The following is a 144179-nucleotide window of genomic DNA, read 5'->3' as shown; positions in this document are numbered from 1 at the left end:
AAAATTAGTAAAAAAAAAGTTACATTTAAAATTTGTTTATAGCGATCATAGTTAGGGTAGCTCTGAGAAGAGCTTTTGGGTCTGTGGTAGATTTATGTACTTATAAGTAGGTACCAATACATAGTCTTAAATTCAGGATGAAAACTCTGTTCCCCTCATCTGAGAAGTGAACTCCATCTTCTCTGTAGATATCTTGCATGTAGTAACGCAAGTTATTGTTGTAGATGGAGCCCATTCCATGGTCTCTCATGTAAGCTGAAACAGACTTATTTACATGCTTCCTCGATTTCTCAATTTGTGGACAAAATTCGTTTGACCACCTCCATTTCTGTCTTTGGCATATATATGAATATAATAAGGCAGTTTGAGGAAAAAGTGCCATCAATTGCTCAAAGGTGTCCTTTAAAAGCATTTCCAGACCTACCCCAGTCAAAGTGCCCAAGTCATTTCCTCCACAGTGCACAATTAACAGGTCAGGTTTTGGCAAATGCAAAAAGGTTTTCACCAATGGTATCAATTGGTGACATCTTAATCCTCTGTGGCCAATCCAGTTGATTTCCACATTTTGAAAATTGAGGTTGTGTAAATTTCTGTTATCAGCATACCTTTGAGCCCAGTAGATGTAACTATGTCCAACAATCCAGACAGAAAACATGGTGAGAGAAGGTTCTGCTGCAGTCAGATGAAGTGTGGTAATGAAATGGCAGTTGAAACAGTAGGAGCATGTAATGAAAAAAACTGTGGAGTTTCTGTGCTAATGAATCAGTAGCAGTGATTGGTGGATTTTGATTGCTGAAAACAGAAAGTTAGGGTGCATGGATGAGTTCTTTGAAAGATGTAATTTGAATGGTCAAGAAAAAATAATTTTATGAAAGATTGCACTGGATACGCAGGTGTACTGAGAGTTCAGAGTTCAATTGAAACATTGTTGTGTGAACTTGCAAACATCAGAGGTCTTTCGGGAGGTGGTTGCTATGGAAAAAAGGCAGAAAGGGCAGAAGGGTGTTGATTTGAAAAAAGTGAGGGAAGAGTTTTGATTGGGTGACATGAGAGATATGTGTGATGAATTACAGCATTTCTGTGCCTTTGTTGGTTGCAGCCTCTGGAGTGCATACCCTTTGCTCTGCTAAAGACAAATTGGTGTGTGTCTGAGACTGTTTTAAAACTCAAAAAGTATTTGCTAAGGTGAGAAAAGATTCATTTAATTTAAATAGAGAATAGTATGCTTTAAGGAGAAAATTATGAAGAAAGTTGTGTATTTAAAATGTTGCTTTGTGTCAAGTGTTTTACAAATAGATTTGGTTTCTTTGAGTTACATAGCCATGTTAAAAGTGACGCAAAAGTGGTGGAAGGGCCTTAAAAATACGTTTTCATGTGTGTTAGGGCATTTTAAGTCACTTCCCCATGAATGTGGGTAAATAAGTGATTTACTTGATGTGTTTAAAAACGTTTTTTGAAATCAATTAGGTTTCTTGATATGTACTGCTAGAGTTTCATAGGCTGCTTGAGGCATATTTACAAGGCCTTTGAGTCACTTTGATGTTATTTTCCCCATTTTAATTTAAGACATTTCCCCGTGGTGCAAAGTCCTTGTAAATACGCCCCCATGTGTGCTTGGCAAATTTAGACTTTGTTTCTTTGAGTTACATAGCCATGTTAAAAGTGACGCAAAAATGGTGCAAGGCCCTTAAAAATACGCTTTCATGTGTGTTAGGGCATTTTAAGTCACTTCCTCATGAATGTGGGAAAATAATTGGTTTATTTGATGTGTTTAAAAACGTTTTTTGAAGTCAATTAGGTTTCTTGATATGTACTGCTAGAGTTTCATAGGCTGCCTGGGGCATATTTAGAAGGCCTTTGAGTCACTTTGACGTTATTTTCCCCATTTTAATTTAAGTCATTTTCCTGTGGTGCAAGGTCCTTGTAAATACGCCCCCATGTGTCCTTGGCAAATTTAGATTTTGTTTCTTTGAGTTACATAGCCATGTTAAAAGTGACGCAAAAATGGTGCAAGGCCCTTAAAAATACGCTTTCATGTGTGTTAGGGCATTTTAAGTCACTTCGCCATGAATGTGGTTGAATAAATATATTTATTTATTTCTAAATTTCATCTGCAACCCTGAGTAGGACTCACCTCAAACAAACCTCTGGATAGGCCACACCTTATCGGCATCCTGAATCATTCATTTAAAATGTTGGGGGCAGATTTATGATGGCCGTGTGCCTCTTTTGCGCCGCTGTTGCGTCACTTTTGTGACGCAGCAGTGGTGGAAAAGATGCACCATGTTGCAAGATAGGCCTCACTTCATCTGCAACAAGATACCGTCAGTTTAAACTGTATACATTTAGGACAGTGTAGGGGGCATGGAGAAGCTGAGGTTTCTGTAAGTGTCAAAGTTGTTGCATACAGTGCTCACCTTCTACGTACTCTTTCATATGCTAGACTACATCTGCACAATGAGATACCTAAGCAAAGGAAACACAGGTGATGTGATTGTGAAACGAGCAAAAGAAATTGCACGTTTTTCAATTACATCACCTGTGTTTCCTAATATTACGAATCACATTGTGCAGATGAGGTTTAGGCCTGTCCAGGGACACAGAGGAGGTCTGGCCTTCGTTCAAGAGTGCAGTGCACATGACTCACTTAATTGGTAGGCCTGCACATGTACTATCTCCTCTGTACTCTTCAACAAGCCTAAATTTCATCTGTAACCCTGAGTAGGCCTCACCTCAAACAAACCTCTGGATAGGCCACACCTTATCGGCATCCTGAATCAATCATTTAAAATGTTAGGGGCAGATTTATGATGGGTGTGCGCCACTTTTGTGACGCACAGCGGCGCAAAAGATGCGCTATGTTGCGACATATTTACAACTTGATGCATCTAGGCAGATGTGTCACGCTGTAAAGTCCTGTACCACATGAAACCTGCGTCAGGTTTCATGTGGGCGTTTTGTTGCAGGGTGGGCATTCACTTGCATGAAAGCCCTGTAAAAGTAACACAGTGAAATTTACAAGATTTCACTGAGTCAGCTTTATGGCATTGCTGAATCAAATCCTTACGCCTGTTTGAAACAGGCATAAGGAGTGACGCACCATGCAATGTGTGGCTTGCCCCTGTGCCTTGCAGTAGACATGTCGCGCTTACGACGCGATTCCTGCAATGCGCCGCTTTTGTGGCACAGATGCGTGACGCATCTGTGCTGTTTTTGCTCAATGGTGCACCGCATTGTAAATGCGGCACATCATGGGTGGCAGAGCAGCGGCGCACGTTAACTGGTGCATCCCTGGGGATGCGCCAGTTAACATAAATCTGCCCCTTTACATTTAAGTATGAGCAGGGGACACAGAGTCGGTGAGGCTTATCCAAGGTTAAGAAGAGATGAGTCCTGTTCACTGAAAACTTGGACATAGGCCTCACCTCCTCAGCATCGCTGGACATGGTTAAATAATATCTGCAAAATGTTACTCTTGTTAAACAATTTTACTATTATAGTCTCTGAGATTTGTCTCTTACTCTGCAACATCTCATTGTTGTTCTCTTTCTTTAAAGATAACGACAACATCAAGCATGAGTGATAATGAGCAATCTGTTGATCTCGATCTTATCATTGAACTTGTCATTGAAACGTCAGTGGAAGTAGATCCCTTGGATGATTTAAATCCTGTGGATGAAGAAGAATATGATGAGGATGCCGATTTGTCAGAATTGTATGACATAGGGTGGGAAGCTGACCTGCTCGAGCCTATGGAACTATAAAGACTTATTTTTAAAAGTTACTGGAAATTAAAAGTAACCAGGTTAACCATTATATTTAAAATTAAATACAACTTCAAAAACAGCTTGTGTTCAGGGTCTTTAATAAAATAGTGAAATATGCTAATAAAATGAGTTCAGATTCACATATAAAAGAGCACAGGTCAAATGTAGAAGCATTCCATTTCTTTGCTACTATTTGTGACTTTTAAATTTGCCAATGCACTAAAAATTATTGTATGTAGAATTGACAACTAGTATGTTAATTTTTTGACGACTGTTATTGATTTACTGTTTGGTAATAGTGGTTAATAACATTTTTATTATATTTTACCACAGATTCAACTGCAGATCATTTCAAAATTACACAATGCCATCGAAGCAAAGAAGGAGAAAGGCTACAAAACGTCAAAGACAGCAGCTTACTACATGCTTGCAGCAGTCCTCTACAATAAAAACTCGTCAAGTCACCAAGAAAGCTCCGGGTAAGACAACGAAATCATTCCTAAGAAACATTTGCAGAAAAAAAAGTATCACTACAGAACATGTTTTAGTCCAGAAAAAGAGAGCCAATTTAAACGGAAAGGAAAGGCCAATCAAAAATGTTACTGCTAGAGCAGGAGATAACTCTGTGCATGGTAGTAGAAGGAAAAATCAGTTTAGGGACATTCGTAGACGAATGTTCCGCAACAGGATAATTGGCAATTTGTTAAAAAATATTAAGAAAGGTCAACAGAAAGTGGCTTTTTATAAAAGAAAGAAAAATATTGAGAAAATTATTGATCAGGCATTCGAAATTAAGCGAAATTTATTTATTTTGATAATCAATAGAATTAGGAAACTAAACAAGGCAATTTATGATTTCAAATCAAATAGTAGATGGAAAAGAACAGTTAATCGTAGTAATTTTTGTGAAGTTTTTTCAGGAGAATGGATGCATAGTTCAAGTTGTGAGGCATTTTTTAATGAGGAGAGTTATTTCCAGGATAATGATTTGGTGCATGCAGTTGACACCAGTGGTCGAGCTTATGAGGTGAAAGATGGTTGTCCGGTTGAAAAAGAAAAACTTGTGACAACAGAGGCAGAAGAGGTGTTAGGTAATGAGGTTTTAAGAAAACGTCCTAAGGGACCAGTGTATACCTGGAAGTGTAGTAGTATTTGCAGTGTGCGACGGGATTCCATCAATTTGCTTTGTGATTTTCTACGGACATTTAATAAGAAAAGTTTGAAACAGAAAATGAAGTTGTTGCAAGAATTAGATCCTTGCAGATTGAGAGAAGTGACAGGTTTGCATGGTCATTCATTGGCTTGTCTTTCCAGGAGAGTATGCCAGAGTGTTTTTCATCATTTCAGGATGCTAGCAGTGCATCATAATAAAGTGAGGAAATTTGTTAGAATGTTGTACTATGCGAAGAGTCCAGCAATTATGCTTAAACAATTATGCACTGCTCTTTTGCATGGTTCAGAAGTAGATGCGAAGAATATTTGTGCAGAAATTGAGTTTTGTTACTTTGCAAGTAAAGAGGAGAATGTTGAAATTAACCCAGAAGAAGAAGGTAATGTGGAAGAGAGTGTACAGATTTCCAGTACAGATAATTTCCAGAAGGAAATTGCCACGTTTCAGGTGAAATCAAGTGAGAGGCCTAATTTCACTTGTGTGTGTTGTCGACGCACTTATTATAAGAATCAGACTAAGTTAGTGGATTTATATGCAAAAAGTGAAAGGGAAAATAATAGTGAATGGAAGGATTTCGCAACATACTTGATGGTAGAAAATTGTTTTGATTTGGGATCGGATCTACGTGTGTGTACTTATTGTTGTTGCAAATTAAATCAAAACCGGATGCCTGCTAGAGCGGTTCATAATAATCTGGAATTGGTTGACATTCCTTCTGAATTGAAGGATTTAAATACTTATGAATCTATTTTGATTCAAAGTGTCCATCCCTTTCAGGCTATTGTACGAATGGAGCCAAAGACTAGGAAATTGCCTCCATCAGATTTACAGAGAGGATTAAAGGGAAGAGTTGTTTATTTGCCTCTAGATTTGAAGAAAAACATTAATACAATTGGAGTAGAGAAAGTGGAAGAGGAACCTCTGGTTATCTTAGTTAACGGGGTTCCGACAAAGAGTAAGAAAATCTGGCAAGATTTAGTGGATGTTAGGAAAGTCAAAAAGGCAACATTGTATTTGATGAAAAACAATCAGCACTACAAGAATGTATGTGTTGCAGAAGAGGAAGTAAGTGAAGAAGAGGACAGCGATTTGTGTGCTGGACAAATTGAGAAAGTAGAAGCCTCTAAAAATGAAGAAATATATGAACATTATAGTGTTCATCCTTTGCATTCCAAGGAAGTCATGGGGAATGCTATCGAGTTGTTTCAAATGAAACAAGCCAAAGGGAGTCCCATTAGTGTTTGGGAGGAAAGTTTGGAAGCTCGTTGTTTCCCACAGCTATTTCCAACAGGTCAAGGAGGAAGATATGATGAGCGACCTCATCAAATTCCTGCTTCTGAATACCGGACTTTACGATTGTATGCAGAAGATCCTAGGTTTCGTCAATGCATTCCCGATTTGTTTCATCTACTGTTTGAAAGTGATCTGTCTGGACTGTCATATGCAGTGAACCACATTTTGAAAAGTGGTGTACAGATGCAAAATATCTCGGCAAGGGACTTTATGGATAAAGTCAATGTGCAAGACAGTATTTTGGATTCTCACCTGATTAATCTCATGGCCTGTCAGCGTGGTACTAATGAGTACTGGTACCATCGTCATGGTGATTTAAAATGTATGCTGAGGAACTTAGGAACTCCCACATGGTTCCTCACTCTCAGCTGTGCCGAGTATGGCTGGGAAGACTTACTTGAATTTCTACGAGAGGCAAATGGAAACATTGAAAATATCGAATTCAAGACATCCGGAGAACTGTGCTCTTTGGATCCAGTGAATGTATGCAGGTACTTCAATCATAGATTTGAAGCTATGATGTCTTTCATCATGAACAAGAAGAATCCACCTCTTGGAGAGGTGTTGGATTTCTTCTGGAGAAAGGAGTACCAAGCAAGAGGTGCTCCTCATATACATATGCTGCTATGGATCAAAGATGCACCCAAATTTGGAACAGATCCGGATGACTTAGTGATGAGTTTCATAGAACAGTATTCTACATGTGCTGTTCCAAACACAAAGGAAGACAAAAGCCTAAGAGAACAAGTTTTACGCTTCCAAAGCCATCGTTGTGGAAAGTACTGTCGTCGTAAATTCAGAAACAAGGACAAGTTCTACACAAAATGTCGTTTCGCCTTTCCACGACCGGTGATTTCTAAAGGAAGAGTGAACAGTTTGATGTCTTCGCTGCGACATAATGTGACGAGGAAATCACCCAAAAATACATACAATTTGAAAAGGAACGAAGAGTCCAAGTACATCAACGACTACAACCCAGTGATTTTGTCCATGTGGAATGCTAACATGGATATACAGTTTGTGGCTGATAACTGTATGGCTGTGGCTCGGTATGTGACATCTTACATCACCAAAAAAGAAAAGACAGAATTGAAGGATATGTGGGAGGACATTTCTCATGAAAAGAGCCTCAGTAACAAGTTGTACAGTTTCAGTCTGAAGATGTTGTCGCATCGAGAAATCGGAGCTTACGAATGTTCTGACCGGTTGTCTTCAGCAAGTCTCTATGCCAAATCTAGGAGTATCATTTGGGCGAGTCTTGGTCTTGCTGCAACGCGTAATCGAGTTCTGAAACCTGTGCGGGAAATTGAGTATTTGGCGGAAAAGGAGTCAAACAGTACCGATATTTTGAAGACCAACATGTTGGATACATATTATCCAAATAGAAGCAGTCACCTCGAGAATGTTTTCTGTAGGAGGTTCTACAAAATTACATATTCAAGAGGAACATCAAAGATGATATTGATAAAGGAGTGTATGCTGTAATTGCAAGTGAGGGATGTCTGGTCAAGCAAAGAAAATGCCACTTGGTAAACCATCGAAAATTGAGTGGCGAATCTCCTGAAAGAAAAGAGTTTTTCTATTTAGCTCTTTTGCAACTTTTCAAGCCTTGGCGTGCAGAAGAGGAACTGCTTGGAGATTTCCTCCGTTACGAAGACTCTTTCAATGCCGCCAAGGAGACCATAGAATGTCCTGTTTTTCCCAAATATCTAGAAATGTTGAATGCGGAAATCGAGCAGGAAGCAACGATTGCAGCCGAGATTGCTAGAGACAGTTCTCAGGACAGTCAGAGTTCTGTTTCATTGAGTCAGGATCCACTAGGAGGACCAGTTATCGAAAATGAAGCTGCCACTGCCATGATTGAAGTGGAAAGAGCCATGGCACATGCTCAGGAGGATGCGGTTAACTTAGAAGACTTGGAAAGACAACTCAACGTTGAGCAGAGGAAAATATATGACGAAGTTACCAACCAAATTGATCATGGATTAAGTCATGAGAAGAAAGAGTGCTCATGTACGTCGTTGAAGCCTGTCCGACTGTACGTGAGTGGAGAAGCGGGAACTGGAAAAAGTTTCCTCATTAAAGCAATTTCATGTTATTTGCAGAAAAGGACGGAGTCATCGCTGTCTTGTGTTGTCACCGCTCCAACTGGACTGGCAGCACATAACATTAAAGGTAAAGAAGTACCCTGGATCAGTGCCTTAATCTTCACCTCTTGATCGAGAAATACACCAGGGCCATGGACGGGTCCATGTACCTTGGGTTCATGGACCTTTCCTCGGCGTTCGATATGGTCAATAGATCTAAGCTCTGGTTGAAGTTACTCGATATGGGTCTGGATAGATCCATAGTTAATTTACTAGCTGATTTACACACTGGCCTTACTGCTAAAGTTAGAGTCACAATGAACGGAAGGTGTACAGACGTCTTTGCGTCTGAAAAAGGAGTAAGACAGGGATGTATCCTGGCACCACTGTTATTTTCGCTTTACGTGAACTCACTGGAGCCAGCCCTCAGGGGCGTTACTAACGACATCCCACGAGCAGGAGACCAGGGGATACCAGTCCTCCTTTATGCGGATGACGCCGTTCTTCTTGCTCGTACTGGGGTGGGGCTTCAACGACTCCTGGATGCCTTTGAATCTTTTATGGCCTCACTTGACCTGAAAATAAACGCAAAAAAATCACAGGTTATGCTTATGGGTAGGGCCTCTAGGAGACCCTTCCATAAAATTTTCCTTTGTGGGCAGGAAAAGCTAGCACGTGTTTCCTCCTTTCCCTACCTGGGTCTCACCTTTGATGACAATGGTAGCTGGGGCCCTCAAGTTATAAATAGAGCATCAATGTTGGCTAGGACATCTGCTGCCCTCCAGGGGTTTTCTAAAAAACTGGGGGGTAGGCCATTTGCAGCTATCAGCAAAATATATAAAGCTAAATGCATTTCAGTTGCATCATATGGTGGCTCAGTGTGGGGTTATAGGGGTATGGAACCCATACAGACAATGGAAAATAAATTTTTTCGATCTGTTTTGGGCGTCCCCCAGTCAACCCCGACCTACACAGTTCACATGGAATTGGGGGAAGGCTACATTTCAGATCTCATTAGAACAGCTCCTTTAGTTGCTTGGATGAGGTTGTGGCTGAACCCAGAAATTCCTCTTAATCATACCATACTGAGGGACTGTATGAAACTAGATAACGCACATAGGATTAGGTGGTTGATGTACATCAAGGAAAACTTTTTGAAGCTAGGGAGGCCTGAATTTTATACTGCTACTGATTCTCTAACGCTAAAAGATATAGTTTACATTAAAGCTGGAATGAAGGAGCTCCTAACCTTGGAGAGGGAAGAAATTGAGTTGAAGAAACCTTGTGTCAGGGCCAGTATATTGTTGGCTATACCCAATGGTCCTGACAATTATCTTAATGTGGTGACCCATCCTTACCACAGGTTTATCTTAACTCGTTTTCGATTTAATTTGATTCATTTTAGCTTGGGGTTTTATCCTGTTTGGAGCAGCCCTGAAAAGGCACCACCATGTTCTTGTGATCATTTTTCCGAGCAAAGTACCATGCACTTTATAATGTTTTGTAGCCACTATAATGAAGCTCGAAAAATGTTTCTTGTACCTATACTCAAGGAGGCAGGATTTATTTTGGTCAGACCTGCTCTTATTTATTTACAAATGCTACAAACTCCCAGGATCATGTTTTATGTGGCTAGTTTCCTGGTGAGAGCTATTAGAAGCAGGAATATTAGACTTAAAAATGTGCCTACTTGCCCTTGTAGTACAGATTAACATTCTAGCTAGTATGTTGACCTTTTGGGTCAGCATTCTTAGAACTGAAGTAACATGGTCAGTAGTTGCCTGCTCTAACTATTTTTCATGGGACACCCTTAGCATATTTTTTAATATTTCCTAGTATTTTTGCACTTTTGCACTTTAGCACTATGCACTTTCTACCAGCTAGGCTGATGTTAATATGTAATATTGTGTATGTTGGTCTCTTTAATTCGTCGCTGGTTCTTTTTAAACTTGTCATTTTTAAACTGCTTCTTAAATGTTTTTAATGTATGTGTTATTGTTTTATACATTTGTCATTGTCTTTGTATGATATTAAGTTATCGCAATAAAGTATTTGACTGACTGACTGACATTAAAGGTATTACTTTGCATCGTCTACTGATGCTGCCAGTGGAGCATGATAACAAATTACAATACCACAAGTTATCTGGAGATGCTTGTTGTGAAGTTTCCAGAGTCTTGAGGAAAATGAAACTTCTTATCATTGACGAAGTAAGCATGGTTTCCAATGTCATGCTTGCCTTTGTGCATTTGAGAATGCAAGAAGTTCTCAAAACAGAGTATGATGTGTTATTTGGTGGCAAACACATCATTGTTTTCGGTGATCTTCTGCAGCTGACACCAGTGAAAGGACAACCTGTGTTCAAAATGCTCACGCATGAAGATACCAGGAAGTGCCTAGGGAGCATTGGCAACGTCAATATATGGTTAAACTTCAATTATGCTGAACTGCGTGCAAATATGCGTCAAGCGAAGGATGAAGATTATAAGAATATTCTACAAGATGTTAGAATCGGAAAAGTGACCGAGCATGGGAAAGAAGCTTTACATGCACGATTACTGTCAAATTTGTATCCAGAAGAAGACGTTCTGCCTGAGAATATTTTTCGGAAAATTACTGAGAAGAAATCTGGAATATGTTTGATGCCAACTCTTGCAGAATGTGCCATCTTCAACAATAAAATGTTGAATTTAGAAAACCAAGAGATTGTGAAACTGGAAGCTATTGACAGAATAGAGCATATGGGAGCAACAATTATTTTGTCTGAGAATTTGAAATCAAAATTGGATTCATTAGAGAAGACTATATCTAAAACTGCTGGTTTTGAAAAGACTCTGAATGTGTGCTTAAATTGCCGTATAATTTTAAGAAGGAATTTACATGTTGAAAGAGGTCTGGTAAATGGATCAATGGGTAATGTTGTTGATTTTGAGAAATACAGAAATAGAGATGGAATTGAATTTTTAAAAATTAAATATGATGGCATTGAGGAAGTACAGCTAATTGGTTGTTGCTCTGCTAGGTTTTTGCTTGTAAAAGACTTATATGTTCGCCGTAAGCAGTTTCCTGTTTGCTTGGCATATGCGGTGACAATCCATAAATCGCAAGGTTTCAGTGTAGACAGTGCATTGGTGAATATTGGCAGTTCTGTGTTCAAGGAGGGTATGGCATATGTGGCATTGTCACGAGTTAGAACTTTATCGGGATTGTACTTGACTGAGTGTGATGTCACAAACATTTGTGCGGATCTAGATTGTGTTAAGGAATACAATAGGTTAAGAAGAGAGTATGCGCCACATTTGCCTCAATATCCTTTGTTTGAGAAACGTGTGGTAGGCCGGAAATGAAGAAATGTGACCAATAGTAGGGAGGTTGTAGCAAAAAGACGAAAAGTCGATGAACCCGAAATTATAAGCAGAAAAAAAATGGATTCTGTTGAAGATGTTGTTGGTTTTCAATTTGAAAATAGTTCTGGTGTCAACTGCTATGCTAATGTAGTGGTTAATGTTGTCTTTTCTATAGAAACTTTAAAAGAAGAGATTGTGGTCAATTCGGATCAAAGATTTTGCAGTTTGTTGAATTCTGTGTTAGAGAAATGTAGCACTGATAGAACAAAAATAGAAAGTGTGTCTGAAATTCGAAATCTGTTAGACAAATGTTCAGGTCAAACGCAATTCTCTCAAAATATTCAGCAAGATTGTCAGGAGTTTTTAATGTATATGCTTGATGTATTGCAAGATGAAGGTGTAGATGTAGATCATCTGTTTGGCCTTTCTTATCAATGGCAGCATGACTGCGAGAACTGTAGGGTATCAAGTACTACTAGTGTAGACTCAGAAAGATTTATATATTTAACTTTGCCAGACAGTAAATCAGTGTCCTTTAATAAGCTAGTAAAAGCAGCTGATCACAACATGGAGTGTAGCCAATGTAAGTCTGCAATGTTGTCCACATTATTTATACGAACATATGGCCAGTATGTCATTTTAATGTTCCAACGATGTAGGCCTGATGGAACAAAATTGACAACTTTAATTAAAAATTTTGTGGCTTCGCAGTTGTCAATATCAGGAAGGACTTTTGTAACTGCAGCAATTATATATCATGACGGTCCTTCAACAACATCAGGACATTACACAGCTTATTTGAAGTCTAGAAACGGCTGGTCATTCTGCAATGATTCTGTTTTAACTTTCAAAAAAAAATTGCCTTTTGACCTTAAAAATTCTTACCTGGTGTTTTTACAACCAAAATTTTAGAGAAAGAATCTCGGGATTTGCTCTGAGGAATTTCAAGAGGTTCTAATGGCTCCTACACTATTTGGCCTTGAGGATAAGTGTAGTACAGAGTAAAAAGTTATTTTTGAGTTTTAAGTAGTTCATGGAAAAAAAGGTTTTCTTACAGAAAGTGGTGGGCACGGATCAGTTAAAGGACAACAGAGTATTTCCCAAAGCAAACGGTATTCTTACCATAACACTTGACGTCATGGAAAAATAACTGCACTTTGAATGAGTTCAGAAAAACTGTTTCTTTTAATAAGCTAATTCAAGCAGGCAATCAAAACATGGAGTAGAGGTAATGTAAGTCTGCAATGCTGTCCACATTTTTTGAACAAACTTTTGGTTATAATGTCATTTAAAAATTCCAACTATATAAACCTGATGAAAGTAAGTTTTCAACTTTAATTACAAATGTTGTGGCTACAGTCGTTGATTTTAGGAAGAACATTTCTAACTGCAGCTATTATATGACATGATGGTCCTTTGACAACATCCACTTATTACACAGCTTATTGAAAATGTAAAAAAAGCTGATGTTTCGGAAATGATTCACATTTGACTATGAAACAATGTTGCCTTTTGACTTAAAAATATTCTTACTTTCTGTTTTCAGAAGAAAGAATTTTGGGTAGGTAACTGGCCTATAATGATTCTAGGAGTTGATATAATTTAATGTACTGTTTTAAATTGCTTTGTGATTAAAAGTGATGTAGAGAATTAAATAATTGTAGTAGTCATAGAGGTAGTGTAAGTGTGCCTCATAGTAAGCAGTATCAGTATCATAGGAAATGTGGAACATGAGTGAGCAAGAAGGGTAAAATATTACTAGTACAGGATTGTAAAAGTGATCTTGAACGTTTTCTTTCTGAAAGTTGCGGAAAAAGAAAATGACGGGATTTGCTTAGAAGAATTCCAAGAGTTATAAATGGCTCTTACACGATTTGGCCTTGAGGAGAAGTGCGGTAGAGAGCGAGAAGTCATTTATTGTATGTAACATATTTGTCAAAACGATGGAGCTTTTCTTTCAGAAAGTGTCGGGCTGAAAATAATGACAGCACAACAGAGTATAAGCTGTTCATAGGACATCCTTCGACGTCATGGAAAGTAAGTTACTTTTAAGGAGTTCTGATTTCTGATTGGTTATGTTATATGGGTTTTTTAAACACAATCATTTTGATTGTGTTTTTTTTCCCCGCTGTTATATGATGAATACCTTCAAGTCACTGTTTTTAGTGAAATTTGATATATTCTGAGAACAGCAAAAATAAACCATTTAATATGTATAATTAATTCTGTACTTTTTGTATTTATGATATACATTTAGAACTGTGTAGGAGGCATGGAGAAACTGAGGCTTCTGTAAGTGTCAAGGGAGGTGAGTAATGTACATTGCTCTGTTGCATACAGTCCTCACCTTCTGCGTACTCTTGGATATGCTAGACTACATCTGTACAATGAGATACCTAAGCTGAGGAAATACAGGTGATGTGATTGTTAAATGAGCAAAAATATTTGCACGTTTTTCAATTATATCACCTGTGTTTCCTAACATTACGAATCACATTGTGCAGATGAGGTTTAGGCCTGTCCAGGGAGACAGAGGAGGTCTGGCCTTTGTTCAAGAGTGCAGTGGACATGACTCGCTTCGTTGGTAGGCCTGCACATGTATTATCTCCTCTGTACTCTTCAACAAGCCTAAATTTAATCTGTAACTCTGAGGAGGCCTCACCTCAAACAAATCTCTGGATAGGCCACACCTTATCGGCATCCTGAAACAATCATTTAAAATGTTAGGGGCAGTTTTATGATGGCCGTGCGCCTCTTTTGCGCCGCCGTTGCGTCACTTTTGTGACGCAGCAGCAGTGCAAAAGATGCACCATGTTGCAAGATAGGCCTCACTTCATCTGCAACAAGATACCGTCAGTTTAAAATGTATATATTTAGGACTGTGTAGGGGGCATGGAGAAGCTGAGGCTTCTGTAAGTGTCAAAGTTGTTGCATACAGTGCTCACCTTCTGCGTAGTCTTTCATATGCTAGACTACATCTGCACAATGAGATACCTAAGCAAAGGAAACACAAGTGATGTGATTGTGGAATGAGCAAAAAAAATTGCACGTTTTTCAATTACATTACCTGTGTTTCCTAACATTATGAATCACATTGTGTAGATGCCTCACTCAGTCTGTATCTGACACTCTTTCCTTCACTTCCTCTGTCTCCTCTCTCCCTCACTCTCTTTTCCTTATTCACCCTTTCCTTATATAGTTTACCTTACTCACTTTCTTTTAGTAGCTTACACAACTTCAATTTAGTTTTCTCTTCTATCCTTCTTTTCTGTCACTGAAAGTATCTTCTTTTTTTTCTCTTAGTAATTTACTCTATTTCAATTTCTTTTTGTCTCTGACTGTCTATCACCCTTTCTTTCTCTTTTTTTCTGCATGTTTATCTCTAACTTTATTTCTTTGTAAAATTGGATGATTGTCAATCTTTTCCCTTGTCTTTTCTAATTTTTAAATACATGTTTTAATATTTCAAATTTTTGTTGTTTCTTTCACAGATTGAAAGTATAAAAATAACAAGTGACTAAGTTAACGACAATTATAAGGTAAATGTTTTGTACTCTTTTCGTTACATTTCTATCACATTTAACTTCTATTAGTTCCACTGCTTCATTTCTTTAACCGTCAGTTTCCTGCCTTTGCTACTTCCCTCATTCCTTTTTCTATTACTTACTTACTCTACTCCTTCCACTCCTTTTCTCAGTCCCTCTGTTCTCATAGTTCCTCACTCCTGTTCACTCACTCCGTCTCTATTACTCTCACTATCTCTGACTCATCACTCTTTCACTACTTGTTCATTATGCTTTCTCCCTGTAGTTCAAACACACTAAGGGGCATATTATCAACACAGGCGATAAAATTATCGCTGCTTTTATCTATTGTGATATCATTTACATTTGCTTATACCCACTACAGCCTGCAGCAAGGTGCAGTGGGTCGGCCTACGTCAGCCACTGGCTAACGTCACTTTGAGTGACTGCTTTTTGGTTTTTCACAAGGAGCACATCCACACAAAAAAGTTGTTCTCTTCAGTGGCAGTTTTTGTACTTAATTATTACTTTAGAAAGACACTTTTTAACATCTCTTCACACCATAAGCCACATTACATCTGTATCAATTCCTGTTTCCTGAAGTGAGGGTGTACATTCCTTTTGAAGCTACTTTTCTCGGATTGCTGCTATTGCAGAGCAGAGTATACCAGATTGTATCCATTTGAATATACTCTTTATAAAGTAATTCTCTTTTTAGAATGCTTGCAATAAAATGCATTTGTAATTGCCCTCCTGTATGTAACTTCAGAGCTACAGCTATACTTGTAAATCAATTTAGTCTGTATGTCCTGCTTGTAAGCCTTTAGTTTGCTTTCAGTGCTCTTCTATGTTGTGCTTATGTCGATATTTAACCATTACATTACAAACTGAATAAGTGCTGTGCCGTTTATCTATCTTTGCAAGCCTACTTACCCCTCCGTGTGTCTATTTACCAGTCTATATACATGTCTGTCTGTATCCATCTACTGTCTGTCTCTCCCTCTCTCTATGCATCTATCTAGCAACTTACATCTATCTCTGCAGCTTCTATCTAAGCAAATATCTATATATCCTTGCCAATCTATCTCAATGTGTATCCGTCTATCATTCTATCTGCATATCTTTGCACGTATAATTCTATTCATACAACCACCTCAGTCTGTCTTTGTGAGCCTCTCTATTTATCGATCTTTTCAACCATCTATTTGTAATAAATATTTACAAAAAAGCATAAGCAAATGGAAGAGGTTGGCAGCCAACACCAGATCAACTGACTTTTTCAGGTAGGGTGTTAGTTTGACCTTTTGATTTTACGAAAACTATGGTTATACGAGTTACCTATAGGGGTTTTCAGCCAGACTTCAGTCTGTTGTGTCATTCACGTTTTTTTATCCACAGATCACTTCAGCCATTGCCCGACTTCACTGGGAATTACAACATGCTTTTCTTTACCAAGGAGTACATCCACACACAAAGTAGTTTGCATTAGTGCCATGGACATGTGTGCCTTTTTGGACCCGAAATTTTTTTTTGCTTTAGCCAATGTTTTTTAGATTGATAAGGGCCCAGCAATTTTCACAACAAGGTCATTTTGCAAAAACAATGATAGAAAAAAAAATAAGAATTTCTAAAGTCATAAGGCTGGTGTCCAATGCCAGACATCTGGTGATTTTTCCTGTACCCAATGTTATGGCATCGTTATTGTTTATTGTTGCCTACAGGCCTGGTTCCTTCTTTTTCTCTAGACTGGGGTTGCAGCCCCAAGGATTAATAGCTATGAGTAAGCTGTTTGGAGGCGGTCTCGAGGTCGTCATTCCCGAGTCGCCATGTTCTTTTTCTACTACTGGGGAGGGAGGGGTGGGTTGTGGGTGAGGGAGGAGGGAGGTTGGTAGGGATTAAGGGGGGGATTGTTTTCGCATTTTGTATACTGTTTTGTTTTTTCCATCTTGCATCCTAGCGTGCATCCATTGTACCACACTGCATTCCGAAGCTTACATTCTGTCCTTCAATTTCCTGCATATTGTGCTAGCCCTGCAATTAATACGAAAAATGATACTGCCGGTATTGTCAAAGGTATAGGACTCTCTTCAGGACCCAATCCGTATGCATTCACATGTGTTATGAGACAATATCAGATGTTGTATAATTGATGGCTCCTGTTATAGATACTCCAATAGGGACAACAACTATAGCTAACCTTAGAATATTATCGTTGAACGTGAAAGGCCTTAACCAACCGGTTAAACGCCAGAAGATACTTGATTATCTACGTAGGCAACGTGGAGATATAGCTCTGCTGCAGGAGACAAAACTAGAAGCGAAGCAATTTCACACACTGCGCAACAAATACTACACCGAAGTGATTGGCTCTGAAGCAATCTCGAAAAAGAATGGGGTGGTGATGCTAGTGGCCAAAACTGCAAATGTGGAGGTGATCTCCTCTACAACAGACACGAAAGGTAGATGGATCTCGGCGAAACTACTTAAAGATGACACTGAATTCTTTATCACGACAATATATGCCCCAAATGCACACGACCCGTCCTTCTGGATAGGCCTCACAAAACAGATCAATTCCATCCCCGACACGCCAGTTCATATTTTGGCAGGCGATTTCAATCTCCCATATGACCCGATACTAGATAGAGACTCTAAATGTGTCTTTCGCCCAGGCAGGGCCCATAAGGCGTTCATGAAACTGTGCAATAGGTTCCATATGGTAGACACGTGGTGCTTATTACATCCTGATGGTAGAGACTATTCCTTCTACTCCCCACCACATGACTCGTTCTCGAGAATTGACTACGTACTCATATCTAAAAATGCGGTGGCCAGAGTTGAGGACGCGGACATTGCTCCCAGATTAGTCTCTGATCATTCCTGTGTCTCCCTCACACTATCTAATGTTAAACCATCTACCCGTCAGTCCATGTGGCGATTCAACGATGCTATTCTTATTGACACGAAACACAAAGAAACCCTTGACACCGCCATTAAAGATTTCTTAATGATAAACAAAAGAGGGGACACCTCAGATACCATTCGTTGGGAGGCACTTAAATCCACCATGAGGGGACTTATCATAAAAATATCCACTGCAATTAATAAGAACCGCACCGCGGCCTTGTTGAAGTTAGAAGAGGACATCTCAAAACTCCAGCGCAAATACCTGATGGGTAGAAACCCTAAAGACCTAACTGAACTGTCCAATCGAAAATATACCTATAACAAACTGATCAGTGAAAAGGCGGGTATTTGGCTGGACAAGAGGAAGCGTTTTAAAATCTGTGACTCGAATAAGGCGGGAAAGGGGCTGGCGGCTTATCTTAAATTTAAAATTCAAAAAAACACCATTACCCCCTTACTTGATGGGAATGGCACTCCTAACTCTGATCCCACTAAGATTGCGAACATTTTCAAAGACTTTTATGAGAAACTCTATGCTAGGAACATACACGTTGACAGAGAAAAAATGGAGACGTACCTCTCAAAATGTACACTTCCAACACCTACGACCGCAGAAAGGGAATCCTTGAACGAACCGGTCTCTGAATCAGAGGTTATTGCCGCGATCAAATCCCTCAAAAAGGGGAAAGCCCCTGGCCCTGATGGCTATACAGCACCATTTTATAAGACCTTCGCCCATATTCTTGCTACTCCACTATTGGAGGTCTTTCAAGAAATTAGCACCACAGGAGAGGTAAAGGGAACTATGGCTGAAGCCGTAATTGCAGTAATACCCAAGGAAGGCAAAGACTCTAAACTCCCCAAAAACTACAGGCCTATCTCGCTGATAAACTTAGACTGTAAGCTCCTGGCCTCGATTTTAGCAAGACGCATCCAGAAGGTTCTGCCGTCCCTAATACATCCATCACAAGCGGGATTCCTGAAGAACAGGCTATCGAGTGATAACACTAGAACTCTGGCTCACGTTATTGAAAAGGCGAGATTCTTATCCACACCCACCGTAGCAATTACACTGGACGCTGAGAAAGCGTTCGACAAAGTAGACTGGACTTATTTAAATGCTGTACTACACAAATTCGACCTGGGTCCTCTATTCACTAAATTAGTCATGTCCCTCTATGCCTGTCCCTCCGCTAGGGTAAGAGCCGGTGGCGCTTTTTCCGCCCCCTTTCGTCTGGAGCAAGGCACTAGGCAGGGTTGTCCCTTGTCCCCGTCCTTATTCCTCCTGGCAATTGAACCCTTTCTGTACTATATAAGGGAAAATCCCGAAATTGCAGGAATTCGGTTCGCAGACTGTACAATTAAACTCACGGCCTACGCTGACGACGTATTGGTCTTGAGTGAAAAAGCTGATAAAGCTATACCAGCATTACTCTCCACAATCGAAGAATTCTCAGGTGTATCCGGATACTCCCTGAATAAGGACAAAACAGAAGTGAAATTATTAAATAACCTGTGTGATAAAAACATCCTGGGCGACTCCGGACTTACCTGGCAGCCGAAGAGTTTTAAATATTTGGGTTTGGAATTTGAGAGGGATTTGATAACCACCCTAAAAATTAATGAAGAGATACTCTATAAAAAAATACAAAAACTATTAGATGGTTGGTCACCGAAATTCCGCTCATGGTGGGGTAGAGCGGAAAAGTTAAAAATGATGATCAGTCCCCTGGTAAACTACATGGCATGTATGCTCCCCATGACCTTCACGGAGGATTTTCTGCATAAGGTAGAGAAGTCATTCACGGACTTCCTGTGGAAAGGGAAGAAACCGAGAATTGCCATGAAAAAATTGCAACTTCCAAAGCTCAAGGGGGGTATAGGTTTACCCAATTTCAGAAACTACCAAACCGCCTTTCTCTGTAAACAGGGAGCTTCCTGGTTTGCCGAAGACCCTAACTATACGCCTTTATGGATTGACATTGAGAAATCCATTATAGGCAAGGCCCCACTTTCTGCTGTGCTTACAATGGACCTCTGTGACGTGGGGGACCCGGATGAGGGGCCCCCTGGTATGCCTATTAATGTTTCTACCCTTTTCATCCAGCATACAGAGGCATGGAATACACCTGATGACATACGAAGACGGCCCGATGCGGAGAACCGACAAGCTTACCCCTTTAAGGGGGCGGATCCGGAATGGCGGCACGCCCTCCCCGAAGAGGTAAAACCCATCCCAGAATCGATCCAGGTGTGCGAGACACCCGGAGGTGGAGTAGGAGACTGGTGGCGTGAGTGGAGAGACAGCGGAGCGGAGTGGACGGAAGAGGAAGGCGATCGGAGGGCGGAGGAAAGACTGAGAACCGAGGAAGAGGAGGAAGGAGAGCGTAGTACGGAGGAGGAGGAAGTGGAAGAACATCGGAGGAGACACGAGGGAATATCAGCGCGACCTCGGAGGAGGACGGGGAGAGAAGCAGAGGCGGAGCGGAGCTACGAGGGGACGCCTGGAGAGAAGGCAACGACAGGACCGGTGGACGAAGCTGAGGGCGGCTACCGCTATAAGCCAGGAGGCTCTGTGGAACGCGCATCGCCCAGCCACACTAACACGGAAGTGTGGCTCGACCAGGTACGGTCCAAGTTCACAGGGTGGGCTGGCATCAGGCGAGGGAAGCCCCCTTAAATGCACGAAACCCCCTCTGCACACCCTTGTTGTAGTTTTATACGCACAAGGGGTCACGTCACTGAGCAGGGGTATTAGCGGGCACGTGTGTTTTCCTCACCCCCTTTCCCCTACAAGCAGTGCCTTTCAGAACTCTTGTACTGAGACGAGTTTTCTTTTCTTTATCCTATACCGGCACCCCGAGGACATCGAGACGGCGAGTAAAAGGCCTACAACTCCCAGGAGACCTTGGGATCGACGCTCCGGAGGGGGAAGAACCACGGTGGAGGAGGCGGAACCACCCCTACCGTTTTACCGTGTGCCTGTACAGAAGCGCAGACATTATAAAATAATAAAACCTGCTCTATCCCGACAACCCGTGTGTGCGAATCTGTTTGAGACCCCCCCTGAAGTCCCACAACCTCTCACACCTTACGCATTCTAAATACATCATGCTTAATACCAAGAGAGCTCTTTTGCGAATAGATCGCATTCACAAGAATGGTTTGCAAATCCACAATTCATCTTCTGCATCTTTATGGCGCAACCCATCCATTAAAATCAGCGGCTCGCCCCTCGTATGGAGCCACTGGTCTGATAAAGGTATCAATGTGGTTGCAGATCTCCACGAGAATAACATGCCCTTGCCCTTCTCGACTCTGCAGGCGAGACACTCCCTAATACAGATTGACTTTTACGCTTTCCTGAAGCTAAAGTCAGCTCTATCCACACGAACATTCAAACTAGCGAAACCTTGGCTAAAATCTATGCTCCCTCTCTTTCACTCCTCTGGACATTTCGTCTCAAAAATATATAAACTACTTGCACCAACACCCAACAAATCGATGAGGCGCAATGAAATCAAATGGGAATCCGAACCAAACAACACTGGTATAAGCATAGACTGGGTCAGGATACATGCATCGGCACTCACACACAAGGTCTCGCCGATACTATCGCAGACCAAGTATATGATACTCAACAGGGCATTTTGGACCCCACAGCGTCTATTTAAGGTTGGCCTGCGAGACACACCGACATGCTGGAACTGCTCATTGGACGTTGGCGATCTTCCACACATGTTATTTAATTGCCCTATGCTTCACACATATTGGGCTGAAATCTTTGACTACATTGGTCACACATTTGCCATACATCCTGCAAGGGAATTCATCTACATTATTCTGGGAGCCATAGACCCACTATTAAAGGGAGACCATGACCGCCAGCTTCTGGATCTCTTGCTAACATTGGCATGCAAGGTGGTCCTATGCAACTGGAAATCAGCGGCTGAGGTCTCTTTCAATGCCTGGAGGGAATGGTTGTCCTGCCTCAGGGGCACTGACAATCCCGCTCTACACTCTTCACCATGGCAAGTCACCAGCAAAACACTATGGTCCTCCTTAGATCAGGCCTCCTTCACCTTCGACCCACCATGAGGCGTTACCTGATGAAGTCGATACTTAGTAAATCCTGGGGTGCCCACTGCACGAACTATACTGGGTATGACCTATGTTCATGAACATAATAGCTTTAGACATACTGCGCAGGGACGACGAAGTATACATGTTATTGAATGGCTGGATTGGACGGAGGTTTCTACGGAACTGTGTACAATAGTAAGAATGCAATGATGGTGTATTATTGTTTATTTAATATCACTTCTTTTACAGATCCGAAATGATGTTTAATTTCTTGTTTAATATACTTTACTTTCCTTTATTTCATGTATCGTTTTGTATGTACTGACCCATGTTTGATTACGGCACCACTCCAATACGATTGTGAAACTACTGATGCTTTATTGCCGTTATCATTTTTGTTACTGCTCAATAAAAAAGATTTGAACACAAAAAAAAACTATGTGAATCTAACAAAAAGTCCATGTCAGAGAAGAATAATATACTTGCCAACAACAATCGCCATTTCTACAGATGGACATGCAAGGCTCCCATTCAAAATGTGATCAGACCTCGGAATCGTTCTGTCCGACAAGTAAAACGACATGGCACAGACAAGTCTGGTAATTTGCTGCCTGTAGTCGCAAGCATTTACAGTGGTACTTCCAGAGAAAGTACATGGGACCAGAAAGAGGACACTGTAGGGGTGAGGTGTTACAGAGATTGGATCTAAAGCTGTGGGCCATGGGAGATGTTAAGTTCCTTGTTATTCAAGGAGATGTTCCTTGAAGAAGTACACCTGCATCTCCTTTTAGCACTGCTGGAGGGCCTTTGAAAGCAAGATGTGAAGGGGTGCTCTCTGATATTTTAAGTGTATGGATTAAGTATCCTCGTATCTGCTTTTCCTTTTCGCATTTCTTATTTTCAAAGCCTGTGCAATGCAACAGCTGTTACCTTTGGGACTACAGAGGCTGTTGCACTGTTCTTTACGCTATTGTATATGGTATAGGGACATCACGGGCACGACCTCAAGACTGAACTACTTATTAAACCTGGCAGGAAAAGATTGGGAAAGCACGGGTTCATCTATGGAATGATGATCAATTCATAGAAAATACTAATCTTCTTTGATCTTCACATTCCTGGAATTCCTCATTTCCGCAATCTCAACTCAACTTTAAGTAACATCTAAAAATGTCCGTTCTGCAGCAGGAATTTGTCACTCATATTCTCCATTATACAAACAATTGTGGACTCCGCTTTTATCCTGTAAACACTAAACATTTGCAAACAATACCAAGGCCAGTCAACTCGCAGTTCCCACAAACGGTCACAGTACTCTTTCCCCACTCATCCCCCATTGCCCAACTGCAGTCATACTATGGTGTTTCCAGACATCCCACTGAGGTTATGAACTACAGTCTCTCTCACTAGTTTAATCTCAACTGTCAAACTAACCAATCTGTGGCCACAATCGTCCACTTTTAACCCCTTGCATGCGGCCGCGATTCTGCGCCTGTGCGGCAAAATCGCAAGTGGGCGGGTTAATGACGGCCCTCAGTCGTCATCACCACACGAGCACCGCAGTGCATGACGGCTGGGGGCCGTCATCAGCATGCAAGGGGTTAATGGGACTCAATCTTCAAGCCCCCCACGTTATCATCACATTCTGGTGTCAAACAGTAACTCCTGGAGACACTTGGTTAAGAAGCATTGGGTCATTCTGCCTCTCACTCCCTATTTCAGCAGGGATCAGCAACGCTTCAGTGTCTGTACTTGAACAAACTGAATCTTTAATTACAATAAAACATGTAATGCAATCAAGTTATCCTGAAATACCTTATATTATTCGAACACTGCAGCATTTCAAGTTCTCGGATAGAAAATTCAACATTTGTTTACTTCGCTGACTGCAACTGTAGGATCTTAATAATGGTGGTGGAAGACACGAATTATAAATTCTATGCAGACATTTTACCACGATTCTTGGGTCATGTAGAAAAAACAATGTTGGTACAATTAAGTTATGTCAGCTTATGAGCATGGCATGCTGAGGATACTGTAAAAAAATAAAATTAAGTTGAACTGGCGAATCAGGTGACAGACTGGCGTTGAAAAGGTGATGAGCTTTTGCTTCCAATGTTATTCTAGTTTTAAAAAAGTGATCTTCAGTAACACTTGTATAAAATGGTCCTGGATCGTCCTCTGGGATTCAGAAGTGTCTTTTTTCCATTGTAGTAAAACGTGCCTTTTCAGCAATCATTTGCTTCCTTTTCACCTGCCTCTTGCCATTCCAAGCCCAGCACAGGTTCCGATTTAAATACGATTCCATCTGTTCATTAGGAACTTATTTGGCAAAGTTGCGCGTCAGCTGTGTCAATCGAAGTGTACAGCAGTGTAGAAGATTACCCAAACCACCTAGAAGGAAGTACAATTATTAGCTTGTCTATTAGTATTTCAATAATCAACCACGTAGCAAGTTAGTCTACTGTTCTCACTCAGGAGTGTCACAACAACAGGTCTCAACCTGTGTCTCTGCACATCAATGACACCGCAGCAATCACAAAGATCACCAGTTTCAGTAACCCATGCGTCACCAATACTTCTCAAAGATGCAGGGACAAAACATAGAAGCCACATATTTATTTATGCACAGGAACATTTAAATGTAGTGGACAAAGCCACGGCTGATGGGCCTGGTTGTGTTACAGTGACCTACAGATGACATGCCAAGTCGGACTGCGGAAAGGAAGACAAACATTGGGAGGAAACTGAAATTTAAAGATAAGTGACTTGTGTGGGAGTTAGGGAGAAAGAGAAGTTACATGGAGGATAACTGGACTGTCAATTGACAGGGAACAAGGCACAGGAGGAACTGTGGAGGGGGAGTGGCTGTGTTAAAGACATAGGGAAATGTGATGAGGAGTTGCATGGACAATCAAGTGCCGCTATTATGTGACTGCAATAGAAACTACACAGAACCTGCCTGACGAAACATATGCTTAGGGCATTCTGCTGCACCACTGCATCTAACCTGTATAGCAACCAAAATAATTTCTGTAACCACGGACCATTGTCTTTACTCCCTCATTAGCACAGACTATTGTGTGTTCTGTGCAAAATGTTTCATCGATATCAGCCATACTGGTAGATATACCTGCACCATTTCTACATCATTTTTAGCTTTAGCTGCATCAAACAATACTGATATTGATTCAGGAGGAAACGTTGCATACTTGTAATCTTAGTTCTCCATCATGAATGTATTATTTTTATTTAGTTCTCAGAGAACACTGTAGAGAACATTTTCGCAATTTAAAATTATTTGAAGAAAAATAAGCCTATAGGAGGCAACATGTTCTGTCTTTATGGTACAACAGCTCAAGTTAGAATGACAATTTCCAATATAAAATACATTCAGCTGGAAATACCACTTAGAATTGTCGCCCAATAATGCAAAAACCCTAAGCAGAAAATGATGCATATAGGCAATTGTACATTTTTATAGCAACATTCGCATCCTCTAGTCCAATGAAAAGACAGCAGCTACATGAGATTATTTTGAGGGGAAAGTTTGAGTAAGAGTCCAATAGATTTACGGTTTCAAACTAGGCCCCTTTTTTCAAGACAAGTGTAGCGTGATTATGAATTCAAAGAAGATACCCATGATGGCGAAGTAGGGTTATCCTTTGACTATCATGAGCTCATCTTTGATATCACAAACATTCCAAGACAGTAGCAAGTTCAGCTCAGCTCAAGTATAACGTTTTGGGAAACAAGTCAATGAGTTAAGGTTTGGTTATGGCGTGGATCAATCTCAAAGTGACCAGTCTACACATTTCTAAAAACTATTGGTTGCTGCCCTAGATCTTCTGGAATGAGGTTTGGCTTAATCCAATGGTACCATCAGCTTTTGAATATCTTTAGTCCTATAGATTACTGAACATCAATTTTCCCATCAAACATATAAAGCAATTTCTTGACTGTGGAGTTCAGATTTGAGAAAATAAAAAACAATTGATTGAAATAATATTAAATATGGTTCACATTCTGCTTAGACCCCATGCACCATTCTAGCTGCTGAAACAGCCACTGAGAATGCTAACTTCCATGAACGGGTAAGGGTCTAACTACTGCATTCACATTTTTTTTACTTGGGATCAAAAGAGAAACAGGTGGGGAGGTGGGGTGGTCACATGAATTGGGAAAAGACTAGGTTTAAGTCCCATTGGAGGTAGTGGTCAATAATGGGAGGAATGGGAAGGTTACAACTTTAAAGACCCTTCGCAAAATCATTCATCAGTCGGGCAATTAAAACAAGACGTCCAAGAAGAAATGCAATAAGGCTGAATGGCAGCCAAATATATTTTTAAAGAGGAAAAGTCAGGTTTAGATTCATATAGCGATAATGCAGTGTTGTCAATTCAAGAAATTGAAATCAATTGGTTTATCCAGACATCAAATACAAATATTCCTCTGCTCGAAAGGTCCGCTTGTGTAATGATGGTCAGATTGCTTGTGGATGTCCAAGAAGTCGGGCAGAAGACGTAGATGAACATACTAGAGGCATTCATTAGATGGTGGCTAAGCCAGCAATGGAGGACTGTAGTTTAGGACCTTGCTTGACATTCTCAGTACGAGTTTCGCCAAGTAGGCTAGCTTACTGCATGGCTTTTGCAGCATGAGAAAGTCTGGACACCACCACATCTGCATTCAGAGTCTGGACCAGAGAGGATCATCCTTGACATGTGCTAGTTCAGCATAATCAGCACTTTCAGAGAAGAGGCATTAGAGAAAAATCAATGAAATTAAAGACCAGTCTATAAAAAGGATATTAAAGTGGAAACTAACCTCTGAAACTGGAATCTGCTCTCAGCAACTTGCTTTTTGAGGTAGTAAAAACGGTAGAGTTAAACGGATTGTAAACCTGCGACTACTGAAAGAACTGCGGCCCGACACAACTGCTTTTCACTATGAGAAGTCAAGATAAGGCAGACTCCTATTTAAATGGCAGAAGTCTGCACTAGTAGTGCTGGTTGTAGACCTACCAACAATGAAACTTCCTATGCTTTCGGATTATTGAAATATTCAAAGTATGCACCCTGTAGTTTTAAGGCAAACATTTAATCCTTGAGTAGTAGTTGGTGGTAGACTTGGCGGAATGCAGGCATCGTAAATTCTCATTCTTTTGCATTGTATCGTATAACATGCGAGGGCAAGAAAGGTGGTTTCAAATGGAGCTCAGATTTAGAATGGTGCATGGAAACTGAACGCTTCATATATTCAAAGAGAAAGTGTGGCCAAATAAGTTTCAGAAAATATGGGACCTGTGGAGAGATCACCGAGGCCTTCCTTAGGCTTAGCTGTATGATGCAGCTCATATGGTCTGCATTTCACTCGACTTGACTGCCTGGGGGGTGGGAGACGATGGGACTCATGTCATACTGGATATAGGATTAGGTCTCATCAGCTATGATGTATCAACACATGTGTTCGTCAGCCTGCACACAGGGCAAGCACTACACCAACCATCCTAGTCTTCTGATTTCAGGGATAAACATGAGGATAAAATAGATGCTCTCCACTCCTATATACACATGTGGATACTGTGATTAGAGTTCATAAAGGATGGTGCACCTTTGCTGTGACAACTTTGTCAAATATCTTTCTTGGCAATACCCAAACCCAGTATTACGAATGCTTGAATATCCACACTCCTGCTTCATGGATCTATACTCTTGAAGAATAAGAAGGATGGCAAACTCCTGTTTGGGGACTTATCTTTCCCTTTGTTCCTCTACAGGAACACCATCAGCATCACAACCAACGCCGAGGACACAATCCCCGCCGCCGAACACCTACACTTCCAGATCCACACCAACCCCAAGACCACACTCAGAGGAACCCTCATATACAGGCCCCCGGGCCCGCGCACACAATTCAGCGAAACCCTTGCCGACTACATCAGCCCTCACGCCCTAGCTTTACCCGAATACATCCTCCTAGGGGACCTGAACTTCCACCTGGAGAACAACAACAACACCATCACCCTGCTCGACAACCTCGCCAGCCTCGGACTCAAGCAACTGGTGAACACCCCGACCCACCACGCCGGCCACACGCTCGACCCCATCTTCTCCGCAAGCAACCACATCTCCTTCTGCCACACCACCGGACTGCACTGGACAGACTACAGCTGCATCCACTTCACTTTCAAGATGACTACATCCCACCACCACACGCAACAGATCCCCCGCCGATGCTGGAGCAAAGTCACCACATACCAGCTAACCACATCGCTGAGCCAGAACCCACCAGTTGACACCCCTGACACCAACAACGCAGCCCAGAACCTTGCACAATGGATCACCAACTGCGCCGATGACCTCACTCCTCTCAGGAACCCCCCAGGCAAGACCAGCAACAGGAAAACCGCGTGGTTCACCAACGCCCTCAAAGCCTTAAAGAAATCCTGCCGAACCCTCGACAAAACCTGGCGCCACGAACGGACAACAGAAAACATGACAGCCCTCGAGAACTCCACTCGCGAACACCACCAGCTGATCCGCACCACCAAAATGACATCGTTCAAAGACCGTCTGGACAACAACACCCACAACAAGGAACTCTTCAACGTCGTAAAAACTCTCCAACCCCTGGGCCTGCAACAACGACATCACATTGTCGCAAGACCTCTGCAACTCCCTCGCCACGTTCTTCTACTGCAAGATCGCAGACATACACGACCGCTTCAGCACCCAAACCCCGCCTCCAGCCACCGAACCAACAATCAGACCCGCCACCCTCAGCGTCTGGACCCCCGTCCGCACTGAAGACACCACCCACGTCCTGAACACCATCCACTCCGGCTCTCCCTCTGACCCATGCCCTCACCAAATCTTCAACAAAGCAGACACCATCATCGCACCCCACCTCCGGAACATCATAAACAGCTCCTTCCCGTCAGCCACCTTCCAAGAGAGCTGGAAACACGCAGATATCAACGCCCAACTGAAGAAACCCTCAGTCGACCCTAAAGACCTCAAGAACTTTCGCCCCATCTCTCTCCTTCCCTTCCCGGCTAAAGTCATCAAGAAGACCGCCAAACAACTGACTGCATTCCACGAAGCAAACAACTTGCTCGACCCATCCCAGCCCGGATTCCGAGCCAACCATAGCACCGAGACCGCCCTCATCGCAGCCACAGACTACATCAGGACCCTGATGGACAACGGGGATACAACCGCTCTCATCCTCCTAGACCTCTCGGCTTCCTTCGATACCGTCTGCCACCGCATCCTAATAACCCGCCTCAACAACACTGGGATCCAAGGAAAAGCTCTGGACTGGATCACCTCGTTCCTCTCCGACAGAACCCAGAGAGTCCGACTCCCTCCCTTCCGCTCCATGGCCACCAAGATCATCTGCGGCGTACCCAAGGCTCCTCGCTCAGCCCAACCCTCTTCAATATCTACATGAGCCCCCTCGCCGCCATCGCTCGCAATCACAACCTCAACCTCATCTCCTACGCCGACGACACCCAGCTGATACTCTCCCTCACCAAAGACCCAGACACAGCCAAAACCAACCTCCAGGAAGGAATGAAAGGCATCGCGGAATGGATGAAGCTCAGCCGTCTGAAACTCAACTCAGACAAAACGAAGGTCCTCATCCTCGGACAATCCCCATCCGCCTGGGACGACTCCTGGTGGCCCACGGCGCTGGGCACCGCACCGACATCCACAGACCATGCTCGCAACCTAGGATTCATCCTGGACTCCTCCCTCACGATGACCAAACAAGCCAACGCCATCTCATCGTCATGCTTCAACACCTTGCGCATGCTCCTAAAGATCTTCCGGTGGATCCCCACTGAAACCAGAAGGACAGTCACCCAGGCCCTCGTCACCAGCCGACTGGACTACAGGAACGCCCTGTACGCAGGAACCACAGCCAAACTACAGAAACAACTCCAGCGCATACAGAACACCTCCGTACGACTCATCCTCGACATCCCTCGCCGCAGCCACATAACACCCCACCTGAGAAACCTGCACTGGCTCCCCGTCAGCAAGAGGAGCACGTTCAGGCTCCTCACCCACGCACACAAAGCTCTCCACAACATGGGCCTCGAATACCTCAACAACCGCATCTCCTTCTACACCCCCACCCGTCAGCTCTGCTCCGCCAGCCTCGCCCTCACCATCGTCCCACGGATCCGCAGAACCTCAACCGGAGGAAGATCGTTCTCCTACCTGGCCGCCAAGACATGGAACTCCCTTCCCGCACACCTTCGACTGACCCAGAACCACCTCACCTTCAGGAAGCACCTCAAGACCTGGCTATTCGAGCAGTAACAGCACCCCCCTCCCTTCAGCGCCTTGAGACCCTCACGGGTGAGTAGCGTGCTCTATAAATGCATTGTTTGATTGGTTTCTTGGAACTCTCTCCGCCAAATTTTTGCAGGACTAAATGATACAGCTCTTGCAAGGTAGCAATTTAAATAATGATAATGTTACCCATTTTAAGTACCCAGTCTACGCGAGGCACTGAATGTGTTGATGCTGAAGCAGAACAAGTTTTTCAAGCGATATTTGCACCTGGAAATGCTCGTATTAAGACCTTCCAAGGAAATTATGCTGAGAGCACTGTTGATTACATCCTATTATCACCTGAGCTTCTCCCACTTTTATAGATTTTGCTGGGTCTAGTAATTGCGCAAAGGACCCCAAACCACTCTCATATTAATCATACTAGCCTAAAAAGTAACAATAGTACCGATTTTTCCAAGAGAAAATGATTGAAGATAAAATGGGATAAGGTTTACCCTACTGCTTTTACCCAAAGTATTGCGAAAGATACTATAGGTTCAATTTGTATTTGTTTAAATGACGATAGGGCCAGCTAAGATACAATAGGATTTTAATAACATTTGTAGGTCTATCTCAGACAGCCTAACCTCTAGTAAACCCTCCTGTGAGCCACCACCATGTCAGTAGTTTAATGCAGCTTACTCAGCTGACCATAAACAGCTGTTGGCCGCCTTGAAAAGCTGTTCTCGTGTAGCATCTGCTGTTAGGGAGGCAAGAAGGCTATATGAGTGGACTCCAGAGGAAAGAAAAACAGATTAGGAATAAGGTCTGAGAAGATCTCATAACGGCAGGAAAGTCCAGGAACAAAAATTTGGGAAGTTGCTAATCTGCCTTTTTTTTTTGCTGAGCTGTTACACCTATAAATAAAACTTTATTTTAGTGGATGCATGGGTCATCAACTTCACAATAACATTCTCACTGGATATTCTGCCCTCTAGAATACATCCCAAATCTTCGGCACTCCCACAATTTCCCCAGACCTATCAAAGTCCATTAAGTGACCCTGGCCATCAAAAAAATGCAGCTCTGAGAAGGCTCCTGGCCAGCCGATAGGTTTTAAACTGATAAATCTGTAGGCCCCTTTACTAAGAAATGCTTTTAGATCTGCAGTGTTAGGCCCTATCCCCGATTCTTGGAGGGCGGCTACTGGTGTTGCTATTTTTAAAAAGGGGGACCGATTACAGTAGACATGCCACAGGCCAATTTCTTCATTTTAGACTCTAGCACCTAAGAGCCTGGCTAGAGTATTATCTCGGCTGGAAGATTGGGCTGCGGAAAAAAACGTTCTGACAGAAGCCCAATACAGAATAAGACCTGTTATTGGCACTGTCAAACAATGCTTAAAACCTCTACCTCATAGCAGGGAAATATGTAATGACCATATGAGGTTTGTTACTTCTGGCCTTCACTGATCTATAACGTGCCTTTGACAGACAAGTTACTTACCTTTGGTAACGCCTTATCTAGTGATCTAGCCGCAGATTCCTTACCTGTGAACTTCCTAGGCGTCGACTGGATCCAGAAGATATTTTTAAGCAGTACCCCGCGCAGATAGGTGGAGTCTGTCAACTCCACGTGACGGCGTTGGCGTCCAATCAGTCATTGTGCAGTCAGCATAATCTATATAGGCGCCACCTCGGAGCGCTGATATCGGTACTTTCACGACTTTCCAAGCCAGATGCACAGAGTCATGAAGTTGACTGGCAATGGTGTGTTTTGACAACTAGGGCCCTAAAGCAGAAAGCTCAGACATGAAGAACTGATCCGCAGTGCAGGGAGGATGGATGGGTTGGCAAGGAATCTGCGGCTACATCATGTCTCTACCAGATAAGGAGTTACCGAAGGTAAGCAACTTGTCCATTTGACAGAGACATTTTGCTGCAGATTCCTTACCTGTGAACAGATACCCAAGCACTACCATCCCCGGAGGGAGGACTGCTGAAAAGTTTAAACCAGAAAGTCTTGTAGGACGGAATGGCGAAGAGGCCTTCTGGATTGTCCAGGCAGTAATGCTTGGCAAACGTGTGCAGGGATGCCCACGTAGCCGCCTAGCAGACGTCGAGGAACGGGACACCACACTGAAGAGCAGTGGTGGTTGCCTTAGCTCTGGTAGAATGAGCTCCTAGGCCTTCAGGAGGATGTTTCTTTGTCAAAGCATAACAGATCTTAACCCATCGGGAGATGGTCCTCCTCTACACAATAGTCCCTTCTTTGCTCCATCATACCCCGCAAAGAGTTGGATGTCCACCTGGAACTCTTTAGTGCGGTTAAGGTAGAACGATAATGTTCTTTTTGGGTCCAGATTGTGGGGCCGTTCTTTGACCTTCGAAGGATGTGGAGCAGCATGGGTTTTCAAGGTGACAGACTGCCCTAGGTGGAAAGGTGTCACCAACTTAGACAAAAAAGAAGCCCTAGTGCGGAGCACTACCTTGTCTGGGAAGACGGTCAGATAAGGAGGCTGAGAAGCCTATGCCTGCAACTCGCTCACCCTACTGGCAGAAGTTATTACCACTAAAAAGAGAGTCTTGATGGTGAGCAGCTCGAGGGGGCAATTGTGCAGTGACTCAAAGGTGCACACATTCGATACGTGAGGACCAAGTTAGGGTCCCACTGGGGCATGACAAAAGTTATGGGGGAAACAAATGTGCAAACCCCTTCAGAAATCTTTTTACAATAGGAGACTTGAATAGTGACTGTTGATCTGGCAACCGTAGAAAGGGCTAAAAGGTAACCCTTTAGAGTCCCCAGAGCAGAGTCCTGCTGGGCATGAGTTAGGATGAAAAGGAGGATGTCAGAAAGGGAGGCAGAAAGAGGGTTAATAGATCGTTATGTACCATATTTACAAAATGTGTGCCATTGGCAGGCGTATACCGATTTAGTAGAGGGACGCCTGGCTGCCAGTATAACTTTGCATACTTCAGGAGGAAGGTCAAATGCTATCAACTGTCCGCTCAATCTCCACGCAAGGAGGGGGTGGAGGACCATCCTCTGCTGCGACAGAAGATCCTCCCGAAGCAGCAATCTGATCAGAGGATTGGTGCTCATCTGCAGAAGCTTGAGATACCACACTCTCTATGCTCTGTCCGAAGCCACAAGAATGACTTGAGCTCGTCACTCATGATCTTTTTGAGCACTCTGAACAAGAGTGGTCTGGGCAGAAAGGCATACAGGGGGCCGAGACGAAAAGCGTTGCAAAGCAAGAGCCGCCTTAGAAACTCCAACGCGCAAAACTGCAGACATTGCACGTTCTCTTCGGAAGCAAACCGATCGAACAAAGGCTTTCTCCACTACTAAAATAGTCCTTGAGCCACCTCGGATGAAGACGCCATTCATGAACTGGTAGGCAATGATGGCTGAGTTTGTACGCCCCGGCGTTCAGGAAACCGGCCAGGTGTTGAACCACCAGGGATATGCCCTGTTCTAGCCAGGTCCAGAGATGCAGGGCCTCCCGACAGAGGGCCCAGAACCCCACCACGCCTTGTTTGTTGCAGTACCACATAGCGGTGGATTTGTCTGTGAACCGCTGAACCAGCCTTCCCTTGAGAGATGGAAAGAATGCTTTCAGTGCCAATCGGATCGCACAAAGCTGCAACAGGTTGATGTGGAGGCTGGCTTTCACTGGAGACCAGAGTCTTCTGATAGTCGCTTCATCCCAGGAGTGAGCATCAGTCACTACTGTGAGATCTGGGTGGGAGGAGCGGGGGGGGGGGTGGTCGGGAGAGGGGCCTGCCTCAGACCTGTTTGTCAGACACCACTGCAGATCTCAGCGCAGTTCCCTCTGAAATCTGGACCCGGTAGGTGAGAAAACCCCTGATGCTGCGCCCACTGGAATGACGGGTACCCCTGCAGAGTCCACATGTGCCATCTGGCATGATTCACTAGCAGGATGCAACAGCCTCAGAGTCAGTCTCATCAAAATCCAGTATAGAGGCTGAAACATCAGTATCATAGCCAAAAAATCCTGGACTTGCCGATCGGAAGGATAGGCCCAAAACTGCAGTGTCCAGAACCGCTCTGATGAATGGGAGTGTCTTGGAAGGAGTCAGGTGTGACTTCAGCACTTTGATCGTGAACCCCAGTGAATGCAGACGGGTTCCCTGTAGTCTGGGGTGGGAGACAGCCGACTGGGGCAAGCCCGCCTTCAACAGGCAGTCGTCGATCTAGGGGAAGACTGGAACCTGTGATCTCCGCAGATAAGCTGAGACCACTGCCATCACCTTGGTGAACACTAGTGAGGCTGAAGGGGAGCACGGTAAACTGAAAGTGCTCGTGGCCCACAGTAAAACGCAGGTTGCGGCGATGGGCAGGCAGGGCGGAAATATAGAAACAAGCGTCCTGCCAGTCCACGCTACCATCCAGTCTCCCAGGTCCAGAGCAAAAGTGAGCATCTTGAGCTTCTCTTTTTTGAGGAAGTAGTGGAGGGTTCTGACGTAGAGGATAGGACGAAGGCCTCAGTCTTTTTTGGGTACCAGGAAGTAGCGGGAATACCAACTACAGCCTACTTCTGGCACTGGAATCCGCTCTATGGCCTCCTTGGCCAAGACTTGGGAATTCCTCTCAAAGCAAAGCAGGATGATGCTCCATCAGCCGATCATATGTAGGAGGAATTGAGGGAGGGGCAGTTTTGAAGAGGCGGAAGTAGCCCCTTTGGACTAGCTGTAGAACCCACCTGTCTGAGGTGATGGTACATCCTGCCACCAACTGAATGCCCATGATCTGGGAGGATCAGACTAGGACGATTTGGAGGAGGAAGGGAAAGGGCTTGTGGCCTGACCTCCGGCCGCCTGACACCCACGGCTGCGCAAAGGTTGCTGAACTTGGGCAGTCCTCTGGCCAGGATACGCCTGGTGAGGCTAAAAGCCACTTCCGTAGCCACGAAAGGGACAATAGGCAGGCATAGGACAAGATGAAAAAGAGGCCCAAGGACTTGGCCGTAGGCCGCGAGTCCTTGAAACACTCTAGCACTGCGTCCAGCCAATCAACGAAGAGCTGAGAGCCATTAAAGGGCAGGTCCAAAAGGTTGGTTTGGACATCCCCAGAGAAGCCAGAAGTTCTTTGCAAGGTGTGGCGCCTCACGACCACTGTTGTGGAAATTGCTCTGCCCAGCAAGTCTTTTCTGTCAAGGCCACAGCTTATGGTAAACTTCACTGCATCTCAGGACTCCTCCGGGGCTTGTGGCAGCACATGCGCAACCGTCTCCCATAACAAATGGGAGTAACGGCCCAAGAGTCATGCAGTGTTTACTGAATGCAATACTCGGCTGTGGAAGAAAATATTTTCGTGCCAAAGCTATCCAGCCTTTTACATTCCTTATCCGGGGGTGCGGAAGGGAACACACCACGGGAAGTAGAGGCTTGAACCACCTTGGGGTTCAGGTGAGATGTGAGGTAAGCTGGGTCGCCTGGTGCAGGGCAATGGCAGTGGGCGATAATTCGATTCACAGAAGCCCTTGTGCTAGGCTTGGACCAGGTGCCCCAGAGTACATCAGTTAAGGCCTCATTAAATGGCAGGAATGGTTCTGAGGACCTCTCAAGACATTGGTCTTGACCGCCATAGTAGGAAGCTGCAGGTCCAAGACCTCCGCAGTCCTATGTCCCACAATAGCAAAAGAAACTCACTCCCCTGTAGCGAGGATAGGGGGAGAAAGCATGCCAGCCTCTACAGAGGTATCCAAGCCACTAGCGTCACCCAATTCCTCATACCAGTCTATTTCTTCAGAATAAGGCAGGATTTCTAAGGAATCTTGCATCCCCTCCCAATCTTCCTCAAATCCTAGCCCCTCCAAATAAGGCTGAGGATGCGACAGAGTCTGCATGCACTTCTGGCGCCAGCCTCAGTGGATGCCCAGCTGGCTCCGGGTCATCGGGGATAAGAATGAGGCCGACCCGGCCAGTGGATGCTGGTGCCATTGGAAGACTCGGCATTGGACACGGCGCCGGAAAAGTTGTGTAGGAGAAATGACTGGTGTCGGTCCGGATCCGGGAACAGGTCCATGAGAAGCTACGGACACCGGAGTGGACAGCACAGAACCGGATGTAGCTCCTTTTGCTGAGCCTTTGGGTCACGAAGATGCATCAGAAGGGTCAGGCCGCCAAAATATGGCGCACATGGCGTCAAAATTGCTTCAATTGGGAGGAGGGTCGCTCATGGTCCTGGAAAGGGGGGGGGGGCGGAGCCTACCCAGGCACGCACTCCGCAGAACAAGCCCTCGAACATAGAGACTTCGTTGCTTAGGGTGAAGGATGGGGTGAATTCAAAGCATGCATCTCTGTGAGGGTATACAGAGACGGGCTATGGGGCTACATCAAAGTGGGGGTCCTCCAAAGAGCTGAGAATTGTTTTATGCGTAGGTTATGGTCAATTCCTGCTTCACTAGTATGCCATGAGGAACTTGGATGTAATAACTGCAGGATTTGATCAGGCTTGCACCACTGCTATTGTGGATCTAATGTTGGGGAACCCGAGAAGCTGCTCTGGTCAGAACTTGAATTACCGATTGTCTGTCACTTGACAGGGTAGACCAGATGCCCTGGCTCTACTATTTGAGGGAAACTTTCGAGATTATAGGCCTCTCAGAACTACACAAAAATCAGTCTTAAAACAAGCATGATCATAAAAACAACGCTATTTGGACCATTATATGAACTTGCGTCTAGATAAGGCCCAGGCCAAGTAATCGATAGTTAAATATTCAAGATGGTCAACAACAAGGAGCCCTACTTAGAATGGATTATAAACCCTACTCAGCGTTCTCATCTTACTTTTTTTTTTAGGTTATGCACTATTCACTCTAAATTTGCTTTCGGTTTGTCACGGGTCTGGCAACATGACCTACCTTTATATTGGAGTGCAAATGTTCCTACGCAAAGCACTGTTCACTTTATACTGTTTTGCACCTTCTATTCAGCTCAGAGGCTTTTTTTGGCCCCCATTCGGCAAAAACAAAACAGAGACTATAAGGATGGACTTGTGCTTTTGCAGTGTCTATGGTCATCAGAAATTTGTTATGAGTGCCTTTATTAGGACACGATAGGAATTTTAACCTGCGATATATGCACTACAAACTGCATGAGAGCAAAAACTTAACTGAAGACGAACAGAAGTTAGGCACATCAGTTGTAAGTCACCTTCAAACCACTGAGCTGCATATTTGCAGCATTTTCTCGGTTGCTTTTATTCTTTGAGGCTGAATTAAAAGTGGCCCTTTTTGCCAAATGGGTTTTATAGTGTCAAGCTTTATACAACTAACGTAATCTAATTTTTCCTTTTTTTTTTAAAGTATAAAAAAAAACAGGGAAGGGGAGGAGTAGAAATTGCTGCATCTTAAAGCCTTGAGATCTGGATTTTGTCCCATGGACAAATGTCCGTTAGGATGCAAAGTCATGCTTACCTCGTGTTAAAATTAAACAAATATATATACACCTTAAAACAAACTGTGTTCCAGTTTCTTCTTCACAAATGCTCAAGAATATCATAGATTGTTTCATGATGACGAACCCTTGCCTCTTCTGAATGAGTGTTACTAAGATCATCATTTGGGGAAGAGAATCTCCCACGAGAAGTACTAAGTGGTTTATAGTTCAGCTACCCAATACTAAGACGACAATGGGATCGAGAAAACAAATGAGTGAGTCGAGAGGAAGGCAGACAAAAGTAAAAAATAAAACAGTGCCAACGAGCCAAACACAAGGCGGAGCATTACTAGAGGATGAGATTAATTAGAGCATTCTAGAGATCACATTTGTTCTTCACAGTGGCTGTAATCTCATAACAACCCAGATATACCACGTCAGCGAGTAACATTTACCACAGTGTTGCAAACAAAGGAATCAAAATTAATTACCAAGAAAAGTGCAAATGATGTCATAAAGCCTTCTTTTGTCAACTCCCACGTCCCTCCATACTCTTCCTCATCTATTTGCTGAAAACTACTGAAATAGAGGTACAGGACTCCAGCATTGATTACACAGAATCTAAAGAGAAATATAGAGAGGTAATGGTTAGTGTTTGTGCATGCATTCAATTAAAAGAATGACACTGCACTTACTGCATGCAGGAAGAAAACATACAAAGACTGCTCGAGGGACAACACCTGGTACTAGCCTAACAGGAGCGCCTCAACTTTCATTAACAAAGCAAGCGTATCATCTGCAGTTCGTTGCTTCGAATATTCAGCACAATTAATTTTATTTATTTTGAGAGTTTTATATAGCACTGGCTAGACCAGGAGGTATGAGAGCGCTTTACATAAGGTTCCACAGAAATTACAAAATTACATCAGTTACACATTACATCAGCTACTAGAATTCTTTTTTTTTTTTCAAGAGAGTAGAAGATGAAATAAATTGAGCTTAGAAGGGTAAGGGGGTATAGATAAATATATGAGACACAATAAAGAGCGAGAAGGAGACACAATAGAGCGGATAGGGGGGAGAGGAGGAGTGAGAAGGGAGAGGAGGAGTGAGAAGGGAGAGGAGGAGTGAGAAGGGAGAGGAGGAGTGAGAAGGGAGAGGAGAGGTATACAGTAGGAGAGACGAAGGGAAAATCTGCCCAATGACCGACTGGGTAGGTGACGGCCGAGGAGGGAATCCACAGCCAGTCTCCCCTTTAGCTCTCAAGGTAGCTCCATCGGGCATCAGTCAGATAGCTAGGTCTCCAGGTTACATCAGTTACAGGTTACATTGGCTGCTTGAAACATTTAAATAGCATATAAGACGAGATTAATGGCGCGAGGAAAGGTAAAGGGGTAAGGGTAAAAGGGAAACGAGGAGCAAGATACAACGGGGAGACGAAGGAAAAAGTCTGCCCAATGTCCGGCTGGGTAGGTGATGGCTGGGTGGGAAGTCCATAGCCCATCTCCTCTGTAGCTATCAAGTTAGCTCCACCGGGCATAGGTCAAAGTGCTAGGTCTCTGCTGTCGGTGTCAGACCATAAATTGCAGGTTACATAGTTATGTTATGTTAAAAGCTCTTATAGAGCTCACTTACACCCAACGGTTTCATGGCGCTAGAGGCAATATGGAGACAAACAGAAAAGAGTGCTGGCAACAGGAGAAAAAAAAAAAGAGAAAACGAGAGAAAAGGAAAGAATACTTAGTCGTAAGCCTTACGGAACAGATAGGTTTTCAGGAGAGATCTGAAATGAGCGTAAGAAGTAGTGAGTCTAAGCTCTAGGGGAAGCACGTTCCAAAGAGAAGGAGCCAGGAATGAAAATCTAAGGCCTCCATACTTCTTACGCTTGAAAGTGGGAATTGTAAGCAGGGCAAGATGGGAGGACCGAAGGTTGCGCAGTGGGGAGTAATGATGAAGAAGAGAGGAAATGAAGGCAGGGCCAAGGCCGGCCAGGGCTTTGAACATGGTACAGCCTAGTTTGAACTCACAGCGCTTGGCTACTGGGAGCCAGTGAAGAGTTTTAAGCATGGGACGGACATGGTGGTGCCTGGGCTGATGGAAGATCAGTCTTGCAGCCTGGTTCTGTACCAGCTGCAAGCGGTTCAACTGGTAGGCGGGGATGCCGACATAAAGGGAATTGGCGTAATCTAACCTAGAGATTACAAGAGCCAGTAATGCCAAGGTGAGAGCTTCCGTCGTCAGGAAGCGAGATATCTTCTGGACCTTACGTAAATGAAAAAACTGGACGAGACCACAGCATTGATCTGGGACTTCATCGATAGATCTTTACAAATAATGACTCCAAGGCTTTTTGCAGAGTCAACAGGGAGGGGTGGAAGGCCCAGACAAGGGGGCCAAAAGTTGGAATTCCAAGGGTTGGAAGCACCCCCGATAAGGACCAACTCGGTCTTGTCAGTGTTGAGCTTCAAATGGTTTCCCCCCATCCAGTTGCTAATAAAGCACAAAATAGATTGAAAATTATGGATGGATTGGGCCGAGGAGTCAATATCAAAGACCAACTGGATATCATCTGCATAATTAAATGCAGTTACATTACAGCCTCGTAAAGAGCAGATAAGAGGGATACGGTACAAATTAAAAAGAAGAGGGGAAAGAGAAGAGCCCTGAGGGACACCGCATGTCAGCCTGACTATCGGCAGAAAAATGGGAGAGACGGACAGCCTGGTAACGATCACTTAAAAAAAGAGCGAACCCACTCAAGGGCCGGCCTCTGGACGCCGGCCTCACTGACACGGCCGACCAGGATGTCATGGTCGACCGTGTCAAATGCGGCCGATAAGTCCAGGAGCACCAGGATCTGGTTGGTCTTAAGGGCCGTCCCCCTTCGCAGCTCCTCCATCACTGAAAGTATGACCGATTCAGTAGAATGGGCAGGTCTAAAACCCGCCTGCTGAGGGTCAAGAAATTGGGTCTGTTCAATGAAGGAGCTCAAAAAATTGGTGACATGGGCTTCCATTACTTTGCTGAGGTAGGGGAGCAGGGAAATGGGACGGAAATTGCTCATAATAGACGGATCAGCGTTGGGTTTCTTTAAAATGGGCACAACTTCCGCGATCTTAAAGGAGCTGGGAACCAAGCCCATTCTAAGTGAGTCATTAAGAAAGAAGTGTCAGAGGGGGCATAGGACAAGCAGTGAAGTCCTCTTGCAAGACATAAGGGGGCAACAATCAGTAGGAGAGCCAGAGGCCACCTTTTTTAGCAGGGCCGATAATTCCTCCTCGGAGATCGGAGGTACTTGATTAACTAAGTGGGGGTTGGAGGTATCAGGGGTAGTGAGCAAGATGGGTGAAGCCGAGGGAGTTCGGCTGGCAATACTATTTTTAATTTTTGCTATTTAGTCAACAAAAAAGAAATTAAGGGAATCACAAAGGGCCTGAGAAGGGAGAGGTTTTATAGTCACCCTATCCGGATGCGACAATTCTTCCACGATAGAGAAGATGTCTTTAGCTTTGGAGAAATATGAGGTTTTTGCCTGTAGAATACCAAGCTTATACTCTTTAAGCAGAGTCACAAATATCAACTTCTTATCTGGGGCATAGCCTCGCCGCCAGCAACGCTCGGCCTGTCTGAGCTTGAGTTTCATAATTTTAAGTTCCTCGGAGAACCATCTTTGCGCGTCATGGGGGCGCTTTAATTTGACGCGTTTAAGAGGGGCTACAGTGTAGCTAGCTGATTCGAGCCAATGCCTTAGGCCCGATGCCTGGACATCTAGAGAGTCGCACTCAGCAGCTGGGGACACCCTAAGAAGGGTGACAAATTCGCCAAGATCGGCTCTATTCCAGTTCCTGGCTAAGAGGTTTCCCTCAAGAGTTCGACTGGCGTGAGAGGTAATAGCAAAGGAGAATGAAATTATAAAATGGTCAGACCAGGGACAAGGAAGAATAAGGGGTGTAGAAATATCCAGGTTAGAGGTCCATATCTGGTCTAAAATAGGCTCTTGATGTGGGTGGCTGAGCGAATGTGTTGCGAGCAGTTCATACCGACTAACAAGTCGGTAAAGGTAGATGAACAAGCGCTCTCTGACATCAGAGGGCCAGTAATTAAAGTCCCCTATAATCAGGATTTTCGAATTATTTATTACCAGCTGGGAAATCAGGTCACCAAACAGAGAGGGAAAACTGGGCATAGGCTGAGGGGGTCGATACTTAAGGACGCAGATAAGAAGCCACCGGGGAATCGAGTCTTAAAATAAGGCAATCAACCATGGGGAAGGGGGCCACATCTATCGAGGAGAATCTAAAGGAATATTTGATAATGGCTGCAACCCCACCACCTGACTTGCCTGGGGGTCTATTGGCTTGAAGAATGTAGTAGCCTGGTGGGACTGCCGTGAGAATGTCAGGGGATGACTCCTCGTTAAGCCAAGTTTCAGTAACCAGCAATATGTCTGGTTTCTCCGCATCTAAGAGCTGAAAAATCTCCAGCTGGTGTTTCACCAGTGAGCGAGTATTCAGATAGCTCACCGTGAAGTTGGAGCTAGTAGTTCTTACAGCAGGAGAAAGCGACGCGGGCCGAGGAGCTAGCAAGGAGGGAGGCGGTGTCATAGTGAGGGGGGAGTCAAATTCCGTAAAAGCTTTCCGGGGCATAAAAGTCCCAATGAGTCCAATTTGGGAGATATGGTGGGACAAAGAGGCCAGTGATCATGCAGACGTATTAACACTGAGGCAGGGTAAGAGATAAAATTGGCAGGGTTTCCTGCCCCCTCCCCCGGCCGGCCGCGGACGGGCGCAGATGGGCTTACCTTAGGCGCACCTTCGGCGCGCCCGCTGCGCGCGGCCGCTGTGCCTCCGATTGGCCATTGCAATTTATATCCTAGCCCCACCCCCAGCTAGACCGCCGCGAGCGGCCCCACCGGGATCCGGGTACCTCACCCAAGATGGCGCCTGCCCTCCACTACAATCGGAACATCAGACGCGGTGGACCGGGGCAAGGAGGCACACCCTGGGGCGGTAGCGGGTATTAAATCACACGCAATGTATTCCCGGACTAAGTCAGGCAAGTAAAGTGCAAGGGGTGTAAAAGTTTTTTTTAAAGTACAAACGCTAATGAATTCAATTAAAAAGGGCAGCAGAGGATCCTGTGGTAGAACGGGTGACAGAAGAGCTCCGCGCCTCACACAAGCTCACAGTCTGTCCCCAAAATGCACAAGCGGGCCCTAACGAGTGCTGCCACCACCCTTCAAACGTTACAAAAGGTGACACAGTTATTAGAGCCTGGCAACATAGTGACAAGTAAGATCGAGACAAACAAAAAGGACATATACGTAAGGGAACAAGCGGGCAAGGGAAGATATTCGGAAAGGAGGGCGTAAGAGCAGGGGAAGTAGAGAGAATGGGAGAGGGTGAAAAAACATAGCATGGAAAGAGGGGGGGTTGACTGGGATACAAACCGGTAGACGAGTCAGAGCTGCGTCCAAAGTCCAGTAAACTGCGATCCCAGGGGAAGTGGTATCATTTACCCATCTCTGTTGCAAGAGGCTCCCTAAATGCAGTGGACTCTCTCAGAGGGGTCACTGAGACTCCAAGGCCTACAAACTGGATCCTTCCCCAAAAAGGGGAGAGGGAGTGCTTTGGCAAGGGGTGCCATACCATACCTCAACGGTGAGTGGCTCCCTAGGCATTGTGGACTCTCTCGGCGGGTTCGCGGAGACTCCAGAGTATAAATATTGGATCTTTTCCCAACAAGGGGAGAAGGTGTGCTTAGTTAAAGGTTACGAAAAGGACAGGGGGGCTAGGCGGTGTAGCGGGCAAGGGGAAAGATTCAGTTGAGAGGGGATAGGAGCAAAGGAAGTAGACAATGAGAGAAAGAGTGCTAAATGGGAACAGATATATAGACAGGAGACAAGGAAAAAGAATAGTTACAGAAATATGATGGGGGGGGGGGGGTGGGCGAGACAGGGAGAGGGGGAGACAGGGAGAGAAACTGTGCCCAAAGTCCAGCTGGGTAGGTGACGGTCAGGGGATGAACCAAGGCCGATCTCCTCGACAGCTGAACAGAGCAGCTCCACCGGGCGTCGGACATGGTGCTCGGACTCCACTGTCAGTGTGGAGATAATGAGTACTCGGATATTGTCAGATTTAGAGGGGGGGGAGAAACCATGGTCTGAATGAATTCCAGATGCCATCTTGAGGTCAGAAACAGTCCAGGAGGGACCTCCGCTGTTGGGCCATAGAAGCGCGCATATCTTGCTTAAGTTCCTGACACAGTTCGGTTTTAAAATCCCGGAGGGGAGCGACTAGGTCTTTCCTGGTGAGGGCCATATTCCTCATCGCGGGATCTGTCTTGTGGGTCGGGGGGCTCTTATCTGTGGCAGCGAAATAGCGGGAGACTTTTGTCGCCTTCTTTGGTGGCATACAGGCAGAGCAATGGACGGCGCCAAGGTAGGCAGCAGGGTTCCCCCCTGAGCGACGTCCCCAACAAGTACTCACTTCCCTCTGGGATCTCCAGACGTGGGTTTAGGCGGTATTGCTCGTGGTTAGCCCCAGGGGGCCATCTTAGGGTCAGGTGCCAAGCGATGGAAGCAGAGCAGGACTGACAGACTTCCCTTCTTAGATGGAGCAGCAACAGAAGAAGAGCAAGAAGAACGAAGGGCGGGAGGAGCCTTGTCTGCCTCTCTCCACTCTCCCACCACCACCACCACCACCGGAGCAAAGTCGGGGACATAATTATTCACTGTGTGGGCTCCATGTTAGGGTCAGGCAGGCCTCACTGCATGGCCCAGCACCCGGCCTGCTGCACGCTGCATGCAAGGGGAGAACCGGGGGACCAACTGGAGAAGTAATCCTCCCCGCTGCCGCTCACCACCTCCACGCAGTGGGCTTCTCAGGCACCCCCTTCGCCAGGACGTCACGGTACAACACTCACACCCAGTCAACAGATCAGGGTTTAATCCATCACCGTTCTTTAGCCCACTCTGCCACCCCAGTTCAGACATGGCTATATGCAAATCAGTCTTACCCTGTGCCTCATGGGAACAGTCCAGTACGAACTGCCAAGCCATGCCTTCCCTGGACCGGAAACAAGCTTCCTAGGACCGGTTTCTGGCATTACAGCCGTCTTCAGCCAGGCTTGCTTGAATCCAGTGGCAAAGTGACCAAGGGACTCACGTCTGAGCATACCCTGCCAACTTATGGCGAACAAAGCGGTACAAAAGGGGGTGGTGATGGACGGAGCATCTGAACCAATCAAACACTCACACCCAGTCAACAGATCAGGCTTTAATCAACCAGGACGTCAGGCGTGTCCCCAGTGCCTCGCTTCTCCGCTCGGCATTCTCGTTGGGCGACGGTCGGCCTCTCGGTCGGCGGTGCTCAGTACCGGGTTCCGCGGAGATCGCCAGGCCCCCTGTGTGCTACTGGGTCCGAGGCGAGTGCAGGATCAGCGGGGCCACCTCCAAAAACACCGGGCAGTCATGGGCGCCCAGCCGTGCACGGCATGTTCAAAGCCGACTTAGAGGGAGGTTTCATTATAGAGGAAAACATCAAAACGTTATTGTCTTTAGTTGACTACACTGACAAGATAATGGCTACACCATAGTTATTTGATTAGGCACTAACAGGAACACAGCACATTGACCTCTTATATCTGCCGCCACTGTTTTTGCTCGAAGTTTTATGCATTACAGCCAACTAACAATCTGATCCTATAGTATATGAAACACACACACACACATACTATAACTATATATATATATATATATATATATATATATATATATATATACACACATACATATACATATACATATACACACACACAATTCTTTTTTTTCACTGAAAAAGGTTACAGGGACGTTATAGATGGCTCAGATTGCACTCGTACAAAACTATTGAAATTCAGCAGTTAGTTACCTGAGCGAACTATAACTTACGCCCCCGCAATGCACTGCTTATGACCTCATATTATATCACTCATGACATGGTCAATGTCATCATCCACAGAACTACTCCAACACCTTCACTCGCACACCAACACAACCACTCACACACCCATACAAAGTACTCGCACAACCACTTACTCATCCATAGTCACACACACCCACAAACTGACCCATAAATCTACTCATACAACTAGTCACTCACCCATAAAGCCATTCACACAGTCTCACTCTCCAATACAGCCACACACACACCTAAACACCTACTCACCCATACAGCTACTCACACACCCACTCACGCACGGATACATACAGTCACACAGCCACTCGCATAGTATTTGTTAGAAGAAGTGCCACTTGTTATTAGTTCTCCCTAGTATACTAATTTAACTTTTGTAGTAGCTTAGTATACATGTTTAACAATCAAACTCTTAGCAAATACTTACAAGCACTGGATGATATCATCAGTGATGTCACTGACTATATCATGAGTGATGTAATATGTAAGATGTGAGGTCATAAGTAGTGCACTGGTAACTATAACTGCTGCATGTCACTGGCTTTGTACGAGCAAAATCTAAGCCGAACTAGAACGTCCCTGTAACCATTGTTTTCTTCAGAGAATTTCTAAGTTAAAAAAAATAAATTTGTATTTCCTAACTGTACGCTGTAACCTTTGAGAGTGGGTGTGTGAGTGCCTGGTTGGGTCTGTGGGTGGGTGGGTGAGTGCCTAGGTGGTTCTGTGAGTGGGTCTAAGAGTGCCTGTCCGGGTCTGTGAGTGGGTGTGTGTGTGTGTGTGTGCCTAGGTGTTTCTCTGAGTGGATGTATGAGTGCCTTTCCGGGACTGTGAATGCCTCTGTGGGTCGCTGAGTGGGTGCGAGTGCCTGCCTGGGTCTCTCAGTGGAGCTATATTTAGATCTGTGCGTGGGTGTGTGAGTGGTGCAATGGATTTTGGGCATTTGCATACTGAAGATAGTTAAAATGGAGAACCATGAACTCTGCTCTCACCAGGAGATGACAAGAAAGAAACCACTAGTCACATTCACTACAGATCAGATTGTGCTCCAATAAACAATGCATTCATCTACATGAAGGATTTTATACCATTTTTCAATGTGGAATTTGAGAGGAACACACTTGCTTTGCCTTAGCCAAGCTCAAGTAGTTAGGATAGTTTGTGCTTTACTAAAGTGGAGCTTCAACCGGGGCACCTGCTATGTTTAGATTTGTTTGTGCTGTGAAATGAGCACCAGGGCCAGTATGGAACCTCGTTTAATCTAAGAAGAGTCCCCAGTTTTGCCAAAAACGTCAATCTAACTGGAATACTTTCTACTGGATAATTAGTAAGTGCTGCCTCTTTGGGTAAATGTCTAGTGCATATTCTAACTATAGCGGCGTAAAGGAACACAAGATAGTGTCTCCAGTGATTTTCTGTGCATGACATTTCGACAATGTGACCGTTCCTTGCATGGTCTTCAACCACAAATGTGACAACATGAATCCTCTTATACACCCACTCACACACCATACAGCCAGTCTGACACCAACTCGCACATGGATATACACAGTTACACAGCCACTCACATAACATGTTAGAAGTAGTAATACTCATTAGTAGTAGTAGTAGTAGTAGTAGTAGTGGGCGGTGAGTGAGCAGTGGCAGGGCTCACAGCTGCTTTTAGCGCAGATACTGTGTTTTTAACTGTGGTCACGTAGTGCTTTTATTACGGACTGTGCTGCACAGCATATTTTAAAATTGCTTTTTTGTTTAATTAGCGGCTGCACTTTTAGCTGTGTTTCCGCTGGAGTCAAGTCCTTAGTGGGCTGAGGCTGAGGCTTTGTTAATTCCCCCCGGATTCCCCGACTCACCGGAAGCAGTGGGGTGATTGTCTTGTCGTCCCTCCTCCACGCCTCGGTCCGACAGGGTGGCTAGCACCGTTGAGCGGAGGGCGTGGAGGTGAGAGACAGTCACTTCCGCTTCCGCCTGCGAGTGACCGGTTAGCGGTCTAGTTGCTGTGAGGCAGACGGGCTGAGGGCTTCAAAAGGAGGATGTCAATTCGGAAGCGCAGCGGACGAGCGCAGCGGGCGCGCCGAAGTGTCGCCAAAGTCGAGCCCGTCTGCGGCCGATCGCGGGCTAGGGCGACAATCCCAGGCCGTAAGATCTGTTGGGCTAGGGATCAACTTATTGGCTTCCGTCCTCACACGGCATCTCTGTGCATGCATGGCATGTCGAGTGACGAGAGGGAATGTCCACATTGTGGTTTCCGTTACACCACCCTGTTGCGGGATACTGAGGAGCAAGTACTTTCCTGCGGTCTCCTTAACGTAAGGTCACTACGTAAACACAGACTTGATGTCTTTGAGCTGATTACAGATAAAAAGTTTGACCTACTGTTTCTTACGGAAACATGGCTAGACCAGTTTTCCGACTCGGACATTATCGAGGCCACGCCGGAGAACTACTCGTGGGTGAGGCAGGATAGGCCAGAGGGGGTGGGAGGGGGGATTGCTGTTATTTTCAGGAAAACACTGGGCTGTTGCCTAGAGCGTATGTTGATCGCGGAGAGTGAGGCGGGAGTTTTCACGATTCAAATCAACGGGGGCACGTCGATCAAGGGATGTCTGGTATATCGACCACCAGGGGCGTGTACAAAGTTCAGGGAGAGCCTGCTAGAAAATCTTATGGAGGCTACCCTACGTAGGGATAAATTCCTCCTATTGGGAGACCTGAACTTGCATTTAAACTGCCCAGAGGCTATAGGGGTCAAGGATTTCTGTCGGGATATGCTAGCTCTTCAATTGGAATTGAAGCTCTCAGGCCCCACGCACCGACAGGGACACCTCTTGGACCCGGTTTATGCGAACTGGGGAGGTGTGGAGGTGTCGGGAATAGAGCCTATCCCTTGGACAGACCACTCTTTGGTAGCTTTCTCCATACACAGCTTAAAAACCACCAAATCCAGTCAGGCACCCCCTAATTATCTTAGGAGGAAGTGGGCTACATTCTCGGTGGAGGATTTTAATCTAGCCTTAAGTAGGGAGGGCCAGCCTGGTGGCGAAGACATAGAAACGGCGGTCTCTAACCTTAATCAGCGCATTACTGAAGCGCTTGACCAGACAGCCCCACTCTGCCGCACCTCCGCATGTGCCCGGAAAGAACGCTCAGCCCCATGGTTTAGTGGCGAGCTGAGGCAAACAAAGGCGGAATGTAGGCGAGCTGAAAGAGTCTGGAGGGTGTCTTATGACAATCAGGCTAGGGAACTGTTCTTGGAAAAAAGGCACCTTCATCATAGGCTGATTAAAAAGTCTAAGGCAGCCTACTATGCAGGACAAATCTTGGGGGCGGAAAACTCGGCCAAAGAACTCTTCGGTATCTACAAGTCTCTGACTACTGTAAATTCATCTACAGATCCGGAGAGTTGCTCAACGGAGTTGTGTGACCGTATTGCCGAATATTTCTCTACTAAAGTCGAGAAGATCTACTCGACCTTCCCGAATCTGCCGACAGGGGTTGACTTTGAGGCAGCATTGGTGGACATAGAGATGGCAGGGCACCTTACAAACTTCCGCACCCCCTCTTCTGAGGATCTAGTAGTGGTGTGTCGCTCTGTTAAATCAGGGTCCCCGTGGGACCCGGTGTCACCCAAACGCTTGGCGGACAGCCTGAAGTACTGGAGCCTTATATGAGGCATGTCCTGGACACCTCCTTTGGATCGGGAAAGTTGCCTGAGGGGTGGAAACAGGCGGTGGTGCTCCCGCTCCGGAAGAAACCCCACATAGGATTCGAGGTATTAGAAAATCTGAGGCCCATCTCACTCCTGCCTTTTCTGTCCAAAGTGGCGGAAAAGGTGGTTAATACCCAAATTATGAAGCATGTGGAAGAGACGGGATTGCTCCACGCGACGCAGTTTGGCTTTAGGCCACGCCACTCTACCGAGTCCGCCCTCCTTATGGCTACGGAACATCTGAGAGAGGGTGTGGATGCAGGCCAAACTATGGCTCTGATCCTGTTGGACCTCAGCGCGGCGTTCGACACTGTAGCACATAACATCTTGCTACAGTGTCTGAACAGAGGCGGCATTTCTGGCACCGCGCTGAGATGGATCCAGGACTTCCTCAAGGGGAGAAGCTTCCGAGTAAGGCAAGGAGACTGCTATTCCAAGGGGGTTCCCCTGGGCCAAGGCGTGCCTCAGGGCTCGTCATTGAGCCCGACCCTCTTTAATATGTATGTCGCGCCTGTTGCTTCGATTGTGGAGAGCCATGGTCTCCAATTGGTTTCGTACGCCGACGATACGCAGCTGGTGATCTCCCTATCGCACGCGCCCTGTCTTGCTGCCGATGGCTTCCGGTCGTGCATGAAAGAGCTTGCCGAGTGGATGGCTATCAACTGCTTGAAGCTTAATGGCGGCAAGACAGAGGTGCTGGTGGTGGGGAGAGCCCAGTCCGCTTGGTCGTCGGCATGGTGGCCACCCTGTCTAGGACCAACTCCAACCCCTTGCCAAGAAGCACGAAATCTGGGGGTTTGGTTTGATGCGGGCCTTACTTTTGGCCCCCAGATCAACCGGGTGGTTGGAGTTTGTTTCGGGATTTTGAAGAAACTGAGAAAAGTCCTGGACTTACTCCCGATCGGTGCCCGTCAAAACCCTGGTTCATGCTCTGGTGACAGCTAGGTCGGACTACGGGAACCTGTTGTACCTGGGGGCTCCAGAAAAAAGCATGGCACGCCTGCAAGTGCTGCAGAATGCGGCAGCACGTCTGATTCTCAGGCTGCCCAGAAGGGCGCCTTCTAAGGCGGCCCTCCAGAAGTTACACTGGCTCCCTGTGAGGAGAAGAGTGGAATACAAAGCCCTCTGCACCTGTCACCGAATTTTGAATGGTAGGGCACCCGACCCACTGAATAAACTGATTGAAGTGTATCAACCTGCACGAGCACTCAGATCCGCAGGGGGCGGTCTTCTGAGGATCCCCAGAGTTAAGAGAGCCCGCATGGGAGGTAGGTCCTTTAGATGCCTAGCGGCAAATAATTGGAATAAACTACCAGCGGACCTGCGCCTGGAACCGGAGGAAACGAGGTTCCGAGCGAAACTAAAAACATTCCTTTATACCAAATAACTGTCTGCTCAGTTTTTGTGTTCCCTGCACGCTGCCTCTCCCACTTTTTAGCGCGTGGACACGCCGGTGTGCGTAACGCAGCGCTTTATAAATGTCCCTAATAATAATAATAATAATAGTACACCTAGTATATTAATTTAACGTTTGTAGTTGCTTAGTATATATGTTTAACAATCATAACTCTTAGAAAATACTTGCACTCACTGGATCAGGGATATCATCAGCGACGTCAGTGACCCTGTAATGTGAGGTCATAAGCAGTGCATTGCAAGGCCATACGTTATAGTTAGCCCAGGTAACTATGGCTGCTGAATTTCACTGGTTTTGTACGAGTGAAATTTGAGCCCAAATATAACGTCCCTGTAACCTTTCTTCTTTTCAGTGAATGTGAACATATAGGTCAGTCTGAGTCATCCTTTTAAGGGATTAAAAAGTACTGGAAAGCGCAGCACTGATGTGCAGGTACTGGTTCCATTACACCCTTTTAAAAGAGCACCCGACCCTCTTTCTTCAAAAGGTGAAGGTGGCTTCAACTCATTACGTAACAGCAAAGTGGTGGGGAGGGGTGTGAAATTTGAGTCTGCAACGTTTTTGCTCACAGTGGAGTACCAATCGGTATCAGCTATTGCTTTCCCACCAACATAGAAGTTACTCTGCCTTCCCTGGGCCGGTGTTAGATAATCGAATGGAGCAATGAGAGGGGAAGGGCGGGGACTTCAGCATGTCCTTAAGCTCGGGTAAATTGTGTGCAGCATGCATATTTAGTTTTGAACAAAGTCTTGACTAGAAAGTTGTCCTTACGTTCCTGTGTATGTAATTTTACGTGGCAATGCTGTGCTGCCCTCTGAATTAATGCACAGTATGCAGGAATGGAGTCTGATTGGACAGGGCACTGCTCCCCCTCCCCTGTACTGAATCAGTGAAGTGGAGAGGAGCGGAGGGGGTAAAGGAGGGTGTAGGACCAGTATTGACATCTCAGACGCTTTTGGGGTTTAAGGAGTAGGAGCTGGAAGCCCTAGCTTCACTTAAAAAGCGAGGAGTCTCTTCCCTGGGAATGCAGTAGAGCCATGACGCTAGTTATTCAACGAGAATTGTGCCCTTTCCTGGGTGGATTAAGATGATGTTCTGTTTTTTATCCAGAACATCGGTCAGCTTTTCAAAGATGGAACACTCCAAGTTGTCCTATCTCAGTATCGAGGGTCATTTTGACATTTACCTCGGTACTAGCTGTCTAGCGGTCCCACGCATCTTCAGCTACAAAAAAAAGATGTTTTTCAGCAGTTTGATGCCTGCACTGGGGTGATTTTGATGCAATGTGGCTTTTCGGTGCCATGGGGGACAATGCAGTGTGCTGAACTCTGAAGCCCCTTGGTGGAGCCTTCAGGGGCACAAACTCAGTCCATCAAGCTAAAGGGGGTCACAGCTGGAGGTGCTGAACCCAAAAACGTATGCAGTTTCCGGCTCAGCTCTGGGCCCAATGCTCGAATCCCACTGGAATGGTACTCTGTCTCAGCTGCTGGGCATTTGGGGGCTTGAAACTGACTTACAGGCGCAACTTGAGTATGCAGCGTTACTTTGGTCTTGGGCCCCACGGTGGAATTTAGCTGCACCGCTGCTCAAAGAATTCGATCTCCTCTTCAACATTGGATTTGCCGGAAAAGCGTGCCTTTGGATCTTTCCGTGCCTGGTGCGGTGGTATGCTGGAGGTGGTATGCTGGAGGGGCCTCCTTCTTCCTCCTGGGTGCCTGTCATGTCTTCAGCGCTGAAAATGTTGAGCATCTTTTACGACACTTGCCTCTGCATCTTGTAGTGTGGTGTACTTCCCTTCTCTTCCACTGATGCCAGAGCGATTTCATAAAGCAGAGATGAGACAGGCATCGCAGGATAACTTTGTGCGCGTTGAGGAGAGGCATACTTTGTATGCATAGGATAGAGGAAAGATTCCTGCAGAGTGCGCACCTGGAGTTCTCTTATGCACATAGGAGAGATAATATTAAACAGGAAGGCCACCTTCCAGGATAGGAACTGAAAGGGGCACAACTGCAGAGCGTCCAATAGAGGTCCGGGACTACATTGAGATGCCACAGAGGATTTGGTGACACTCGCTGAGGAATTGTAAAGGGATTGCAACAAACAGGGGCAGCTGTGTACCCCAACCCTGGGGCCAATAAACAATATGAAAGCAACAATGGTTCAGGGAATGATTAAAAAGAAAAGCAATAACACATAATGATCCATCAAATGAAGGATAATTGTTGCTTTCAAATGGGATTATAAAGTAACACGTGCTTGTAGGATGCACCTGCAGCAAAGGGTAAACAGATATAAGCAAGGTCTGCTTTTCTCCAAATGCACAACAATATCTCGCGCCATCGCCATGCACAGTGTTATCTGTGATGTCACATTTCACATGTAATTAGGGATGTTATAAATGCAGTCATTGACCATGTCAAGAGTATTGTAATACAAGCAGTGCACACAAGTGGCAAGTTAGTTACTTTAGGGCCCAAGCTATAGCTCCTTTAGATAACGAATTTTTGAATTCCAGTGATTTTGTTTGCTTAAAATAGTATGCTTTAATTGACATTTCCAAATGTCTAACATCCCCATAACCTTTGTTTATTTAAATCAAATGTTAATGTTTCATTCAAATTTTAATGTGTTTAATGTAATGTTAAGTCATCATTGCAATTTCTAACCAGGGCTACACTTTAACCTTTGTTTTTTTCCAGTGAATCTCAATGTTTTTAAAAAAATGTATAGTAGGATGTTCATTACATTTTTGCGTAGCTAATAATAGCCACAAAACTTTCCAAAAACGTGCTCCATTTGCATAGTTTGTGTATGGAAGGTTTCAAGGTAAACTGTCGGGGGGGGGGGACAAAAAAGGGGGTCCCAAAATACAAAATTAAGGTTATAAAATATTTGTATATCTACATGGTTGGGTCTGCGAGGGGCTCGGAGAGTCTTGCCGGAGTGCCAGTTTAAACATAGAGCGTTCTGATTGGCCCATGGAGCTTTTTTCCCCTTGGGCAGTCGCACTCTGACTGCTGCCAGCAACAAGAGAAATGTGGCCGGCAGCTATTACAGGACTCAGAAACTTAGCTCCCTGTCCTCCAGAAAAAAAAGAAAAAGGGAAGCAGGGCGGGAATACCTTGCTCCCCAGAGGGATTCAGCCCCCTCCCTCACCAGGACCAAAAAGGTATATAAAAAAAAAGTCACGGGCAGGAAAGCCTGTTTGTACCCATCTAGTGGGAGCATTTGCAGATATCCCACCAAACAGGAGCAAATACAAAATTTGCTCCCAGTGGGCGGGATCTTTAAAAATGCTCCTGCCGGCTGGGAGCAAACTTGAGATCTGTTGCGGGCAGGGAAACAGACCAACAGATGTGTGCTTGGTGCGTGCTTCGGGTATATTTAAACAAATAAAAAATCCAGGGTATGGCTCTTCAAGGTCTATGAACACTCAGGTAGGAGGGGTCAGAGCCAACTATAACTTGCGCCCCTGTGATGCACTGTGTGGTGTGTGAATATGTGCTTTGAGAAGCCTCAGAACTAACACCACACAAAACAACTGGTTGGATGGGAAGTGGCTCAAACCAGCAAATAAACTTCAATTTGTGCATGAACGAGTCGTAAACTGGCAGTTCTCTGTGAAGCCCATGCCATCTACGGATATGCCATTTTGTTATGGTTGATGAAAACAACATCACTAACTTCTTTTCTAGTGTAACAAATGTTTAAACTATTAAAATGTAATTTATGAGCTCTATTGTTTGCACATCTCTAGACTACGGAGGTCATACAGAAACATGTTTCTTCCTTTACTCTATTGAGAACTCAAACTATGTTTTTTGGCAATTTTTGGTATAACCCCTTGTTAATATATGTTTGAATGCTGAAGATACGATGCAAATTATTACAAATGATTTCATGTTGATCAATACTTTGTAGAGTAGTTCCTATAGTCCCAAAAGGCTCTGCGCATTGGAATAATATCTTCAGTAGTGTAGACGTAGGACTGAGGTTAACTAGGTCTCTACTGACTATATTAGACTTAAGTTTTTTGCCAGCTAGCTCAGAGTTCACTAGAAACTTTCTCGAATACGCGAGGAGTTTAACCTCCCTGGATAGACAAGAAGCGATTTAGTTTCTGACAACCATAAAACATGACAACTTTGCTCTCCCTGAATAAGAGTGTATCTCTAGAGTCGTGTGAAAACAAAAGACCGCTATTTCACTCAGTCAATAAGTGCGTACTTAGTTTCACCAGATTGCAGAGAAAAAGAGAGACGGGCGTTTTGAATAAAAGGGGGTATTTATTGAGCAGTCTTTCCTCATACAAGAGAAATGAATTGCTACAATTGCAATACTTATAGTAAAGTAAAGTGCATACAGTAAAAGCAGGAGTATGAAATAATACTGTAAAAGCATGGATATGGTTTCTTAGCCATATGATACTTTAAAATGGATAAAATAGATATATACATATATACATGGACTAATCGTACTCAACTGGTGCTTCTAACAACGCCTACCCCGGTGTACCTGACCTAAGCCTAATACGTGGGAAGGAGTAAGTAGCAGTTTAAGTTAAGTTTGTTTTGCCAAGAATCTGACTCAAGAATTCTCTGTAAGGGTTTAGTCAGTTCAGTACCTGGGTATTAGAAGGCAGGAGGGCTGGTATCTCTCTCTCAGGACTCTATATCCCAGTCACCCGCAAGGGTAAGCTGGAAACGCCGGAGGCTGGATTTCTCGGCAAGAGAAAAGACAGCGTCTTTCTCAGCGAGTCAAAAGGGAGGGGCAGCGTCCGTGGGCTCTTGCATCAGCTGGGCTCTTCGGAATTAGATAGCTGCTCTGCTCCAGGATTACCACAGTGTGTTTGCTTAAGGCAGCGTTGGTATATTTATACCTGAAAGGTGCTGGGCTTGACGTAAGGATGGACATAAGACGTCAATAAAGATGTCACTAAGAACTGGTCGTTCTTACAGTGCTTTATAGGAGTTCTTGGACGAAATCAAAACAAAGGCAGCGGGGATTTCCCAGGTTGCTGGAGGCTTGGATTTGTTTAAGAACTCGGTGTGCTTTCTAGGGGGCTGGGGGAATAGGCTTGCTTAATGTGACAGCATGCGCTATGACTGAATTATGAAAAGGGTTTCTATGCCGTTGTAGGGATATTATTTATGTATAACCAGACAAAGGCAAAGAATAGGAATATTGATTCAGGTACCTAGATAAACACTACACCCACTCCACGAATTCATGTCCATAATTACTAAACTAAGCAATAGTAAACATATCTAACGGAGCATGTGTATACCGATCCACCCCAAAATACATTTTTTGCATCTGAAATGGCATATGCGAAATACACGAAAAATGAGTATAGGTACAGTATTTCAAGCAGAGTAATCATTCATAAAATAGGATGCATATATATCAGCGGATTGATTTAGCGAAAATTACACATGAAATGGCTCTTAATACAGAAAAGAAAAGTGCGAGACCACTTCATCACATATGAATACAGTTATTTGTAAATATGCTAGAGACTGAGGTAATATATAGTCTCTAGAGTTCCTAAAAATAGAAGCTCTGTTCTCTAAGAATAGTTCTACTTTAAGCAGAGGATGAGTGCCCCAAAAAAAAAAAAAAAAAAAAAAAAAAAAAAAAAAGAAAATATTTTGGAATCGGGGAAAAAAATAATTTCGTTTTTCAGGGGAAGAAGTCAAAACAGTTCCAAATATTTCCAAAAGCTTTTGTTTTCAAAGCTGAAGGCCAAATTCAGAGTTCAGGGAACGCTGAGTGCTCGTTTGCTTATAAGTTATTCTTTTTGTTCAGGGGAGAACAGCATTTCAGACAGTCTTTCAAAAAAGCAGTTTACCGCTTCAGGTGAAAGTTCGACCAAGTTGGAAAATGCCGCAACTGTGCAGTCGTGAGAATGATTGCTATCATCGATGTACTGATCCGCATTGCTCACAGAAGGTCGTACCTGGTTGATGCTGCTCTCATTTTGTACTGCAATACCCTTTAATCGCAGTGGTGAAGTTTCCACGAATGCCGTCATCAGGATGGGTAACCGCTGGGGACAACACGATGCATGAGCCGTTACTGGACTTAGCAAAGTATCTATATCCGTTGGTACTTCTGATTGTAGTGTAAGACAGACGTCTAACACGCATTCTTCTTCGCACAGCATACATCTTAACACAGGTAAGATACAATTCTGCCAGTTGGGTCTGAATGAAAGAAACCAGGTCATATTCAGATCTCTTAGCCGGGCTAATCCAAGGACTTTAGTTATGCGGTCCCGATAGCGTATAGCTAGGATCGTTTTTCCATTGTTGCTGGAGTCTTGTCTGTGTTTTGGCTTGCCATAACGAAGCAGGAGAATCAAAAATAAAATGCCTGCTACGAGTCCCAACAGGAGTGGAAGGCAGCCAAAGACCGAATGGACAAAATTAGGAAAAATGCCCAGGACTGCTTTGAAGGGTGTTAACAGTCCCGAAAAAATTGTCTTGAATACACTTGGGACACCATTCGTATCAGAAATGTTTAAGATTTGGTTTAGCATTTCTGCGAAATGCAAGGGGCAATTTGTTGATAAAAGTGCATGAATCTCAGTTGTTGTCCTTGCGACTTGGAGATCATACGTTTCTTTTGATGACGTCAAGGGCACAGGCGTCTGTAGAAGAACAGACTTCATTCTGCTCAAAGTATCAATTCGAATAGAAGAGATTTTCAAACTGGGCCAAATGTTTCCCTCCCTGTCTGGAGTGTCGTTTGGATACAATACTTGCATACAACAAGTGACCATGGACGAAACGCTTACTAGATAAGCTTTCCCTGGCACCAAGCCACAACATCTGTGGTCCACTATTAGAATGTAGCTCCCGTTCGAAAGCCGTCTAAAGAATGGCTCTATTCGAGTTGCAGGTGTGCCAAGCTGGTGACATGAAAGGTTATTTGAAGTCCCCTCACAGGCCCCATGTAAATTTATACCCTGACACAGAAGTATACCACTTAGTGATTTTTCACAATTATTACCACTTAGAAATACATTCTGTCCTTTTTCACTATAACGTGTGTGTGTAAGGTAATTTCCATGATGACTTAATGTATCCTTTACCCAACCTTTCATACTGGCCTGCCTGTATATACTTTTGGCAGTATCGAAATTGGAAAGTTGCTATCGGAATAGTTATGATTCCGTGTATAATCCATTCAATGACAGGTCGTTCTGACATTGTCAATGGTAATCTCTCAAGTTTTTCAATGCTCAGAATTGTATATTCTGCTCCTTTTTGTGCCAAGCTGATTTGTGTATCAGTAAGGTTAAAGATAGAGAATAATGACGTTGTGTTGATTAAACGCCAAGGCACGTAGCCTGAACGCAGATTTTGTAACGTCCAGCCAAGCTGTACAATAGAACGCAATTGGGACTGACCATGTTGTAACATTAGTAAGTCCTGCTCTATTATATCGATTGCAGATGATACAATACTGTCCAGTGAATATATTCTGGAAGAGAATATATTCTGGAAGACAAAGTCATTAACCCATTGTCCACAACAGAAAGTGATTTTTCCAAATTAATACGGTCAATTTCCCGTATTTTCTTTGCTGTTTCAATTTGAGTTTCTTTCCAAGCTTCGTTATAAGCTGCATATATAGAGGCCGCTATGAAACGTTTTTGACGCAGTTTGTGTGGTCCCATAATGAAATCACGCAAGTCAGCTCCTTCCTTAAGTAAAGTTAAGTGTTGCTTAATTTCTGCCAGTGTGGATGTATGTAGCCATTCGAGGCAGAGTTTTCCTACACTGTATGTTGTTACTATCCCTGGATGTTGTCTCTGGGAGTATCTAGGGTCTGGCCTGGTCAATTTGAACCCCTGTATTTTGTTCAGGAATCTATCTTGACAGTTATTTGTGTCTGTGGGCCAGATCAACCATTTTTTCCCAATCAGGATGTGTTCTGTTTTGGTTTAAAATATGGGATACGTCCATCTCAACCTTTGTAGTGCTATTACTGTCAGGTGTTGGCTTTGGAATAGACGGTTTGTTTAAGTCTTTAATTTTGGCTAGGCCAAGACAGGTTGTTTGTTGAATTGTGTCATTCAAAAATATCATTTGTTCTGGGATCATGCAGGCTCTGAATAATGATTCTATACCTTGGACTTGCCAATCTTTGGTACCCCAGATGGTTTTCGTTTCAATTTTATTTTTCCAAAAATCAAAACCAAATGTATTCATTTTTTCAAAAAATGTTTCTGAATAAATTAATTTTGTATTTGTCAGCATGGTTTTCATTCCTGTCTTATTTAACAGTTTGAAATAAAACATTTCTGCTTCACTTGTGTTAAACCCTGAAAGTATGGGAATTTATCATAAAATGTTTTAGAACTGCCTTTTGGTGGAGTTGCACAATGTTCCCATTGATTAAAATTAAAAACATTTCTAGGTTGAGCAGATTTATGCAAATAATGGTTAGCATAGTGGTTGTAGCAGTACATCTGTTCATAATTTGATGAACCTTGTAAATAATCATGTTCTGTAAATTTTGCTGACATAACTAAGTCTGACATCATATCATTAATACTTTCAAAGTCCCAATCATCAGAGAATGTGCTCGGTTTTACAAAGTCACTTAATGAAACCTTAAATTGATGAGGATACTTCAAGAGCTCGACCGGGCCAAATATGTCGTAATCTGTTTTGTCCCATGCTACCCCACCGGGTATCGGATTGGCTGTGAAGTTTACTGAAGAAAGTTCTCTTTTCTCGATGTGTGAAGACTTGTGTGGCTTTAGGACCAGGTTGATATTCTGGCTTGCTGTGTCCATTGTAATATATTTTCCCTCAATGAAGTGTCCCAAGCATAGCACCATGATGAGCCAAAGCAGGAGGAAAAGTACACCTAGCACCACCCAAAATTCAATCCATGGGGAAATCAGATAGGTTTCTTGTAGTTGATGAAAGAGTTCTTTAGCTTTGTCTTTAAAAGTTTTTGTTGTGGTTGGCTGTTCCTCAGGTTCGCTCCTCAGAAAAGTCATTGAAATTGATGAAGCAGCCTGATGCAGTTCTGTCAATTGTTGGAATTGCTTCTGGATTTTTCTTTGTTTCATTAGCATAGTCTGTGACTACATTGTTGTAGACAGGTGTTTCTTGATGAATTGTTGCAATTTGGGTTTTAAGAGGCATAAGTTCCATGGCTTTGTTGCATAGTCCTTGTTTATTCACTGTAGGTTTATCAAATGTGATTAGTCTCTCAGTTTGAACCTCTTGATTTGTAGCAAACTTTGGTGTTCTGCTATTTCTTGGGAGTCCACTTGGCCTACTACTTATTATTGGCCACATGATTGTGGTTTAACCAGGTCGATGGGTACAACTCGGTTCTCCTTTTTACCAGCAAGGGGCGGTAGTACAACTGATCTTGTTCAGTTGACAGCTAAGACAGGTACTGCTTTTCTGTAAGAAGGCCCAAATTCCCTTTTCACCGCGATCTTCTCTCTGACCAGATCCCCAATCTTTGGAATCCAGACAGGCCTTGCTGGGACAGGTGGTTTCTCTTCAGTGGCTGTTGGCTGTTGTTTCAACTCTATGTTGCTCAGGTCTTTTCTTGTTTCATTTAAATCCGGTAAAATAGCCAAACGATCTTTGATATCAAAGCATTTTCCTTCTACCACTGAAGTATGACTATCTAGGTCCTGGATATGCATTCTAGTCCCGAACAATAGTTCGTACGGACTGAAACCTTTTAGAGAATTTCTTGGCAGATTGTTAAGACTACGTTGGACACTTGTTAAATGTTTGACCCACCCAACCCCCGAACCTAATACCTTTGCCGTTATAGATTGCTTTATGTCTCGGTTTTTTCTTTCCACCATCCCATTTCCCTCAGGAAGGAAGTGATAAGATTACCGCAATGCAATGCCCATGCTGGTCATGGCCTCCTTATAAGCTCGAGAGCTGAAAGGCAGGACCCTGGTTAGAAAGTAGCTAGCCAATTGCGTATGTGCTGATATAGACTCGCAAATCTTTTTATAACAGTTCTGGCGTCAGCCGAGAGCTGGGGTCTACGTTTTAAGTGAAACTAGTCTTAAATATATTAAATGAGACGCATTTTTCCTGGGTATTTCGTATTGATATTCTTGTGATATCTAAAAGAAGGGCAATGGTAATTCTCCGGGCAGTTCGCCACTGCGATCTCTGTTGCAGTTTTGACAGTAAAATACAAATTTGTAGTTTTGCAGGCTCATTCCCGGCCACCAGTATATTGATTGTAATTCTCTTAGGGATTTCAAGATCCCTCGATGCCCTAGACCTTCCCCCATGTATGCGTCTGCTATTAATAAGTTTCTCCTGTTCGTGTTTGGAAGTACTCTATCCCCCACTCCAGGGATTTGAGCAAAAGGAACTGAGTTTGCATCGATTATGTATGTATAATTGAGTGGATAGTTGACGGGTAGCGCTGCACAGTCGCCTTTTGATGACGTTTTTACTGCCAGCATGGTTTCCCCGTCTATGTATTTTTCCGAACGCTTCTTTGTAGCTACGGAAGCCGGTTTAGTTGCTTCCGCTGTGGCTGTCTCAGCCAATGAATTCCCTGTAACGTGAACGCCATCACGTTCATGACTCAATGAATGTATCACATGAGTCTTTGGTAGTTCTTTCTGTAAAAGAACTACTTGTTCCCAAAGCGATTTTTGCTTTATTGTGGCACCTGTGTCATCTTTGTAACCGTTTTGAACCCATTTCTGCAAGTCTTTATTGTATGATTTGACGCAGTAATATGAATCGCACACTATTAGTGTTGGGAATTCGCGATCGGCATTATCTAGCGCCATTTTTAAAGCTATTACTTCAGTTTGTTGTTCTGAATTGTTCTCTACAGAGTGTGATATTGTTACCAGAGGTCCCAATTTACCTCCGCGCCACACGTATTTAATAATCTCGCATGTGGCGTTATAGGCTTGTTTTCCCCAAACTGAGGGTTGTGCATATCCGTCTGTATATATTACACAGGCGTACTGTCGTATGGGCAGAATGTCGATTGGCAGAGGATATTCTTTCATATTCTAGATTTTTTAATCTTTTCAAGTCTGGACCAAAATAGTATTTCACTTTGTCTGTAGCAAGAGAATTTTCCCATTGTATCCATTTTGGATTTAATGCCACGGTAGTTAAATTACATGGGCTTGTTAATGCCTCAAAGGCTGATTCTGCTGTTATAACAGTAATCCGTCTGCCTTCGGCTTGGTCTCTTTCTTTTGCTACAGCTGTTTAAACCGCATGTACAATGTTTTCCGCAATACTGAATGTTTTTTCAGCTTGTGTGTACAAATGTGATTTGTATGCTATTGGTACCGTTTCTCCCTCATTAGAGGTTAGGTATGTGAATCCGCATCTTCCTGGGATGACTTGGATTACAAGGTTGCGTGTGTTATCGCGTGTTTGCAATTTTGTTTTAGCTAACATGTCTGTTTGCAATGATCTCAAAATTTCTGTGTGTTTTTGAGTCCAATTGATTGGTTTAAAATCTGGTTTTATTAGTTCGTAGAGAGGTTTAACCCTCTCTGCATAATTTAGAATGTAAGTTCTTCCGAAATTCAGGAAACCTAGAATTGATTGTAAGTTTTTCAGCGTTCTTGGTGCTTGGATTACAGCACATTTCTCTAAGAAATTGTCTGCCAGGCTTTTACCTTCACTTGATAATTCATATCCTAAAAACAGGACAGTTAGATGGGCAATTCGTGACTTTTTTAAGTTGAATTTGTAACCCTCTGCTGCGAACCCAAGTATTATGGTGTTAACTCTTTGCAAGTGAGTATCCAAGTCATCATCTGTTAGATAGATGTCATCGACATATGATAATGCCTCATCATCATACATTTGTAGTAACTCTGTTACTCTTGCTGAGAATAATCCTGGGCTGTTCTTGAACCCCTGTGGGAGTCGACAGAATGTTTTCTGCGAGCCCATTATTGAGAAAGCGGTCAAATACCTGCTTTCAGGTGCTATGTTTTGACAAAAGAATCCATTAGAGATGTCTAATGTTGTTTTGTATTTTTTGCGCACAATGTTATTCATTAGTGCTGCACTGTGTGAGTTTTGTACTGCAAATGTTTTGCAGCATGAGTTAAGGTGTCTGTAGTCCAAAACTAGACGATATGAATCGTCTGGCTTGGAGACAGGAAACAAAGGATTGTTCATTTATGAGGTGCATGTTTCAATCACCCCCTGGTATTCAAGTTGATGTAAGATCTCCCTGACCTGTTTTTTAGCTTCTTGCTTAATTGGGTAATGCCTCTGTGCAGTTGGTTGACATTTTAACTGGATTTTGTGAGGAGGAGAGTCCTCATCCCATCCGACATGGTTTTTATATAATGCAGGAGCTTGGGCTACTGCCCACTTTCTTGCAAGTGTATATTTTTATGAATTGGAATGTGATTTGAGAAGGCAGGCATAATCATTTCTTCGCCATGAGGGCACTCCCTGACAAACTCTGGTGGCCAGTCTTTTTCAGCTAAAAGGATGTCATAGCCTTTGGATAGGTTATCCCAAAATAGACCCCTTATTTTCCTAGTCTTATCTCCCTCTATACGTAATGTTATTTCATATATTTTATGAGGTTTGCTAACTCTGGTATCTGCAGTTTCCACCTGAATGTATTCATTCGTGTCCACTGTCTCCAGATGATTCATCAGGATCTTGCGAGCTATGCTCACTTCTGCTGCGCTGTCTAGCATTGTCTGAGCCCACTCTCCGTTTTTCAGCTGTGTCCTAAGGATCCTCGGCATGTTTGATTACTTTAATACTGGCTACCTTCTTTTTTGGAAATTGTAATTTTTTACTTTGATGAGCAGGTTCCTTGTCTTTGGACTTGACGTGCTCTTCCCTGTGTTCTGACCGTCCTCTTCTTTCCGATTTCTGCGAGGAAGTCGGAAAAGATAGAGAGGGACGTGTATCAATATCTTGATATCTATCAGGTTTCTTTAGATTATCCCTATTTCTAAGGTTGTATCTTTTTTCAGAGGGCTCCCTCTGGTGAGACTTGTGCCCTTGGTCCGGAGATCTTTCTCTCCGCTGAGGAGACCTTCCTCTGGACTGGAATCTTTTTTCTTTAGGAGTGGATTGTTTATTTCCATCCCAGCTCTTTTTTGGAGTATTTAGATTATTTTTAATAAATATTTTTTCAGGATTTTCAGTTAGTTGGGGTTTTACTGGTTTCCCACCCAAACTCTCTTTTCCTAGCTCTTCATAGGATTTTTCTATGATTCTGGCAAGTTCAAATGGCTGTTCCGCTATATCTGTTTCTTTCAATTTCTGGCGGATCGCCACAGATGCTGCTTCTCCTTTTATGTTTGATAATAATAAAGCTGAGACCTGCTTGAAGTCTTTCAGTAGTTTCATACCCAGAGTTAAAGCAGGTTCTGGACCGTATTCATTTTGAATCTGTCTTAGCACATCGGGTATTACCGCCATGGACGGAATACCATGTGTTTTTGTGTAAATGGAAGCAAAGACTGTGCCCCAAGTGTCACAGTCCTCCACATGTGGTGCGATCCCCATTGGAAGACAGATAGTCAGAATTCTGTGTTTCTCAACAGGGGTAGTATTCGGAAATACTGCCTCTATTTGAGTTATTTTTTTGTGCTAACCAGAATGGAATTTGTTTCCGTTTTATGGGTACTTTACCCAGACATGACTGTATGTTCTGTGGTGTAATTTTATTTGTGTTCCCCTGATGAAGGGTCAGCTGTGGAATGTTAATAGCTGGTTAAACTGTTGAAGTCCGCATTACATATTGGACTAATTGTCTATGTATTTTAATTAGTTGTTTTAGCTGTGCTAAAAGTTCTGGTATTGGCATTTTTTCGATGTCTGGATGTGGTGTGTAGCTGGCTAGAACCGGCCACGTTGCTCCTGGTCTACCTAGTGGACCGAGCCTGGTGATGTGATTATTATGTTTTAGGGCGCCTTTAAACCAGAGCAGGTGCTCTTGGTATTTTAATGGGATTTCCACCTCCTCGAAAGGAGTGTAGTCATCCGGAGGTTCCTCTATTTTGTAATAGTGGAATTCATGTGTGACAGCGTTTGCTGCAGGAAAGTTTATCCATGAATAGAATACCTCTGTCTGCCGACATTCATGTGCCTCAATTACGAATATGACTGTACCACCGCTCGATGTCAGTCGATTTTCTATAAGTTTAAGAGTTCTGGTTTTTCTTATGTTGACCGGGATGAGTATTGCATCCGGGTCGGTCTGCAGGAGACTATTGTCATCCTCTAGGAGTCGAGCTGCTATTCTAGCTGTCTCCCTTTCTTCTTCACTTTCCCCCAGGTTACTGGCAGAAAGGTTTTTGTTTGCAGATCAAGTTTCAAGGAAACAAAGATTAGGTGCACAATATTTTGGAACACTGTATCCTTCAATGTTGAATAAACCAAAAACTATACATAGAAATCTCTTCCTACTAAGTTTCGGCGGATTTTTAACCTTTGACCCACTCCAGACGTCTTTTGGAGTATTTACGGGAGAAAGGGTCTGTGTGAAAAAGTACGACTGAGTTACTCTAACGTCTTGCGTTAGATTTATCGCCTTACCAAACGTTGGGCGCCATGTAGTTCCTATAGTCCCAATAGGCTCTGCGCATTGGAATAATATCTTCAGTAGTGTAGACGTAGGACTGAGGTTAACTAGGTCTCTACTGACTATATTAGACTTAAGTTTTTTGCCAGCTAGCTCAGAGTTCACTAGAAACTTTCTCGAATAAGCGAGGAGGAGTTTAACCTCCCTGGATAGACAAGAAGGGATTTAGTTTCTGACAACCATAAAACATGACAACTTTGCTCTCCCTGAATAAGAGTGTATCTCTAGAGTCGTGTGAAAACAAAAGACAGCTATTTCACTCAGTCAATAAGTGCGTACTTAGTTTCACCAGATTGCAGAGAAAAAGAGAGACGGGCGTTTTCAATAAAAGGGGTTATTTATTGAGCAGTCTCTTTCCTCATACAAGAGAAATGAATTGCTACAACTGCAATACTTATAGTAAAGTAAAGTGCATACAGTAAAAGCAGGAGTATGAAATAATACTGTAAAAGCATGGATATGGTTTCTTAGCCATATGATACTTTAAAATGGATAAAATAGATATATACATATATACATGGACTAATCGTACTCAACTGGTGCTTCTAACAACGCCTACCCCGGTGTACCTGACCCAAGCCTAATACATGGGAAGGAGTAAGTAAGTAGCAGTTTAAGTTAAGTTTGTTTTGCCAAGAATCTGACTCAAGAATTCTCTGTAAGGGTTTAGTCAGTTCAGTACCTGGGTATTAGAAGGCAGGAGGGCTGGTATATCTCTCTCAGGACTCGATATCCCAGTCAAACGCAAAGGCAAGCTGGAAACGTCGGAGGCTGGATTTCTCGGCAAGATAAAAGACAGCGTCTTTCTCAGCGCATCAAAAAGGGAGGGGCAGCGTCCGTGGGCTCTCGCATCCGCTGGGCTCTTCGGAAGTAGATAGCTGCTCTGCTCCAGGATTACCACCGTGTGTTTGCTTGAGGCAGCGTTGGTATATTTATACCTGAAAGGTGCCGGGCTTGACGTAAGGATGGACATAAGACGTCAATAAAGAGGTCACTAAGAACTGGTCGGATTTGTTTAAGAACTCGGTGTGCTTTCTAGGGGGCTGGGGGAATAGGCTTGCTTAATGTGACAGCATGCGCTATGACTGAATTATGAAAAGGGTTTCTATGCCGTTGTAGGGATATTATTGATTTATAACCAGACAAAGGCAAAGAATAGGAATATTGATTCAGGTACCTAGATAAACACACTACAACTTTGTAGCATTTCTCGGAACACCAAAGCAGCCACCCATCACACATTCTCATAATCCTTTACGTCTTTGCTATATGTGATAGTTCATCCTTTCTCATTTCCCTCCCCAAATTCCTTAATCATCATTAGCTATTCCTTTAACAAGAGATCATCTTATCGCCATGACTGGTCCTTTTAAGTTACCTTGGACTCCATGTCATTCTTGCCCATTTCGCTACCAGCCATTGTCCTTCAAGGCTCAAATCTAGATCCAATCTTTGTTTCGGTTTAGATCAATTTCATTTGTGATATCTCCACCAATGGTTTCTCATACTATCTATGTATGCTGATGTCACATTTCTCTAATGCCCAATCTTATTTTCGCTCTGTGACAGGTCCACCAACCATTTCTCATACCATCTATGTGCAGATGTGACTAAATATTTCTCTCCTTACCAATCTTCTCACCACTTCTACATAGATGTGAAACAATCTATGAACAAAAATGAGATTGATTCACTTCTATGCATCACTAAATGGCATCATGGGTACTTCTGCTGATTTTTTTTTTAAGTCAGTTCTTCTACTTTATTATACCTGCCATTATGCCATTCAATCACCACCACACCGTTCTCTTACCATTTCCTAAGAGCTTCCCTCTGGACATCCCAACATTCATACCCTCTGCCAGAAATACAAGTGTTTGTTTCAACTCATCTATGAGGTTGAAATCCTTCATCTCTACACCAACGCAGATTATTTAATACCAAGTACTGAAAATCTGACTTTTCATCCCCTTCAAAACAGCCAAAGCACAAATTAATTTTGGAGCTTTCAGCACATTGGATCATTGTAAAAATCTACTTATGGGCCTTCGTAGCCACTCCCCCACCCCAAGAAAAAAGTGACAAACTTTGATGTGAGAACACTTAATTTCCCCAAACCCAATACCTTGTCGTCTTTGCCAACATGCTAGCTGGCTTTGCCAAAAAGAGAACGTTATACAAGATACTAACAATCGTCTTTAAAACTAGTCACGACTTCCCTTTGAAGAAAAGAAAAAAAAAATGTGGTCTAATTTGGATGCTTACATCTCCAACTTATCCTCCCTGTATGTGCCAGCCAAGCCCCGTCCCCTCCCACACCTCCCTCTCCAGCACTCCTTCACCACCCCCAAGCCCCTCCTATTTCTTCCATTTTCCTCCGCCTCTTGCTTTCTTTGTGCTGTCTCTCTTGCCCTTCACTTCACCTTCTCATTTCCCCCTTACATCTCAATACTACCCTGGGGTTTTACAAAAGATCGGCAATACACCTTAGCCGCATATCATCTCTTTCGCCTCTCCAACATATAAGACACAGGATACTATGCTCAAATACCATTGATCTTTTCAGATGTATCACATTACATCATTCCAAATATATTACTTCAAAGTATTTGATGATGTTCTCACCTCAACCCTCAGACCCCATTATGCGACTGTTTCCATCTGCTCTGTACTAGGTCTATATTTCTTGTCTTATAAAATCTTCAATAACAATAATTTGAAATTACATTTTGTTTTTTTGTAACACTACTCAGGACTACATTGCTTCAAAAATTACTTTCTATAACCCTACACAGATCTAATGATCTACCAAACAAAATCTTCTGTCCAAACCACATACTGCTCCATTGAGATTCTGGATGATTTAACTACTTGGCTCGAGCCACTGGAACTATCTTCCTCCCATCATCAAGTTCATCTATTCCATTCAGGAATTCTAACCTGCTCTAAAAAAAGGTACTCCTGCACTGAAAAGCAAAAGCTATTTGTGACCTCACATATACAGTAATTATGTGGTTTGAGTTATTTTGCATTTATCTGCATTGACATCTGTTCTTGAAGATTTTAGCTGTTCTGGGGGTTGTGAAAATCGGTCTGTGCATATGCTGCTCTAATCATAAACAGGGTGTACTTCTTCCACTAAGTATTGTAACTCTACAAATCCATGCAAGATGCTGTGTACCTCTGTAGTTCTTGGGTAAAACATTACTGTTTGAAATCTATGGTGCTAAACAAATAATTGTTTACTAAACAGAGGGATCACTGTGTGTGGGTTTTTTTGTTGTAGAAATGTTGATGACTTGCACTGTGCATCATGCTGAAACTAGCATAGAATTAAGGCTCCCCATTTTCAGTTTATACCGATTAGTACAGATAAAGGGAGAGTTGGTCTTTTCTTTTTCGGTCTGTATTTATTTTGAAATATGGATAAAACATAGATTAGGTTGGATTTTCTGTGATTCTAAATGGACTTAGTCATGACTGCCAAGCCAACAGCTGTTTGGATTAACAAGTAAGGGGGTCAAAAACAAACACATTTTAGTAATGAGGCTTAAACAGCAGTATATATGCACATGGTTGATACTAAAATGTATGTTTACATATAAGTATTGATTTAACATCTGTGGTAATTCACATCATTGAAACCGGTCAAGTAGGAGTGTACACCTATCGGTTAAATAAATGTGGCAATATGCTAGTTTCTACTTCATTTTGTCACAAAACCCCAAATAAATATAGATAAATAAAGGCAGAAAAGTCAAACAATAAATACTATAAAACTGGGAGCCCTACATATATTATATTTTCTATTAAAATAGGGCACATTTTAATATTTCAAAATGATTGCATGGTTGCTGATAACCTACTGTGTCTAATAACTATTATGGTCCACGAATCTGGACCAGTTTGTAAGTTAACAAGTTTAAGAACATTTACTGAAGTGCACAACTACATGGGTAAGCCAACCACCTATAAAAGGTTAACTTTATTAGATCACAAATTCTATTCCTTCCCACAAAAGAAGAGCAGAGCTATTTAAAAATAAAATGGACATGTCTACAACACTTACATGGCTATTCCCACAAATCCTTTCAGTGGCACGACCCCCCAGATGACTCCCAAAATAATTGCGATAATCTGTCGGATCCAGTAGATCACGTCTAAAAACTCATCCTGGGGAAAAAGGAAAACGAAAGAGTGATGAGTCACGCAACAAGAAAACATGCACTAGACAATGGAAACGTGGTGGTGAAATCCATCCCTCTTACACCCTTGACTTTTAAATGGTTTGGTAGATATGTGGTTATATTATAAGGAATTAAAGATTATTCAAAATTAATACTTTGTTAAAGCTGCAAATTAATTCAACTAGCTAAAGGACGTCAATGCACTGTTCTCTGCATAGAAACAGGGGTATTGCGGAGGTTGGTAGCATACTGGCAATGCATAACTGTGAAGAAGCATACAAAAGAGCCCACTCTACAGCTCAACAACCTCAAAAAACACTGCATAACAGACAAGAAACAAAACCAGAAATGGACGCGGTAATAGGAAAAATGCCCATTATTGACCATATTTCAACAAGTTTCATAATCACCATTATTGAAAAATGAAGCATTTTGGTGACATTGCATCACAGGATTGTTAGAATAGGATCGGCAGGGCAATCAGGCTTATCCTATATTGATACATTATTTTGATAACTGCAGAACAATAAAGGATGTGAGTGAGAGGATTGTAAGAGGGAGAGAAAAAGTGATTGGTTGAGATGCAGAGTATAATTTCAAATGGGTGAAGAGGTTAACATTTGAGTAACGCAGACTGAGTTTGTCTTGAGGTCTTTAATCAAATGATCATGTCAGGCCAACGAGCGACAACAATTACAGTAGTGCATAGGAAAATGAAAGTGGATCATGACAAATCATTGTTTTACACAAATATCTGAACGGCAGAATTCAGGCTAGGAAGGAATAGGATGAAAAATTGATCCATGAAGGTTGTCCGTTAAAGATAAAAACCTTTTAACAGAATGCATCTCTACATTTGCAACCACATCAAACCTCAAAGATCACCACTGACTTCCAGTAGATGCAAGGAACAAGAGTAAGGTACTCTCCACTGTCCATGAAGTGAAATGGGGCAAAGGACCAGAATACTTGCAAAAATCAAAACCATTTACACACATAAAGAACATTCATTCAACAAATGTTGATTTGATCAACTATGGGTCTTTCAAAGTCAGACACGCTAAGATAAATCCTAAAAAATAAAGAGCTCAGATTGTGGAATGCCATAAAACCCAAGCAGAGATCAGAATCATATGTAGCTCAATCAACTCTTATCAATTAAGCTTCTACAAACTGCTTTCCACTAAACTCAGACAGACACTGGGATTTGGGACTGAAGAATATAGGCCAAGGTGTACACACCCCACGAGTCAGGTCCTCATCAAAGCAGTATTATCGGTAATCTTTAGCACTATGAAGTAACAGAAAAACAAGTACTGCACAAAAAGTACAATCATACCGAACCAGTTTGACTGAGCAATGGCAGCATTAAGTGGTTTGTGTTACCTATAGTGAGGTTCGCACACCGCTGTCATAACAGACCCATACTGTGAAGGTTTGTCTGCGTTCTTCCAAAGAAAAAGTATTGCTTTGGAGCCAAGCATAAGTACCAAAATAAAAATGGAGTAGAACATCTTTTATTAGGTATAACATGTAGTTGTTAGTTATGTGCCCATGCTGCATTTACAGGATTTTCATCTTAAGATATGGTAACAAGTTAAATCCTATTATCATTCTACCAGAAGGACAACACGTAAAACTTACCTGACATTCCTAGCTGCAAGTCTCTTTTTCCATTTTACAATTCCAATGCTAACCACAATCTGAAAGACCACCTTTGAACAATAGGTATGGCTTAGAGGGAATTGGTAGGATAAGGAGAAATCTTGCTTGCGCTATTAGTGAGGATGTTTTTGAGGCAAATGAAGATACACAGAACATAACCCACTCTGGTTCCAGAGGTTTAGGAGGACAGATTTTAGGTATTATGTCCAACTATGTTAAGGTTGAGCCTAGGCAACGCGCACACGCTGTTTCTCAAAATGCGGTTTCTCCTCCGTGGGCTGTTGCCATGCCTTTAGATTTCCATTCTTTATTTTGCGTGCAGTTCTGAAATGCAGGCTTTTCATTGGTGCATTGGTTGTATTTGTCCTGCCTTTGTGTGCTTGGTTCCCTTTCCATTGGGCTGGCCCTCTTACATTTACTCCTCCCCTCTATGTCTATTTGGTAGTTGTGGTGCACTAATTGTTTCTTCTGTTTGCACTGTGGCTTGGGAAGGGTCTCCACTGTAAATCATGTCACGCAGCCACCCAGCGATCTTGTTATGTCATGTACAGTAATGTTTTCACTTTTATTTTTCCCCTATGTCTTTTTATCCATGTAGCAGCAGTTATTTCCACACAGCAAACAGGAAGCTGCCATTTAGGTATTTGGGATAGTTTTGGCTCACACTTTCTTTCTTCTCGTCAAGCACAGTGTGCTGGCCCCTTCTCCCGGTCTCGGCTCCGCAAACCTATTCGAGGAATTTGCATCCCACCCAAGCCCCGCCTCCTCCAGCTCGCTGCTTCAGGTAAACAACCCTCCGCTCTATTTACAATCAATAGAATGGCTGCAAATTGTTGTAATAGAGGTTAGTGTTTCGCAGGAATGCAGGCAAGTTCCACTCAATATCCTGAGCCTTGAAAACAGCACATTCTGGCCCCTCCTCCAGGTCTGGGCTCTGCAGCCTAGTTGTGACATTGATGTCCACCAAAGCCCTGCCTTCCCAATCCCTCCCGCTGGCTGCTTCCAGTTTGATACTCCTTGTTCGCTTTCACCGTTTTAGTTCAGCCATAAGTGGTACTGGAATAGTACAGTTTTTAGGCTTTTAGTGTGATTCTTGAATGCCCTGCTTCACTCAAGTCAGCTTTAGGTCATCAGCTCGAAAGTACCAAAACATGGAGAGAGGTACGAGCCACAGCCAGCAAGTCACCCGTTGCTGTGAGCATGTTCAGAGTTTTTATGTCCGTTTTACATCTTTAATGAGCAATCAATGTAAAGGTTGCTGTGGAACAGCCTTAAATACAAATTGTTGATATTTTTATGAGCAGTGTCTCTTTAAAATGGTTCAAGATCATGGGGATGCGCAGAGAGACGCACAAGCAAAAATGCTGCTCTTCAGTGGCTTTTTGGAACAACATCAGATCTTAGTCATGTCTTGATTGATAGGCCAGCTTGTGTACCCAAACTCACCATCCACCGGCATCAATGTTATTAACAATAGCCTGAGTCATCAAATATACCTTATGTTGGAGCTAGCTAAATGTTTACAACAAGACACCTGAAGAGGGGTCAGCATATTTCTTGTATTAAAATTCTGCATTCTATTATTTTTTTTCTCTTGAATTTTTGGTAAAATGTTTGGTATCAAATGAGGCCGCCTCTTTAAATAAAACTAATTCAAAAGCTTTCACCAAAAGGAGAAGTGTTGGTATCTCCACAAGTGCCGGCTCCAGGAAGTCTGCTACTTGAACGACTTGCGCCTCCCCCTCTACCTTCCACAATCTCTGATCCCACCCCCATTGTACTGGGGATCACAGTTCCCACACATTTTTTAATGCACTTCGACCGAAGCTCTCTATCGACCCAAAGTGCATTAAACATCCAAAGCCAAAAGAGCAATCTCATGCTCATCCACATGGAACTGTTCAGGGTCTCCACACAACCGGACCCCAAACTTTCGGTGAATGTCCCGCCTCGAAACACCGCAAGCATGTGACTGACAATTTATGTGTTGAGTTGGATGGCTGCTTAGCTGCATCCAATGTGCTGTGCGTGCCACTGGTACCATGATCTAAGGCTGAAGCCAGAAGATAACTGGTGCTTCTCAGTTGTACCAAACATTATGCAGTCATGTGGATCCTACAGTTGGCGAGTGAGTTCACCTACCTCCTTAATGAGTCCCCTTCACCTCCTGAACAATCAGCCGTCATGCATCTCTGAACTGTGCTCAAGTCATGGCATGCATTGGAGCTGCTTCTTCCACACTCATAGGTCCCTGGCAGGCAATACATTACATGTACATGCCAAGATATTGCTTCTTCGCCAACCAAAGACATCCATTTTTAACTAACAGTCCATGCTATAAGCAACACATTCAGACAGCGCTGGCCTTTTAACAATACGTTACATTCTGGGATTTGTACTATTGCTTTTAATATTGTTGAATACGGTATAAAAACCATAAAGTGCTAAATGTTGGTCGGTTGAGCCCTAGCTCATTGAAGATGTGGTGTGTGACATGGATTGTCTTGACAATTATAGTATCATGCCTTCAAATCTGTATGAAGATGTAGTAAAATGGTTAAATAGATAGGTGCAGTACTTGCCGAGCGGTTTGGCTCACGAGTCCCCTTTTTGTTGATTTAAATAGTAGGTCAGGGAAGCAGGGCAAGTGAGATTTGTTGCTAGGTCTTGCACTTAGCCAAAAGCTGGTTGCTTCTGAGAGGTGCAGCTTTTGACAAGTTAGTGTCTATTATCCCCACAGTTCCACACCTCACAATTAAACTACATACATTTCCAATCCACACCACATGATTCGAAACCAAACCACATAAGTCAACTAAACACCACAATTCCACAACATTCCACATACATCCAATCCACACCACAAAATTCAACAGTACACATAATTAAACTCCACTACATACCACTGCACAAATACGATTACATAGATTTACACTGCATAACACACAATCCCACAACACAATTCCAATACACTCAATGCCACATAATTACTATCCACTTATTTCAACTGCACACAATGCCACATAATTCTACTGCACAAATACACTCAACATCACAAAATTTCACAACAATTCCAATCCAACCCACATAATTCCACTACACATACTCCATAACACATAGGTAAAAAAAAAACACCAATGCCTGTAACTCAAGCAAATGGGAAACCTATTCCATTTCGAATGCTTGTTTAATAGAGTAGTTCAGTTGTACATAATGTCTTCTTGGTTATATACACAAGATAACAAAAATGCTTATAACACTTTTGTATCATAACTCTTCAACATGCTGCACACAGGCCACACTGCCTTACAACATAGCTTAAAGACACTGGCTAAATCAATAGCTCTGCTAAAAACTATAAAGTCCCAAAGGCGAGACCTATTGGCTATGCCAATGCTTGTATTTTTATTGGGAGTAAGATCTGTAATGTCACTATTCAAAAGCTAGGAAAGGGTTGATTTCCATTTGAAAAGTTACAGCTTACTCATCACCCCCAAAAGAAAATAGAACTATTCCCCTCATTAACACCATAGGAGGGTTTGAAACAGTCCTTATTGCATTGTCCACTTTTTACACCACCAAAGTCCAGATCTTGAAAGCTTGTGATCAATCTTCTCCTTCCTTTCACCTTGAGAGTTAGCGCAGTTAGTAGATTTAGGCTCACATCTAGGAGGTCGCTTTTTGTCAGATACACAGAGAGCCTAAAAAGCAGTTCTCTTGTCTGATGGCAAATGGCACATCCATTGTAAAATTAGATATGCCCTCACTGCAATAGAAGCAAGTCTTCCTTTTGGGAACCCTATAAAAAAAGCCACTTCCCCAAACGGATTCCCTTTGTGCCACAGCAGAAAGCCACTCAATTTGCTGAGAGTCTAAACACTAAGTCATGTAGGAAGCACAAGCATTGCACATACGCCGTATTTTAATGTTGCTTATACAGTAAATACTCCGGGGACAGTGGAACATTACTCCTGTGCTAGCCAATGCACAACCTGTTACTGTAGCAAAGAAGGGCTGAGGCACAGAGCATATGTGTAGGACCGGACCCAAAGGAGAGCTCATGCAAACAAAGGAGTAGAGCCTGGCAGCTTCAAGACTACCTCATTTATTCTGCTTCCCCAAATAGTGGTAGTCCTTTATTAACTACCTGCTGATCGGAAAATGCCCCAAAGAAATGTTGCCATTATACGGCGGCCAAAGTGATAATGCTCTCGCGATTCCCAAAAAAACTGACACAAAGTACTTCCTATTTAGCTCTTACTTCTAGATAGTGAGCACTGTGGTGTGTGTTTCAGGAATCTAAAAGTGAACATGATGAAGGGGAAAATGACAAACCATAGCCATGAACTCTATCTGGAGGAGACTCCCGACTATGAAGACAGTTTAATTGTGTTCAACTGGGCCCTCTGCATCAATTTCAAACGGTAAACTGCAAGAAGTTTTTTGGGAACAATTACGTTTTTTCCTTAATCAAACGCAAAAATGTAGTGTTTCCTTACTGATGACAATATCACTGCCGGGTTTAACAGGTGCCCTTGGTTCAGACAAAACTTCCAGCTTGTCTCACAAACAGTGCTCTGCTCCAAACTGGGTAACACGAGTGACAGGCCAATACACAGCTCCATCTCCTGGCCTCCATTTTCAAAAGAAAAGCCTCATTACAGGTCGGGAAACCTTTCTCTCCAATGTACTCGTATTCAGTAATATAGAACGGCCAAACTGTACCAAACTAATAGGAAGCAGTAGACAGCAGGACTGGGATTTTATATTATCGTGCCCCTTTCTTCCCCAATCATCTACGTATTCCTTAACAGAGAGGTAAAGCAACTGCAATGAGCCAGCCATGAGTGCTAAAATAATACCACACTGACATGGTTCGAGGCGTACCACTCCCTGCTTGGGTCTCATATCCAAGGTATCCATTTTAACATACAACATCAGGACACACTAGTCACAGTTGATACAAGCATTTATAATGCAACAGGTCTCGCATTTGTTAAAGTTAGAGCTGTTGGCATTGAAAATAATGTTTTTTACTTTCGTTTCTTTATTTGCAGTGGAGTTATATTTGCATAGCACTAGTGCCAATTGTATAAAAATAAAATGTAAAGGTAAAAAACATTGTCATTTTCAAACGCCAAAGGCTCTAACTTTAACAACATACGAGACCAACGGCATTGGAAATACAATTGGTCTCGCATTTGTTAGAGTTGGAGATTTTTACCTAGCCATATTGCAGGGTCCAGTACCATATTTGGTAAAAAAGAGGTCCCATGGGACCTCTTTTGGCCACATATGGTACTGCACCCTGCAGAAGATATGGTAAATCCACCCGTAATGCACTGCAAGCAAGACAGTACCAAAAGAACATTCAAATAGCTATGTCCATACATACAATTAGTAGCTTTGAAATGTGACAAAAGAATGATTGTTTTAATTCCGGATTAGGTTGCACTCTGTGTGGAGCTGATGAAGGGAAATTTATAGAAGGTCTCATATAAATGTGTGATGTGCTAGTGAGTAAAGTAACCACTGTCAGCCTTGCTTAGGACCAAGCCTGTGTCCAGCCTTAAGCCCTAAAATAAAATAGTGCTCCGAGGTTGTAATTATAACCTTGGGACCATGTAACAGGTGGTGTCCTCATGAGAGGTTAGATGAAGAGACAAGGCTGTACTAATGAGGGACTACTAAACCTATTGACCAATGAAAAGTCACTGTTTACCAAAGACAGGGACATGAGCCAATTAAAAAGATGGCCGGAAAGTAGGTGGGGCGTTATGCCTGTATCCTGAATACAGCAAGTCTCAAAGACACAGCACAAGTGGTGCCTAGGCACTCTACGATCAGATTCTCTCACTGCTGCCTGAGCAGCTCAATGTCAGAACCGTGCAATAGTGCAAGCACAACCGAAAAACAAATTACAACTTCCCTAAACAGAAGTTTTATTGTTGCAAAGAGACCTTAAGAAGATGTATATGGAGAGTTTAACATAATGGCACCTTATTGTCAAAAACAAACTGGACCCTAAAGTGAGTGACTTCATCTTCAGAGTCCCTCATTTGAGAGCGAACATAAAAAAGTAAAAAGATTTTAAGATAATCGGTCAATGAACCCACGAGAACACTGCACATCAGATTGTTGCTTATTAAATAACCCGGTCAAACAGACGTTTAAAGTGACACGGTCTATAAAATTATTTAGAGATTTTCTTGCCCATGTGAAGCTAAAGGATATCAGTCCCAGAGTCTGAATTTGCATACCCAAGGCTTGTGCATGTATTTTTGCAATAATACCCTTCACATCGAGTGTATGGTGTGTACACAGGTCGATTATTCCCATCTTAAGACAGAAGTAACACTTTCCATCGGAGCAACAAGCCCCATAAAGTAGGCACCAGACATACATAATGTGCTGAGCTAGAATGTACTGTCTGGAGACTAAGCCTTGATCTCAGTTAAGAAGCTTAGCTAAAACACAATTCCATCGTGAAATGTTTCCTGGTAAAATGCACCAAAACCAACCCCCAAGAGGATCATATATCCTTGTATGCACTCTTTGCACGAACTAATTACGGTGCAAAGACAAACGATTACACTTTCAAAATAATATCCTTCACTGCCCGAGTTTCCAGAAGGGGAGTTTTTTTAGCTAGTGTTTTCACCTGTAATCTTGTAGTCTAAAACGTCACAAGCAATCAGCCAAATTCAAATTTTGAAACAAAGGTAGATATCAAGCCTCCACTCACCTCCTCCTCTGGTTTATAATTGATGACAAAACAGTGTTATAAACGTGTCTCCAATTTGAGCATTAAGACCAGAATAATTTAAAGTACACATTTCGGTTGTTTGGGCTGGTTTTAGTTGTACACAATTGGCGGGGATGTAAAAGTTACAATTTTTATATACAACATTATAATTTTAATGTTGTAACACTTAAGAACGTTTAACAGTGACCCACAATATTGTTTCAGATTATAATGTGTTAGTTAGAACATGCATAGTCAATGAGATTGATGAGATTGATTTCAAATCAGCAAATTACTTCATGTGTTGAGGTTTAAAGCGTTTTTGATTGATAAAATGTGCAATCAAAATATGAAAAACAAATTATGGCCGTCTTAGGCGACCTGCCCAGCCACATACCATAGCATGTTTTGCCTCTTTCAGTTCCATTTTATGTTCACTTGCAAGTACCACCTATTAAAATCATCACTTCAAGACTCAGTGCCCCTTAACCATAGGTTCCACGTTTTACACCACTCATTCAACAAACACAATTAAACTAAGTGGTATACAGTGAGAGCTCCAGAAAATTGAGGGTAACCTGTAAAATACAGTTTTAAAATTTAGTCATGGGCTACTCTGCCTTTTGAGGGCAAATAAACCAGATCCTCCACAGCTGGGTGATAGTGTCATCTATTATGCATTGATTACTGTGCATGTTTAAAATGATAAAAAAAATATGTTTCACCACATACATTTCTCTACTCTGAAATATACCTAAATACTAAAATGAATCTCACAAAAACCACAAATCCGCCCAGAAAATGTCATTTTGACACTACTGTAGTAAATATAAATTGGGCCGATCCACTTTCAGAAATGACGCAAACCTACAAAATATAATCGTGCACCAAATTGAAAAGGGAAGAAGGGAAGGGGCGCCAGGCCCGAACGGCATTCCGCCCATTCTTTATAAACTGAGCGAAAGGGACTGGGCTGGAGCACTAGAGCCACTATTCAAGGAAATAATGCAGTCTAACTAACATATTACCTGCCTCCTGGAAGGGCTCGATTATTTCCCCCATATACAAAATCAGGGGATAAATCACGACCAAGTAGCTACAGACTGATCGCCCTCATGGACAACGAGGCCAAGTACTTTGCCGGGATCCTCTTGGAAGAGCTGCAGGCCTGGGCTACAGAAAATTCCTTAATCCCTGCAAATCAAACAGGCTTTGCCAAAACTGTTGGGACAGCAACGAACATTTTGACAGTGGACTTGTTAATTGATAAAGCCAAAACCAACAAAATGCCAATTCACCTGAGCTTTATCGATTATAAGGCAGCCTTCGACCATATTAACCGGAACTCCTGTGGTCCAAATTGAATAAATGGTGGATCCCGAGGCCCTTGCTAGACCTACTGATTAACCTGCATAGTGACACATGCATACAGGTGAAGCTGGGTGATGGATCTCTTTTGTCCAGACGCAACCCAACCAACAAGGGCCTAAAACAGGGATGCGTTTTGGCTCCAACCCTTTTTAACTTATTCTTAGGAGATCTACCCCCGATTCTAAACAATTGCAATTCCCATGCACCGAAATTAGGAGGCCAACTACTACCATCATTACTATATGCGGACGACATAGTGTTAATCAGTCAAACAAAAATAGGACTGCAAAATCTTGTGGATGCAACTCGGTTGTACTCAGATGGTAACCAACTGACGATAAATCTACAGAAGACACAAACTATGTCAATTAACAAAAAAGGGAAAACGAACTATGGCTGGTTTTGGAACAAAAACCGCATCGAAGACACAACAGTGTATAAGTACCTGGGAGTCAAAATCGACAACAGCGGCCAGTTTTCAATTCAGAAAGCAAGCATTAGAGGAAAAGGCATTGCGATATCGACTTCTCTAAAAACACTAAACAGCAAGCTTGTTAGTCCATCTCTTCTGCCCCTGGCACAAGTTATAAGAGCTAAACTGCTGCCCACGATCACTTATGGGAGTGAAGTACAGAGAGGGAGGGATGCGGCGACTCTAGACAGAACTGTGGCAGCGGCATATAGAACCATATTCAGTTTGCCAAAACAAACCTCTCCGGCCCAATTTAGGCTGGAATTTGGAGGACAGAAACAGTCTCTGGCAAGACAAGGCGCATACGTAATTACTTGGGATAAAGTCCGGAAGGCAAACAAAGGAACCCTAAATAGCTACTTATGGGCAGAATTAGAATTGAATCCGGCATCCCCAGCCGCCAGATATTTGAAAAACAGCCTAGTGAATCTGGGGTTACAGGAGCTGTGGAACACCCCTACTAATCATATTACGATTAAAAGATTAGTAAAGAAAACAATAAAACACCTCTCATGGATTGAAGACAAAGCGTGTGTTGCAAAGAGGTCACATGGGTGGATTATCCTGAACTCCTATTCTAAGCAAGGCCAGCAGAGTTATCTTGACCTCGGGTAGTCACGTTATACAAAACTGAAGTTCCTCAAATACAGACTGGGCACGTTATCTTGCACACGCCATCTCCCACAGTGGCTGAGGGTCAATGGGGGTACCCTCTGTCGTTTATGCGGTATGGCGCCGGAAGATATGGAACATCTGCTGTGCTCCTGTGAGAAGTTGTTGGTGGAACGGAAACAGTTGTTAAAACATTTTATCCAGCATGGAATACGCTCACGAAGACAGGCAGTTCTTGCCTGCTTTGCACCCAACGACCCACAGTTGAACTGTAGTCTGGTGAAGTACTTGATGAAGGTAGAAACAAAGATGCAGAAAACTGGCCCTCCGTCATGTTTTTAGAGGTTACTAATCAAAGCAGAATCCCTTACTGGCAGCCTATAAAGATGGACACTAAGGAGGACGGAAATAAAGAGAACACTGGAATTCGTTACCTCGCCTAACCTACAGAGGACATTTAGAACAACATGAATACTATTTTTACTCTTACTACATATATTACATTTTCACAAACTTTTGTTAGGATTTTTTAATTTAGACTACATATTTTATGTGAAAGTAATTTTATTCAACTAATGAAAAATGTATTGTGCGCATCTTAGTGTTTTTAAGGATAAATTGCAATGGTTTTAATTAACTATGCTAATAAACTATTACTTACACTTTCAGAAATGCACTTTTACGCAAGTGATTTCTTTAAAATGTACTGTTCCAAGTTGTGTCCTCATCTTAAAAACGTGGAACCCCCATACTCCAGTAGGTGCAAATGTAGGGTGAGACATGCATGCCGCTACTAAATAATCTAAGCCCCAGTAGCATCATAATGCTTAATTGATCATGCATGCCTCACCACGTCATTTTTCTTTCATTTACCAATGCTTTACAGCATTGGCAAAGTCAATAGGTCTTGGCTCTGTGAACTAATGGCTTTGACAGTGCTCAATTGTTTTGCCTTCTCTTCCGTGTGCTCCTCTTTCTTTCACTTCCCAGTCTCCCATGTGCTTTCGGTTATACTCCAACTCCAGACCACATTGTAGCTTCCCGTCCTCCCGGTCGAGCTAGGCATTTGTTTGTTTTTTAGAGTGGTTCCTTCCTCTGGTGCTTCTGCGCCTCGTCAGCTTACTTTTTGGTTATTTCAGTTTAAAAAAAAAAAAAAATTGTTTACCAGGGTCCAGCAGCTGCAATTTGCTACATGACGAATCTTTTCCCTTAAGGCACTTTTATGCATCACAACTTTTTTCAAGTTTACTGCTCCAAGGTGGGAATCCACCATATCATTACAAACACACATTCATACATTCTCATGCAGAGAACGCTGTAGCTTTATGATGTGTTGTGATACACATGTACACATCATCGTTATATGCCGACAACACGTGTCATCGCTGAGAGGGGTATGGTTTACTATAAAGGGTTTGGAGCCAGCCCAGTGCATAACACTCATTGGCAACATTGTTACTCTGCTTTGCTGCCTACTACTTGGCTATTTTGTATGCGGGTCGTCCTTTTCGGTCTGGGGAGCATGGCCCAAGGGCAGATTGATCCATCTTAATTAATGTCCCTCCGCTGGCAGTGATGCGTCTTCCCCCTCCTACTACCCCTCCTCCATGCTACTTCATCTCCACAAATGTCAGAGAGGGGTCACAGAGCTTCTCGGTTTTCAACTCTGGACTATCGTTGGTTTAAACCTCACAGTGTCTTCCCCTCTTCTCACACAAGGGGATTGTTACTCACTGTCATTCTCTAGTATCTCGAGTATTGAGCATGTCTGCTACTCCTATTTAGAAAAGGCTTTCAACATTTGTTGCTCTTCAAACACTGCCACCACCTGGCTTAATCTCCTTTATCCTCAAACGGTACAATATATGTTGCTCCCTAACCCACTAGCCCCTCCCAGTCTAAAATTATTAATTTCTAAACAAACCAGTTCTACAGAAGTGTTGTACAAACTAACAAGCTCCTGCGTCGGATCAAAGGCATCAGATGTCTACACAGATCGAGATAATAGGCAACATACTGCATTTTAATTGCATTTATATAGCATGAGACTTTGAAGCGCTTTAGGGCAATTCAATAGCAACTCTGGCAATGTTCTATGCCATGTCACACATTGCCATTCCACATAATTGTAATTGTATACAGCAGTGGCCGGCATGGCTTGCAGGGGGGGGGGGGTGCGCGGGGGTCGTGCATAGATATATTTTTTAATAACTCACCGTTGCCCCGGGTCACGCGTCCCCGCTCCTGCTATTCTCTTCACAGCCAGGCCCTACTAACCAATCACAACGCTGTTGGTTTTGAGCGTCCTGGTTGAATGCTCAACCAGGGAATGGGAGCCTGGGCTTGTTCTCCATGCAGGCTGTAATGCAGCCTGCATGAAGAATGGGGAACGAGCGCTTGACTGGTTTGGGTGGACCAAGAGGGCTGAACAAACAGTCATTGCGCACTTAGGAGTGGGCAAACCACTCCTCTCCAACTCCAAGAGCAGAGCATCCCCGCCCACCCGCAAAGCAGCAGGAAGCAGCATAAAATGATATTAACGCAAAGTTATTATTTTATGTTTCTGCTTCGCACTGCTTAAAAGCAGTAGGGCGATGCTCCTCTGCCATAGCAGAGGAGCGGTCACTGATGTATAGCGCTTGCAACCCCAGACGAGGCATTGAAGTGCCTTGCGGCATGCCACTCTGCTCCACACCACACAATGCAACGCCACTCCAACAAATCCACAAGATCTCACAGAGGCAAGACCTTTTGGCATTGCCAATGCTTAGTTTGGCTGATGCGGTTAGTTAATAACCTTTTCCCCCTTTCTCAATGCTCAACAGCAGCGTCAAAAAGCATAGGCAGAGTCAAAAAGGTGAGACCTATTGCCTTGGTCAATGCCAATTATACTGGAGATCTGAAGTCAGCTAATGTACTTAAAAGAATCTGAGAGGCCTACATGCATTGTGCATTTGTATTTTATGTACCCAATGCTCCTGCCTACCTAGATGTAGCTTTAAAAAAATCATAATAAAGGCCAGGCGTCTTACTGGCTTGCCCAGCCGAAACTACATAAAGATTTTGTAGTGTGGTGCTCATGTGAACGCACATGTTCAGACCTGCCACTTCCATGAAGTGAAACAGGTTCAAGGAAGAACTTTACGGAAAGAGTGAAAAGATGGTCCCAAAAAGGTAAGAGGTGAGTTGCAAGATATGCAGATGACCGCACTGTGGAGAGGAAAAAGGGGATATATACATGTCTAACAGAGTGAACATAAGAGGAGTAACAGACTTCCTGAAGACCACTACCTCATCCACAGGCCTCAGTAATGTTTAACTCAAAGTTTTACAATTAAAACTTTTTCAATAATAAATATTTACTACAATATCATTGTTGTTATTCATTCACCTTAAACAAATAATCATTGACAACTTCAACAGTCCTTGCTGGTTTTATGTGAATGTCAATTGTGTGCTATATATCTGGATGCAAGAAAAGAAAGAGTGGAACAAAAATACCAGGCGGGTGGTACACTAAGGGAAACTGAGAAATCTCATTTACATGTTTAAGCCACATGCTTAATTATATAGGCCATGCCCGTTTTAAGGGAACCCTCGCATTTTCATCCCACGTACAGCCCTGCCCTACGGAACGATTGCAGCATGCAATGAGTAATTTAAGGATGTTCAGTATATAACATTTAAGTTGTTCACCTCCGAGTTGGAACTCATGATTCAGTAAACTATACAGGAGTCTTGCTTTTTGCTTAGACTCAACTCCCACCTTCATTTTCTCATCTGGCACTGCAGTGTTAATTATATCCGATTATTGATCCCCGATAATTCATTAAGATAATTTTCTATAATTCGAAATTTCAGGATCATTATTTCATCAAAACGTAGAAGCAAGGACTCATCAACACTACTGGAATTTTAGTTTCAATACATTCCAAGTAATTTGAAATTCAGAGTTGCTATGTTCCACATAATGTTGTGCCATTGGTGAAGGTATGGTTCTGCATCTAAAGTGAGATTTATGTTGAAAGATTATTTTTCTGATCTTGTGATGTTTCGCCAATGTATAGCTTGATGCAGGTGCAAAGGATGATATAAACTACATGTCTGTCATTACATTTATTGAAATCATGCTGTTTAATCTTAACTTTGTTGTAACTGATTTCCATACCTTAAATGGTCATATTACAGACAGCAGTTGCCACATTTATGGTGTCCATCTGGTTGTTTTTGTTGGATCTCATAAGGTTGTCTTGGAGGCATTTGTTTGACTAAAGCATAAATATTGGGATGTTTAGTGAGGGGTCAATGTTGTTTAGTATGTGCCTGTTCTTACACATGATCCCTTTAATAAGATTAGTGTGGGTGTTGAATGTAGTAACAGAAACAAGTTCATCATTAAGTTTATTTTATTTAGACTGGCGAAGACATTCCAGTGGAGTATACTATGCCTTCTTACTGAATCTTCATAATCTTCCGTTGCTGTAGTTGGTCAAGTAATACCTCTGAGATTACAAACTAATCCATTTTAGGTCAAAGTCTACAAAGACATCTTGGGGACATTCATAAAGTTTCCCTGGGAATGCATTATGTGCATTGCAGCTTGTAATTCACATTTCCTTACTTTCTATTTGCTAGTTGTTTTAGGCTGTCCAGCTTGAGCTCATCTCTTCCCTCACCCAAACCTTGCTTTCTGTATGCTTCCAAGATATCACTTTAAGTAAGCAAGCCTTTAAATCTTATCTGGTCACATTTGATGTGCATTTAAACACGAAGGTCAAATATCAAGCTCCCTCTTCCAAGGGAACTTGGTGTTTATTTGTCTTCCTGTGACTTCAAAGTGAGACCGTTTATAGGAAAGCAAGGGGAATGCAGACTACTCTCCCCATGCAACCCTGCTTGTGCCCCTCCTGTGCTCCAGTTTAAGAGCCTGTAACATACCCCTCAAAACAGGCCTGCAGGTCGGATGTGCACGCAATTTCTGTGGCAACAAATAGTCATGTTGAGGTTCTTCTATCAAAGCACTGTTGGCTTTTGCTTAATGTGACCCTCTGGTCAACGCCTAATGAGCTTTCTGTTTACAGTCAGGGAGTAGCCAACCCCTTTAATAACACGCATTGGCAAGCCAAAAGGTGTAGCCTACACAATCACACTTAATGAATAGTAGCCTCAGTAAGTGCAACAAGCGCAGTAGCACCAAGCCATAAAAACCTAGACAAAACAGATTACTGCTTTCCAGAAAACTACAAACAGGATCCCCAAAACGACATTATTTACACTACAGCCATAAACATCCTGCCTATGTCAAAACATAGTTTATATACTATTTGGTGGCTGTGTGTGTTGTCAATAGTGAAATATGTGAACATTTTCTACTGAAACAACAATGGCCTACCACCAGGGACGACTTTAGCACTACTGTGGTCTGGTGCGACACTATGCCAGTGCACTCTACCCCACTCAAGTATGCGTCACTGCACTATACACCAGCACAGTCTAGGTCACTCAACTCTGCAACACTGCACTCTACGCCACTGCACCACTTTACTTGACTCACTCTACTCTGAAACATTCTACTCTACGCCACTGACTCTTCTCTGCACTACTCTATGTCACTCTATTCAAAACCAAGCCACTCTATCCAAGCTATTCTGCACCACTGTGCTTTAGGCCACTTCACCCTATGATACTCCACTCTTTGTTGCTCTACTCCACTAAACCCTACCCCACTCTGACACTCTACAACACTATTCCACTCAATTACCTCTATTCCACTTTACTCCACAACACACTACTCTACGTCACTCCACTCTATGCCACTACACCCAACTCCACTCTGTCATTCCACTCTCTTACACTACTCCCCTCTATGCCACTCCACAACACTCTCTGCAACCCCCCCACCCTCACCCTGCAACACTCCAGGACACTTTATGGCATCCTACTCTGCACCCTTCCACTCTAATCGCTTCATTATACTCAATGCCACTCAACTTCACTCTACGCCACTATAATTAGCAACACTCCATATCACTAACTTTTAGCTATGCTGACCAGCACCCACGCTGCTGTGTAACACGGCTAAAACATTTTGGCAAAACCAATAGCTCTTGCTTAGAGGAGACCTATTGGCTTTGCCTTGTCAGGGGTTGTCACCATCTTTTTCACATTCGATGATCAACTTCCCCGTTCAGCGCAGTAACTTTGCCTACTCCACTGGAGAATAGGGTCATCACCTACAGCACAACACCCCCCCCCCCCTCCCTCCCATCACCACAACCGGCACACCCTGAGACCCAAAAGAAGAAAAGAAACTGTGCAGTTTGTCCATGACTACCTCCACGCCCCAACATTGTATATGCGGGTTTCCTTCGCTTAGTTTTTGCCTTACTACATCCTAAACCCCGACACAGAACAGCACCTTGTCCTCCCAGGCAGCATCGTTCCTTAAGGCCTTGCTCCACGGGGACAACTTGGTACCGCCGTTGGCCACGGCCTGCTCCTCTTTCCGCTTGGCGTTGCTCATCCTCCACTACTACAGGACCCGGCTTAAGTGAGAGGCTGGGGTACGGTGTCAATGGAGCCACGGCTCACGCACAGCTCAGCGTAAAGCAGACGGCCCTAGCAAGGAAAGGGAAAAGGGACTACCAACACCAAGGCTATAGTTGAGAGACTAAACTAAAGGGACTATTAGTACGTAACTCTGCGACGCCGTTGATAGAGCGGCCATATTGAAATGTGTGTCTCCTTGCGATATTAACGCTGAAAAGCATTTCAAACATGTTTATAAGCATATAAAGTACCTTGTGGGACATTTAAACGTACGATAAATAATTGTTTCCCACATTTTTTTTTGTAAGCTCAGTAATTATATATACTCAAAGAAATACAAGTAAAAAATGTTGTAACTAAATTATCGAACGCTTTCTCTACTACATTTGTATACAATACATTTATTAAAACGGAGATGTCCCTTTGGGTTCTGAGCGGTTTGTATGCTTCTCGCCCCTCCTTACTAGAAATGATCGATATGCAAGTAAAATTGTCCCTATTGCGCAATGCACGTTGACCAATCTGAGAATCAGGCAGAATCGGAGGAGACCACGAGCGTATATGGACACCTAAAGGGGACAGGAAAGTTCCGCAAAAAGAGAATACAAAATGTTCTTCCTGTCGGATCAAGTATTATCAATTCTATTTAGGGCACAGAGGTGACAATGTGGGTATTGGAGCCTCCGGTCCTGACATAGAATTATGCTTCTCTTTCTTTACTGCCCAAATTTACTGCCCAAGTATTTTGGGCAGTAAAGTGCTGTATTAGCAGCCAATGAATAAAATTACAAACAATAAACCTCATTTCCCATGAACCCTTTCAGTCTTGTCGTATTCCTTCACCCACCAATCAGAGTGTGTCTAGCCTTATAAGTACTCAAAACATCATAGTCCTTCCTTTATTTATTTTTATTTATTTATGCGTTTTTATATAGCGCGGACTTTACCCGAATGTGTCAGAGCGCTTCACAATAGGAACAGAACTGATACAAGAGAACATTACAAGTGAACAAATTACAAAAGCAAAAGTTACATTACATGAGGCAAAAGTGACAATCGTGAGCAAACAAAATACAAGAGTGTAGCAGGGTGGAGGGACGCGCTACCAACTCGGACTGGTGGAACCCCGATACTTATCACACTCCCTCTCTTTCACCGCTTCAGGACACCTGGGCGACGGAGTCCGAAGCATGGTGGAACATGCACCACCTCGGAAAAGGGGACTGTTCCTTTAATGAAGAAGATACCGGAGAAGACTCGCCTCCCTATGACGCGCTAGTCTGCAGCGGAATCAGCATGAAGCAGGAAGTCACGCCCCCCTGTGACCCGTGGTCGAGAGGAGTGGACAAAATCACGGAAGGAGAGGAATCGGTGTGTCCCGACACCTGGGAGGAGAAGAGTGGAGAGCGAGCGAAGTACGAGGAGGCAGGACGGAGCATGGAGAGTACGGAGGAGCGGAGACCAGGAGAAGCAGTGCCAGGAGGCCAACGGTTCCAAGCATCGCCCAGCCACACTCAGGGAGGAGTGTGGCTCACACAGGTGCGTCAACGTATGTCAGGGTGGCTCGGGAGGCGTGGCAACGCCGTGTAAATAATATAAATAACGTTTTACCTTCCCTTACCTTTTTTCCTTCCCCCCTTTTGCCTCCTTCCCTCACCGTTATTCCCTTCACCTGTCCGACACACTTGTGTTCCGCTATATAACACGCAACTCACCCGTGCCCTCACGACCCTGGTCCCCCTGGGTTACTTGAAGCCGGAGCATTAGCTAAGAGCTCTCTCTTTCCTTTCTGCATGTGGCGCTGGACGTCTCGCAAGGAAGAGGACCCCGCAGTGACCGAACCGAGGGGAACAAGTCCCAGAAGACCCAGAAGCCTTGCAGACACCCTGAATCCAGCAACCCTTGCCCGGGAAAGACTTACTCAAAGGAAGAAGAAAACATTTATCCGAATAAAACCACACTTATCGCATTCTGGTGTCCGTGTGCATCCTTCTGACCCACCACAAAGAGGTAGCAAACGGTGCATTACAGGAGGAAAAAGTGACATGTGTGCAGGTTACAAAAGCGTTCAAGTAGAAGTATAATACTTCAATAAATGGAGGACACTCAAACACAAGAACAAACGTTACGTAGGCAATGGTGGCACTTGTGCAAGTATCGAAAGCAAACAAAAAGTAAGAGGTAGCAAACAGTGTGTTACAAGAGAAAAGTGACGTGTGCATGTTACAAAAGAGTACCAAACACAGGTAAAAGGGTAGTACTGCAATAAATGACAGTCTCTCAAACCACAAGAACACACTTCCTCCTTGCACCTCTTGGCAAAAATACCCGCTGATCTAAAATCAAGTCTGTAAAACCAATGAAGAACATTCTGACAGCTCAAGTTTGCTTCAGATCATCCCCTGATCCATGCTGTTGAACCCCAATCTTGCGTCTTTTCACTTCCTGCGAAAGAAATGTACAGCCGTTACTTAAATTATTGAAACATGCCATAAATCAGATGTGATCTTCTCCTTATGGCAGACAATCCTAAACTATCAGGCAAGGCCCCTTCCAGAAGGTAACAAAAGCAACCCCAAATTGGAACGGTTGTAGTCAGTCACCAGTCCTGGACTTCTCCTTTATTCTTGTCACCTGGCTCACCCCTGGTGGCCAATAGTACCTCTTTATTGGTCCTGATCTGCTTGCCCTCTACTGTCCTGGGTCTCTACTAAACTTGTAAGGCCTCCCACGTGCCTCCTCACTGGATTTGCTATTACGGCGGCTATCTGCTTGCCCAGAGAGCTGCCTTCGCCCGGAGTTTCGATCCAGGACAGGGTAAATGTCTGTGCCTATCACTGTGATCCAATAGGTGACACTCATTTCCACGCTGGATTCCTTACTCGGAGGGCGTAATCCCTGGTGGGAGGGTTGGCCCCGTTAATGGCCCCTTGCCCACTCCACCACTGGAGTCAAGCTAGCCTTCTATCCCACTGGAATGATGTATTATAGGGGAGTTGGACCAGAGTACTTGGCCCTGCGTTTCTAGTCGCCTCCTGACCACAATATTATTGGAATATTTTCACTCGATTTCCGGCATATGAGTCCTCCTCTTATTATACTTCTTTGCGCTATCCCTACCCTAGTGGCCCCTTTCTCAACCCCCTACTCCTCATCTCCCTATTATGGCTTCCATTCGAATTAAGTCTGGAGTTAACTGCTTCAAAGTAATTTATCCCCCTAATCTGTCCAAAACAGCAGCAAAACGGTTCAGGCACAACACCATTGAACAATTCCCTGATTCCCTCTTTGTTGACCAATTCCATAATGGGCGTCTAGGGAAGCTCAAAAATGACTTCATTTTTTTCACTCACGACATCCCTTACTGGTCCACCAGCTTCTTCAATTCCTTCAATGTCTCCTCCTCCTCATCTATCCCGCATGGGCAGCGGCAAAAAAATTCCCCTTGCGCTTGCATTAATGGTTCTCTCACCATTACACTTGATAACAATGGCACTGTCAAGATCCAAGCTACAGACTCCTGTCTCTCTCTCTTTGACCACCTCTTCCACTCCTTCGTCCCACCCATACGACTATGATTTCCCTTGATTCTCCTTCTAGCTCCTCTCCTTTCTCCCTTTCTCCCCCCGACCCCCCTATACTCCATCAGGCCGCTCTCCCGGGAGACACAGGCATTCCCTTTGTCCCCCCTTCTCTTGCCTCCTCCTATCCCATTCTTCCCCCTTCTCAATATGATCTTCCCCCTATCTCATCTGTCTTACCTCCAGCCTCCACTCCCCCTCCCTGCATCTTCCCGATATTTCAATGCTATCTCCTCCCCGTATTCCTTCTAATCCTACCCAACCCCCTACTTAATCCACCTTTCTTACAACCTGGTCTACCGATCAACTTTCCTTACCTTCCCCCTTCCCTCCCCCTTTCTCCTCATCCCTTTCTGCTCTTCCCCCTCCCTCATACCCTAAATTCTTCTCTTACACCTCCCTTCTCTCTTCAACCTCCCCTTCCTCATCCTTTGCTTCACAACCATGTCTCCCCTCTCTGTAATTCTTCCTCTTCCCTCCCTCTGACCTTAAAGTCCCATACTCCTCCCTCAATTACCATCTAGCCCAATCCCCCCAACTCTGCTTGTTGCCTGTCCCCCTACATTCACCTTCCATAGCCTACAGTACCTGTCCAGCACCTTCTTCTCTCTTCTCCCCATACCTCTGGCCATCCTTTAACCCCCCTCCCTCCGCTCCCTGTACAGCCCGTTCTCCTCTCTTCTCCCAGTACCGTTGGCCTTCATTTGAGCACCCTCCTTCCCCCCACCTCTCGCCCTCCCTCTCTACTCCTCCACCGTCTCCTCCTATTTATGATCGCTACTCTTCCCCTCAGTTCAAAACTAGTTAAAATATCTCTCTTGCTACCACTGTATCACCATCCACTCCTTTCGACCACCATCTTTCTCCACCTTCTACCCTTTCACCCCAATACCCCCGTTCCCCCACCCCTCCCTGTCCTCCCTCTCCTACTGCACTCCCCCTCTTATACATCGAGCCACCCAACACTCCGTGCTCAGCCCTCCTCTCCCTGGAAAATAAACTTGATTCTCTCATCTCTTCCATTTCCCAGCTTGTAATGTCCATCTCACTTTTAAGCGCCAAGATATCCCCCTTCCCTAACAACCTCCCGAGGAGTCCCTTGCTCCCACGCCCCAATAAAGCCAACCACAGTCTGTCCTCTGCAGACATCACCAACTTACTGGCCAGCTATAAGACTACCAACGTCACTCCCCTTCCACCTTCCACCTTCCTCTCCTAATAATTGTACTCAGTTCACTATTCAGACCATCCCTTCTGTCAGAACTAACCAGCCTTTTTCTTCCCGGGCACCCTCATTCAAGTATCTTATCCCTATCTCCCTTAACAGCCCAAACACCCCCTCACCAAAACAGTTGCGTCAGAGCTGCACTCTGACGCAACTGCAGGTCAAATGTGACAGAATTTGTCAGAGAGGCTCTACAGTAGCTCAGCTCCACACAGCTCAGCACTACAAGCCAAAAGTGCACTGGATAGTTCTGAAAACACCCCACAGCCCATATACTCTTTTAAAGTAGTGTAAAAACAAACACAAAAAGGCAGCTCAAGCAAAAAAATAGATTGTGCGATTAAAATACCAATTAACGGTGTAAACAGTAGCAGTGACGTGAAATATTAAATACAAAATAATCTTGCAGCTTGACAGTTAATAAACAGCTGTGCACACTCTGTGTCTGGGTAAGCATTCACAAGTGCAGCATTCACATGTGTGCTAATAACAGGACACACTGCCTGACATAAATGCCCAGAAAAATTCCAAATTTGTCCCTCAAGTGAGATACAAACTAAGATTGACAGAGGCAGGGTTTTTGTTTACCATGTCTTGTCTGCCTGTTGAGTGCCAGGGCCTTCCTTCCTCATACTAAGCCATCACATCCCGGGGCCCCGAACTGCACCATTTAGCTTTTATGGGGGCAGAGCACATGGAAAAAGAGAAGTCATTTTATTTTAACCACTGTAGCTCAGAGTTACCATAACTACTGGTTTCTGCTTTCAAGTGTTGCTAGTTTAGACATTGGTAATAACCTACAGGAGCATAATGTGTTTCCGTACACAGGATAAACAAGCATTTGCAATGCAATAGGTCTCGCATTAGGAAAGTTTGAGTTTTTTGTCCTGTACATGACAAATTTGTTATTTATGTGTTATTTTTGAAAATTGTGAAATTAAAAGCTTTGTCATTTACAATGCTAATACTTTTATTTTTTGACAATGTGACACCTACAGCATTTTTAATGCAACATGTTTTGTATTTACGTGACTTAGAAGTATTGATTTTACAAATAACAATGTTTTTTTTTTAAATAATTAATATTTAAATAAAAGTTATTGTAATTTATAATGGCAATAGCTTAAACTTTTGTAAATAACTTTTGTGAAGATTATGTTCAGTGTATTTTATCGTGACTAAAATATAAGGACAGGGCGCTGATGCTTGGGAGGGCGACGAACACTCTGCCAAGTTGGGGAGTGGAGTAATGCAAAGCTCACTTACCTTGGTCCGGCTGTTTATTGACTAATATGTACCTACTCCTGTTATTGCTACAGGGCGCTATCCAGTGCCCGATCTGGTACTGATTGGATCTCCTGCTCTGGGCCGGCCTGAGGTCCACTGGTTGGTGCCCACCCCTTGACTCCACATATCCTTTTCTAGGTCCGGCCACTGTGGATTATCCAGATTGTTTTATTAATTTCTGTACTATGTGAATGTTATTACTGATGCAATTTGCTGTTAGATGCACTAGGTAATACACTCCTGTCAACTTTAAGCGAGGGCACCCATGGCTCTCCACACACCCCATCAATGTTCGGGAGGGCGACAGGCACTCTGTCTAGTTGGGGAGTGGATAGTTTTAAGTCCACGGGCAGGGGGGCAGGGAGGGGGGCTGGGGGCAGGAGGGCAGGAAGGGGGGAGGGTATGGGAGGGATATGGGTAGTTGGGAAGTTTGCTATGATGCTGATATTGTTTTTGTCTTTGTTTTTGTTTACACGCTGCAGAGGTTTTTTAGACATAGAGCTTACTACACAGCGTTACGTGCCCTCACAAGGCATTCCGTACTCCGTATCAGCACTGGGAAACACTCTGTGACTCAAAGGCCTATACTCCGTAAATATCTTCCATTCTTTAAACCACCATGACACCCCCCCTGACTAAGTCTCTCTCCCTCATGACATGGAATGTCAATGGCCTAGGCAGTAGAATAAAAAGAGGGATAGTCATGCAATATTTCAAACGTCACGCTCCGGATCTGGTTCTCCTCCAGGAAACACACTTGATGGGTAACACGTGTCAAGCACTACACCGGGGGGGTTACAAATTGCTCGTACACGCAGGATTTACCTCCGGTTCCAGAGGGACCAGTATCCTTGTTCGCAAAAATGTTGCACTAACATGTACAAAGACATGGGCTGACTCACTTGGTCGCTTCGCTGTGCTAGAGGCCATCTGGGAGGGAAAACCGTTAAATGTTATCTCAGTTTACATTCCCCCAACCTTAGGAATAGACGCATTGCAGACCCTGCAGCGATTAATACTGGACCTCCCACACGGACCCCTGCTTATTGGGGGTGACTTCAATATGACAATGAACGATGCCCTAGATCGACACCCCCAGCGTACGTCACACAGACAGGGCTCTGATCTCCTAGATTTTACACAGGCGATGGGACTCGAAGATATATGGCGTTCGTTCCATCCAACCACTTCTTACTTCACACACTACTCTAATGCCCATAATAGTAGCTCTTGCATAGATTACCTTTTCTCCCCCACAACTGATATAGAGCTTTTCCGCCACCCTAAGGGGCTCCCCAGGGGAATCTCGGATCACTCCCCACTTCTTGTAGAATTTACGTACCACCGCCAGAGATCCCGCGGCCCCATAATCATAACCCCTTGGCTCCTAAAAATCCCCGACATAAAAGACTGCCTGCTAGAACACACGGAATATTACTTCACAGAAAATGTCGGATCCGTGAAGTCGGCTATAACCATCTGGGAGGCCTATAAGGCTGTACTCAAAGGGAAGGCATTAGCTCTCAAAACTGGCTATATACACAAACAGAGTGAACACCTAATCCAGACCGAGGTAGACCTAGTCCAGCTGGAATCGACCCACAACGCGAACCCCTCAGAAGAGACGGCAACTCGCCTCCGAACGAAACAACAAGAATATAAAGCACTAGCCTTGGAGAAAGCGCAGGCCAAACTTTTAAAGACTCGCCACCGAGTGTATGAACTGGGGGACGGAGCAGGTAAAATGCTGGCGTGGCTCGAAAAACACGAGCAAGGCTCCAGATGGATCCCAGAATTGGCCGGACCAGGCAATTCTCCTATCACAGACCCCGGGGAAATAGCGGAGGTCTTTGCTGCCCATTTAGAGGGAGTATACACAGCCAGGGCACACTATAGTGCCGAGGAGTCTAGACTACACTTGAATGAAATGTGATTACCCACTCTTTCTGAGACGGACGCGCAGGAATTAGAGGCAGACCTCACAACAGAGGAGATTGGCAATGCATTGTTTGCCATACAATCAGGTAAAGCTATGGGCCCCAACGGTGTCCCTATTTAATTTCTGAAGGGCATGGCGGGTGAGATTCTCCCACACCTGAGGGCAATGTTCGAGGAGAGCCGCAATGCCGGATGCCTGCCACTAGACCAACGGTTTGTTTACGTATAGAAATACACTTCTATATTATGTTGTTCTTTTAAAAAATATTTTGAACAATTAAATGAATATTGAATAATGAACACTTGACTAAGTTGCAATCTGTAAAGCAACATTTCACGTTTTCTTTCATGAAATGATCATATATATTGGGCTAGTCAGTCTCAGCATTGGCAATTGTGTTGTTCTATTACTAGACCAACGGTTGGCATCAATAGTTGTTATTCACAAACCTAATAAACCGGCTACTGATTGCGGCTCCTATAGGCCGATTTCCCTCATTAACTCCGAGGTGAAAATTCTGGCGAAACTCCTCGCTACCAGACTCATGACAGTCCTCCCCACCTTAATCCACGAGGATCAGTCAGGATTCCTTCCAGGCCGCAACACGGCGCTTAATCTCCGTAGGGTCCACAACGTTATGAGTAGAATACCATATCTCCAAGAAGACGCAGCTATCCTTTCCCTCGACGCCACACTTGCCTTCGACTCTATAGAATGGTCGTACATTTTCGAGGTCTTACTCCGTTATGGCTTTGGTCCCAAATTTATTCAGTGGATCCGATTGCTCTATACTGATCTCTGGGGTCAGGTTTATGTCAATGGTCACACATCCAGACAATTTCCTCTACACAGGGGAACTAGGCAGGGATGTCCTCTGTCCCCATTATTGTTCGCGCTCACCCTGGAGCCTTTGTCCCATTGGGTTAGAACGGATAACTCTATCCGTGGCCTCCGATGGAATGATGATACGATTGACAAGATCTCACTATACGCAGACGACATTCTCGTCTACATCTCTTCCTCTAAATCATCTATCAATAGTCTACTGCACGTCATCACCAATTTTGGCAAATATTCGGGCTTCTCCATCAATTGGTCCGAATCAGTACTATACGGGCTACACGGCCCACTCCCTCCTCTCCCGAGGGGATACTCGATTGATGTGGCCCAGGATGGATTCAAGTACCTCGGCATCTTTGTCACCCCAGACCCCAAAATCTTCTATGACTGTAACCTAAAGGGCCCACTACAAAGACTCCATAACGACATATCACACTGGAGATCGCTCCCTCTGTCTCTCCCGGGCAGAGCAGCCCTTTTTAAAATGCTTGCACTCCCTCGCTTTTTGTATGCCTTACAGAATTGCCCATTTCCCATTGCCGACTCCTATTTTAACACACTTGAAGGAGACCTCCGCCTCCTCCAATGGGACGGCGGCTCTCCCCGCATTGCTCTTCCCTCGCTTACGCAGGGGTGGTACGATGGTGGTATTGCCTTGCCAAATATTCAACTTTACTATTGGGCTTCTCAATTGACTGCCACCAACTCTTGGTTATATGGTCCACCAACAAACCCTGCTTTCCACCTTGCACGATATCAGACGGGCCATGAGGGCTACCTTGGGGCCTTATATGGTAAACCTTCCCGCACTCGCTATATAGGCCCGATGTCCCAAACACTAACAATCTGGCACCGAGCGAATAAGCGACTCGGCTGGTCTGACACTCTCACGTTATCCACTCCGCTCTGGACCTCACATATGCTAGGCTCCCTCTGCCACTATCAGGGCTTTGACAAATGGGACATGATCGGCACCTCTACCCTGGGAGACATGCTTCACAAGGGCAAACTACTGACATTCGTAGAGCTCCAGAAGAAATATGATTTAGCCCAATCTGAGGCCTTCCGCTACCTCCAAATCAAGCATGCCATACTCACTAATGTCCCTGATCCCTCTTCTCTTCCACAATCCTCGCCTCTTGAGGATTGACTATTATCAGAACCCCTTCAGGCCAAGGCGATATCCTATACATACCACAAGCTATGCAATAACATGCCTAACACCTTCCAACTTCTGAGAGACAAATGGCAAGGCGACATTGGGGCCATGGAAGATGCTGAATGGCAGGTGGCACTGATATCCCCGCGTGAGTCAGCTATCAATCACAGATTTAGGCTTATACAATTAAAGATATTACACAGAACATACATTTCTGCTCCCCTCCTAGCCAAAATTGGTAGGCGCGCAACCGATATCTGTCTCCGTAACTGCGGGCAGGTTGGCACTCTCTACCACACTATCTGGGAATGCCCGATGATTCAAGACCTGTGGGAGCGAGTGGTTCGTAAGATGTCTGATGCACTAGGAAGACCTGCCCCTCTGTCTCCCAAAAGCGGACTCCTTAATGTGTGGGACTCCACAGATCTGACTGCGCTGGAACGACAATGGGCGGCTCTGGGCTTTCTCTTATTAAAACGTGAAATAGCAATGCAATGGGGCTCGCCAAATAAACCGCTCTTGATCAAATGGGTCGCTGCAATGGATACATGTATGTTGTCTGAAAAAACTGTATACAAGCTCAGGGGGTGTCCTGGAACTTGGGATAAGAAATGGGGACATTGGAATGTTTATAGAGGCGAACTTTGTACTTCCCCTACAACTGAAATGGCGATGACCAGGACTGGTCCTCCCCAAACTCGCACTTGTGATGCACCTCTGTAATGTATGCCTTCTATGTCAATTTTTGTATTTCATGACTGCCAACTGATCACTTACTCTGCTTTTGTTCAATAAAATATTTTAAATAAAAAAAATATATAAGAACAGAAGTGAAATATCAACATTTTTTGTGACATTTGTAATAAAGCTTGAAACATTGAGAGAACATATTTGAACCAGTTGTTGTTGAATGTTTGCACAGATTGATACTGTGGTGGCGCTGAGTGATGTTGTGGTGGCGACAAGTGATGCTGTGGCGTTCAGTGATGCTGTGGTAGCGCATAGTGATGTTGTGGTGCCCCTGAGTGATGCTGTGGTGCCCCTGAGTGATGCTGTAGTTGTGCGATAGATAGATAGAGTGAGGGCGATAGATAGATAGAGTGAGGGCGATAGATAGAAAGAGTGAGGGCGATAGATAGATGGAGTGAGGGCGATAGATAGATGGAGTGAGGGCGATATATAGATGGAGAGAGGGTGATAGATAGATGGATTGAGGGCGATAGATAGAGTGAGGGCGATAGATAGAGTGAGCGCGATAGATGTGTGTGGTTGTGTGTGTGTGGTTGTATGTGTGTGCGTGCATGGTTGTAGGTATGTGAGTGTGCAGTTACAGAAGGATGTATGTGGAAGAAAGCAGCAGATCAGCACAGGAGAAGAGAACAGGGAGTTAGAGAAGTAGGCGGTGGAAGGGAGCAGCAGATCAGCACGGGAGAAGAGAACAGGTTTTTGGAGAAGGGGGCGGGTGGAAGAGAGCAGCAGATCAGGATGTGAGAACAGAACAGGGAGTTAAAGAAGGAGGCGGGTGGAAGAGAGCAGCAGATCAGCACAGGAGAAGAGAAGAGAACAGGGAGTTAGAGAAGTAGGCGGTGGAAGGGAACAGCAGATCAGCACGGGAGAAAAGAACAGGGTTTTGGAGAAGGGGGCGGGGTGGAAGAGAGCAGCAGATCAGCTCAGGTGAAGAGAACATCGAGTTAAATAAGGAAGCGGGTGGAAGAGAGCAGAAGATCAGCACAGGAGAAGAGAACATGGAGTTAAAGAAGGAGGCGGGTTTTAGAGAGCAGCAGATCAGCACAGGAGAAGAAAACATGGAGTTAAAGAAGGATGCGGGTGGAAGAGAGCAGCAGATCAGCACAGGAGAAGAGAACATGGAGTTAAAGAAGGAGGCGGGGTGGAATAGAGCAGCAGATCAGCACAGGAGAAGAGAACATGTAGATAAATAAGGAAGAGAGGAGCAGATCAGCACATGAGAAGAGAACAGGGAGTTAAGTAAGGAAGTGGGTGGAAGAGAACAACATATTAGCACAGGAGAAGAGAACAGTGAGTTAGATAAGGGGGCGGGGTGAAAGAGAACAGCAGTTTAGCACAGGAGAAGAGAAAAGGGAGTTAGAGAAGGAGGCGGGTGAAAGAGAACAGCAGATCAGCACAGGAGAAGAGAAAAGGGAGTTAGAGAAGTAGGCGGATGGAAGGTAGCTTAAAGATTATCACAGGAGAAGAGAACATGGAGTTAAAGAAGGAGGCGGGTGGAAGAGAGCAGCAGATCAGCACAGGAGAAATTAACAGGGAGTTAAAGAAGGAGGCGGGTTTTTAGAAAGCAGCAGACCAGCACAGGAGAAGAGAACAGGGAGTTAAAGAAGGAGGCGGGGTGGAAGAGAGCAGCAGAACAGCACAGGAGAATAGAACAGAGAGTTAAAGAAGGAGGTGGAGTGGAAGAGAGCAGCAGATCAGCACAGGAGAAGAGAACAGGTAGTTAAAGAAGGAGGCGGGTGGAAGAGAACAGCAGATCGGCACAGGAGAAGAGAAGAGAACAGGGAGTTAGAGAAGGAGGAGAGGTGGAAGAGAGCAGCAGATCAGCACAGCAAACGAGAACAGGGAGTTAGAGATTGAGGCGGTGTAATAGAGCAGTAGATTAGTACGGGAGAATAGAAGAGAACAGGGAATTAGAGAAGGAGGTGGGTGGAAGAGAGCATCAGATCAGCACAGCAAAAGAAAACAGGGAGTTAAAGAAGGAGGTGGAGTGGAAGAGAGCAGCAGATCAGCACAGGAGAAGAGAAGAGAACAGGGAGTTAGAGAAGGAGGTGGGTGGAAGAGAGGAGCAAATCAGCACAGCAGAAGAGAACAGGGAGTTAAAGAAGGAGGTGGGGTGGAAGCGAGCAGAAGATTAGCACAGGAGAAGAGAACAGTGAGTTAGAGAAGGATGCGATGTGGAAGAGAGCAGCAGATCAGCATAAGAGAACAGGGAGTTAAAGAAGGAGGCGGGGTGGAAGAGAGCAGCAGGTCAGCAGAGGGCCAAAAGAAGAGAAATTAGAGAAGGAGGTGGGTGGAAGAGAGCAGCAGATCAGCACAGCAGATGAGAACAGGGAGTTACAGAAGGAGGTGGGTGGAAGAGAGCATCAGATCAGCACAGCATAGGAGAATAGGGAGTTACAGAAGGAGGTGGGTGGAAGAGAGCAGCAGATTAGCACAGGCGAAGAGAACATGGAGTTAAAGAAGGAGGTGGGGTAGAAGAGAGCAGCAAATCAGCACAGCAGAAGAGAACAGGGAGTTAGAGAAGCAGGTGGGTGGAAGAGAGCAGCAGATCAGCACAGCAGAAGAGAACAGGGAGTTACAGAAGGAGGTGGTCGGAAGAGAGCAGCAGATTAGCACAGGCGAAGAGAACATGGAGTTAAAGAAGGAGGTGTTGTTGAAGAGAGCAGCAGAACAGGACGGGAGAAGAGAACAGGGAGGTAGAGAAGGAGGCGGGTTGAAGAGAGCCGTAGATCAGCTCTGGAGAAGAGAAGTGAACAGGGAGTTAGAGAAGTAGGTGGGTGGAAGAGAGCAGCAGATCGGCACAGGAGAAGAGAACAGGGAGTTATTGAAAGAGGCGGGTGGAAGAGAACAGCAGATTAGCACAGGAGAAGAAAACAAGGAGTTAAAGAAGGAGGCGGGTGGAAGAGAGCAGCAGATCAGCACAGGAGAAGAGAAGAGAACAGGGAGTTAGAGAAGGAGGCAGGGTGGAAGAGATCAGCAGTTCTGCACAGGAGAAGAGAAGAGAACAGGGAGTTAGAGAAGGAGTTTGTTGGAAGAGAGGAACAGATCAGCACAGAAGAGAACAGGGAGTTAAAGAAGGAGGTGGGGTGGAAGAGAGCAGCAGATCAGCACAGGAGAAGAGAGTAGAATAGGGAGTTAGAGAAGGAGGTGTGGTGAAAGAAAGCATCAGATCAGCAGAAGTTAACAAAGTGTTAAAATGCAATGCAATATGTTTCTCATTTGCAAAGTTTGAGCTATTGCTATTGTAAAAGACCATTTTTTTTTAAATGTTTTGTTGCGGAAAATAGTGAAAATAATTGCTTTGTCATTTACAACGCTAATAGTTATAACTTTTGCAAATGTGACACCTATAGCATTTGTAATGCAATATGTGTTGTATTTATGTGTCTTACATGTATTGATATTACAAACAACACTGGTTTGGATTTGGAGGGTGGAGTTGGATTTGGAGGGTGGAGTTGGCCTTTGATTTGGAGGGTGGAGTTGGCTTTTGATTTGGAGGGTGGAGTTGGAGGGTGGAGTTGGAGGGATGATTTGGAGGGTGGAGTTGGAGGGTGGAGTTGGGGGTGGAGTTAGATTTGGAGGGTGGATTTGGAGGGTAGAGTTGGATGGTGGATTTGGATGTAGGATTTTGATTTGGATGGTGGAGTTGGATGGTGTAGTTGGAGGGTGGAGTTGGAGGGTGGAGGTGCAGGGTGGAGTTGGAGGGTGGAGTTGGACGGTGGAGTTGGCTTTTGATTTGGAGGGCGGAGTTGGAGGGTGGAGTTGGCTTTTGATTTGGAGGGTGCAGTTGGAGTGTGGAGTTGGCTTTTGGTTTGGAGGGTGGAGTTGGAGGGTGGAGTTGGAGGGTGGATTTGGAGGGTGGACTTGGAGGGTGGATTTGGAGGGATGATTTGGAGGGTGGAGTTGGAGGGATGATTTGGAGGGTGGAGTTGGAGGGATGATTTGGAGGGTGGAGTTGGAGGGTGGAGTTGGAGGGTGGAGTTGGGGGGAGGATTTGGATTTGGAGGGTAGAGTTGGATGGTGGATGTTAGAAAGGCGAACCCGGGGGAGGCAGAAGGTGTCTGACTGACCACCCCTAGGTCTACCCCTCCTTCAGAGAAGGGACCGAGCGATGTCGAGAGGCCTCCGACGTGAGGGCCCTCTCCTGGAATTGTACAGCAGAGTAACCACACCACTACAAATGTACACCACACGTAGATAGAGTTTTCAATCTTTATCTGGCAATAAGTATCGTTTCAATATATACAGCAGATCCCGAGATCTGGAAAGTCGTGTGACAAAGGGCAAGGTAGCGGGACAGTCTTGTAGATGGTCGGTTGCAAGGAGACCCTACGCACAGCTCTCAATCCTCGAGCTGGGGGGTTCCGGAAGGTTGGGCCGCAACAGCGCCAGCAGGCTCCAAGATGGTTCAGCGAGTGTGGACCGCGACAGCGCCAGCAGGTCCCAAGATGGTTCAGCGAGTGTGGACCGCGGCAGCGCCAGCAGGTTCCAAGATGGTTCAGCGAGTGTGGACCGCGGCAGCGCCAGCAGGTTCCAAGGTGGTTCAGCGAGTGTGGACTGTGGCAGCGCCAGCAGGTTCCAAGATGGTTCAGTGAGTGTGGACCGCGGCAGCGCCAGCAGGCTCCAAGATGGTTACAGCAAAGATGGACCACGGCAGCGCCAGCAGGTTCCAGGTAGAACAGCAAGGTGAGTTCGTCTCAGGGTCAGCCGCGACAGCGTCAGCAGGGCTTCTCGACTCCGGGATACAACTGCCGTCCTACTCCGGGGCTGGCCCAGATATAGGTCTGGAGTCCTTTGATGTCCGGACCCTCTCGCCTGGGGGTCAGAGGGGCCGGGATGATGGTGTCCAGACACCCAGCGGGGGGTGGAGCCAGCGCTCAGGAAGGCCGGAGGCCGATCGAAACCAGGCATCCGGGGACAGTTGGAGAGCCATCGAAACTCCCCTCTCCTTGTCTCTGGTTGAGTGGCCACTCTACCACCCGGAGGGCTCTTGGTGCCTCGATGGCGGGCTCGCTGGGGCCGTGGCCGCGGCTGGGCCGGGACCACGTGTCTGTGACGTGATGGGCCCAAGATGGCGTCGGGCCTGGAATGAGGGTCCGGGGTGGGCACCGGACCGGTAATGCTGGGGCGGCCCGAGTGTGCCGTGTCAGTGGTTGTGGGCCACCGGGTGGCGGATCTGGGGGTTTGTAGGTCGTGCAGAGGTGTGCCCGAGGCCGACCCGGGCTGGATGGAGGGCCGATGTCGTCCGGGGCCCGCCATGCGGGAGGGGTAGGACCACGCCACGAGGCCGGGTCCAACACACGCCCCCTCCAGCTGAAGGCAGGGGAGAGTCACCCATCTTCTTGGGGATTCTCCTCGCCAAGGCGGAAGAATCTGAAAAGGCCGTCAGTGTTGGCGTGGTCGTTGCCAGGGCGATGCTCCACGGTGAAGTTCATCCCTTGGAGGGAGATGGACCAACGTAGCAACTTCGGGTTCTCGCCCCGCATCTGCATCAACCACCGCAGGGGCCGGTGGTCGGTCTGTACTCGGAAGTGGGTGCCGAAGAGGTAGGGCCGGAGCTTCTTTAGGGCCCATACGACGGCGAATGATTCCCTCTCAATGGTGCTCCATCGTTGTTCTCGGGCCAGCAGGCGCCGACTGATGAAGGCCACAGGAAGGTCGACTCCATCAGAGTTCATTTGGGAGAGTACGGCCCCAATGCCGTGTTCCGAGGCGTCAGTTTGGACGATGAACTCTCGGCTGTAGTCGGGGGCCTGGAGCACCGGGGCGGTGCACATTGCAGTCTTTAGTGTCTGAAAGGCTACTTGGCACTCGGGGGTCCAGTGCACCTTCGGGGGTAGTCTCTTGGAGGTTAGTTCTGTAAGGGGCCCCACAATGCTCCCATAGTCCTTTATGAACCGCCGATAGTATCCAGTGAGCCCCAGGAAGGCTCGGGCGGCGGTCTGGGTGACGGGGGGCTCCCAGTCCTGGATGGCGTTGATCTTGGGTTGAAGGGGAGCCACTTGGCCGCTCCCCACTTGGTGTCCCAGATAGGTCACGGACCCTTGACCGATCTGGCACTTGCTGGCTTTTATTGTTAGTCCGGCCCGTTGGAGGGCCGTCAGGACTTTCCAGAGGTGGGTCAGGTGCTCGTCCCAACAGAGGCTGTATACTGCAATGTCGTCTAGATAGGCGGCACTGAACACTTCCAGCCCTGCCAGCACCCGATTCACTAGTCTCTGGAAGGTGGCCGGAGCATTCTTCATGCCGAAGGGCATCACGTTGAAGTGGAAGTGGCCATCGGGGGTCGAGAAAGCGGATCGTTCTTGTGCCCCTGGCGTGAGGCCGATTTGCCAGTATCCGGCCGTGAGGTCGAAGGTGCTGAGGTACCTGGCGGCTCCCAGGCGATCGATCAGTTCATCCGCTCGGGGAAGGGGATGGGCGTCGGTCCTGGTGACGGCATTCAGTCCCCGGTAGTCAACACAGCACCGCAGCTCCGGGGGCACCCCGGGGGCGGCGGCCTTAGGGACCAGGACGACGGGACTGGCCCATGGACTGTCTGAGGGTTCAACTGCCCCTAGGGCTAGCATCTTGGAAACTTCGGCTTGGATGTAGGCCCGGACTCGGTCGGGGACGCGGTAGGCTCGGTGCCGCACGGGCGGACTGTCCCCGGTGTCAACGTCGTGAACACACCACTGGGTGACTCCGGGGGTGAGGGAAAATAAGTTCGCAAATTGACCCAGCAGTTTCTGGCAGTCCTGGCGCTGTTTGGGTGTCAGCGCGGGAGAGAGGGAGACCCCCTCGACGGAGCCATCTTTCTCGGAGGTGCTCAGGAGGTCTGGTAGAGGCTCGGAGTCGTCCTCTGCTCCGTCATCGGTAGCCAACAACAGGCTCATTTCGGTGCGGACAAAGTGGGGCTTGAGCCGGTTGGCTTGTAGGACCCGGAGGGGGTTCCGGGGGGACTCCATGTCCACTAGGTAGGTGACGGGGCTCTTGCGCTCCACCACTTTGAAGGGCCCCGTCCATTTGTCCTGGAGGGCGCCGGGGTCGACCGGGGACATGACCCAGACCTGCTGGCCCGGCTCGAATTCAATGGACGAGGCATTTTCATCATACCAGCGCTTCGTCTCCTCTTGACTGGCCTTCAGGTTGGTTTCGGCCAGTTCCCGGAACTTCCGAGTCTGGTTGCGGAGAGTCAAGAGGTATCGGAAAATATCGGGCGGAGTATCGGAGGCGGCCAGCTCCCAGCCTTCCTTGACCAGGCTGAGGGGGCCTCGCATAGGGTGTCCATATAATAGTTCAAAGGGGCTGAACCCCAGGGACTTCTGGGGTACCTCCCGGTAGGCGAACAGGAGGCATGGCAGCAGAACGTCCCATTTGCGCCGGAGGGGCTCTTCTAGGCCCTTGATCATTCCTTTCAGGGTCCTATTAAATCGCTCCACTAGTCCATTCCCTTGAGGGTGATACGGGGTGGTGAACTTATACGCGACCCCGCACTGTTGCCACAGGGACTGCATATATTTCGATATAAAGTTTGTGCCCCGATCACTTACGACCTCTCGGGGGAAGCCGACTCTAGAGAAGATCCCCATTAGCACCCGACCCACTACGGGGGCTGTGATAGTCCGGAGGGGGATAGCTTCTGGGTAGCGGGTGGCATGATCCACCAGGACGAGGATGAAGCGGTGCCCCTGAGAGGTTGGAGGATCCAGGGGCCCCATGATGTCGATCCCTACTCGCTCGAAGGGAGTGGTCACCACGGGAAACGGTTGGAGTGGGGCCTTGATTTTCCCCCCACTCTTTCCGCTGGCTTGGCAGGTCGGACAGGTTCGGCAGTGGTTGTACACATCGCTGCGCATCTTCGGCCAATAAAAGTGGGTCACCAGGCGGCTGTAGGTTTTGTCCTGCCCCAGGTGCCCGGCGAGGGGCACATCATGTGCCAGGTTTAAGAGAAAGTCTCTGAAGTGGAGGGGGACGACTAGCACTCGGCCGGCCCCCAGCTCGGCGATCTTTTGTTCACTGTACAGGAGGTCCTGGTCCCAATAGATCCAGTGGGACCCCAAGGAGTCTCCTGTGGCTTGCGTGGCGGCTTGTTGTCGGAGTCCCTCAAGGGAGGGACATGTCTTTTGTTCCCGACTGAACTGCTCGCGGGTGGGACCCCCTTCTTGGCGCCACTGGGCTAGTTCGGGAAGGGGCCCGAGCTCGGGAAGTTCTTCATGGCTGGGGCCCTGCGGCCCCAGTTCGGGTTCGGCTGTGGCAGGTGGCGGAGGTGCCGGCCATTCAGGTTCTTCGGGCAGATTGTCTTCGGTTGGGACGGAGTCCCGGGTGGACATGGATCGGGTCGTTACGCAAGCCCATTCAGGAAGGCCTAGCATCCCCAGATGCTCTCTTCGCTTGATCTGTGCCCAGGGGGAACTTTCCAGGTCGTTCCCTAGGAGGCAGTCCACCGGGGCATCATCTCGGACGGTGACTTTCAGCATGCCGGACACTCCTCCCCACTCGAAGGCGATGCGAGCCATCTGGCACAGGCTCTCGGAATTGTCCGCTGACCGGACACGGCACAGAACGTGGGGCAAGATTTGTTCTGGGGTCACCAGATGGCAGCGGACGGCGGTTATGCTGGCCCCCGTGTCACGGAGAGCCTCGGCCCGGCGTCCGTTGATGGTGACCCACTGGCGGTACTTCTGGGTGTTGATCGGAATCTGGTCTCGGGGGATCATGTCTTTGTCGCCCACGGAGGCGAGGCACATGGCCGCGGACTCCCATTCTTCTGGTTCCATAGGGACCTCTTCTTCTTGATCCTTTTCTTCGCTCAGAACGGCTGCAGTGATTTGTCGACCGGGGGGCCCGGTGGTGCCGGGCCGCTGGTTCATGGGGCAGAGAGGATCATTGGCATAGTGACCCAGCCGCTGGCATCTGTGGCACGTAACATTGGGGCGTGGTCCCGGTCGGGCTGGATGGGCCCCCCTCGGGCTGGAGGCTGGTGTAGAGGAGGCGGGCGAAGACCCCGGCGGGAGGTCTCGGCCTCGGCTGATGCCAGACCCGCCGCCTCGCGGCCGGTGGTTCCCCGGGGACCCTCGTCCGTATTCTCCTGTGGTGTTCCGGTGGACGCGGTTGCTCGCCCACCGATCTGCTTCGACCGCTAGTTTTCGCGGCTCGGTCAACTTGCTGTCGAGGAGGTGCTGTCGTAGTTCAATGAAGCAGTTGTTGGAGAGGTGCTCCCATAACATAAGGTCGACCACTGCTGGTAGGTAGTGACCTGACTGCCTTTGACCCACCCCTCGAAGGCTCTGCTAAAAAAGTTCACATATTCCACCCAAGTGGTACCGGGGATTTTTTTACAGTCTCGGAACCTCTGCCGGTACATTTCGGGGGTGAGTCCGTAGCGCGTGAGTAGGGCCGTTTTCATGTGTTCATAGGAGGTCATTTCGGTGTCAGGGAGTTCCAGCAGTGCGTCTCTCCCTTCGTTGACGAACTTTCCCCACAGGCCGGCGCCCCAATCCTTCAGGGGCACCCGATGGGCGGTCATGGCCACCTCGTAGGCTTTGAACCATTGCTGGATATCATCGTTCTTGTAGTATTCTTTGACTACATCTTTCGGTAGGTGAACCTTGGTGTCCACGGGAGGGGCCGAGGTCTTGGCCCCGGCCGCGCTATCTTCGTTGATCTTGGCCTTGATGTCTAGTTCTCTCAGGCCTCGTTCGTGTTCATATGCTAGTCGTTTTTCTTCGAGGTCACGTTGTCTCCGTTTCTCTTCTAGATCCCCCTCCAGCCGTAGTTGCTAGAGGGCTATCTTTTTCTCCGCTAGCTGGAGTTCTCCGTCTAGCCGGAGTCGTGCAAGCTCCAATTCGTGTAGCCGGTTGCGCTCTCGTTCTCGAGCGTCTTCATAGATGAGGTCCGCGTTTAGTGTTGCGGTTCTTTCCCCCGTCGGGGGTGCGCTGGTTTCCTGTTGCCCGTTCGGGCTATTCTCCTCTTGGGGTGGTCTGTCAGGCCAGTGGTAGCGATACCCATGTCTTTACAGAATTGTTTTAGTTCTTTGTGGCTGTATTCTTCTATATTCTATTTCTGGAATTCGGTAGGTAGGTTGGTTCCTTGGGTCGTCATGGTCTCTGTGTGTTTTTCCGTCGTTGCGGGTAGATCACTCTCTGTACGATTTTGCGTTGGCTCGGATCGCAGCGCCTGCCACCAATGTTAGAAAGGCAAACCCGGGGGAGGCAGAAGGTGTCTGACTGACCACCCCTAGGTCTACCCCTCCTTCAGAGAAGGGACCGAGCGATGTCGAGAGGCCTCCGACGTGAGGGCCCTCTCCTAGAATCGTACAGCAGAGTAACCACACCACTACAAATGTACACCACACGTAGATAGAGTTTTCAATCTTTATCTGGCAATAAGTATCGTTTCAATATATACAGCACATCCCGAGATCTGGAAAGTCTTGTGACAAAGGGCAAGGTAGCGGGACAGTCTTGTAGATGGTCGGTTGCAAGGAGACCCTACGCACAGCTCTCAATCCTCGAGCTGGGGGGTTCCGGAAGGTTGGGCCGCGGCAGCGCCAGCAGGCTCCAAGATGGTTCAGCGAGTGTGGACCGCGGCAGCGCCAGCAGGTTCCAAGATGGTTCAGCGAGTGTGGACCGCGGCAGCGCCAGTGCTGAGATACTTTGCGGCTCCCAGGTGATCGATCAGTTCATCCGCCCGGGGAATGGGATGGGCGTCGGTCCTGGTGACTACATTCAGCCCCCGGTAGTCAACACAGAACCGGAGCTCCGGGGGCGTGCAGAGGGCGGCGGCCTTAGGGACCAGGACAACGGGACTGGCCCAGGGACTGTCGGAGGGTTCGACTACCCCCAGAGCTAGCATCTTGGCCACTTCGGATTGAATGCAGGCCCGAACTCGGTCGGGTACTCGGAAAGCTCGGTGTCTTACAGGCGGGCTGTCTCCGGTGTCTACATCGTGGACACACCACTGGGTGACCCCAGGAGTGAGGGAAAATAGATCTGCAAATTGCCCCAGCAGCTTCCGGCAGTCTTGGTGCTGTTCTGGGGTCAGGGTAGAGGAGAGCGTGACCCCTTCGATGGAGCCGTCTTTCTCGGTGGTGCTCAGGAGATCTGGTAGAGGTTCGGAGTCGTCTTCAGCTCCGTCATCGGTCGCTAGCAGCAGACTTAGTTCAGTGCGGGCAAAGTGCGGCTTGAGCCGGTTAGCGTGTAGAACCCGGAGGGGGTTCCTGGGGGACTCCATGTCCACCAGATAGGTGACGGGGCTCTTGCGCTCCACCACTTTGAAGGGCCCGTCCATTTGTCCTGGAGGGCACATGGTTCAACCGGGGATATGACCCAGACCTGCTGGCCCGGCTCGAATTCGATGGACGAGGCGTTCTGGTCATACCAGCGTTTCATCTCCTCCTGACTGGCCTCCAGGTTGGCCTCGGCAAGTTCCCGGAACTTCCGAGTCTGGTTGCGGAGGGTCAGGAGGTACTGGTAGACATCTGGTGGAGCACCTTGGACAGCCGTCTCCCAGCCTTCTTTGACCAGGCTGAGGGGGCCTCGGACCGGGTGCCCATACAATAGTTCGAAGGGGCTGAACCCCAGGGACTTTTGGGGTACCTCGCGATAGGCAAACAGGAGGCATGGCAGTAGGACATCCCATTTGCGTCGCAGCGGCTCTTCTAAGCCCTTGATCATCCCCTTCAGTGTTCGGTTAAACCGCTCTACAAGCCCATTTCCTTGGGGGTGATACGGGGTGGTGAACTTATATGTGACCCCGCACTGTTGCCACAGGGACCGCATATATTTAGATATAAAGTTTGTGCCCCGATCACTCACGACTTCTCGGGGGAAGCCGACTCCGGAGAAGATCCCCATTAGGGCTCGGCCTACTACTGGGGCCGTGATGGTTCGGAGGGGGATGGCTTCAGGATAGCGGGTGGCATGGTCCACCCGAACGAGGATGAAGCGGTGCCCCTGAGAGGTGCGGGGGTCCAAGGGTCCCACTATGTCGATCCCCACTCGCTCGAAGGGGTTGGTGACCACGGGAAAAGGCTGGAGTGGAGCTTTGACTCTTCCCCCGCTCTTCCCGCTGGCTTGACAGGTCGGACAGGATCGGCAGTGATTACTCACATCGTTGCGCATTTTCGGCCAGTAGAAGTGAGTAACCAGGCAGCTGTAAGTTTTGTCCTGCCCCAGGTCATGGGGGCACGTCATGTGCCAAGTTCAAGAGGAAGTCTCTGAATCGGAGGGGAACGACCAGCACCCGGCTGGCCCCTAGTTCGGCAATCTTCTGCTCGCTGTAGAGAAGGTCGTGGTCCCAATAGACCCAGTGGGACCCCGAGGGGTCTCCAGCGGCTTGAGTGGCGGCTTGTTGTCGGATTCCCTCGAGGGTGGGACATGTTTTCTGTTCCTGCCGGAATTGTTCGCGGGTGGGGCCACCTTCTTGACGCCATTGAGCTAGTTCTGGAAGGTGGCCGAGCTCGGTGAGGTCTTCGTGGCAGGGCCCCTGGGGGCCGGGTTCAGGGTCGGCGTCCTCGGGGACGGCGGGCGGTGGAGGTGCGGGCCACTCCGGTTCTTCCGGCAGGGCATCTTCGATCGGGGCGGAGGCCCGGGCGGTCATGGATCGAGTGGTCGCACAGACCCACTCAGGAAGGCCTAGCATCCCCAGATGCTCTCTCCGCTCGACGTGGGCCCAGGCGGAACTTTCCAGGTCGTTCCCGAGGAGGCAGACCACGGGGGCATCGGCCCGGACGGTCACCTTCAGCATACCCGACACCCCTCCCCATTCGAAGGGGATACGGGCCATCTGGCACAAACTCTCGGAGTTGTCCGCCGACCGTACCGGGCACAGGACATTGGGTAGAATTTGTTCTGGGGTCACCAAGTGGCAGCGGACCGCCGTCACGCTGGCTCCAGTGTCACGGAGGGCTTCGGCCCGGCGTCCATTGATGGTGACCCATTGGCGGTATTTCTGTGTGTTGCCTGGGATCGGGTCTCGGGGGATCATGTCTCGTTCACCCAGGCATGCCAGGATCATAGCGCCGGGCTCCCATTCGGCCTGCTCGGGGTCGTTGTCCTCTTCCTCGCCTCCTTCTGTACCCAGGGCGGCGGCCGCGAGCTGGCGGTTCGGAGGACCGGTGGTGCCGGGTCGCTGGTTCATCGCGCAGAGGGGGTCATTCACATAATGACCCTGTCGCTGGCATCTGTGGCAAGTAACGTTCGGGCGGGGCCCCGGTCGTGCTGGAGGGGCCCCCCTTCGGCCCAGGGATGGCGAAGTGGAGGTAGGGGAGCACCCCGTGGGGGGATCTCGGCCCCTGCTCTGGCCTCCTCCTCCGCCTCGTGGTCGGTGGTTTCCGGGGGATCCCCGGCCGTAGTCTCCCATCGGGCTCCGGGGGACTTGGGTGCTCACCCATCTGTCAGCCTCGACAGCGAGTTTTCGTGGCTCTGTCAATTTGCTGTCGAGGAGATGTTGCCGGAGTTTGATGAAGCAGTTGTTGGAAAGATGTTCCCATATAATGAGGTCGACCAACTGCTGGTAGGTGGTGACCTGGCTGCCTTTGATCCACCCCTCGAAGGCTCTGCTGTAAAAGTTCACGTACTCCACCCATGTGGTACCGGGGATTTTTTTACAGTCTCGGAATCGCTGCCGGTACATTTCGGAGGTGAGTCCGTAGCGAGTGAGGAGAGCGGTTTTCATGTGCTCGTACGAGGTCATCTCGGCATTGGGAAGCTCTAGCAGAGCGTCTCTCCCCTCGTTGACGAACTTCCCCCACAGGCCGGTGCCCCAGTCCTTGAGGGGTACTCGATGGGCGGTCATGGCTACTTCGTAGGCTTTGAACCATTGTTGGATGTCGTCATTCTTATGGTACTCTTTGACGACATCCTTGGGTATGTGCACCTTCGTGTCCACAGGAGGGGGCGAAGTCTTGCCCCCGGATGCGCTGGCGTCGTTCGCTTTGGCCTTGATTTCTAGTTCCTTTAAGCCACGCTGATGCTCGAGCATGAGTCTCTTTTCCTCGAGGTCTCTTTGTCTTCGTTTCTCCTCCAGGTCTCCTTCTAGCCGTAGTTGCTTGAGGGCTATCTTTTTTGTCGTCAGCTGTAGTTCTCCGTCTAGCCGGAGTCGGGCGAGCTCCAATTCGTGGAGCCGGTTCCTCTCTTGTTCTCGGGCGTCTTCGTGGGGGAGGCCCGTGCCTAGATTTGCGGGTCTCTCCCCCGCTGGGGTCGTGTCGGTCTCCGGGCGTCCGTTCGGGCCTGGGTTATCTTCGTTCTGGGGTGGCATGTCACCGGCTTCTACCCATGCTTGTAGGGCCGATTTAAAGTCCTCCTTTTTGCTTAGGCCAGTGGTAGCGATGCCCAGGTCTTTGCAGAATTGTTTTAATTCCTTATGACTGTAATCTTCCATTTTCTCTTTCTGGAATTCCGTAGTCGGTCTGGTTTCTTGAGTAGTCATGGTCGTAGTGTGTTTTTCTCGGTAGTGGGTGAATCACTCTCTGTACGATCTGCATCGGCTCGGATCCCGTCGCTTGCCACCAATGTTAGAAAGGCGATCCCGGGGGAGGCAGAAGATGTCTGACTGACCACCCCTAGGTCCACCTTGTTGGACCCGGCCTCATGGCGTGGTCCTAACCCTCCCGCATGGCGGGCCCCGGACGATATCCGCCCTCCACCAGACCTCGGGCGGCCCCTTCGGCCCGATCCTGCACGCCCCAACCCCACCGGGCCGGCTACCATCCCGGTCCACCAGCGCAGGCCTGACCCCAGCGTAGGCCCATCACGACCTCAGCACGAGGCCGTGCCCGACTCCATCTTGGACCCGCCACGTCACAACCATGTGGCCTCGGCCCCAGCCCAGGCCCCAGCGCAGCCCCGACATCGAGGCACCAAGATCCACACAGGTGGTCGAGTGGCCACTCGGCCGATCCCGGAGGAAGGGGAGTTTCGATGGGCCTCCAGCCGTCCCTGGACGCCTGGTATCGATTGCCCTCCGGCCTCCCTGGGCGCTGGCTCCACCCCCCTGCTGGGTGTCTGGACACCATCATCCCGGCTCCTCTGACCCCCAGGCGCGAGGGTCCGGACTTCAAAGCCCTCCAGACCTATATCTGGGGCAGCCCTGGATTAAGACTTCAGTTGTATCCTGGACTGGAAGCCCTACTGACGCTGTCACGGCCAACACCAGACGAACTCCTCCGTAACCCGCTGAACCTTCTGAGAGCCTGCTGGCGCTGCCGCGGCCTACCTTGCTGAACCTTCCGAGAGCCTGCTGGCGCTGCTGCGGCCTACCTTGCTGAACCTTCCAAGAGCCTGCTGGCGCTGCCGCGGCCTACCTTGCTGAACCTTCCGAGAGCCTGCTGGCGCTGCCGCGGCCCATCTTGCTGAACCATCTGAGAGCCTGCTGGCGCTGCCGCGGCCTACCTTGCTGAATCTTCCGAGAGCCTGCTGGCGCTGCCGCGGCCTACCTTGCTGAATCTTCCGAGAGCCTGCTGGCGCTGCCGCGGCCTACTTCGCTGAACTACCCTGCAAGCCGGCTGGCGCTGCCGCGGCTCGGCCCACCTCGGAACCCCCCAGCTCAAGGATTGGGAGCTGTGCGCAGGGTATCCCGTCCTGCACCCAGAGTAAGACTGTCCCGCTACCTTACCCCCCTTTACGAGACTTTCCAGATCCCTCAATCTGCTTGTACATACTGCCAAAGAATTCGCAACCGTTAATTACCTATAAAAGCTTGAGAACTTAACTCCTTGTGTGGTGTCCATCTGTAGTGTTGTGATTACTCTGCTGTACGATCCTAGGAGAGGACCCTCATTCAGGAGGCCTCTCGGTAAACGCTCGGCTACTTCTCGACGGAGAGGTGGACCTAGGGGTGGCCAGTCAGCCATCTTCTGCCTCCCCAGGGGGCCCCTTTCTAACATTGGTGGCAAGCGCTGGGATCCGAGCCCACGCAGATCGTACAGAGAGTAATTCGCTCACTACCCAGAAAAAAAAAAAAACCACTGCAACCATGAGCACGGAATTCCAGAAAGAGAAAATAGAAGACTACAGTCACAAGGAGCTAAAGAAATTCTGCAAGGACTTAGGCATCGCTACCACCGGCTTAAGTACTAAAGAAGACTTTAAATCGGCCCTGCAGGCCTGGGTGGACGCCGGCGAGGCGCCACCCCCGAGGGAAGATAACCCGGGCCCGAACGGAGGCACGGAGGCTGCAGCGAACCCAGCGGGAGGGAGACCCGCGAACCCAGACACGGGCCTCTCCCACGAAGATGCCAGAGAACGAGAGAAGAACCGGCTCCACGAATTGGAGCTCGTTCGACTCAGACAAGAAGGAGAGATCCAGCTGGCAGAAAAGAAGTTAGCCCTCGAGCAGCTATGGCTAGAAGGAGACCTAGAAGAAAGGCGAAGACAAAGAGACCTCGAGGAGAAGAAACTCCTGCTCGAGCGCGTCCTCAAAGAAATGGAATTTAAAGCCAAGGCAAACGAGACTGATCGCTCCGGGGGAAAGACCTCACCTCCCCCGGGGGACACAAAGGTGCACATACCTAAGGATGTCGTCAAGGAGTACTATAAGAACGACGACATCCAACAGTGGTTCAAAGCCTACGAGGTCGCCATGACCGCCCATCGAATACCCCTCAAGGACTGGGGCGCCGGCCTGTGGGGGAAGTTTATCAACGAAGGGAGAGCCGCCCTGCTAGAGCTCCCCGACGCCGAGATGACCTCGTACGAGCACATGAAGACCGCCCTCCTCACTCGCTACGGACTCACCCCCGAGATGTACCGGCAGCGATTCCGAGACTGCAAAAAAATCCCCGGTACCACGTGGGTGGAGTACGTGAACTATTACAGCAGAGCTTTCGAGGGGTGGACTCGGGGCTGTCAGGTCACCACCTACCAGCAGTTGGTCGACCTCATTCTGTGGGAACATCTATCCAATAACTGCTTCATCGAACTCCGGCAACACCTCCTCGACAGCAAACTGACTGAGCCACGAAAACTCGCTGTCGAGGCGGATTAATGGGCGGGCACCCGAGTCGCCCGGGGTCCGACGGAAGACTCCGGCCGGGGATCTCCGGGGAACCACCGACCCCGAGGCGGCAGAGTAGGCCAGAGCCGGGGACGAGACGCCCCCCAGGGTTCATCTCCTGCCTCCACGTCGCCACCCTGGGGCCAGAGAGGGGGCCCCCCAGCCAGACCAGGGCCCCGCCCGAATGTTACGTGCCACAGATGCCAGCGGCAGGGTCATTACGCGAATGACCCCCTCTGCCCGATGAATCAGCGACCCGGCACCACCGGGCCCCCCGCCCGCCAGATAATGGCCGCGGCCCTGGGTGAAGAAGGTAGTGAGGAAGAGGACAACGGTCCCGAACAGGCCGAGTGGGAGCCCGCCGCCATGACCTTAGCCTGCCTGGGGACTCACAACCTAATCCCCCGAGGCCCGATCCCCGGCAACACCCAGAAGTACCACCAGTGGGTCACCATCAATGGTCGCCGAACCGAAGCCCTCCGTGACACTGGAGCCAGCGTCACAGCAGTCCGCTGCCATTTGGTGACCTCCGAACAGATCCTTCCTAACGTCCTGTGCCCAGTCCGGTCCGCAGATAACTCGGAGACTTTGTGCCAGATGGCCCGCATCCCCTTCGAGTGGGGGGGGAGTGTCGGGCATGCTAAAAGTGACTGTCCGCGACGATGCCCCCGTGGACTGCCTCCTGGGGAACGACCTGGAAAGTTCCCCCTGGGCTGGCGTCGTAAGAAGAGAGAACCTAGGGATGCTAGGCCTTCCCGAGTGGGTCTGCGCGACCACCCGGTCCATGTCCGCCCGAGCCTCCCCCCCAGCGGGGGAAGCTTCGACTGAAGAGCCGGAGTGGCCCGCACCGCCACCACCCGTCATCCCCGAGGACCCTGGCCTGGGACACGGCTCCCAAGAGCCCGACCGAGAAAATATCCCCGAACTCCAACACCTCCCCGAACTCGCGCAATGGCGCCAAGAAGGGGGTCCCACTCGCGAACAGTTCCAGCAGGAGCAGAAAACCTGCCCCTCCCTTGAGGGGCTCCGACAGCAAGCCGCTACTCAAGCCGCGGGAGACCCCGCGGGGTCCCACTGGGTCTATTGGGACAACGACCTTCTCTACAGTGAGCAGAAGATTGCCGAACTAGGGGCCAGCCGGGTGCTAGTCGTGCCCCTCCGATTCAGAGACTTCCTCCTAAACTTGGCACATGATGTGCCCCTCGCCGGGCACCTGGGGCAGGACAAAACTTACAGCCGCCTGGTGACCCATTTTTACTGGCCGCGAATGCGGAACGATGTGCACAACCACTGCAGGACCTGCTCGACCTGTCAAGCCAGCGGAAAGAGCGGGGGGAAGGTGAAGGCCCCGCTCCAACCTTTTCCCGTGGTCACCACCCCCTTCGAGCGAGTGGGGATCGACATCGTAGGGCCCCTGGATCCTCGCACCTCGCAGGGGCACCGCTTCATCCTCGTCCTGGTGGATCATGCTACCCGCTATCCCGAGGCAATCCCCCTCCGAACCATCACAGCCCCCGTGGTGGGCAGAGCCCTCATGAGCATCTTCTCCCGAGTCGGCTTCCCTCGAGAAGTCGTGAGTGATCGGGGCTCCAACTTTATCTCGAAGCATATGCGGTCCCTCTGGCAGCAGTGCGGGGTCGCCTATAAGTTCACCACTCCGTATCATCCCCAAGGAAACGGACTAGTCGAACGATTCAACCGGACACTGAAGGGGATGATCAAGGGCCTAGAGGAGCCCCTCCGGCGCAAATGGGATGTCCTACTGCCTTGCCTACTGTTCGCCTACCGAGAGGTACCCCAGAAGTCCCTGGGGTTCAGCCCTTTCGAACTCTTGTACGGGCACCCGGTCCGAGGCCCCCTCAGCCTGGTCAAGGAAGGCTGGGAGACGGCAGTCCGAGATGCCCCGCCTGATGTCTACCGGTACCTCCTGACCCTACGCAATCAGACTCGGAAGTTTCGGGAACTTGCCGAGGCCAACCTGGAAGCTAGTCAGGAGGAGATGAAACGCTGGTATGACCAGAACGCCTCGTCCATCGAATTCGAGCCGGGCCAGCAGGTCTGAGTCATGTCCCCGGTCGAACCTTGTGCCCTCCAGGACAAGTGGACGGGGCCCTTCAAGGTGGTGGAGCGCAAGAGCCCCGTCACCTACTTAGTGGACATGGAATCCCCCAGGAACCCCCTCCGGGTTCTCCACGCTAACCGACTCAAGCCGCACTTTGCCCGCACTGAACTAAGTCTGCTGCTGGCGATCGATGAGGGAGCGGAAGACGACTCCGACCCACTACCAGACCTCCTCAGCACCACCGAGAAAGACGGCTCCTTCGAAGGGGTCCGGCTCTCCTCTACCCTGACCCCAGAGCAGCAACAAGACTGCCGGAAGCTGCTGGGGCAGTTTGCGGATCTGTTTTCCCTCACTCCGGGGGTCACCCGGTGGTGTGTCCACGACGTGGACACCGGAGACAGCCCGCCTGTGAAACACCGAGCTTTTCGAGTACCCGACCGGGTTCGGGCCTGCATCCAAACAGAAGTGGCCAAGATGTTAGCTCTGGGGGTAGTCGAACCCTCCAACAGTCCCTGGGCCAGTCCCGTTGTCCTGGTCCCTAAAGCCGCCGCCCCCGGGACAGCTCCAGAGCTCCGGTTTTGTGTTGATTACCGGGGTCTGAATGCCGTCACCCGAACCGACGCCCATCCTATCCCCAGGGCAGATGAACTAATCGATCGCTTAGGAGCTGCCAAATTCCTCAGCACCTTCGATCTCACGGCGGGGTATTGGCAGATCGGCCTCACCCCGGGTGCACAAGAACGATCAGCCTTCTCGACCCCCGACGGCCACTATCACTTCAAGGTGATGCCCTTCGGCATGAAGAACGCACCAGCAACCTTCCAGAGACTCGTGAACCAGGTGCTGGCCGGACTAGAGGCGTACAGCGCTGCCTATCTCGATGACATTGCTGTGTACAGCCTTCACTGGGGTGAGCACCTGACCCACCTCGGGACGGTCCTGACGGCCCTTCGGCGGGCCGGACTCACCATCAAAGCCAGTAAGTGCCAGATAGGCCAAGGGACTGTGACCTATCTGGGACACCAAGTGGGAAGCGGCCACGTGGCTCCCCTCCAACCAAAGATAAACGCCATCCGGGACTGGGAGCCCCCAGTCACCCAGACAGCCGTCCGAGCCTTCCTGGGACTCACTGGATATTATCGGCGGTTTATAAAAGACTACGGGAGCATTGTGGTGCCCCTGACCGAACTGACCTCCAAGAAGCTACCAAAGAGGGTGCACTGGACCCCTGCGTGCCAAACAGCCTTTGAGACTCTAAAGACTGCCATGTGCACCGCCCCTGTGCTCCAGGCCCCCGACTACAGCAGAGAGTTTGTAGTCCAGACCGACGCCTCGGAGCACGGCATCGGGGCAGTCCTGTCCCAAGTCAACCCCGAAGGAATCGACCAACCTGTGGCCTTCATCAGCCGACGCCTGCTGGCAAGAGAACAACGCTGGAGCACCATCGAGAGGGAAGCCTTCGCCGTGGTGTGGGCCCTCAAGAAGCTCCGGCCCTACCCCTTCGGCACCCACTTCCGGGTCCAGACCGACCACCAGCCCCTGCGTTGGTTGATGCAGATGCGGGGAGAAAACCCGAAGCTGCTGCGCTGGTCCATCTCGCTGCAGGGAATGGATTTCACCGTGGAGCATCGCCCCGGCAACGACCACGCCAATGCTGACGGCCTGTCCAGATTCTTCCGCCTTGGCGAGGAGAATCCCGAAGAAGATGGGTGACTCTCCCCTGCCTTCAGCTGGGGGGGAGGCGTGTTGGACTCGGCCTCATGGCGTGGTCCTAACCCTCCCGCATGGCGGGCCCCGGACGATATCCGCCCTCCACCAGACCTCGGGCGGCCCCTTCGGCCCGATCCTGCACGCCCCAACCCCACCGGGCCGGCTACCATCCCGGTCCACCAGCGCAGGCCTGACCCAAGCGTAGGCCCATCACGACCTCAGCACGAGGCCGTGCCCGACTCCATCTTGGACCCGCCACGTCACAACCACGTGGCCTCGGCCCCAGCCCAGGCCCCAGCGCAGCCCCGACATCGAGGCACCAAGATCCACCCAGGTGGTCGAGTGGCCACTCGGCCGATCCCGGAGGAAGGGGAGTTTCGATGGGCCCCCAGCCATCCCCGGACGCCTGGTATCGATCGCCCTCCGGCCTCCCTGGGCGCTGGCTCCACCCCCCTGCTGGGTGTCTGGACACCATCATCCCGGCTCCTCTGACCCCCAGGCGCGAGGGTCCGGACTTCAAAGCCCTCCAGACCTATATCTGGGGCAGCCCTGGATTAAGACTTCAGTTGTATCCTGGACTGGAAGCCCTACTGACGCTGTCACGGCCAACACCAGACGAACTCCTCCGTAACCCGCTGAACCTTCTGAGAGCCTGCTGGCGCTGCCACGGCCTACCTTGCTGAACCTTCCGAGAGCCTGCTGGCGCTGCTGCGGCCTACCTTGCGGAACCTTCCGAGAGCCTGCTGGCGCTGCCGCGGCCTACCTTGCTGAACCTTCCGAGAGCCTGCTGGCGCTGCCGCGGCCCATCTTGCTGAACCATCTGAGAGCCTGCTGGCGCTGCCGCGGCCTACCTTGCTGAATCTTCCGAGAGCCTGCTGGCGCTGCCGCGGCCTACCTTGCTGAATCTTCCGAGAGCCTGCTGGCGCTGCCGCGGCCTACTTCGCTGAACTACCCTGCAAGCCGGCTGGCGCTGCCGCGGTTCGGCCCACCTTGGAACCCCCCAGCTCAAGGATTGGGAGCTGTGCGCAGGGTATCCCGTCCTGCACCCAGAGTAAGACTGTCCCGCTACCTTACCCCCCTTTACGAGACTTTCCAGATCCCTCGATCTGCTTGTACATACTGCCAAAGAATTCGCAACCGTTAATTACCTATAAAAGCTTGAGAACTTAACTCCTTGTGTGGTGTCCATCTGTAGTGTTGTGATTACTCTGCTGTACGATCCTAGGAGAGGACCCTCATTCAGGAGGCCTCTCGGTAAACGCTCGGCTACTTCTCGACGGAGAGGTGGACCTAGGGGTGGCCAGTCATCCATCTTCTGCCTCCCCAGGGGGCCCCTTTCTAACACACCTCTCCGTCGAGAAGTAGCCGAGCGTTATCGAGAGGCCTCCTGGTTGAGGGTCCTCTCCTAGGATCGTACAGCAGAGTAACCACAACACTACAAACGGACACCACACAGGAAGTTAAGTCCGTAGGCTTTATCAAGAATAAAGGTTGCTTGTTCTCAGCGATATGTACAGGCAGATCGAGGGATCTGTAAAGTCTCGTAAATAAGGGACAGGGTAGCGGGACAGTCTCAGTACGGGTGCATGAAGGGATACCCTGCGCACAGCTCTCAATCCTCGAGCCGGGGGTTCCGAGAGGTCGAGCCGCGGCAGCGCCAGCAGGACTCGACAGATGGTCTTTAACGGAGAGGAGGGCCGCGGCAGCGCCAGCAGGCCTCAAGGTGGTTTCGGCGAAGATGGGCCGCAGCAGCGCCAGCAGGCTCTCAGGATGGTTCAGCGAAGGTGGGCCGCGGCAGCGCCAGCAGGCTCTCAAGAGCGTTCAGCGAAGGTGGGCCGCGGCAGCGCCAGCAGGCTCCCAGGGTAGCTTCAGGTTACAGGATAATGAGTTCTTCTGGTGTCGGCCGCGACAGCGTCAGCAGGGCTCTCCAGTCCAGGATACAACTGGCGTCCTACTCTGGGGCTGGCCCAGATATAGGACTGGAGTCCTGTGATGTCCGGACCCTCACGCCTGGGGGTCAGAGGGGCCGGGATGATGGTGTCCAGACACCCAGCAGGGGGGTGGAGCCTGCGCCCAGGGAGGCCGGAGGGCGATCGATACCAGGCGTCCGGGGATGGCTGGAGGGCCATCAAAACTTCCCTCCTCTTGGATCTGTTGAGTGGCCACTCGACCACCTGGGTGGATCTTGGTGCCTCGATGTCGAGGCTTCGCTGGGGCCTTGGCCGGGGCCGAGGCCATGTGTTCGTCACGTGGTGGGCCCAAGATGGAGTCAGGCCGGTAGTGGTGGTCCGGGGTGGTAACCGGACCGGCAGTGTTGGGGCGTGCAGGGTCGGGCAAAAGGGGCCGCCCGAGGCTCGGCGGAGGGCCGATGTCATTCTGGGCCCGCCATGCGGGAGGGGTAGGACCACGCCATGAGGCCGGGTCCAACAGGGCGCTAGAGTGTGGGCGCTAGAGTGGTGATGCATAGAGTGGTGGTGCATAGGTTGGTGGCGGATAGAGTGGTGGCGGTTAGAGTGCTGGCAGATAGAGTGGTAGAGTGTTGGTGGAGAGAGAGGTAGAGTGGTGGCGGTAGAAGGCTGTACTGTGTGTGAGAGAGAGAGTGTCTGTGTGTGAGAGAGAGAGTGTGTGTGCGAGAGAGAGAGTGTGTGTGAGAGAGAGTGTGTGTGAGAGAGAGAGAGTGTGTGTGAGAGAGAGAGTGTGTGTGTGAGAGAGAGTGTGTGTGTGAGAGAGAGTGTGAGAGAGTGTGAGAGAGAGAGAGTGAGAGTGTGAGAGAGAGTGAGAGTGTGAGAGAGTGTGAGAGAGTGTGAGAGAGAGTGTGTGAGAGAGAGAGTGTGAGAGAGAGTGTGAGAGAAAGAGTGTGAGAGAGAGTGTGTGAGAGTGAGTGTGTGTGAGAGTGTGTGAGAGAGAGTTGTGAGAGAGAGTGTGTAAGAGAGAGAGTGTGTAAGAGAGAGAGTGTGTAAGAGAGAGTGTGTAAGAGAGAGAGTGTAAGAGAGAGTGTGTGAGTGAGGTAGAGAGAGAGTGAGGTAGTGACATAGAGAGAGAGTGAGGTAGTGAGGTAGTGAGATAGAGAGAGAGTGAGATAGTGAGGTAGTGAGATAGAGAGAGTGAGGTAGTGAGGGAGAGTGAGGTTGTGCGGTAGTGAGAGAGAGAGAGTGAGGTAGATAGAGAGTGAGGTAGTGTGAGAGAGTGAGGTAGTGAGGGAGAGTGAGGTAGTGCGGGAGAGTGAGGTTGTGAGAGAGAGAGAGTCAGGTAGTGAGAGAGAGAATGAGGTAGTGAGAGAGAGAGTGAGGTAGTGAGGTAGTGAGAGAGAGAGTGAGGTAGTGAGAGAGAGAGTGAGGTAGTGAGGGAGAGTGAGGTTGTGAGGTAGTGAGCGAGAGAGAGTGAGTTAGTGAGGTACATAGAGAGAGTGAGGGAGTGAGAGAGTGAGAGTGAGGTTGTGAGAGAGAGTGAGGTAGTGAGAGAGAGTGAGGTTGTGAGGTAGTGAGATAGAGAGAGAGAGTGAGGTAGTGTGAGAGAGAGAGAGAGTGAGGTAGTGAGAGAGAGAGTGAGGTAGTGAGCGATAGAGAGAGAGAGTGAGATATTGAGATAGGGAGGTAGTGAGGTAGTGAGATAGTGAGGTAGTGAGGTAGTGAGATAGAGAGAGAGAGGTAGGCAGAATGAGATAGAGAGAGAGTGAGGTAGTGAGAGAGAGAGAGAGAGTGAGGTAGTGAGGTAGTGAGAGAGAGTGAGGTTGTGAGGTAGTGAGAGCGAGAGAGTGAGTTAGGGAGGTAGATAGAGAGTGTGAGGTAGTGTGAGTGAGGTAGTGATAGAGAGATTGAGGTAGTGAGAGTGAGGTATTGATAGAGAGATTGAGGTAGTGAGAGAGAGAGAGAGAGTTAGTGAGGTAGATAGAGAGAGTTAGGTAGTGAGAGAGAGAGAGAGAGAGAAAGAGGTAGTGAGAGAGAGTGAGGTAGTGAGGGAGAGTGAGGTTGTGAGGTAGTGAGAGAGAGAGTGAGTTAGAAAGGTAGATAGAGAGAGGGAGGTAGTGAGGTAGTGATAGCGAGAGTGAGGTAGTGAGAGAGAGAGAGTGAGTTAGTGAGGTAGACAGAGAGAGTGAGGTAGTGAGAGAGAGAGAGTGAGGTAGTGAGAGAGAGTGAGGTAGTGAGGGATAGTGAGGTTATGAGGTAGTGAGATAGAGAGAGAGAGTGAGGTAGTGAGAGAGAGAGTGAGGTAGTGAGGTAGTGAGAGAGAGAGTGAGGTAGATGGCAGGCATGTTTAAATAAAGTTACTGGGATCTGACCTTAACAAAGGAGGCAAATGTATTCTCTTGGAGCACGGAAAATGTTAAATATATACTTTTATAAACGTTTTAAATTGTGATTTTAAGTGAAAAAATAGATTGAGCTGAGAGAGTACCGTCTGTTCCTCAGGCTGACTCGTCGTTCTTTTGAAAGTTGAACAAGCTGCTTTTGGAGGACGGGCAGAGCTGGGAGGAGGGCTGATTCTGCAGAGCGCGTGAAGTGGCTGGTGGGAAATGTCATGCCTCTCGAAGTACAAGCTCTGGCATTGCGCAGAGGGGGGCAGGGGAGAGCATTCCTTTGAAGTATGAAGCGCTTGGCATTGCTGTTGCGCGTCTGATGCGATGATGCGAGGCGGCTCGGGGAGCAAAGGGCAAGCGCGTGCACGGGCACATGCACTGTGCGTAATCCGGCTGCCAAAGCCCTCTTGGTAAGCTTTCCTGTTGCACCTCTATATGTCTCGACATCTGCAATGCGCAAGCGCATTGACAGAGGTCGAGACCTAAAAACAATGTGATTGCAATTTGTGAATTAAATATGTAACTCACTTGGCCGGCTCCAAAAAGAAAGTGAATTACCAATGTTATAATCCAAGATTACAGATGCCCCAGTCTACTACATCTCATTTCCTAATTCATCCTTCACATCATTTTGACTTCAACCTCCTTATTCGCCTAAACTCACCCAATGTCAAACCTAATTTGGCTGCCTCTGTGGCTCCTCCTATTCTAAAACAATGAGTCCCACACGTGTCCTCCAAACCCAAATTTCCATAATGCTATATGCATTACTGGCAACAAATTCAAAGCCTTTATCCAAGACCCGTGCATGTTACAACCAATGTCTTCACTTCTCATCCTTGGCCTCTCTAGAAACCTTTTCCATTCTTTCACTGGACAAACCCACTCTTGCTCAACCAAATCTGTGTACCTTTCTTTCCCCAACTGATCAGTTTTTGACATCCTTAAACAAATCTTCAATCTATGACTAACCCAAGGCTTATCGCTTTGCCTCTCTACTGCTCTTTCTTTTAATCCTAATAACTCTAAACACTGGAAGGCAAGAAAAATAAATCAATAACATACATATCCTATGCCTACTTGAAACTCATCATAACAACACACAGGTAAAATGGATACTGACCTTTCTAACAAAGGCATGTTCATTGGTTCTCTCAAACTTATTCTTGCACCTCATTCTCTGCCCCAACTACTCAATACTGTCAATACCAACTGCCCTTTTACTAGGTTATATCCCCACAACAATTTTCCATAAACAACTTTTTAAGTGAAAAAATAGATTGAGCTGAGAGAGTACCGTCTGTTCCTCAGGCTGACTCGTCGTTCTTTCGAAAGTTGAACAAGCTGCTTTTGGAGGACAGGCAGAGCTGGGAGGAGGGCTGATTCTGCAGAGCGTGTGAAGTGGCTGGTGGGAAATGTCATGCCTCTCGAAGTACAAGCTCTGTAATTTGCGCAGAGGGGGGCAGGGGAGAGCATTCCTTTGAAGTGTGAAGCTCTTGGCATTGCTGTGGCGCGTCTGATGCGATGATGCGAGGCGGCTCGGGGAGCAAAGGGCAAGCGCGTGCACGTGCACATGCACTGTGCGTAATCCGCCTGCCAAAGCCCTCTTGGTAAGCTTTCCTGTTGCACCGCTATATGTCTCGACATCTGCAATGCGCAAGCGCATTGACAGAGGTCGATACCTAAAAACAATGTGATTGCAATTTGTGAATTAAATATGTAACTCACTTGGCCGGCTCCAAAAAGAAAGTGAATTACCAATGTTATAATCCAAGATTACAGATGCCCCAGTCTACTACATCTCATTTCCTAATTCATCCTTCACATCATTTTGACTTCAATCTCCTTATTCGCCTAAACTCACCCAATGTCAAACCTAATTTGGCTGCCTCTGTGGCTCCTCCTATTCTAAAACAATGAGTCCCACACGTGTCCTCCAAACCCAAATTTCCATAATGCTATATGCATTACTGGCAACAAATTCAAAGCCTTTATCCAAGACCCGTGCATGTTACAACCAATGTCTTCACTTCTCATCCTTGGCCTCTCTAGAAACCTTTTCCATTCTTTCACTGGACAAACCCACTCTTGTTCAACCAAATCTGTGTACCTTTCTTTCCCCAACTGATCAGTTTTTGACATCCTTAAACAAATCTTCAATCTATGACTAACCCAAGGCTTATCGCTTTGCCTCTCTACTGCTCTTTCTTTTAATCCTAATAACTCTAAACACTGGAAGGCAAGAAAAATAAATCAATAACATACATATCCTATGCTTACTTGAAACTCATCATAACAACACACAGGTAAAATGGATACTGACCTTTCTAACAAAGGCATGTTAATTGGTTCTCTCAAACTTATTCTTGCACCTCATTCTCTGCCCCAACTACTCAATACTGTCAATACCAACTGCCCTTTTACTAGGTTATATCCCCACAACAATTTTCCATAAACAACTTTCCCTGCTGTAGAAGTTTTTGATATACTTTACTTATTGACTCAAAACAAACGGTATAAATCTTGCTCTCTTTCTTTCATCCCTGCTCTATCTCCCAAATGCACAGTATTGCCGAAATCCTTAAATTCTTGCCAGGCATGTAAATAGCTCATTTTTAGGTCGAGTCTGGGCAGGGCATGCACTGTGAGACATGCTGTATTCAGATAGGAACTTCAAGCTCTGCCCACTCTCTGCCCATATTTTGCATTGGCTTGTTTCATTGTCCACTGTAAACAGTGGCTGTTCATTTGTCAAAAGGTTTAGTATTCCCTCTTTAGTACCTCCTTGTCTCATTTTGTAACCTCCCATGCCAACACCCCCTGTTATATGTGTTGTTACTCAGTAGGCTTTAATTACAGCCTCTGAGCACTATTTTCACAAATAGCTTTGTACACGCTCTCTCCTAGCGCTTTAAAAAAAAAATTATAGCAAGCATTTGAAATGCAATAGGTCTTGCATTTGCGGGAGTTTATGCTATTGGCATTGTAAATGATAATGCCTTTTAAGGTCTCACCTGAACCAGCACATGCGCTGGCGTGGCGAGACTTTTAGTGAGGGCTCAAAAAATGCTACCATGGCCAGCCTAGAGCTACAGTGCATATGTGCGGGCGCAAGCTTAGGAGCAGAGGCGCCATATGGCAAACCTCGTCATACTCATTAGACGCCCGCGATCACTTTCAGTTTCGCCCACGATCACTTTCGCGGCGCCCCTTTGTTGTTCTCGTTCAAACAACATCAAACATCAAACATCAAAGAACATGTTGTGTTAATGCTTTGCTGCTGCCCGTTTGACTTACAATGTGCTTTCTCTTTCCACAAACTCAATGTTTCTGTTCCTTTACTTTGAGATGCTTTTAGTATTACTGTCACACACACAAGCACACACACAACCACACACAACAACATGCACAACCACACACACAACCACACAGCCACACACAACCACACACACACACACACAACCACACACACACACAACCACACACATACACACAGCCACACACAACCACACACACAGCCACACACACTCACAAAAACAACCACACAATCACACACACACAACTACACACACAACCACAACCACATACACACACAACCACAACCACATACACACACAACCACACACAACCACAACCACACACACAACAGCAACCACACACACAACCATACACACAACCACAAACACACACAAGCACAAACACACACACAACCACACAAAACAACCCAACCACACAACGACACACACAACGACACACACACAACCACACACACAACCACACACACAACCACACACAACCACAACCACACACAACCACAACCACACACAACCACACACACAACCACACACACACAACCATACACAACCACACACACAACCACACACACAACCACCCACACACACAACCACACACACACACACATGACCACACACACATGACCACACACAACCACACACAACCACACACACAACTACACACAAACAACCACACAAAACCACACACACACAAACACAAACACAACCACACACACACACACAACCACACACACACACACACAACAATACCCACAACCACACACACACACACAACCAAACCCAACAACACACAACCACATAACCACAACCACACACACAACCACACACACAACCACAACCACACATAACCACACACACAAACACACAACCACACCCAACCACACACACAACCACACACAACCACAAACACACAACCACAAACACACACAACCACACACAAACACAACCACACAACCACAACCACACACATACAACCACACACACACAACCACACACGCAACCACACACACACACAACCACACAACCACACTAACATACAACCACACACACAACCACACACAACCCCACACACATAAACAAACACAACCACACACACAACTACACACAACCACACACAACCACACACAGCCACAACCACACACATAACCACACACACAATCAAGCACACAACCACACACACATACAACAACCACACACACAACCACACACACAACCAAACACACAACCACACACAACCACCCACAACCACAAACACAACCACAACCACAACCACACCCACAACCACACATACAACCACACGTACAACCACACACACAACCACACACACAGCCACGCACACAACCCACTCGCAACCACACACACAACCACACACACAACCACATGCACAACCACACACACAACCACACACAACCACATACACACACATAACCACACACAACCAAACAACCACACACACACACAAAACCACACACATACACACAACCAGACACCCATACAATAACACACAACCACAACCACACACACAACCAGAACCATACACACAACCACACCCAAAAAACACACAACCACACACACACAATCATACACACACAACCACACACACACACACAACCACACACACACAACCACACACACAACTGCACACACACAACCACACCCACAGCCACACATACACACAACCATGCATACAACCACACCCACAACCACACGCACACAACCACACACACAACTATACACACAACCGCACACACACAACCACACCCATAACCACACATACACACAACCACACGTACAACCACACACACGACCACACTCACAACCACACACACAACCACACAAACACACACAAGCACACACATACAACCACACACATACAACCACACACACACACAACCACACACACACACAACCAAACCACAACCACACACACAACCACACACAACCACACACACACAACCACACACAGCCACACACACACAACCACAACCACACACACAACCACACACACACAACCACACACAGCCATACACACACACAACCACAACCACACAACCACAACCACACCCAACCACACAAACACACTACTACACACAATCACACACACACACAACCACACACACCCAACCACATACAATCAGACACACAACAGACACAACACCCACAACCATACACACAACCACACACACAACCACACACACAAACAACCACACACAACCACACACACACAACCACACACACACAACCACAAGCACACACACAAGCACACACAGAACCACACACACAATACACAGAACCACAGATGCAACCACACACGCACAACCACACACACACACACACACAACCACACCACACACACAACCACACACACACACAATCACACACACAACCACACACACAACCACACACAACACACGACCACATACAACCACACTCAACCACACACAACCACACATGCAATCACACAAACACAACCACACACACCACACAACCACACACATAAACAAACACAACCACACACACACACACACGTGCAACCACCCACAAGCACACACACAACCCAACACAACCACAACACCGACAACCACACACAACCACATACACACAAATACAACCACACACACACAACCGCAACCAATACAACCACACACACAACCACAACCACACACACAACCAACCACACACACACAACCACACACACACAACCACACACAACCACACACACAACCACACACACAACCACAACCACACATAACCACACACACAAACACACAACCACACCCAACCACACACACAACCACACACAACCACAAACACACAACCACAAACACACACAACCACACACAAACACAACCACACAACCACAACCACACACATACAACCACACACACAACCACACACGCAACCACACACACACACAACCACACACAACCACACTAACATACAACCACAAACACAACCACACACAACCCCACACACATAAACAAACACAACCACACACAACCACACACACAACTACACACAACCACACACAACCACACACAGCCACAACCACACACATAACCACACACACAATCAAACACACAACCACACACACATACAACAACCACACACACAACCACAAACACAACCACACACACAACCACACACAAACACACACAACCACACACACAACCACACACAACCACACACACAACCACACACACAACCACACACACACAATCACATACACACACAACACACAACCACAACCACACACACAACCAAACACACAACCACACACAACCACCCACAACCACAAACACAACCACACCCACAACCACACCCACAACCACACATACAACCACACATACAACCACACACACAACCACACACACAGCCACGCACACAACCACACTCGCAACCACACACACACAACCACACACAACCACAGACACAACCACATGCACAACCACACACCCAACCACACACACAACCACACACAACCACATACACACACATAACCACACACAACCAAACAACCACACACACACACAAAACCACACACATACACACAACCAGACACCCATACAATAACACACAACCACAACCACACATACAACCAGAACCATACACACAACCACACCCAAAAAACACACAACCACACACACACAATCACACACACACAACCACACACACACACACAACCACACACACAACTGCACACACACAACCACACCCACAGCCACACATACACACAACCATGCATACAACCACACCCACAACCACACACACACAACCACACACACAACTATACACACAACCGCACACACACAACCACACCCATAACCACACATACACACAACCACACGTACAACCACACACACGACCACACTCACAACCACACACACAACCACACAAACACACACAAGCACACACATACAACCACACACATACAACCACACACACACAACCACACACACACCCCATTAGGGCTCGGCCTACTACTGGGGCCGTGATGGTTCGGAGGGGGATGGCTTCAGGATAGCGGGTGGCATGGTCCACCAGAACGAGGATGAAGCGGTGCCCCTGAGAGGTGCGGGGGTCCAAGGGTCCCACTATGTCGATCCCCACTCGCTCGAAGGGGTTGGTGACCACGGGAAAAGGCTGGAGTGGAGCTTTGACTCTTCCCCGCTCTTCCCGCTGGCTTGACAGGTCGGACAGGATCGGCAGTGATTACTCACATCGTTGCGCATTTTCGGCCAGTAGAAGTGGGTCACCAGGCAGCTGTAAGTTTTGTCCTGCCCCAGGTGCCCGGCGAGGGGCACGTCATGTGCCAAGTTCAAGAGGAAGTCTCTGAATCGGAGGGGAACGACCAGCACCCGGCTGGCCCCTAGTTCGGCAATCTTCTGCTCGCTGTAGAGAAGGTCGTGGTTCCAATAGACCCAGTGGGACCCCGAGGGGTCTCCAGCGGCTTGAGTGGCGGCTTGTTGTCAGATTCCCTCGAGGGAGGGACATGTTTTCTGTTCCTGCCGGAATTGTTCGCGGGTGGGGCCACCTTCTTGACGCCATTGAGCTAGTTCTGGAAGGTAGCCGAGCTCGGTGAGGTCTTCGTGGCTGGGCCCCTGGGGGCCGGGTTCAGGGTCGGCGTCCTCAGGGACGGCGGGCGGTGGAGGTGCGGGCCACTCCGGTTCTTCCGGCAGGGCATCTTCGATCGGGGCGGAGGCCCGGGCGGTCATGGATCGAGTGGTCGCACAGACCCACTCAGGAAGGCCTAGCATCCCCAGATGCTCTCTCCGCTCGACGTGGGCCCAGGCGGAACTTTCCAGGTCATTCCCGAGGAGGCAGTCCACGGGGGCATCGGCCCGGACGGTCACCTTCAGCATACCGGACACCCCTCCCCATTCGAAGGGGATACGGGCCATCTGGCACAAACTCTCGGAGTTGTCCGCCGACCGTACCGGGCACATGTGGTAAATAAATAATTAATTACCGGTACTATTTTTCAGTATAATCAATAAAACAGGTAGCTCAATAAATAAGAGTCAGGATTCGAGGTATCTTGAGTCGACAGGCTTTAATCAGGCATAAAGGACAGGAACAGGACAGCCTGTACGGGAAGGGAAAGAAGGCAGCTGCCGGGGGCAGGATCTGGGAACGGACAAGGGTAACTTTTTAACATGGGTGCACAATATATATACTTAAACAAATACATTACATTCAATACAGTAGGCGTAGCAGTAGGCGTGACTCGTAGCAGTCGCGAAAGATAAGGACAAAATGATGTAACAAGAAGGCGTGTACAGGGCGTATACATAGACATGTGATGTAAACGTAACAGAATATGTCATAAACGGGGCGGAAACATGGAGGGGGCTACCTGAGCAGCCGGGACCTCTAACCTAGTGGTGCGCGCAAATGGGCAATGACGTGTTACCAGGGAGAACTGGGGGCTATGACTTCTGCGCTAGAAGAGGAGACTAAAGTCTGGAGTGTAAGAGCGACATGTACCCAAGGCATATCTTGTATCTGGTGTTTAGAGTACATGTTGATAGAATCCAAAAGTTATCAGGGCAAAGGCTAATAGACTCTAAGACTGGTGCATGCATAATTCTACATGTATTGCGTGTGCGAGGAATATTCTATGAATATTAATACAGTATTTCTCTTACATAGAGACATAAAGGCTAGACCATGACGGAAACTATTGATGCGATTCAGTAGCTCAGGAATGCAGAGAAGGAGGGCTGGACTGATAACTAGAAAACATAACATATTCTTGGCAGACTGGGAGGCAGAGCCAGGCCGGGCCGGGCACTGCGAGGCAGGAAGTAAGCGAAGGGTCAGGGATGCAGGTGGGGGCTGTATCGCTCCTCGGAGAGGGTTCAGGAGACAGGAGCTGAATCTGAGTCCGGGCCCTTTTTGAGGCCTAGAAACGGGGACAATTCAATGACTTAACGTCCACACTGTACAATGTGGCAACGTAGGTTTTACATAGGCCTAATATTCGTTGTTTTCACGGGGTCTGGAAACTGGACTAGAGTTGGACACAACTATAATTGCGTCTTTAATTAATCAGAGGGGAATACATGCATATCGATCATGCACATATAGCATAAGATGGGGAACACATAGGCACATACAACATGGCAAAATTTACTTTTCCACATTCCCTCCTTGTGCCCTACGTTTCCCTCAGGAAACATCAATATTCATGATACCATCTATCATTTCATATAGCATCATTTGCTCGTCTCGAATTGTCTTGGAACGGGATTTAGGACTAGGAATACAAGAGGTAGCACACATGCCGCAAATCGCAGGGCCACATTGTATACAGAGGCAGCAACTGAATATGATCATTACTGCAATACCTAGGAATGACAATACTTTCCATCCCCAGGCAGATATGATACTCCAGAGCCAACCGGACCATGTCCAGGTGCCTGAAATCTGGTGTAACTGATGGGCAATTTTATGAAGTCTGGTTATAGCTGAATAAACAGACGGCGCGTTATTAGGAATGAAAATGCAGCAACTAGATCCGATGACTCTACATGCTCCTCCTCTATCGGCCAGTATGACGTCAAGAACGAGACGATTTTGGAGCACGACAAATCTCATAGCAGATTGCTCTTCGGTTAAGTTACCTAGAGCAGAAGTAGTCTCATTCACTACTGCTTCAAGGGTTCTGGTTAACCTACGTATTAACTTACTATTCTGGACAGGTCCTATAAAGAAGAAGAAACCTTTATTGAAGTCTTGATACTGTTCTAGAGTAGTTTCAGTTTGATCGACAATTGGGGACTCGATCTCCCTTCTATGTCTGACGTGTACTAGATGCGTGTTTCTGTGATAATCAGATGGGGCTAGAAAAACTGGTGGCAGTAGGAAGGCAATATAACATGTTCCATCCCAATCGAGGGGCAGACGAACATATGCGGTCTGACCACAAACAAAATAAGAATGACGTGAGGCTTTAAAAATAGATTTCCCACTGTCACTATACTCGACAATAGTAGTACAATCACTATGTCCTACATGTGCGGAACCATTCTTTCTGACACATAATTCGCCTTTGACTGGTAGTACTGAAATAGCAGGCAAATCTGGAGTAGTATCAGACTGAACATTCAGGACCATGAAATTCGAGGAATAATTACCTAAATCATATACTTAATTTTCTAGATCTAACCCTGTTCTATGGGAGAGACCTTGCTTGTCTGGAAAACATGTTCTATTCAGAAGGGACATATCATTGGAGGATGACGTTAACGTGGACCATGCTCCACATGAACCATTATGTGAAAACGGTTAAGGAAAGAGTGGCAGAACTCCCTTCGGTGTCTGGAAAGGGGGGAGTCGACCACACACCCAACAATTAGTGGCATTGCTGGTCTGGTGGGAATAGTGCAACATTCTGATGAATGTATTATTTCGCATAGCAAGACGATAGGATAGCTCATGAGGAGGCAGATCACTAAATGTGTGCTCTACTGTAGCATTAGAAAACATATTTACATGTGAAACTGGAAAACATAAATGTAAAGCATAACTTGTGCAGGTAACCATAAGACTCAAAAATAAGAAGAAACTTAGAACAACGATACATCTTATAGAGTTTTAACTAACTCTCTCACTATGGGGGTCTATCTCATACATGTCAGGAACCTGTCTAACCGTTTCACCCGAGAGGGACTTAGACAATTAAACTGGCTGACTTATTTTACTAGACCGGAGCTTCTCTTTATACTCCTGTTGCGGAGTTTTCTCTAACAGTGGAACTTTGAGTTCAGAGTCTGTCTTTAGGCAGTCTTTAGGAATGAGGTAGTCCTTAGCAAAAGTCTTTTTACATAGTCCATGGAATTTCTTTATGTGGGTCAGGTGAACCCATCCTTTTCTCCCCTCGAGTTTTACTGCAGTCCTTGTTGTAAGCAAGACGAGGCGGGGCTCCTTCCAGCGGGGCTCCAGCGGACTTGAACGATCAAAATTCCGCACCAACACCAGGTCGCCTGGAATGACATCATGCGGTTTCACCTCGGTGTTGTCTGGAAATGCGGCGGCAACCTGTGAACGACAAGAGTGTAGGGCAGACATCAAGGAAGCTAGGTAATCTGTCAGCATATTACTGGAAACATCTGTAATACTGCGGGGTCTAGGTGTACCCCACATGTTTGGGGGGGCGGCCGAATACGACCTCATACGGGGACAGACCTGATCTGGAATGTGCGACCATCCTCATAAAAAATAAGGCAACTGGCAGGGCGACTAGCCAGTCTACACCTTTCTCTTTACATATCTTTGCAATGCGGATTTTCAGAGTCTGATTATGTCTCTCTACGAGACCGGCTGCTTCAGGATGGCGCACACAATGGAACTTCCACTTGTACCCTAACAGAAGGGAAACATGTTTCATAAGCTCGGATGAGAATGGCTGGCCGTTATCTGAATACACGACCCTAGGGAGTCCATAGCGGGGAAAGAACTCACGAACCAACTGCCTGGCAGTGGTCGCAGCTGTGTAATCTGGAACTGGATATGCTTCTGTCCACCTGGACAAAGCGCATACAACTACGAGGACATACTTGAAACCTCGACATCGCTCCATCTGAATATAATCCATCTGGAGGACTTCAAAAGGGTGGTCAGGAGGTTGGAATCCACCTTGTTCCACCGGGACACTTTTACCTGGATTGAACTGACAACATATCATACAGGTACGGACTTTCTGCTTGGCTGCAGCTCGTAAATGCTTGTTGAACCAAAGGTTCTGAATACTGTCTAACATAGCTTTCTCTCCTAGATGTGCTGGACTATGTGCGGTATTAATAATGACTTGAACCATAGAGTCGGGGAGAAACCATGTGGCTTTTCCCTTCGTCAACCATCCTTGATCTGTCTGGACCCCTCCTTGTTCGGACCATTTCTTGATTTCTTCGGGAGTAGCGTGTAACTGTATGTCTATGACATCTTGTGTAGGGTCCTTGACAGTCATACAAGTAGTCGGATCAGGAGTGAGTGTCTGTGTCGTGTTAACTGGAATGTCTGGAGTCTGAGCTGTAAGCTTGGTTGTTCGATCTGCTAGATCGTTACCTTGGGAAATGATGTCAGTGACTTTCGTATGTGCCTTGCACTTCATGATAGCGATAGCTGTCGGTAAATGTATTGCATCTAACAGAGCTTGAATGAGGAGACCATGCTGAATCTTGGTTCCATGAGAAGTCATGAAACCTCTCTCCTGCCAGAGCACTCCAAAGTCGTGTACGACTCCGAATGCGTAACGTGAATCTGTGTATATATTTACTTTCTGGTTCTTGGCACGTATGCAGGCTTGGGTCAGAGCAACTAGCTCTGCTGCTTGAGCAGACAGGGTGTCAATACGATGTGTTTCTATAACTTCAGTTTCAGTAGTCACTGCATACGCGGCTACTAGTTCTCCTGTACTTGTTCTCATACATGAACCATCCACATAAAGTGTCAGGTCGGGATTAGATAATGCAATATCTGTCAGGTCTTGTCTTGGCTTAGTCATAGTGTTAACGACTTCCACACAGTCATGTGTGGCAGGATTTGAAGTAACTGACGGTAACAGTGTAGCTGGATTTAGAATGTTGCAGCGTCTGATTTCTATGTGTGGCTGGAATAGTGTCAGTTCATAACCTGTTAAACGTGCAATTGTCAAGTGCTGAGTCTGTGTTCGGTTTAAAAGAACTTCCACGGAGTGTGGAACTTGTACTGTCAGGGAGTGTCCTAACACTATGGAATCACTTTGTCTGATTGCTAGAGCTGTGGCTGCAACTGACTTGAGGCACGCAGGCAGCGCCTGGGCTACTGGATCTAATGTGCTCGAAAAATAAGCACAGGGCTTGTACTGTCCTGCTTGATCTTGTGTGAGAACAGATAATGCAGTACCATCACGTTCTGTGACAAAAAGTGTAAAAGGCTTACTGTAGTTCGGTGTCGCTAGGACAGGTGCTTGACATAAGGCTTTCTTTAATTCATTAAAAACAAGTGTATGTTCCTGGGTCCAAGGGAGGACAGTCGATACGGCTGCCTCCTGTGTCGTCAACTGTATCAGTGGCTTGGCTAGAAATGCATACTGAGGAATCCATTGTCTGCAATAAGAAGTAAGGCCAATAAAAGCTCGTACCTCCTTCTGTGTCTTGGGCTGTGGAAGACTCGCTATTAACTGGATACGGTCAGGTGTCAACTGCCTACCCCACTTGGACAGTAAGTGTCCTAAGTATACCACTTGCTGGACACAGAATTGTAATTTGGAAGGGGACACCTTGTGCCCCTGCTCGGCCAGAAAATACAGAACTGTAAGTGACGCACGCTCGCAGTCACGTTCAGAACGGGCTGTGATCAGTAGATCATCGACATACTGGAGCAGGGCAGTGTCAGTTGGCAAGTGAATATTGTCTAGTTGTCTCTTAAGTGCTTGACTGTAAATACTGGGACTTTCTGTGAAACCTTGAGGAGCTCGTGTGAATTTATAGCTCCTACCATTTAAACAAAAACCGAAAAGGTACTGGCTGTCTGGATGAATGGGGACACTGAAAAATGCGTTCTTGAGATCGATAACTGTGAAAAATGTAGCTTCAGAATCAATGGCTGTCAATAGGGAAGAAATATCTGGGACTACTGGGTACTGAGGTATGATACATTTATTAAGCTCTCGAAGGTCAATCACTAATCGATATACTGGAGGTGCATTTGGATCAGTACGTTTCAGGACTGGAATGATAGGAGAATTACATACATTGGAGTTAGTTTCTACAACCACTCCTTGAGCAATGAGCTCGTCAATAATTTTGGATAAGGCTGCTACAGCCTCAGGTGGCAATCTGTACTGTCTGATTCGTGGCAAAACTATACCTTGCTTGAGAGTCACACGATGGGGTGTGATATGCATACAACCTACATCAGTTGGACCTTGCGCCCATAAATGCTGTGGTACATTCAATAATCTTGGATCAAAATCACGTAATACATAATGACCTTTAAAGTCTCTGAGAAACAAACGGACCCCTTCTGGGGAGCAGCAAATTACTGCTCCTAATTCTTTTAATGTTTTAATGCCTAACAAATTTTCTGGACATGCTTTCGTGAGTAACAAATCAGTGGTTCGGGACAATGGACCAACTTCTAGAGTAACTGGTTTCGAAATTTCATTAACAATCGGCTTTCCTGAAAAACCAAGGGAAACATTTTTAGAGCCTGAGAGCGGAGCCCCTGGAACCTCGTCATGACTGATAGTAGTCCTACTTGCCCCTGTATCAATCAAAAACTTTCTGTCTTTCCCTAATACTTGACTGTGTACATAGGGACCCTCTTGATCTACAGGTATCTCGATGAGAGGCAAGCCTACCTCCCTCTCTAGGCTGTTTCATGAATACTGTTGATACTCTGGATACTCTGACTGAGCATACTGGTACATCTGCTGTGTAACATGCTGTGTTGCAGCGATAGGCTGCAGTGCTGGAACTGTCTGTTGTGCATTCTGTGGTGGCTGAGAAGTCTGTGAAACTTGTTCTTGTCTAGGCGGACGTGGTCTTTCTTTAGTCTTACCAGTAGCTATGTTGTGTTTCAGAACTGCACACTCATTTATAAAATGACCTGGCTGTTTACAGTAATTGCAAGTCCCTTTAACGGGAGCTGCAGGATGACTGGCTTGATTCGGACCCCTCTTCTGACTGTCTTGTGGAACAGATTGTGCAACTAATACTTTCATTTTCGTGTCTTTCATACGTCTCCTTTCGTGTTCTTGCTCTTCCCTGATTCTGTTCTGGTGATACTGGAGCATTTGTAACATTTGTGACGGAGTATTAGCTTGCCAACTACTTTCGACTTTCAATACTCGATTTTTAACTTGTGGACTTGAATTCTCGACTAGTTTGGTAACAAAAAGATGAGGGTACGATTCACTACTCGTTTTCAGACCACTGTTAATAATAAAACATTTTTCAAATCTAGAATAAAAATCACTAGTGTCTTCATCCTGTTTCTGTTTACAAGCTGAGATTGCATCCCAATCTTCCTTTTTCGTTGCTAATAACCTTGGCAAAACCTGTATCAATAACTCGGGCAATTCTTTAACTTTACCCCCTAGACCGGTACCTGGTACTCGTGAAGTATCTTCAGCTTCTAGAGCTGTCCAATCTATCTTTTTCTCTCCCACCTCCCATTCTTTTTCCTTGAGTTTTTCATATACCCCTGCGGGCAACAGGACCTTTAACATTTTGATGATATCAGGATACGTGTATTCTCCCATACGGAGCATGTCTTTTAATTCTCGATGGAACCCTGCTGGATCTTTATCGTGACAGGGAATTAACTTTTTCATCTCTAAGAGTTCCATCTTTGTGATAGGGGTGTAAACAAATACTCGTTCTAGATCACCACCCGTTGTCCTAACTGGGTGTACTTCTCGTAACGGATGCTGTCTATCTATGTAAAATGATTTACTTTCTGGTGGTGAGACATGAACAAAATGCGGATTCAAAAACGTTCGATATTTGTGGCGCTGTTCTAGAATGACACTAATTAAATCAGTACCTAGACCTCTCCATCTATACTGGAGTAACTCGTTCAGAACATCATGTAACGGACCTGGATCACAATGCTGTCCCTCATACAGTGTAATGAGGTGCTGGATCATATACATACCCCCCAGTCGCTGCTCGGCTGGGGGCAGTTTCAGAAACATTTGTGCTACTATTTCGTCTGGAAAAGTGGTAGAATCAGTAGTCCATCGGACTGCTGATCGGGCTAATTCTTGTTCATGCATGGTACTAAGTTCACTATAACCGATTCGTGATTTCAGAATGTGATCGGTAGCTTGAAATACTTCCTCAAGAGAACCTTGTTCTGGTGCTGGAGGAGGAAAAACTTTCTTGTGTTATAGGCGTGAATGTCGGTCGGGAAGTCTAGTTCTACCTACATACGCTATTCTGGAGGGATTCTCGTCGTCTACCTCTTCGGTAGGAGAGTCGTCTTCTTTCTCGGTTACTTGTGCTGCTTCTCGTTTCTCGTGTAACTTTATTATTTCTCTACGGATCTTCTTGTACATACTCTCTATACAGTTCTGTGTCTTGTGTCTTCCCTCGGCTATATGGTCACTCCACCTGGTCAGAACTTTCATTTCTTCCGGATCTTTATCCGGATAATCTTGTTCTCGTATTAAACAATTAATTAGAAACTTTAAAAGCATGAGCTGAATCTCGACTTTTCTTTGAACCATGGCGTCGCCAATGCTTCCTGGATCTACTCCTGTACGGATGAAACGATATATTCTGTCTAGATAACCTTTCATATTGGGCAGGGTGTCCAAATATTCGGTCACCCGTCTTACACGTAATGAATACAGGACCATATCATCATCGCCTGGGACTGGATCATAACGGCATTCGGTAAGAGCTCGCTTGATATCTGCACCGGACTGGAGTTTGGGCGAACGCTGTAACGCTCGTTCATGTAGCTCGAGAAGTGTCAGACGTCTGTGTTGAGGCGGGGTTCCAGGAGGACTTCCCCCCGTGGCCCCTAGACTAGAAGCGTCGACGGGTATCGTACGTGCTGGCAGAGTGACTGATGTAGCGGGTACTTGTACTGTAGGCTGGACCGGGGGTACCGTAACAGGTGCTGTAACGGGTGCCCCAGTGGCTGGAGGAACAGGAATTACATTATTTACAGGAGCAGGCGGAACAGGATTTGCATATTCTGGGACTGTGTCGTCCAAATAGGACGAGAGAAAAATATCAGCTGCGGTCGGTTTGTGACGTAGCTTAATCGGAACTAATGGCGGCGGATAATTACATGATACTTCCGGGGTTGCTTTCGGCAAGCCCTCGGAAAGAAGAGGATACATACCCTTAATGAGGGCATTTCTCTGTCTGTCTGACTGTTCGGCTTTAACCCGTTCACCTACTTCGATTAATTCCCTTTCTTGGGCTCTTTCTGAGGATTCCCTACTTAATTCTGTTTTTCTGATTTCTTTTTCGGTTCTTCTATAAGATTCTTTGCGCCATAACTCGATGGCATCTTTCTGGGACTGTCTGGCTTTCTTTTTCCATAATGCTTCTTCTACTTGCATGATGCACTCGGCATCCCATGTACCTGACATGGGCCATCTATATTTCTCTTCTAATTCCTTGGTGTAATCCACCCATAAATCTAGATATAATATGGCACTCAAGCCATGCTTATGATACATAAAATGACCTGGACTGTCCCTAGGCGGGACAGGAACTGCTTCCTCGAGCAGACCTTTTCTGGTTTTTAACTGACGTAACCTCGAGAATAGAGGCATAGTTTAGGCTGGAATCTGGACACAATACAATACACGATAAACACAATAATAACTGGAAAAACAAATCACTCATACCACGACATTGAAAACACATGGAATAACATTTAGAATAACAGTTCGGACAGAACACATGGATTTCTTGAGAACAGAACTTACTGGAATGACTAGATGCACTGCTAAAACAGCACGAAACTTACCGGTCCTATAAAGAGACACGTCAGGACCCGCATCCACCTAGGTGGACACTTCGTGTTGGATCTGCGTACCCAAACCCACGGACCAGAGACAAATTAATTGACCCTGTCTAGATACTACCCCAGCAACGGTACTCACCGGGCAGCAAGAACGGAAGGCCTCGGACTGGACTGGACTGCTACGACGACGGACTACGAACTTCGGACTTCAGTTACAGGCGGGCCTCCGGATACCTCGGACCTTGGACTCTCGGCTTGGGCTCTGGTCGGGACTCGCCGCGTTCCTCACCGGCTCGTCTGGACGCTGGACCGCAACCTCCGTCTCCTCCGTGGGCCTGAGGGATACTTGAAGCAGAAATATCTGCACGTGCACGGTATGGTTCCGTCACGGCTGCAGAGGATCAGGGGGCCTGCGTGGCTTCGCCGGCGCGTGGGGAAAGGGCAAGTCCCTATTCGGGCGCCATTATGTGGTAAATAAATAATTAATTACCGGTACTATTTTTCAGTATAATCAATAAAACAGGTAGCTCAATAAATAAGAGTCAGGATTCGAGGTATCTTGAGTCGACAGGCTTTAATCAGGCATAAAGGACAGGAACAGGACAGCCTGTACGGGAAGGGAATGAAGGCAGCTGCCGGGGGCAGGATCTGGGAACGGACAAGGGTAACTTTTTAACATGGGTGCACAATATATATACTTAAACAAATACATTACATTCAATACAGTAGGCGTAGCAGTAGGCGTGACTCGTAGCAGTCGCGAAAGATAAGGACAAAATGATGTAACAAGAAGGCGTGTACAGGGCGTATACATAGACATGTGATGTAAACGTAACAGAATATGTCATAAACGGGGCGGAAACATGGAGGGGGCTACCTGAGCAGCCGGGACCTCTAACCTAGTGGTGCGCGCAAATGGGCAATGACGTGTTACCAGGGAGAACTGGGGGCTATGACTTCTGCGCTAGAAGAGGAGACTAAAGTCTGGAGTGTCAGAGCGACATGTACCCAAGGCATATCTGGTATCTGGTGTTTAGAGTACATGTTGATAGAATCCAAAAGCTATCAGGGCAAAGGCTAATAGACTCTAAGACTGGTGCATGCATAATTCTACATGTATTGCGTGTGCGAGGAATATTCTATGAATATTAATACAGTATTTCTCTTACATAGAGACATAAAGGCTAGACCATGACGGAAACTATTGATGCGATTCAGTAGCTCAGGAATGCAGAGAAGGAGGGCTGGACTGATAACTAGAAAACATAACATATTCTTGGCAGACTGGGAGGCAGAGCCAGGCCGGGCCGGGCACTGCGAGGCAGGAAGTAAGCGAAGGGTCAGGGATGCAGGTGGGGGCTGTATCGCTCCTCGGAGAGGGTTCAGGAGACAGGAGCTGAATCTGAGTCCGGGCCCTTTTTGAGGCCTAGAAACGGGGACAATTCAATGAATTAACGTGCACACTGTACAATGTGGCAACGTAGGTTTTACATAGGCCTAATATTCGTTGTTTTCACGGGGTCTGGAAACTGGACTAGAGTTGGACACAACTATAATTGCGTCTTTAATTAATCAGAGGGGAATACATGCATATCGATCATGCACATATAGCATAAGATGGGGAACATGTAGGCACATACAACATGGCAAAATTTACTTTTCCACAGGACATTGGGTAGAATTTGTTCTGGGGTCACCAAGTGGCAGCGGACCGCCGTCACGCTGGCTCCAGTGTCACGGAGGGCTTCGGCCGGCGTCCATTGATGGTGACCCATTGGCGGTATTTCTGTGTGTTGCCTGGGATCGGGTCTCGGGGGATCATGTCTCGTTCACCCAGGCATGCCAGGATCATAGCGCCGGGCTCCCATTCGGCCTGCTCGGGGTCGTTGTCCTCTTCCTCGCCTCCTTCTGTACCCAGGGCGGCGGCCGCGAGCTGGCGGTTCGGAGGACCGGTGGTGCCGGGTCGCTGGTTCATCGGGCAGAGGGGGTCATTCACATAATGACCCTGTCGCTGGCATCTGTGGCAAGTACGTTCGGGCGGGGCCCCGGTCGTGCTGGAGGGGCCCCCCTTCGGCCCAGGGATGGCGAAGTGGAGGTAGGGGAGAACCCCGTGGGGGGATCTCGGCCCCTGCTCTGGCCTCCTCCTCCGCCTCGTGGTCGGTGGTTTCCGGGGGATCCCCGGCCGTAGTCTCCCATCGGGCTCCGGGGGACTCGGGTGCTCACCCATCTGTCAGCCTCGACAGCGAGTTTTCGTGGCTCTGTCAATTTGCTGTCGAGGAGATGTTGCCGGAGTTTGATGAAGCAGTTGTTGGAAAGATGTTCCCATATAATGAGGTCGACCAACTGCTGGTAGGTGGTGACCTGGCTGCCTTTGATCCACCCCTCGAAGGCTCTGCTGTAAAAGTTCACGTACTCCACCCATGTGGTACCGGGGATTTTTTTACAGTCTCGGAATCGCTGCCGGTACATTTCGGAGGTGAGTCCGTAGCGAGTGAGGAGAGCGGTTTTCATGTGCTCGTACGAGGTCATCTCGGCATTGGGAAGCTCTAGCAGGGCGTCTCTCCCCTCGTTGACGAACTTCCCCCACAGGCCGGTGCCCCAGTCCTTGAGGGGTACTCGATGGGCGGTCATGGCTACTTCGTAGGCTTTGAACCATTGTTGGATGTCGTCATTCTTATGGTACTCTTTGACGACATCCTTGGGTATGTGCACCTTCGTGTCCACAGGAGGGGGCGAGGTCTTGCCCCCGGATGCGCTGGCGTCGTTCGCTTTGGCCTTGATTTCTAGTTCCTTTAAGCCACGCTGATGCTCGAGCATGAGTCTCTTTTCCTCGAGGTCTCTTTGTCTTCGTTTCTCCTCCAGGTCTCCTTCTAGCCGTAGTTGCTCGAGGGCTATCTTTTTTGTCGTCAGCTGTAGTTCTCCGTCTAGTCGGAGTCGGGCGAGCTCCAATTCGTGGAGCCGGTTCCTCTCTCGTTCTCGGGCGTCTTCGTGGGGGAGGCCCGTGCCTAGATTTGCGGGTCTCTCCCCCGCTGGGGTCGTGTCGGTCTCCGGGCGTCCGTTCGGGCCTGGGTTATCTTCGTTCTGGGGTGGCATGTCACCGGCTTCTACCCATGCTTGTAGGGCCGATTTAAAGTCCTCCTTTTTGCTTAGGCCAGTGGTAGCGATGCCCAGGTCTTTGCAGAATTGTTTTAATTCCTTATGACTGTAATCTTCCATTTTCTCTTTCTGGAATTCCGTAGTCGGTCTGGTTTCTTGAGTAGTCATGGTCGTAGTGTGTTTTTCTCGGTAGTGGTTGAATCACTCTCTGTACGATCTGCATCGGCTCGGATCCCGTCGCTTGCCACCAATGTTAGAAAGGCGATCCCGGGGGAGGCAGAAGATGT

The 144179-nt window shown here is 46.7% G+C and overlaps 1 protein-coding gene across 1 annotated transcript; it reads right to left on the bottom strand.

Annotated features, from left to right (window-relative positions):
• Nucleotides 1-23922: 23922 nt before the first annotated feature.
• Nucleotides 23923-87272, bottom strand: RAB5IF (RAB5 interacting factor). Its single transcript, XM_078652163.1, has 4 exons — nucleotides 87047-87272; nucleotides 69646-69749; nucleotides 38371-38500; nucleotides 23923-24573 (listed from the first exon to the last, which is right to left on the bottom strand). The coding sequence occupies exons 1-4, from the start codon at nucleotides 87149-87151 to the stop codon at nucleotides 24532-24534; spliced, it is 381 nt and encodes a 126-aa protein (XP_078508289.1). The 5' UTR covers nucleotides 87152-87272; the 3' UTR covers nucleotides 23923-24531.
• Between the last annotated feature and the right edge of the window lie 56907 nt (nucleotides 87273-144179).

The sequence above is a fragment of the Lissotriton helveticus genome, chromosome 7, assembly GCF_964261635.1.
Source record: "Lissotriton helveticus chromosome 7, aLisHel1.1, whole genome shotgun sequence".
Classification (NCBI taxonomy): Eukaryota; Metazoa; Chordata; class Amphibia; order Caudata; family Salamandridae; genus Lissotriton; species Lissotriton helveticus.
Note: the sequence above shows the minus strand (reverse complement) of the source record. Positions and strands in the feature narration are given on the sequence as shown.

Bases quoted from the DNA above. Each gene is read 5' to 3' on its own strand.
- RAB5IF (XM_078652163.1), bottom strand. From the start codon at position 87,151: ATGAGCAACGCCAAGCGGAAAGAGGAGCAGGCCGTGGCCAACGGCGGT. The intron at 69,750-87,046 runs GTGCTGTTCTGT...CTTTTTCCCCAG, and splicing joins ATGCTGCCTGGGAGGACAAG to GATGAGTTTTTAGACGTGAT. The intron at 24,574-38,370 runs GTAATTAATTTT...ACTTCCTTCTAG, and splicing joins CATCATTTGCACTTTTCTTG to GTGGTTTGGGTAATCTTCTA.